Source organism: Emys orbicularis, chromosome 7, assembly GCF_028017835.1.
Source record: "Emys orbicularis isolate rEmyOrb1 chromosome 7, rEmyOrb1.hap1, whole genome shotgun sequence".
NCBI lineage: Eukaryota > Metazoa > Chordata > Testudines > Emydidae > Emys > Emys orbicularis.
In genome coordinates this window covers 17,808,209-17,952,387 of record NC_088689.1, presented here as the reverse complement: position 1 = coordinate 17,952,387, position 144,179 = coordinate 17,808,209, and the positions used below count along the sequence as shown (strand labels likewise).

Here is a 144,179-nt window from a genome sequence, read left to right as displayed (position 1 = left end):
GGATAGCTGAAGGAATTTTCATGATAAATACTGTACCCACTTGCTGGCAAAGAGAGATCTAAAAATAACACCAAAGCACCCTGTACCTGAGCCATTCTTGTGATGTTTTTGGTGTGAAGTAACATCTTTGTTTACTTGGCATAGGTATATTCTGGGGGCTACCGCTCTCCATCTTAGAAATGATTCTAGTCAGAGACTTAGGCAGTGAACAAGCTTTTATTGGGAATAGGCTTAGCTGCTAAAAAGAACTGCATTACAGCTAGCAACGTGCATTTCTCCCAAGACCTAATTGGTTTTACATTTGGTTAAACAGGGCTTGTCCGTCTATTATAATAGCACAACCTGTAACACTATTAGTCTAATGAATGTCCTGGCAGCATATTACAGTCACCTGAAAAGGTTTAAAAATGTGATTAATTTGCTTCTTTATCTTGGCAAAAATCCTACTGAAAATGAGAAGTTGAGCTCAGATATTACAATGATATGCAGTTATATAACTATCTAGATAGTAGATTATTGGTGTAGCACTTAGGATTCTCATCGTTCTCAATGCTGTAAAAACACACAGAGTAAGGGACAGACCCTACTTTGAAGGGTTTAAAATCTAGAGAAGACTAGGGTAAGATGAGAAAGGAAGCATTATTAGATATAGCCTTTTAATGTCTTTTATTCGAGATTTTAGAGAATAGCAAAACAACTACTTTGGGTCATTTTTTAACTTTTGTATGTGCACTAAAAAGAAATCCCACCAGGATCAATTGGTCTATTCCCAAAATGACTACATAGACTACATATTTTCCATGTAGAAAAGTGTATGAGATTGTACCAGAGCTGGATATTGATCTGAATAATAGATAATAATTTCTGTACAAATGGCACATCTTTTCTTGACTAAGCCACATTGCATCTTCAGGGAATCTTGTAATCTGTCATGCTTTATTTGGGCTGTGGACTATCACAGAAATTTGGTGGAATGAGGATAATCAATGGGACACAGTAATACCAGGCTACAAAACATATTGGAAGGACAGAATAGGTCGTGTTGGTGGGGGAGTGGCATTATATGTGAAAGAAAGTGTAGAATCAAATGAACCAAACTACCATAGAATCTCTATGGATAGTAATTCCATGCTCTCATAATAAGAATATAGCATAAGAACATAAGAATATAAGAATGGCCATACTGGGTCAGACCAAAGGTCCATCAAGCCCAGTATCCTGTCCTCTGACAGTGGCCAATGGCACGTGCCCCAAAGGGAATGAACAGACAGGTTATCATCAAGTGATCCAGGCCCTGTCACCCAATCCAAGCTTCTGGCAAACAGAGGCTAGGAACACCATTCTTGCCCATTCTGGCTAATAGCCATTCATGGACCTATCTTCCATGAATCTATCCAGCTCCCTTTTGAACCCCGTTATAGTATTGGCCTTCACAACACCCTCTGGCAAGGAGTTCCAGAGGTTGACAGTGCGTTGTGTGAAAAAAACTGTCTTGTGTTTGTTTTAAACCTGCTACCTATTAATTTAATTTGGTGGCCTCTTGTTCTTGTATTATGAGAAGGAGTAAATAACACTTCCTTATTTACTTTCTCTATATCACTCATGATTTTATAGACCTCTATCATATCCCCCCTTAGTTGCCTCTTTTCCAAGCTGAAAAGTCCCAGTCTTCTTAATCTGTCCTCATACGGAAGCCGTTCTATACCCCTAATAATTTTTGTTGCCCTTTTCTGAACCTTTTCCAATTCCAATATATCTTTTTTGAGATGAGGCGACCACATCTGCACGCAGTATTCAAGGTGTGGGCATACCATGGATTTATATAGAGGTAATATGATATTTTCTGTCTTATTATCTATCCTTTTCTTGAGGATTCCCAACATTCTGTTTGCTTTTTTGACTGCCGCTGCACATTGATTTCAGAGAACTATCCACAATGACTCCAAGATCTCTTTCTTGAGTGGTAACAGCTAATTTAGACCCCATCGTTGTATATGTATAGTTAGGATTATGTTTTCCAATGTGCATTACTTTGCATTTATCAACATTAAATTTCATCTGCATTTTTGTTGCCCAGTCACCCAGTTTTGTGAGATCCTTTTCACAGTCTGCCTGGGACTTAACTATCTTGAATAGTTTTGTATCATCTGCAAAATTTGCCACCTCACTGTTTACCCCTTTTTCCAGATTGTATATGAATATGTTAAATAGGTCCTGGCCTAGTACAGATCCCTGGGGGACACCAGTATTTACCTCTCTCCATTCTGAAAACTGACCATTTATTCCTACGCTTTGTTTCTTATCTTTTAACCAGTTACCGATCCATGAGAGAACCTTCCCTCTTATCCCATGACTGCTTATTTTGCTTAAGAGCCTTTGGTGAGGGACCTTGTCAAAGGCTTTCTGAAAATCTAAATACACTATATCCACTGGATCTCCTTTGTCTGCATGCTTGTTGACCCCCTCAAAAAATTCTAGTAGATTGGTGAGGCATGATTTTCCTTTACAAAAACCATGTTGACTATTTCCCAACAAATTATGTTCATCTATGTGTCTGATAATTTTGTTCTTTATCATAGTTTCAACCAATTTGCCTGGTACTGAAGTGAGGCTTACTAGCCTGTAGTTGCCAGGGTCACGTCTGGAGCCCTTTTTAAAAATTGGCATCGCATTAGCTATTCTCCAGTCATTTGGTACAGAAGCTGAGTTAAATGATAGGTTACAGATGACAGTTAGTAGTCCTGCAATTTCACATTTGAGTTCCTTCAGAACTCTTGGGCGAATACCATCAGATCCTGGAGACTTATTATTGTTTAGTTTATCATTTGTTCCAAAGCCGCCTCTAATGACATCTCAATCTGGGACAGTTCCTCAGATCTGTCACCCAAAAAGAATGGCTTAGGTTTGGGAATCTCCCTCACATCCTCAACAATGAAGACTGATGCAAATAATTCATTTAGTTTCTCTGCAATGGCCTTATTGTCTTTGAGTGCTCCTTTAGCATCTCGATCGTCCAGTGGCCCCACTGGTTGTTTAGCAGGCTTTCTGCTTCTGATGTATTTTTAAAAAAAATTTGCTATTACTTTTGGAGTCTTTGGCTAGCTGTTCTTCAAATTCTTTTTTGGTCTTTCTACTTATATTTTTATACTTCATTTGCCAGAATTTATGCTCTTTTCTATTTTCTTCATTAGGATTTATCTTCCACTTTTTAAAGGATTCCTTTTTGCCTCTCACTGCTTCTTTTACTTGTTGTTTAACCACGGTGGCTCTTTTTTGGTTCTCTTACTATGTTTTTTAAATTGGGGTATACATTTAAGTTGAGCCTCAATTATGGTGTCTTGAAAAAGTTTCCATGCAGCTTGCAGGGATTTTACTTTTGGCACTGTACCTTTTAATTTCTGTTTCACTAACTTCCTCATTTTTATGTAGTTCCCCTTTCTGAAATTAAATGGTACAGTGTTGGGCCACTGTGGAGTTTTCCCCACCACAGGGATGTTAAATTTAATTATATTATGGTCACTATTACCAAGCGGTCCAGCTATATTCACCTCTTGGACCTGATCCTGTGCTCCACTTAGGACTAAATTAAGAATTGCCTCTCCTCTTGTGGGTTCCAGGACCAGCTGCTCCAAGAAGCAGTCATTTAAGGTGTCAAGAAACTTTATCTCAGCATCCCTTCCGGAGGTGACATGTACCCAGTCAATATGGGGATAGTTGAAATCCCCCATTATTATTATTATTGAGTTTTTTATTAGCCTCTCTAATCTCCCTGAGCATTTCAGAATCACTAACACCATCCTGGTCAGGTGGTCTGTAATATAGCCCTACTGCTATATTCTTATTTTTCAAGCATGGAATTACTATCCATAGAGATTCTATAGTACAATTTTGTTCATTTAAGATTTTTACTTCATTTGATTCTATGCTTTCTTTCACATATAGTGCCACTCCCCCACCAGCACGACCTGTTCTGTCTTTCCGATATATTTTGTACCTTGGTGTTACTGTGTCCCATTGATTATCCTCATTCCACCAGGTTTCTGTTACGCCTATTATATCAATATCTCCATTTAATACTATGCACTCTAGTTCACCCATCTTATTATTTAGACTTCTAGCATTGGTATATAAGCATTTTAAAAATTTGTCATTTTTTGGCTGTCCCCTATTGCATGACGTAATTGAATGGGACTTGTTTTCATTTGGCTGTTTCTCATCAGATCTTCCCTGTATTTTATCATTTTCCATCCTCTCCTCCTTATTAGGACATAGGGAATCTCCATTTATAGATCCTCCCCTAAGGGATGTCCAAACCACATGGTCCTCCGCACCTGGCGGCTTTCCCCCAGCCGTCAGTTTAAAAACTGTTCTACGACCTTTTTAATTTTAAGCGCCAGCAATCTGGTTCCATTTTGGTTTAGGTGGAGCCCATCCTTCCTGTATAGGCTCCGCCTCTCCCCAAAGCTTCCCCAGTTCCTAATAAATCGAAACCCCTCCTCCCTACACCATCGTCTTATCCACGCATTGAGACCCTGCAGTTCTGCCTGTCTAACTGGCCCTGCGCGTGGAACTGGAAGCATTTCAGAGAATGCTACCATGGAGGTCCTGGACTTCAATCTCTTACCTAGCAGCCTAAATTTGGCCTCCAGGACCTCTCTCCTATCCTTTCCCATGTCATTGGTACCTACCTGTACCATGACCACCGGCTCCTCCCCAGCACTACACATAAGCCTATCTAGATGTCTCAAGAGATCCACAACCTTCGCACCAGGCACGCAAGTCACCATGAGGTTCTCCTGATCATCGCAAACCCAGCTATCTGTGTTTCTAATGATCAAATCACCCATTACTAATACCTGTATCTTTCTAATAACTGGAGTTCCCTCCCCTGGAGAAGTATTCTCAGTGCGAGAGGATACCACAACATCATCTGGGAGAAGGGTCCCAACTATGGGATCATTTCCCTCTGCTCCAGTTGGATGTTCTCCTTCCCTGAGGCTTTCATCCTCCTCAACAGCACAGAGACTGTCAGACTGGGGGTGGGACCGTTCTACTGTGTCCCAGAAAGTCTCATCTATGTACCTGTCTGTCTCCCTTAGCTCCTCCAGCTCAGCCACTCTGGTCTCCAAAGTCCGTACACGGTCTCTGAGGGCCAGGAGCTACTGGCACCGAATGCATACATATGCCACCAGCCCATAGGGCAGGTAATCATACATGCTGCATTGGGTGCAATAAACTGGGTAGCTCCCACTCTGTTGCTGGACTTCTGCCTGCATTCCCTTTTTACTCCTGAAGCTTGTTCCCTTGTTGGTGCTTTGTTTTTAATCAAGCGGTGGTTTGATCTTTAAGTGCAAAGACCTTTAAGTGGTCTGACCCAGTATGACCGTTCTTATGTTATGTTCTTATGTTTCACCTCTCATTACCAGGGGACATAGTTTAAGAGAAAAATGACTTCCTTTTCTGTATATAATTCTATTACTATTTAAATATGTTGTATATAACCACATTCTCAGTCAATGGGATTTCCACAGTGGGTCAAAGGCAGTTCTGCATATGGCCCATAGTTTGTTTTATATCTGTATTTTTCATTTATTAATAATGAACTCATTTAGTGAAGAACAATGAAACTGTTAACCCTATAAGACATATAATGACTAATGACTTTTAAAATTTATTTGTGTTCTCATAATGCTTACAAAACCCCATTGTGCTAGGTGCTGTACAAAGAACACAGAACAAAAAGATGGTCCCTGCCCCAAAGAGCTTACAATCTAAGTATAAGAAAAGAGACAACAGATGGACACAGATATATCAATAGTGGAATACAAGGAAATAATGAGACAATACTGGTCTGCATGATAGGCTAGGGTCTCAGCACAACAACAGCCTAGCTGTTGTCCAGTTATTTGTAAGCCACGCAACAAAGGATAGTTTTAAGAAGGACAATGAGTTAGTTTTGCAGATATTTACATAGAGCTTCTCCCAGGCATGAGGGGCAGCATGCAAGAAATCACAAAGTAGATGAATAGAGGTTGACATTGTTGGCTGATCATTAGTAGAAGTCATATGCCCTGTACAGCTGAACTTAAGTGGTAAAGCCTGTGCTATGCAGAAGAAGGATGAGTTGGGCCTTTGGGGATGTGTGTTTAATAATGGTGAACAATCATTGCACAAAAATATAAACATTGTAGCAATGAAAACAAACCTTAATCTAAGTCAGGGGTTCATAAAATGGGGATTGGGACCCCCTCAAGGGGTCATGAGGTTATTACATGGGGGGTCGCGAGCTGTCAGCCTCCACCCCAAACCCCACTTTGCCTCCAGCATTTATAATGGTGTTAAATATATAAATATATAAAAAGGTGTTTTTAATGTATAAGGGGGGTCGCACTCAGAGGCTTGCTGTGTGAAAGGGGTCACCAGTACATAAGTCTGAGAACCCCTGATCTAAGTGAAATCCCCTTTTCAGCTCTTTTTTGCTGAATACGAATTTTAGCAACTGGTGGAAGTTGCTGAGATTTTTAGTATCCGCATTTTGAAATGACCCCAAGATATAAAAATACAATTTTGTCTGGAAAAGGTATATGCACACTTAAACTGCTAAATAAAAGAGCCTCACTGGACAGCATTGCAGGTAAAATTTGGTGTTTTCTGGGTGGTGGGGTGTATCTTTATTCCTCACTGTTAATAATTTTTCTCTGCTCCTCTAAACAGTTTGTGAGCCCCGCCTCCCTCCATCTCAACAAACTCCCTCAACAAACTTTGGAAGAGTACATTATAGTTGCCACCATCTCTTGGAGCAAAATGAAAATTCCACCCAATAAGGACATGATATAAAAGCTTTTATCTGAGTCCAACTGACAGCAAGATGCATTTTTGCCCTGGTGTCTTCTGGCAAAGCCCATTGAAATTCAACTCACAGGATTTTTTCAGATTGTGTTATGCCTGTTAATTCTGATATTTAAACAAGTTCCTCTGTGGATGGCAGAACTTTTGCCAGCAAAGATTTAGCACAATGAAAATCAGGATTATAGTGCTTAATGTTTGATACACCTCACAAGGTTCTGGGACTACTGCATGTAAGTTATGCACATGGCTGAACATTAATACTAATTACAGCAGTGACTCCAGTTATTTACTGCATTATCACAAAATAACGAGGCAGTGTTTCCATGATTTTCTTTGCATAAAAGAGTTTACTGGGTAATAAATATTTCAGCCCCCAACTGCAAAATGCCGCACAGGATTTTGCTGTAACTTAGTGAACAGCCATGACATGATTATAATTTTTCAGGAGGGGCATGGTTTGCACACACTTTCCTCTGTATTTTTAGTGAATTGCTAAGAAATGTTCATGGTTTACAGAAACCTGTATTCACATCCCTAATAGTTTTGCATAATTTCTTACTGCAATGTTATATATTTTGGTAAGCTCCCAATAACAGTAATTGGAGTTCTATAAACATGCATTCAAGGGACTCTAATATTTAATTGCCCCTTAAGTGAACACATTTTAGCTCTTTGCTTTATGAAACTATTACACACACACACACACACACACACACACACACACACACACAGAGTGTTTAGCCTCTTTTATATTCACTGTGGCACTGAGAATGTATTAAAATGCTTTATCCTTGCTTGTTTGGAGAATGCTACAGATATGAATTCCAGCATGTTTGCTCCATAGATTGATTCATACCAAGAGTGTTCGTTTAACGAATTATATTGCCATATTATTCTTTTTCCCCTTCTCTTTTGCAGCTTTGCAAAGGACTTCATTAAGGGATTACAATCTTAATCTGCTGTTGTGGCTTTGAAACATGATCCTGAAATTGAAGATGCAGTTCAACAGTATGGTGCCATAATGCTGATAAAAAAAATAGATACTGTAACACTCCCTCACTCACCCCAGAGGAGGGAGGTCACTGAAGGGTTGGTGGTAGCCCGTCGCCAAGCTCATCTCAGTTTAACTGGGGCCAGGGCTTGCCTGGGCTCAGGCAGCCGGCGAACAATACTCTTAAGGGGCTGGCTATAGCCTGGGCGGGGCTCAGGCCGCCAGCAAACACTACAGTCTCAAAGGAAGGCTGGGGCCTGAGCTTGCAGGGCTCAGGCAGCCTGCAAACACTACAATCTCAAAGGTAGGCTGGGGCCTGGGCTTGCAGGGCTCAGGCAGCCTGCAAACACTACAATCTCAAAGGTAGGCTGGGGCCTGGGCTTGCAGGGCTCAGGCAGCCAGCAAACAACAGTCTTACAGGGCTGAGGCCACTCTTCTTCAGAGCAAGAGCCCCTTGCAGAGGAACGAGGGTCAGCCACCTGGGGGGGGAGGGTCAGGGGGACGCGGACCCTCCCTACTCCACCGTGTCCCAGCCCAGGGCCCTGGCAGGGGCAGAATCAGCTGCCCCAAGGTCGGCGGGGATCCAGCCGCAACACGCCGACGCTGGGGCTCTGGGGTTTGCAGCCAGCCCTACGGCGGCTGCCCCTGGGCCACTTCCTGCCTCCCCTGGGGTGGGTACCTCTGACATCCAATTGGCGTCCGGCTCCTCCGGGTAAGCGGCTGCGGGCACTCCGGGCCAGTTGTCGTCCGTGTCCGGGGCGTGGGTTGAGCCAGGCCGGGGATCCGCTCCATGCTGCTCTGGAACAGGCGGGATGTCCTTCCCCTCTGCAGGCTTCCCCCTGAATGGGCTGTAGGTCTGGTCTTTTATACTGCTGGCCACTCCCCTGTCCTTCCGGCGAGGGGGGCAGGGCGGCCTAGGCTCCGCCCTCCAAGGGGTGTGTAACACTCTCTCACTCACCCCGGAGGAGAGAGGCCTGTCCGCCTCACTATACACACACACACACCCTTAAGTCTGTCTCCGGGAAACCGGAGATGGCCCCTTCCTCATCCCCTAACAGGGAGAAAAAGTCTGCGTTAGGGTGGTGCCTACTGGCCCGATGCCGAATAGTAAAGGCATAAGGCTGCAGTGTTAGATACCAACGCATAATCCGTTGGTTTGTTTCCTTGGCCGTGTGTAGCCACCGAAGAGGTGCGTGGTCCGTGATCAGCACGAAGGGGCCGTCTAGGAGATAGTAACGTAGGGCATCCACTGCCCGTTTTACAGCCAGAGCTTCCTTCTCGATCATGGTGTAGTGTCGCTCTCGGGGAAACAGCTTCCGACTGATATACAATATGGGGTGTTCCTCCCCATTTACCTCCTGCGAAAGGACCTCCCCCAGGCCCATTTCTGAGGTGTCGGTTTGTAGGAGGAACTCCCAGTCAAAATAGGGAATGAAGAGCACCGTGGCTTGGCACAACCGGTCTTTAAGGGTTTGGAAGGCCTGTTGACATTCGTTGGTCCACTGTACATGCCGGGGGCTGATCTCCCTCCAGCCAATCTTACATTTCTTAGGATTGGCCGTCAGCCCAACATCCCGCAAGGCTCGTAAGACGGCGGGAACTTGGTTAAGGTGACCCCCTCCAGTTGCGGCTGTAAATCATCACGTCATCGAGATAGGCAGCCGCATAGGCTTGGTGCGGCCGGAGGATCCGGTCCATCAGCCTCTGGAAGGTGGCTGGGGCGCCGTGAAGGCCGAAGGCATTCGGGTAAATTGATACAGTCCGGTTGAGGTTGCGAAGGTCGTTTTCTCTTGGGCACTCGAACTCAGAGGGATTTGCTAATACCCCTTTGTGAGGTCCAGCGTGCTGATGTACTGGGCATCTCCAAGACGATCTAGGAGCTCATCGACCCGCGGCATTGGGTAGGCGTCTAACTTTGAAATGTTGTTGACCCTTCTAAAATCGATACAGGACCGGACTGTCCCATCCGGTTTTGGGACCAGGATGATGGGACTGCACCAGTCACTTTGTGATTTTTCCCACTACCCCTCAGCTCGAGCATGGTTTGTACCTCCTGTTCGACTAGGTCCCGCATTCGGCATAGCAACGGCCTAGTGGTCTCGCGTATAACTTCCCCTGGAGTAGTCTGTATCTCATGTTGCACCAAGGTGGTTTGACCCGGCTTTGCGGTGAAAGTTTTCGGGAAGGACTTTAATAGGGCCCTGGCCTGTTTCAGTTGTTCCTCGGTCAGGGTATCCCCCAACTGTGGCTCTTCTGAGTCGGTGGGACCTGGCATTTCCGGTCCCAACTCGAGGTCTGGGGGGTACGAGGTGATCAAGAGCCCTTTGCGCTCCCGCCAGGCCTTTAACAGATTGACGTGGTATATCTGTTTTTTCTTTTTCCGTTCGGGTTGGGATACTTCATACGTAACGGTCCCGACCTGGCGAAGGATTTCATATGGTCCCTGCCAACGTGCTAGCAGCTTCGATTCCGACGGGAGGAGGAGCAAGACACTGTCGCCTGGCGCAAAGGTCCTCCCCTGGGACTCCTTATTGTAGGTCCGCTCCTGAGCTTCTTGTGCCTTCTGTAAGTTTCCCCTTGCCAGGTTCCCCACCCAGGTCAGTCATCCCTGGAGTTGAAGGACATACTGGAGGAGGTTGTGCGTGGGAGACGTCGTTTGCTCCCAGTTCTCCCACATGAAGTCCAGTAGCCCTTTGGACTGCCAACCATACAGCAGTTCAAAGGGGGAGAACTTGGTGGAGGACTATGGTACTTCCCGGAGGGCTAGTAACGGGGGGGGGGGGGGGGAGGGGAAATCAGCTGGTCCCACTGGCGCATCTCTTTCGGGGGGAACTTCCGCAGCATGTCTTTCAATGTCTGATTAAAGTGCTCCACCAGCCCGTCGGTCTGGGGGTGGTAGATGGAGGGCTATAACTTTTTATCCCCAGGAGGTCACAGACCTGATGGAGGAGCTTGGATGTAAAGTTCGTGCCTTGGTCCGTCAGGATTTCTCGTGGGAGGCCGACCGGAGCGAAGATTTTCAGGAGTTTGGCGGCAATTGTCCGGGCGGTGATACTCTGAAGTGGAATGGCCTCCGGGAACCAGGTGGCATAGTCCAGGACCACCATGATGTACTGGAACCCTGCAACTCTCTTAGGCAAGGGCCCCACGATGTCCATGGCGATCCTCTCAAACGGAGTGCCCAGGACGGGCAGCGGGACGAGAGGTGCCTTTGATATTCCCTTCGGGGCTGCTCGTTGGCAGTCGGGGCACGAGTCACAGAAGTCTCGGACTTCCCTATGTACCCCAGGCCAGTAGAATCAGCCCCAGATCCGGGCCAAGGTTTTCTCATGGCCCACTGCGGGGACATCGTGAGCCAGCTGTAGAATCGCTTGGCGATGGCAGCGGAGGACCACAAGCTGCGCTCGAGTCTCATTCATCTGGCATTCTCGGGTGATCCGATATAGGCAGTCCCCCATCAACTCAAAATGGGGGTAGGTGGTGGCCTGATGGGGCACCGTCAGGGTCCCATTAACCCTTACTAACTGTTCGAAGGCCCGACTAAGGGTTGGATCCTCCCGTTGGTCGCGACTGAAGTCCATCCCCACCAGGGGTGGCCCCTAGTGGTTGGGCTGTCCGGGTTCCCCCTCTTCTTCCAGGGCGTCAGGGTTCAGGCCGCCAGCCCCAGGGTCCTCCCGGTTGGGGTCTGCCGGGGCCATGTCGGCTCCTGCTATGGCTTCCCCCTCGAGGGCCCTCCTTCCCGGTTGGGCCCCGCCTTGCGAGGCCCACAGGATCTCCGCAAAGCACCTCCAGTCTCGTCCCAGGATGACCAGATACGCCAACCTCGGGGCCAGCCCAACTGTCAGGGTCCGGGTCTTTCCCTTCAAGGTCAGGGTCACAGTGGCCTTGGGGTAAGGCCGCACATCCCCATGTATGCACCGGAGCTGAACGACCCCCATTGGTGGGGCGGGGAGTGGGACCAGGCCCTGGCGGACAAGCATTTGACCACATCCCGAATCCACAAGTGCCGATACGGGGGCTCCATTCAGCATAATGGGGATAGTCAGTTTTCCCGCGGCCTGCTTACTGGTGCAGGTCCCTCCCGAGCAGACCTCCCTGAAACTGCAGTCCATCATGGGGCACTCCCGGCGGAGGTGTCTGAAGTGGCCGCAGGTGAAACACGGGCCCAGCTCCGGGTGTCGGAGCTGGTCCGATGCTGTAGGTGTCACAGTGGATGTCTCCCCCCGGTGGCCCCCGTTCCCTCCAGACTACCCACCGGACTTTGCCGACGTCCCATCCGTCGGAGGGTCGTAGCTCCAGTCGGGGCTCACTCCTCTGGCCTTGAGCCTTCTCCCCCGGGGGCCGGGTGGGTATGGTTGTTGGAGGCCGGGGCCCCGGTCCGATGGGGGTCTCTGCCACTAGGAAGTCTTCCATCAGGGCTATGGCCCGGGTCAGCGTCGCCGGCAGATGGCGCATGACCCAAGTCCTTCCATGAGCTGGCAGGATGTGCAAAAAATGCTCCAGCGCCACTTGTTCCGCTACCTCGACCCCCGTATGCTGTTCTGGTCGTAGCCATCGCTAGCAGGCCTCTTTCACCTGCTGGGCTATCACTCAGGGATGAGCTCCGGGAGGGTAGGTCTTCTCGCGGAGTCGTCGCTGGAAGGTCTCAGGGGTGATTTCCAGGGCATCGAGTATTGCGGCCTTCAGCTGCTCGTAGTCATGAGCCTCGGCCACAGGAAGCGCCCTATAGGTGGCCTGGGCCGGGCCGGTTAGGTACGGTGCTAGTAACATAGCCCATTGGGCCGTCGGCCATTAAGCGGCGGAGGCAACCCTCTCAAAGGTGACTAGGAAGGTCTCGGGGTCATCTTCAGGCCCCATCTTGGTCAGGCACACGGGTACGACGGGGTCTGGGGATCCAGGAGCCGCACTGGGATTGGGAGGCCCTGGGGTCGACCTCAGGGCCGCAAGTTGTTGCAGACATTGCTGCTGCTGCTTGTGGTTCTGGGCCCCCAGCTCCCAAACCAGCTGCTGCTGTTGGCTGCCGAGTTATTGCAGCAGCTGTTGTTGCTGCTGCTATTGGCTTTCGGTGAGCCATTTAATCAGTCTTTCAACCTCCATCTTCTGCGTATCTTGGAAGGGGGGAGGCTTCTAAACCACTTGGCTGTCGGGGCATCCCCTTATCTCAGGGGAGGGGATGGAATCCCCACTTCTGGTACCACATGTAACACTTCGTCACTCACCCCAGAGGAGGGAGGTCACTGAATGGTTGGTGGTAGCCCATTTTAAGCTCATCTCAGTTTAACTGGGGCCGGGGCTTGCCTGGGCTCAGGCAGCCGGCGAACAATAGTCTTAAGGGGCTGGCTATAGCCTGGGCGGGGCTCAGGCAGCTAGCAAACACTACAGTCTCAAAGGTAGGCTGGGGCCTGGGCTTGCAGGGCTCAGGCAGCCAGCAAACAACAGTCTTACGGGGCTGGGGCCACTCCTCTTCAGAGTGAGGGCCCCTTGCAGAGGAACGAGGGTCAGCCACCCCGGGGGGCAGCGGGGGTCAAGGGGACGCGGGCCTTCCCTACTTCACCACGTCCCAGCCCAGGGCCCTGGCAGGGGCAGAATCAGCTGCCCCAGGGTCGGCGGGGATCCAGCCGCAGCACGCTGATGCTGGGGCTCTGGGGTTTGCAGTCAGCCCTATGGCGGCTGCCACTGGGCCACTTCCTGCCTCCCCTGGGGTGGGTACCTCTGACGTCCAGTCGTCGTCCGGTTCCTCTGGGTAAGCAGTGGCAGGCACTCCGGGCCAGTTGTCGTCCGCATCCGGGGCGTGAGTCGAGCTAGCCGTGCTGCTCCAGAACAGGTGGGACATCCTTCCCCTATGCAGGCTTCCCCCTGAATGGGCTGCGGGTCTGGTCTTTTATACTGCCGGCCATGCCCCTGTCCTTCCGGCGAGGGGGGCGGGGTGGCCTAGGCTCCGCCTTCCAAGGGGCGTGTAACTCTCCCTCACTCACCCCGGAGGAGGGAGGCCTGTCCGCCTCATTACAATACCAAATTCAGATTAATATTATCACATCTTCCATTTAATCTGTTCCATGTAACATTTAAATAGCTATTTAAAAAACATCAAATGCAGAATAATATATGTTACTTGATTTACAAATGAGAATGGTGCCAGGAATAAAGCGGGGTTTGCTTTGACCTAATGTCCCTGGTACATGTTACTGAGTACAAGAACTGAGGAGAGTTGAGACAGCAGGAAGACTGCAGAGCTCCTCTGTGTGAGTAAACATCACTGCTAGTCACCAGTGCATTGTGTGTGCATGGCAAGAAACATGGACTGATTCGTTGACTGAGGTACCAAACACACATTTTTGGATGTACACAGGGGTCATGCACTGTGTTTCTCAACATTGGGACCTCTTGTCCCCTCCCTTCTGACCATAGGTGCTGGAACCAGTGGTGCTGGGGATTCTGCCAGACCCCGTGTCCTGAAGTAGTAATAGCAACCTAAATACATGATTTCCATCTTCAGCACCCCCCACTATAAAAATTATTCCAGTACCATTGCTTCTGACTAGTTTTTGTGGGGCTACTTGCAGAGTAAGGTACTACTCAACATAAGGGTGGCAGATTTCATACCATAGTGCACAGAATGGTTCTTATGCAAAAGGGTTCCAATGAGGAAAGGTCACAGAATCCTCCTTTTCCCCCCACAGAATTGGTTCCATCCTCCACAGGCATCACAAAGTGAGAAGCTAGAGCCAGGTAAAATTTAATTGCAGTAACTCCAAGCGGTGGAAATTTAGAGCTGGCAGCAGCCATTGGAATCGCACACTAATTATTTGACTAAACTTCTGTATTTCAAGCAATAATGCTAAAAATATAATTGTAGTATGGCAAGCAATGTGCCAAGAGAGATCAGCGTTATTGGACATTTTCTATCCCTTCTACAGTTAGGTACCTTAAGAGATGAGAATCTGCCAGGTTGGTTAAGAGTGAGGAAATGTAACGAGAATATATATATCTGTGTCAGGGAGGGATTGGTATTAATGTCTTAGTGTCTTAGTCCATTATGGGCTTGAGGTGATCCTGATATGTAAAATGATTTTACATAATCAGCAGGCTGGATTTTGTAGGCATCGTGGCAGAAGTGAGTCTTAAGGAAGGATTTGGAGAATTGTCTCCAAACTGAGATACTCCTATCCATAAAGGCCCTGAAATACATGTTATAGATCGTCCAATATGTCTGGTAGATCAGAGGTGTTCTGCTCTGCCTGGTGGCAGAATATGGATCATAAATGTGAAGAACAAGAACCTGTTCCTGCTCCTGTTGAAGTCAGTGGTAAAACTCCCTTGGACTTTGAGAGCAAAACAGGGCCACATTTAGGCACCTGTCCTTGCTCATGAGCAGTTCTCATTGAGGTTTTAAGAAGTATACAAGTGAACCTGCCTCTTTCCAATACATTGCTGAAGAATCAGATGCAGACTATTTCAGGGACTTAGGAGTAAGATGAGTTGTCTTCTGGGGTGTGTAAAGACTTTCTTTTTATAAGCAGTTGGGTTTTTAATGGTTTTTAGAGGGATACCTGGTCTTTCATGAGCTACAATTATATCTGGAGGCAAATTGTAGTTTAGAATGTATAATAATTGCATTAATTGTAGTTTATCCCTTGTAAACACTAAAGTTGTCTGTACTGAATGTTGAAAATGAAAACCACACACACACATGGCATCACTGTCTCCGGGATCAGCGACACAGCCAGGGAAATGGTTTATAAATATATTTATGTATTTAAACCAGAATGTTCCTGACGTTTTTCTCATTATGACTTCCCATTATTTATTCATTATTATTTCCTGTACAGCCAACATCACCCAAATGTCATGATTTCGAAGTATATTATTTTTACTGTCTGCATTTGTTCCAGATTTTCCAATTCTTGAGCTGCAAACCCTGGTCCCTGTGCATAGCTTTGGTACATGGGCTGTGCATAGGGGAATGCTTGGGAACTAGGAGGGAATGGAAAACCTGCTTTCCCCAGCTGTAAAGTAGCCAGAAAGTGGCTCTGTGGCCACAACTGCAACCTCACTGGCGACTCCATTCAAAGGGTTTGGCTCGTGAACACTGGTAATCTCAGATATACCAGCCATACTCCCTGTAGCAGCGCCTGTTCCCGGCCCCTCCACAAATGCAGTCAGAGACCAACTGAAGTGCAGCACCCATGTCCTTTTATTGTTTGTGTCCGTTCCCACCACCTATTATTTACAAGTATTTACAGAGACCAACACTCTTGGAGACTACTAACTAGAGCCCACACTCCTCCCTTTCCTGTCTCCCCCTGCTTCCTGTTTCTTAGCCAGCTTTACAGCCTGCAAGTGGATCCACTCTGGTAGGGCATGGCCCCTCAGCCAGCCCAACTAATACCCTTCTTCCTCTGGAACAGAGCTAACAGGGGCCTGGCTTGTTTCTCCTAGCCAGCACCCTGTTACACTCCCCCACTGCTAATGTGGAGCGAACCCCCACAGAACAGTGCTCTATGATGCTTAAGGGGCAAGGACTCCCTGTGCAGATTTGCTGCACAGCAGACCTGCACCAGTTCCGCTGCCTATTGGGTCAGAAGCATCAATGAAGAGCATGGCAGGATTTGCCTATGAGTTATATTTGCACTGCTGTAAGCTTATTCACCAGTCAAACATGAGCAGACAGGTTCAGTGGTGATTATCTGAGAAAAAGAAAGTGACTTTTTGGGTTGTTGTTTTTTTTTAAATCCTACTTTAAATTCAGTACCGATGGACTTCACCAAGTGTGGAAGCTAATGGAGCTGCTGAAGCTAGGCCATAACATTCAAGTAGTCACTACATGGGGTTTTCCTTCTAAAAGAGAGGTGTTTTTGAATGTGGATCAGGCCAGCCAAAGCACCGGTACCAGCAGGGCCGGCTCCAGCATTTCTGCCGCCCCAAGCAAAAAGAAAAAAGCCGCGATTGGCGGCGGAAGTTCGGCGGCAGGTCCTTTGCTCCTAGAGGGAGTGAGGGACCTGCCACCCCCGAATTGCCGTACATGCCGCCCCTCTCCCTTGGTCGCCCCAAGCACCTGCTTGTTAAGCTGGTGCCTGGAGCCGGCCCTGGGTACCAGCAAAACAGAGATGAAAAGGGAATGAGAGCATGGATTGAACTGCAGCAAAAAAGAGCTCTTTGAAATCCTTTGAGCAACACCAAAAAAGGAAAGAGTTTATTCTCAGGCTTCAAAGAACTTTTCTCTTCCTTCAGCGTCAGAAAGAAGGATCTGGAGACTGAGTGCAGAGGGACCCAAAGGAGCGGTGAGAGGTTAAAGTTGGCTTTTATATCTGTGACTGCTAGATCAAAAATATTTAAAGTGGGTTTTAAAAAAAGCTTTGACAATAAACTTTGTTTCATTCCAATCAGGATGAGTATAATAAATTTGTAGTGAGCCTAACACATAATGGATGAGATTTTCAAAGGTGCCATAGTGTTTTAGACCTACTGTTCTCATTGAAATGAATAGGAGTTGTGCTTCTAAATTCCATTGAGGCTTTGAAAATCGCAGCTAATAGGAAAACAGCATCCTCAGTGCTTTGAGGTTAGGAGGTTGGTTGTTTTTTTTTATTGTAATTTGTGCTTGACACCCAGTAATACACACAAACCAGTTCAGTTCAGCACATAATTGTTTGTATCCATTCACTGCATCAGACAGGGATTTTCCATTTCATGCCTCATTCAAAATTTGGATTTCAGAAACTGACGTTACCATATATTACCTGGCTATACTTTTTTGTTCTTTTTGGAAGGTTTTCTCAGCAGCTGGCTGCATAAAGCAAGGGCCAAATTCTGACTTCAGTTGGTCTTGTGTAAATCCAGAATAACTCAAGTGACTTCAATACCATTATACTGAATTTACACCCGATGACAATCTGGCCCCTGGTGTGCATTGGTGGTTTGAGGACTTTCTTGTTGTCTCTGAGGCTAGGTCTACACTACCCGCCTGAATCAGCGGGTAGAAATCGATCTCTCGGGGATCGAATTATCGCGTCTCGTTGGGACGCGACAATCGATCCCCGAATCGACGCGCTTACTCCACCAGCGGAGGTAGGAGTAAGCGCCGTTGACGGGGAGCCATGGAGGTCGATTTTGCCGCCGTCCTCACAGCGGGGTAAGTCGGCTCCGATACGTTGAATTCAGCTACGCTATTCGCGTAGCTGAATTTGCGTATCTTAAATCGACCCCCCCTGTAGTGAAGACCTGCCCTTAGATTTAATCCAAAATCCCATAGCACTGAGGCAGCTGTTGGGAAATCTAGGCACAAGGGGAAGGATTCTCATTTCATTTTAGTATATCACAGAGTCTCCACACAGCCTTGTCATGGCAATTTTATACATTTAATATTTGTAGTCTGCTGACATTTGGTGAAATCCCAGTCTGTTGCTTCAGAAATGATCAGAACTATAGACAGCACAATCTAGTGCTCTGCTTTCTGTTCCTGCTCTCTCCCATTTCTAACTTGGCCTTTTGGGACAATGGCCCCTGTCCGTTCAATGGGATGGAGCAAACTTCTACCTCTTGATGGAAAGATCAGTTAGGATGGAACTCATGGGGTTTCTACTCCTCTGGGTATTTTCCTGTGGTGGAACGGAAAATGATTTACTTTCCATGGAGAAGAAAATGTATGACAGCATTTTTTTGTAAAGGGCTCTCACATATTGGATATATCTAATTTAGTTCTAACCTTTTGGAAGAAGGATGTAGGAGTCATTCCGATCACCTCACGCAGAATGTACATGAAGGCAGACAAGAAGGCAGATCATGAAAAGGTGGAATAATGAGGATAATACATCAGCATGTTAATACTGATAATATTCTTGATTATTCAAAAATATAGTGATGCTTAGTAACTGTTAGATAACTGCGAAAAATCTCTCTGTTTTCATTGTGTATTTAAATAACATGCAGTAATTAGCAAATTAAATCTAAACCAACTGATTCAGAACTGATTAGCACATAGGATGAGTATTTCAAATTGGTCTTTCCATTTTGTCTATTTCATCTGAGATCCTATCACCCATTTAACTAGTTTTGTTTGGGCCTTCTGGAGTTATGGTATATTAGCACTGTTTTAAATTATTCTTAAAATATTTGCTAAGGATTACCAAATGTAGCAACTACATTATTATGCATAACAGATGGTTTTAATGAACATTTTTATTAACATGAAATTGTGTTATGTCTGTCTAAAACCATTTTTAGCAACTTTGATTTAAATGGTTATTTTAAATTTTTGTGTATCATATATTTATATAATCTGCATGTACTAAATAAATGGAGATCCCTGAACATATGGATAACTTTCTGAGAAGACCTTAAAAGAATTTAAAAAGAAATCACTGAAACATCTGGAGGGGAAAATATTTGTTTGGATTCCAGGACTGGTGGCAATTTTTGGAAAAAAAATTATCCGAACTTCAGTGCTACTTTCTCTTGCAAGCTAATTTTTTTTCCATTAGAAAAAGGTACAGGAGTAGGAACAGATGTTCATGGAGGTTTTACCTCTCTGAAGTAGTTGTTCGCTGTTGTACAGATGGACCCTGAATGTGAAGTTACAGACTTTTTGTATGTTAGTTTGAAGCTCATGAAATGTATTCGGTGTAATAGCTATGGGCTGGATTGTCTTTTCCCGCTTCTGAGAGCAGAAGGGACCTGGAGCTAGAGAACGAGGATGTCACATCTTTCTGGCATTGATCCCTGTCTTGGGATCCTGCAAAAGTTCCACTCCTGGTTTCCTGTGCATAAATTTGGGGGCAATGCTGGGGGTAGAGAAATAAAGCTCATTGCTGGCCGAGTCTACAGATATCAAAGTGAATATGCTTTTAGGAACTGATGTTACTCGTAGCTGCATTAACTCTTATTGGGGTCCTGTTTGTAGTTGCTACCACAGGAGCCTTGCTGATAGGAAGCCTAGCTATCAGTGAGGAAATGGGCTAAGCAACCCTCCACACAGATGTTTCTGTATCTAGCCAACTGTATCTGAAGAGCTACAGGCGAAATTTGGGGCCCTGGTACATTATGTTCACTGCCCCCTCCCCATTTCACTTTATTAATACAGACATTGCAGACCTATGGGAGAGGCGGCCCTGAGCTTGAGGCCCTGGTACAATTGTCCTCACTTTCCTCCTCTCTCATCAGCACTGACAGGGCCTGCAGGCTGCACCTACTGCACACTGTGCTCTCCACAAAGCCTCTCCCCTACTGAGAAACTCTGAGAGCACAATCAGAAGCTGCTTTCTGGCCCCTTTATTCCCCATTCTCTAGTAGTCCTCCAGTGGGATTCTCTGAGAGAGAATGAGCCAGCCCTTAATTTTCTAGTTTCTATGGGCTTAGTTCAATCTAGTGTAAGTCCTTGGCATTAGGCCCAGGATGAATTTGGCCCTATGGCTTTGATCAGACAGAGGTGATGCTGTACATTGAACAGCGAGAAAGGAACTGAACTTGCAGTACTTAAGGCTTTCTTCCTTCCTAGGGGGTCTATGATCATGGTCCCCAGTTCAGAGGGGGGAAAATCACCTTCCCTTCCTCTCACTTTTATTCATAGCTATTTGTGTGCATGTATTCTTCAGGCCTAATTCCATGCTGACATCTTACAAGTGAGCACTAACTGGGTCACAGACCTCTTCTTTATTTCCTCTTCCGTCTATTAGTTCTTTTCTTACATTTCTTCTGGCAGTTCCTCCTCTCCCTCCCCACTTAGGCAATGGCTTCTATTGAAATTGAAGATGTTCTTGCATCTGCTGCCAATATTCACATTGCCTCTGAGTCTCTTCCTCTTTATTCTCTGGCTTACAGGGAGCTTCTTTCTTTTGCTGCCCTCTCAAATTCCATTTGATCTACTTTTCCTCCTTGAGTTTTCCTTTCTACCATCCCCCTCCACATGGCTGTCGTTGGCAGCTATCTGATTATATTAAAACCCTGTTAAAGGCACCCATTCCCTGATGAAAGATGATATATTGAGTTATATTGTAACATCCATTGTTTAATTTTACGATTAGGTCTTAAGCGATATAAGAAGAAATTGTCTTTTTAAAAATGAACAGGCCAAATTCTGCACTGATGTAAACCCCCTTCAACTCACTGAATTTAATGGAGTTGTACCAGGGTTAAATTAGTTCAGGATTTGACTGTGTGTGAAACCAAATGCCAGGGCTCAGTAATAAAGACTTCCAATTTTTATTACAGTCTTGTTTGCACTGCAACAAACAAACACACGCACCATGGGACAGGACCGTGGGCCTGCTCCTGCTCCCATAGAAGTCAATGGAAGTTTTGCCACTGATTTCCCTGGAAGCAGTATTGGGCCCATTTTTTAAAGAGCCATGCACACCTATGGCGCTGGGGCCATGCACACCTATGGCGCTGGGGCCATGCACACCTATGGCGCATTAATAAAACAGAACACCTGCACTGTATACTGTACACTCATAGCACTGTATTTACCGTACAGTTACATTAGACCAAGAGGTTCCACAGCCAAAGCCTAATGCCCATTTGATAGCAAGGCACTTCTCCCCCTCCCAGGTCTATGGAACACTCTCAGTCAATTATTGACAGCTAGATGGTACCCAGTTACAGTGCAAGTGTGCAAAGGACGCGTGAAGCCCTTGCATCACTTGCATCTCCTCTACAGTGATAAGACACAATGGCTACTTCTCCAAGTTCCCCTGTAGACTCTAGCCACCCCAAAAGGGGTTGGCTGGATGCATCCACCCTCTCAGGGAGGTAGCAATAGGCATAATCCCCATGCATGTTGTTAACACTGGAAGATGTGCCTTTCCTGAGTTCCTACTCTCTCTCTCTCTCTCAGGTCTTCTCATACATTGCTCTGTATGTATGCTATAACTTTGCTTCACAAAATGACTGTGTCAGCACTTCCATGGTGCCTGAAGCCTTAGGGCTGTATTAGCATGGTGTAATTCTGGAGTATTTACACTGATTTAATTAAGAGCAGAATTTGGCTCTTTCTCTGTGAATTAGTATGAGCACAGGAGAGTAAATTCTTCAGTGCAGGGATCATGCCATATTTGTTCTGAACAGCAGACTTTCTGGGTTGATCTGTGCAGAGCATAGTTGATCTTACCACTCCCCTGTTCCTGTTTCTGCTCTGTTCAAGGCTATTCCCCTTTCACCAGGTCAGAGCAGGGCTGCTCTTAGACCAGCTCTAAGTAGTCCCAAGAATCCAAAACTGCAGCCAAATCTAATTAGATTCACCCTTACCCACAAAACCATCTGTAAAATATGTGGTCAAAAGTTGGATTAGGAACTTGACTCTGGACTTGTTGGTATCAGTATAAATCTGAGTCAGTGGAATTATACCAGTCAAACCAGAACCAGGCACCTAATTTCTATCTTGTATCTTTGACACAGTATTTTCTACCTCCTAACAAATTACAAACATTCTCACCATGTTAGAAACCAAGGGCTTATTGTACTGCTTTAGAAAAAGCAGAGATCCTGAACCTACCTGAATCTGCAGTCAAGGAAATGTGAAAAAAATGACTTAAACATCCTTATCTTGGTTTCTAGTCTGAGACATGCATCCACCCCAGCAGACATTTTCCAAGTGCATCTGACTCTCAACTGGACTCTTAGCTGCTCTTGGTTTCAGTATTGCTCCATAGTTTTCCATAGCAGCTTATTATTCCTCTTATGCTAATCAGATGTTTTATGAAGTATGTAATTCTCTAAACTTCACAGAGAGGCATGTCGTAGTTCAGCTGGTTGGATGTTCCGAGATGAACTTCGGATTCTAAGATCTAAACGGTGTTTTTTTTTCCTGCATAGAAATTGGATAATGTGTACTAGCTGAATGCTGGGACAGATCCTTTCTTGTAGCAACAGTAACTAACTCTTGGAACTGTTCCTTGCTCCTAAGTGACTGCAGTTATTTTAGGGCTGGTGGTTTGCAACACTCGTTATGGTTTACTAATGAAACCAAATTGGTGACCTTTCTCCTTACCAAAAAAATGATAACACGCAGATGTACAAAAACCCACATTCATGTGCAGTTTTATTGGTGCATTACAACATTACATTTCCTTCACATTAAGAGAGCATGAAATTAAAATACACCGATCCACAAAAATGCTTTCCTTACGCTGACATGTACTGGTAATTATAGCTCCTATGGACCTTTCTGTAAGTTTCATTTTATTACATTTTTCATAATTTTAATTACACCTTAATCAAAGCTTTTACATGGGCTGTTTTATTACTTTCAATTTAATTACATCCATTAAAAATACTTTCTTTGCTGCATTGCAAAGTCCTTTTTACCCATTTATCTTTCAATATAAGTATTTATGGTGCACAACATTTCATATTCCAGCATTTTCACAGTTGCGTTTCTTCTAAGTGCTGTGTCAGCCTTTCCTATCCCAACTAACAAGGGGAATATAGCTAACTTGTATCAAAGTCCATTAAAATAGTGGGAATTTTTACAGCACAGTTAGGAGGCCCTACTCATTTTTTAAGAATACACCAAATTTATATAAAAATGTGTAAAATGCACTATACCTCAATAATAAACTTTCAATTTGAGTTTAAGAATTTTTTAAAGATTTGCATACATGCCAGAAGCCAAGTTTTTCCACTAAAAGACAAAGCTAATGGAAAAATCCTACAGAATTTATAGAAACGATAACTTTGCTAGTTTTTTTAATCATCCTATATAAAATTATATCCTTGATATAGAATTCTATAGAACGGTGTAAAAACTCTCTAGCAAGGAGATAATTCTTTATTACATTTGCCTAGGTTTCTAGAGTAATGACTGGTCTACTATAGCTGGGTTTGTTGGTAAAGCTATACTGGGAAAACCCGCCTAGTGAGGATGCAGTTAAACCGGCACAACTATGCTTATATTGGTATAATTTATGTAAGTTTGAGGAACTGGCATAAGCTATAGTGGCATATAAAAACAGTCATGCTGGTATAATTGTATCTACACTAGGGCCTATAGCACCAGTATAGACCAGGCCTAATTTCTATAGAACTCCTATTGGTCTCATCCCTATTACATTTTCTATGACTTTTCCATAAGGTCATTTCCTATTAATGTATATTTCACAATTTTGTATATATTTTCATTAAATGAGTTTGGCAGCATTCTTTTGCATGCATTTTTTTTATTTAGAAAAAGGGTTCATAACTTGTTTTTCTTCTATAAAAATTCAAGTGTTGCCAATCAGGGAATAGCTCTTCTCAAAAAATCTACAAAGTGTACCTTTGACAAAAATAAATGACAAGCCTTTACACTGAGACACACAGCTTTTTTGAATCACAAAACGCCTACAAGGCCAATACATATTCCAACAGGAACACATTAGTTATAAGGTAGCTATGGCACCGGTCTCCTCCAGTCTAAAGCACCATAATGGATATTGTTGATCAAAGCGGTTATGATCACCTTAACGAGCTAATCTAGCCAAGGAATGTTCAACTGTCAGGATGTGATTTTTAGAACATTTTACCTGCTCTTTTATAATCCATCTATTAAAGGAAATGCTGGAAGCTGACACTTTGCCATTCAAAGGTACATCATTTCACTGGAGGGTGATATGTTTTTAATATGGCATAGTGCATGAATAATGAATGGAAACCTAAAAAAAATAAACTAACATAGGTTGGTCATACACATGGTTACCTCCTCTGCACCTCATCGAAAGCCTACTGGAATACTATGAAATGATTCCCATTGACTTAATGGGCTTTGGATCAGGCGGCAAGATGACCCTTACAAATGCTAGGCTTAGGAATATGATGAATTGAAAATGGGGAAATGAGCAAATAGAATATTTTTCTCAGAATTCAGCCAGGCATATTACAGTGCTGGAAACTGACGGAAGCATTCATACATGTGAAACCAATGCTCATGAACCAAAGTCCTTACATTCCTTAAGATCACAACCAATGCTGGAGTGTCTCATTAGAGACAGTTCTACCAGGACAGCTGTGGCACATTGAGATTCACAGAAAACATGGTGTTTCTTCAACTGCGCAGTTTTAGGATTTTTGCTTGTTTGTTTGTTTTTAAGATTGCAGCTTGTTGTATGTCGTGGGAGTTGCTGCAGTTTCATTCAATTTTGAAAATAATTACTGTCCAAGCTCTCAGAAAAAAATGCTAATATTTTAATACCCAGTTTCTAATCCAGCCTATGAACATATGATATGGCAAGCTGACAATTTCCACAGATTTGGCTCACTCTGCTGTCAGCTTCATCCTCCAAAACCCTTGATGTGAGTAGACTTGGCTCTTTTCAGACTCTTGCTCTTCATACATTTCAGCAACTGTTTAATTACCAGCTCAGAATAACCCTGCCAAAACTTGACAACTAGCACAAAGCATTCACATCATGTGGAAGATTTATTATGTTAGAAGACCACAACATAAACATAAGGAGGTTGCCCCTTACACATCAAATTATATAAAGAAACAGACCAAGGGCTGATTATGGCAGTTGCTGAAAACCTCCTGAAAGTGATGACCGCACTCAACACCTACTGAAGTCACCGATGGTTAAGGACAATCTATTTCCTAGGAGGCGCTCAGCATCACACAACATCCACTGTTTTCAGATTTCAGAGTAGCAGCCGTGTTAGTCTGTATCCGCAAAAATAACAGGAGTACTTGTGGCACCTTAGAGACTAACAAATTTATTAGAGCATAAGAAGAAGTGGGTTGTAGCCCACGAAAGCTTATGCTCTAATAAATTTGTTAGTCTCTAAGGTGCCACAAGTACTCCTGTTATGTTTTCAGATTGACTGTATATTCAAATACCTCTCTTTCAAAACTATTCAGTTAACTAGCTTGGATTTGGCATGTTCTCTCTATTGACACTTTTTTCCTCTCTGGATTTTTTTTTTGCTCTGGTAACGGACTGAAAACAGACAGCTGGACAAAACAGTATGTATTGAAAACTGACCCTTAAAAGTAAGAGGATGTTACTGTATGAAAACGAATATCTTTAAAAAAAAAATCACTGCCCAAATGTACTGTAGGAAACATCATGTTAAGAGACCAGTTGGGAGGAATGTGAGAAGGGCTAAAAGTTCATTGTGCACATTTATTAGTCATACTGGTCCTTCAGTTATTCCCTCTAGAGGCAGGCCGGTAGCATTATCTGCTGTAGGTCTCTCTTCTTTCTTCGTTGAGGTCTGAACTAGGAGGCTGACGTAAGGTTTATGGCAAGCCGTGTTACCCAAAGGTGGGTAGTGCTGTCTGTAGCAAATATAAGCGAAAATTAGGCCAATGATTCCTCCGACAAAAGCATCTAGGTAGGAAAAGCAACAAAAAAATCAAGCATGTTAGTGTTGAAATAGCAGCCAATATTGATGGGGGCGGATGGGGGGGAATTAAAGTCTGCATCCAAGAGGTGCAGAATGTTTCCCTGGGTGGAAGCACCCTGCATCCTTTAATCTGCTCCTGGATTTATCCTCATGCAGTGCACTCACAAGGGAGACCCAAAATAAACCCGATGGGTTGCTGCCCAGGAGATGGCACCCTTGTCCAGGGGCAGGTGGGTGGAGTCCCTGTGAGGAAGTCTTTACAAAACATTCCCTTTGTGCAGGGAACATCATGAAGGCCGTGGGTGGTGTGAGATGGATGGAATTCTGCATTGCCCCTTTGCATTCCCTACAAGAGTTTTGAGCTGCCAAATCCATCTGGCTTTAAGAGTCCCTCTTTGACCCCCAGCCTGCTATCTATAACTACGTACTAACCAATGTATTTGGGGCTTGCACAGAGCCCCTGCATCCAAGAGCCACTCAGCACCTTGCACTATTGGGCCCTAACAATATTTTGCACCTTTAATATCTTTTAACCATTGTCTTCTAAATCCAGGGTAGATATTCTCAAAGCTGCTAAGCTACATGGATACTCTATCCACAAAATAGGTTTTTTTATAGTGACTACAGTTGCATTTTTATATTTTTAAAAAAAATCAGTTAATCTGAAAACTAACACAAGTCTCTGAAAAGACAAACCCTAATTAAACAGTTTGGCTTTTTGGTCTTGTCTTCCTGCTTCTTTCTGACATCACCTCCCGCTCCAAGCCTGCAGTGATGCTTGGGGACAAAAACACTCTGAAGTCCTGCAGACACCTGCAGACAGGAGCGGCGCCAGGGTTTTTGGCGCCCTAGGTGGGGGTCCTTCCGCACTCCCGGTCGTCGTCGGCAATTCTGCGGCGGGTCCCGGAGCGAGCGAAGGACCCGCCGCAGAATTGCCGCCGAAGACCCGGAGCGCGGAAGGACCCCCCGCCGCCGAATTGCCGCTGAGAGCGGCAAAATGCCACCCCCCCAAATCCTGGCGCCCTACGCGACCGCCTAGGACGTCTAAATGGAAGCGCCGGCCCTGCCTGCAGATACTGGGATATGACTCACTCACAGCATGCATTGGTTTAAAGGGAGCATGGTCATTACATTTCTGCCTGTAGTTCTCCTCTCCCTAGGTGCCATCACTACAACAAACAAGATAACAAACTTATTTGCAACACAAAGGGATTTGCTTCCTAAGGTTTTTTTGTAGGACTGTTATTCTCTGTCTGAGAGAACAACAGTCTGTCAAGTGCAAGAGATTTGCGCTGTTTGTCAAGTCACCACTTGTCTCTTAATATTCAATTTTCTTGATCTTCTTTGGGAAATTCTTTATTTTCAAGTGAGGAAAAAAAAATCCCTGAAAATATGCATTGGCTCGGAAAGGCCCTGTAGATTCAAATGTAAACAATAGTGAAAGACACTAACTAAGGCTTGGTCTACACTAACCCCCCAAATCGAACTAAGGTACGCAACTTCAGCTACGTGAATAACGTAGCTGAAGTTCGAAGTACCTTAGTTCGATCTTACCTTGGTCCACACGCGGCAGGCAGGCTCCCCCGTCGACTCCGCGGTACTCCTCTCGCCAAGCAGGAGTACCGCAGTCGACGGCGAGCACTTCCGGGTTCGACTTATCGCGTCCAGACAAGACGCGATAAGTCGAACCCAGAAGTTCGATTGCCAGCCGCCGAACTAGCGGCTGGGTATAGACGTACCCTATTAAACGGCATGAGGAGTTTAATTTTGTTCAGGAGCTTTAGCACTGATCAAAAAAGGGTCAAAAGTATCCAATTACCTTTCTGATTTCTTTTTCACTTTCTTAACGGAAATGACAGTGTAATAAAAAATAGTGAAATTATCGTATCTAATTACAAAGAAGAGTAAATCGCTTAAATAAATTTAATTAAAGAGAAATTTAGAATTCAAGCTCTAGTTCTGTCAGTCTGGTGTAGATTAGAGCTACGGCTAAAGTTGACATAAGTTATGTCACTCAACTTAAACACCGGTGTAGACAGCGCTATGTTGGTGGGAGAGTTTCTCCTGTCAGCTTAGAACAGCTATACTAGAAAGCTGACAGTGGCGCAGTGACTTAGTAGCGTATATCCCATTGAAAGTCACCTGAAAATCCCACCTTTGAGCTTTATTTCCTGGCTTCAGTCCCATACCAGGGGTCATGGTTACAAAAAAATTAACAATACCCTGTCACATGGCAGAAGTCACTATCCACTGACTCCAATATGTGCTATTACACAGGCTTTCAAAGTTGGTTAAATTTAACAAATATTGTTTAGAATAAAATAATTTACTCTGCAGCTACATGAAGGGCTACTTTTGTCAGCTGGTGCCTCATATAAATCACATTAAAGTCAAAGAATGATTGAGTTTGGATAGTGTTCTTAGGCCTCAATGGAAAGACTCCCAGTGAATGTAAATGACATTGGATTGGGGCCTTGGTAAGAATATCAGACTGGCCATCCTGGGTCAGACCAATGGTCGATCTAGCGCCAGAGGCTTCAGAGGGAATGAACAGAACAGGGCAATTTCAAGTGATCCATCCCAGTCACCCAGTCCCAGCTTCTGGCAGTTGGAGATTTAGGGAAACCCAGAGCATGGGTTTGCGACCCTGACCATTGATGGGTCTACCCTCCAGGAACTTATCCAATTCTTTTTGGAACCCAGTTATACTTTTAGCCTTCACAACATCCCCTGGCAAACAGTTCCAAATGTTGACTGTTCACTGTGTGAAGTACTTCCTTATGTTTGTGTTAAGCCTTCTGCCAATTAATTTCATTGGGTGACCCTGGGTTTTTCTGTTATGTGAAGTGGTAAACAACAGTTCCATATTCACTTTCTCCATTCCATTCATGATTTTATAAACCTCTATCACAGTGATCTCCATTCCCTCTGTCCTAATCGACAGCATCACCTTGGAACTCCTGCTGGAAAGTGTCAATATAATGGCAACTCTCATTATATTGATGAAGATGAGAGAACAGCACCCTTTTCATTTAGAGAGGATACTAGGACTCCCAGAGTATCCAGAGCTGCAAGCACACTGTTAACTATGCTATGTCCTCTCCACTGTGATCAATACAGTTAGCTTCAGCATAATGAACTCCTTTTGACTCAAACTTCTCCTGACAGCATTAGACTTTACAGATCAGGCATGATTAATTTTACTTTCTCTCAGGTTCTTCAAACAAGAGCACCTGGGAAACCTTGTGTGTTGGTCCTTTCTGTGTCCTTTAAAAAAGAGCTCACCCTTCCTGGAGGCTTTTGAATTATGAAGATTAGTAACTTTTCTTTAGGTTATTGATCTGGCATGATGGATAACTCAGGCCTCAGTTCTGCCAGTCTTACATGTAGTAAGTAGCACCTTACTCATGAGTATTCTGATGGACTTCACTGTTACTACTCACATGAGCAAGTTGCTATACGTACTGAGTACACACAATCATGTGTTCCTACTACTCTATACAGTACACTACTCCCACCTGTTACATCTCCTTAATTAGAGCTAGATTGTATAAACCATTACATTGGTGAGCACAAGTTGACATGTAGAGCCCCACTGAAGTCAAAAAGATTGCTTGTGTGAGTAAATTCTTGTGTGAGCAAATGCTCACCAGTATGAGCAAGTGTTTCACAATCTAGCCGTTCATACACAAGTTGGGGTAGGGACTGCTTTTATTGTATGTCTGTACAGCATCCACCACAGTGGGACCCTGATCCTAACCGAGGCCTGTGGAAACTACCATAATACAAAGTAACCACATGACTGCAGTGCTTTAGATCTGTGGGTTGCTGATCTTGCCCTATGTAGTCCGCAAAATTAGAATAAGCATTTTCACTCTGGTTTTCTCCAAGAAGATGCCTGTGTTTAGTTTGAGATCCTAGGAGAGACAGCCTTGCAAAATGCTATTTTTAATTTATTTACCAACACTAGAAAGGGAACATTGTTCCAGATTCCTTGTTTACTCCTGGTTCTATTTATTTCCATTTATCTAGTTAATAAATTCATTGGAATCTTTTCAGATTAGAGAAAGCCATGTGTTGAGTTAGGGTCTTAAAATAGTCAATGTATTTAGGATTCAATATGGAATATGCTAATCTGTTATAGTTCACTAATGCCAACACAAAGATTATGAACTCTATATTTTATATCAGAACTGAAGGAGGCTCAGAGAATGCTCATAATATTAATGCTGAGATCCGATTCTATGGCTTTTTAATGTAAGGTTATGCTATTTCCTCTTTCACCTACAGTTCACTGAGTCCTGCACAGTATATTGATAGTCCTTGCTCATTCCCCACTGGGCAGTTAAGGCTGTATCACAAAGCCACCATAAGTAATTTAACACAATTGGCTGCCTCCGCTGAGCACAAAAGACAGGGGCTGAGCTACAATGCTAAATTTTACAGAGTGACTTAGTCCCTCCCTAGAGAGTGCGGTTTTCTCAGGTAAGCGCTAAGGTCACTTGCAGGATAACATGGCTGCCTGAATAATCCCTGGTTTGTTAGCAGCCAGCAGAGTTTTCAGCATCATCTACTTAAGCTTCAAAGACAAACATATGCAGCTGTAATGGACATGGTGGTAACCCCTTGGGTGTAATCTATTTCCACAACATATAAAACACACCGTAATTATCTGCTTCACAGCACACATTTTAGTCCATAAATAATTCTTGCTCTTGGCAGGATAAAACACACTGCAAACATGCATAGACCAAGCTAGAGAATAACTACTGAATCTTTTCTCACAGACAGACCCACACAGTTTTAATACTACATTCCACAGCATATCTATCTCTATGCACATGAATCAAATAATTAGTCTGCACTTTCAAGTGGTTATCTGATTTTTTTTAAATTTAATTTCTATATTTTTTCATTGATTTGGAATGTTCCACCATCCTTATTATGTCTTATAAATTGCAATAAAATGACTGTCTACACTTGAAATTGTTGTTGTTTTACTGTACTTTCTTGCTTATTGTACAGCTGGTCAACGTTGTTTGACCAAATTTTTTTTCTGTCAGAAATGTAGTTTCATCTAAATCAAAATTTTCTGTAGGAAAATGTTGATTTTGACTAGATATTTAAAATTTTCTAATCAGAAAAAGTACAATGAAAAATTTTGTTTTGAATAGGAAAAACCCACTTTTCCACATTTTGTTTTAAGATTCTTAAATGTGTTGAGGTTGTTTGAGATAAGCATGCAAAGCAAACCATTAATGTTTTTGTTTAAAAAGAGGTAAACAATTGTTTTTAAAGTTTTCAATTTTTAAAATTTCTTTAACAAACACTTTGTTTCATTTTTTTTTAAATTATTATTTTGAGGTCTGTAGTATCAATGATTGGTAATAATTTTGCAAGTTTAACAAAAAGGTAATTTTAAGAAAAAGCAAAAATGGCAAAATTGAAGTATTTTAAATTGTTGACAGTTAAGTTGCTAAAGCGCAGATTTTTTTTTTTTTTTTTTTTCTGAAATAACTTCTTGGGTAATCCCTCTTTGTTAACAAAATACCAGCTTAATTCAGGGCTGCTACTGCACTGACTATGAATTGAATATCAAGCCACCAGAATGAAGGGCTCTTGCAACACCAAACTTTTTGGTGATTTCTCTGATTGTTTTGTTTTCAAAATGTTTTGTTGTTTTGTTTTTGCCCTCTTTGGGGGTTGCAAAGGGCTTAGAAATGCAAATGTAGTTCCAAAAGAACATCAATTTGTTGCTTCTTTTAAAAGGAGACAACAAACTTGGGTAAGAACACCATCAGGGCTAAAGATTTTTTTTCTAAGTGTCCAAGCTTAACCACTAGTGCATAAAATGTTCATGGTTTGTGTAAATGTACAGCTTTAACTGTGTAAGTGGCAAACGAGAGGATTTCACATACACACCCATCTTTACCATCCTGGGCATACAGACAAAGAAGTGATAAGAACTGGTTTGTTCTTCAGCATCTTACAAACGTATAACAGAACTCACTTAATTTGTAGCTAAAACTGCTGCTAAGTTCTTAGTGTAGTTAACATCTGGAAAATTTAACTGCAATTTTGGTAACATTTCATCAAGTAACATTTGTAAATCCCAGTTTTGGAATAAGAAATTTCCAAACCCTACACTATAATCAAGTACCTTTTTCTTTCCCTTTTTCCTCCCTATATGCTTGAGATAAAATAAGGTTTTTCTTAGTAACTGTGATTTTATGAACAAATGTCTGATCCTAGGCGGAATTCGTTCATAAAAAAGAGGGATTACATTATGATAATTGGTCTTACAAATTTATTCTAATTGTGAGCTCAACTGTAAAGGATGTGAAAGTTCATAAAATGTCACTATAACCTATAATACCAAATGTTAATGGGAACAGGTGCAAAAAAAACCTGATAAAAATAACCCCAGAATTAGTCAAAACAGAAAAGTCTACTGATGTAATTCAAGGACTATGACAAAATCATGCTTGGTAAAGACAAAAGATATGTAACTGGATTATAATGAACTGCAATTGGTTTGCTGGACATTAGGTCTAATTGGTGAACAAAATAATGAGGGGATGGGCTATTCCACCCATCATTCCCTTGTTGGGGGGGGAGGGAACCTTAAAGAAAGACTTTTTGGGGAAAAATTAGAAAGCACAGACAAAGCTACTGGAGCGAGCTGCACCATCATGGCTGCCATCCCCATTGTTTCCTGGGACCCCAAGCCTTCTCTGTCCTTATCCCGAGGGATGTGCTGACCAGATTGGGCCAGAGAGAGGGATTCAGATGACATCTGCTTGAACTAAATCCTAAACACCTCTAAGATTAAGCTAAATAGGACTTTAGCAACACCAGCTCCAGCTCATCTCAGCTAACTTCTTCTCTTTTACCCCAAAGGACAGTTATTACTATCTCTAATACTAGGGTGACCAGATGTCCCATTTTTAAAGGGACAGTCCTGTTTGTGGGGACTTTTTCTTATATAGGTGACTATCACCCCCCACCCCCTGTCCCGTTTTTTCACAGCTGCTATCTGGTCACCCTATTTAATACCATCTAAAAGATTGTCAAACAAGGGTTCCCCCCCTTTCTAATAACTCTCTTTAGCTAAAGGGAAAGTGAAGGGGTGTTGTTAAAATGAAAGCCTTACTTAATACTCTACATTTCAAATGCTTTAACTGTTTTTCCTACTTTTCTTTATCTTTAATAAAAGGTTAAAAGGATTTTGAATGGTGTGTTTGCCATGGTACTAAGCAGGCTCAGGTTTCTGTATAGCAAAATCTGTTTAAGACTGTTTAATATTGGACAGTGACTGGCTTATGTTAAGACCTTTGACCCATTTATTCCATGTAAATTAATATGACAGTGGTAAGATCTTCTGACTCTGAGATCTGATTGCAGAATCAGGAAAGCATTGCATGTTCCTGCAATAAAGAACATGTCATGATACAATAAATTATGAATATTTTAATTAGCAGTTGTAACTTAGTGAACATACACTGGTACAACGTACATTGTACATATTAAATCTACCCAGCTAACATCTGAGAATTAGTCCATTCTGAAGTAAAATACTGGAATCAAAAATATCTGCCAGAATCTATGGAAAATCAATTTTATTTTTATTGGACATGATGTGAATATGATATAGTTTCCTTACTAAATTAGGTGATTAATTTGGAAAGAGAGGTTCTCACTCCTCTAAAGCCATTATGACCATAGCCGTTTACCCAAACATCTGTTTTACTAAAAAAATTTTAATGGGCTAGAAGACATGAAGCTTTGTAGCAAAGCTTTGAGCTCGGGCAAAAGTTGTCACCATCTGTATTCTATACTATATATCTTAAGAGACCACAATCCACCTAGTAACATTTACAAAAAAGTTCTATAGTTTTCTGTTCTACAGCAATGGGCCAAAACATGTTTATATGCATTCAATCATATATAAAAACACACAGATATACTGAGCCCCTGTCATATTCACACACGCTGTCGGAACTAAAATGACGCTTAGAACTAGCTGCCAGTCAAACAAGTTATAATCACTCCATCCCTGGAGCTCTCACTGCAGAAATAGAAGGACAATAAAAAGGAAAGGCATCACCATGACTCACCTTGCCAATGATGCTTGTAATCACACATGCGTGACAGGGCAATCATCATGGCACAATACAGAGGCAGAATTGCTGCACAAAGCCGCCAGCTTTTCCCTCGGCCATTTTCAGTGAAGCAGTGCAACTTTCCAGCTAAGTAGAAGGTCGTAAAGCCAAGGCCTGAAAATGCAACTGCCGAAGAAAAACACAAAATTACAGAATCATGTCATTAGCAACTAGAGTAAGAGTGTGATCCTGGGAGGTTTAACAGAGAAGTGAGAGGCCTGTGATATACAGGAGTCAGACTAGATGAGCGGGTGGTGCCTTCTGGCCTTAAACTCTATGACTTTATAACAGGTATCTTTCTACTGCAAGAAGGTCTTGGTCCTAGTAGGTGCTCAGCAGTACCTTTTAGGTTAGAGGCCACTAGAACCAGAAGGATACAAAAAGCACAGACCATGCATCCTGAACCCAGATAAACTCTAATGACCATATGGAGGAGCCACAGGTGCACAGTACCTGATGGGAGGCACCCAGCGCTCTTTAGGCTCAGGCCCATATCCACTGTGTAAACCAGGAGCAATCAATTATTTTCTGTCAAGGTCCAAATTTCTCGGTCAAGAAATAGTCAAAGTCCAGACTCCAGAGAAAATAATACAAAAATAATAACAATAATGATGATAATAATAAGTAAATAAAAAGATTTTGCGGTCTGTTCAAAAGCATCTGGCAGTCCGGACAGAGGCAAAGTGTGTGTGTGTGTGTGTGTGTGTGTGTGTGTGTGTGTGTGTGTGTGTGTTTGTGCGCGTGTGTGCGAGGGGTATGTGGGGTCATGTGCCCCCCCCCAGATTTTCTGCTTGGGCTGTACTGAGCATGCTCAGTAACACCACTGAAGCTGACTGTCCTCACTCTGCCCTCCCACTATTGGTAGGCACAGGTCATCTCTAGGTCCGGATTTAGCCCGCGGTTTGCCTATTGACTACCCCTGTAAACCCTACACACACAATCATTGAGAAGCTTGCATGGTAATAACCCCAGCCTTCATCTTAACAGTATTGATATATCTTGGCTATTTTAGTTATAAAAAATTAACCTTCCTAAACAGCTGATTTTTAAATGTTTTTTTGTTAAAAGGCAATAGTGACATTACAAATCTTAAGCTCAAGCCTACAAGTGCTAAACTGTGGGTACTCAGTCCCATGCAAGATTGGGCCTATTATTAATACAGGCTTTCCATATATGTGATATACATTTATACAGGAATACAAGGTAATGAGGTTGAGTAAATATTTCAGAATAAATCCACCTGCCTTTCAAAGATGTGCAGCTCGCACATAACCCACCAAATCCCAGAATACTGTGATATCTCATTTTTAAAAAAATTTTCAGTAAAGCTTTCTTTAACAGTGAACTCTTTTCCTCTGGAAAAAACAGATCTCCTATCCAGTATTACATATTTATCTTTTGCTTTATGGCATCCATTCCAATAAGCACTTAAGCATATGCTTAACTTTAGGCACAAGGTTAAGAGTTCTGAAGGACTTTCCAGCATAGATCCCAGTTCATGATTGATGGTGTAAAAGGATTCACTCATATAAAAATCTTTTGATATATTTGAAAGATATTATTGGGTTCCATTTACTTGCTTCTGTGTCACATTCTTAGCTAGCAGTTATGACAGAATCCAAATGCCAAGTTTCTATATACTGAATGTTTTTATACGGATTGCTGTTCACATTCCAGATAGTTGGTGATGGATCTGGGGCAGCGATTTAACACACACAGACACACAAAAAATTACTTTTTAATTAAAAACATGTATCTTATACATTTTAAATGTTTGTTGTTGTAGTAAATGTACTGCTGATGAAAGGTGCGGAACAGACAGCACTGGAAAACAGAGTATTTTGTTGATCCAGAAAAAGGGTACAGAGAGGCTCACCTATAAGCCTTAACCATGGTCTGGAAGGACCAACTGCAGGAATGAGAGCAGAGTTCACTCTCTAGACATCTGATCCAAAGCCCATTGACATGAATGAGAGTCTTTCCATTGACTCCAGTGAGTGTCGGATCAGATCCTTATATTCATTTCCCAATCCTGTAAATTGCTGAGTACCTTCTATAAGGGCATGTCTACACTTACCTCCGGAGTGATAAATTGACCGCCGAGCGTTCTCCCGTCGATGCCGGTACTCCACTGTAGCGAGAGGCACAGGCGGAGTCGACGGGGGAGTGTCAGCAGTCGACTTACCGCAGTGAAGACACCGTGGTAAGTAGATCTAAGTACGTTGACTTCAGCTATGTTATTCACATAGCTGAAGTTGCATAACTTAGATTGATCCCGCCTCTCCGCCCCCCGAGTGTAGACCAGGCCTAAGATGATGAAGGAAGTTGCAACTAATTCATTGATAATTCCACATAACTTTAATATATTGGTTTCACTCTGATTTGAGGTTATGATTCTAATTCTATTTATGCATGTGTCTAGTGAAAAGCAGTCTAACACACTGCCATTATGTAAGTAAATGGAGTCCTGAATATTCATGGCATATCTAATAAAAATAATTGTAAAGAACTACCTGTGTACCTCCCCGTGACATCTGTTATGCGTTTGTCACTGTAAGAACTAGACATTACTCATTTATTGACACATGAACATAAGGTAATAAGTCATGTTCATATGATAAAAGCCACTGATCCTGCTCTTGTTGAAATCAGAGGCAAAACTCCCATTGATCTCGGATCAAACCCAGATTTGTTTTCTAAACTTATGCTTAGGCCTTTCAAAATGTCCTTCTGCACATACTTTCCATCGCTAAATGAAACAAAGTAATGACCTTTGCATTCTGCAGATGAATCTATGGAATAGTCAGTTTTAGTTGATACCACAGTGGAGCATTTTCATAAATTTCAACCATGCAGACAATTGAATGTAATTACTGAAGACTTGTTTTTCACCTTTAAACCCACAAATGAATTGTCTCTTTTGAACAGAAGTAGCAGATAGAAATGGGATGCATACTAAGCATCAAACTGGGGCACCAAACACTTAGTTTTCGGATATCCCCGTTCAGCCTATGGTGATTTCACTACATTCTTCCTGGCTGAAGAAGGTGGGAAGTGGACTCTGAAATGCACTTCAGCACAATGAAAGGTCTCCTGCAGATAGTAAACCTACTTTTTTTTATTATTATTATTTTAAAAAAGCTATAAGGATGTGGGTATAGCCTGAAAGTGCCCAAACCAATGGATAGTAAAACATTCTTTCTATCTCTGAAACTGTGGGTTGGGACCCCCTTTGAATGGGGTCTCCAGGGATGGCTTACACTTGCTGGAGCCCGGGGCTGAAGCCCGAGCCTCACTACCCAGGGCCGAAGCCAAAGCCCAAGGGCTTCAGCCCTGGGGGGCAGGACTCAGGTTGCAGACCCCCTACCTGGGGCCGAAGCCCTTGAGCTTCAGCTTTGGCCTCCCTGCCTGGAGCAGTGGGGCTTGGGCTTTGGCCCCCCCCACCCAGGACAGTGGGGCTTGGGCGGGCTCAGGTTTCAGTTCCCTCCTCCTGGGGTCGTGAGTAATTTTTGTTGTCAGAAGGGGGTCGCGGTGCAATGAAGTTTGAGAACTCCTGCTCTAGAGGAGGTGTTGTGGTGGTTTCCTCCCATGCTCAAAGCAAATCTTAAGTTGGTGCATGCTTTTTATCTTCTTTACTTGATGAGCTAAGTGAGATGTGTAATAATAGGTATGGACTAGCAGGGTATGAAACAGATTCTGACCCAGATGTTCAACACCACTCAAATGTAATCAGGTTCCTTTTTTGAAATAATAATAAAAAAGTAGGTTTACTTTTTTTCATGTCTCTCCTTCTCCCCCTCACCCTCCAATTTCTGCGTGCCTTTGCACCTCCTGGTTCTTTCCATGACTGCAAAAGGGAAAGCTGAAATATGTTGACAATGATATTTCCTTCAATCCATCTGGAAGCACAAAATGTAATACATTTCACCAGCGAGCCTCCACTTGTGAGATTTGCAGCCCCTAGCAGTTCAGAGAGTTTGGATAAACATCTGAATTTTGTACTGATTTTCTAAACCTAGCCTCTGAACAGTGGAGAAGTACCCTTGTGCAGCAGCAATCGCTCTTTGCAATGTAGGTCTTCAGGTCACCCCTCCTCATATTCAGAACTGCTGTGGTTTGAAAGACAATTCCAATGCAGAAAAAAGCAGCAAACACAATTAACATTTTATTCTGGGGAGCAACGTATTTTCCCACAGTAAAAACTCCAGCGAGGTGTTGTTTAGCATCTCTTATGATCACGACCAACATTGAAGTGAAAAAAAAAAATTTAAATATGTTCATATGTTAATGTCAACCCCTATATTTTATTAATGCAATGAGAATATAAAATTCACCTGGTATTCAGAAAAACAGATTTCTGGGTGCCTGTCTCAATATCTGCACATTATAAGGGGATGCAGGAACAGTCTTACTTTCCATACATCATGCAATTAAAAAAATGGGAGTTTCTTCCTTAATTTCTTTAATCTAAACCTTTTTATTTTCAGGCATGTAATTTTCACATTCATAGTGCAAGAAACATTGGGTTCCATTAAGATGCTCCAGGGCCATAGATTTTTGCAAAGTCAGTGAGACAAATATTAATCATAGCACAGCAGTACCCACCAAAAAAAAAAAAAAAAATGCACCGCATTGCATTTCAATTAACTTAATTAGCCCCTAAAGACAAAGGATCTAACCAAAGGTTTTTTTAGATAAGATCATTATTAGTTTCAAAAAGGGAATGGTAAGTACAGAACTGCCTTGATATTTAGCATTTGCATAGGCTGTATCATCTCAGAGGGATTCTCAGAGAACTTAGTGACAGAGGGGTATCAAAATTTGGAGAGTCTTTGGGCAGATCTACACTACAGCCTAAGTCAAATTATTTATGTCTCTCAGGGGAGTGAAAAAACTCCTCCCCACCACCTGAGCGTTGCAAGTTCTGCACTTTCCACACTAGCGTTACGTCAGCGGGAGATGCTCTCTAGCTGACATAGCTTCCACCTCTGGAGTAATTATGCCAACAGGAGAGCACTCTCCCCTTGGCATAGTGTGTCTGGACCAGATGTGCTGCAGCTGCGCCGATGTAACTAACGCTGTAGTGTAGACTTGCCCCTAGCTTAAAATACATTACAAAGTAAAACAAAGGGAAACAACTCATCAACTGGGGTTCAAAACCTTCTTAATATGGAATTCCTTCAAAGTTTCTCTTTTGTGAAGAGAAAATGTAATTCTGAAACACTGACAGTGATTCACACTGGACTGAAATGACGTATTGCTGGATTAAATGGGCAATGTGACGCACTTCGCATCAGACAGATTTGATGCTGATTTGCACAGCTCAGTCATGGCAGGCCATGCATATTATCAACATTCAGGCTGTTGCAATGCATATTACAGCTATGTCAAGAACTGATTTTTAAGTTTGCTGGCAGTTCCAATTTTTTTTGAAAATTTATAAAAAACAACAACATTTTTCTGAATTTTCAGCGAGTCAAAAAGTTAGAAAAAAATCATTTGGGGTTGAATGAAATGCTTCCTTGAAAATGAAAGACTGTTTCAATTTTGGGCATTTTTGTTGTTAAAAGCAAAGGAAACTTGCTTTTATTAGGGCTAGATTCACAAGGGGACTTAGGCACCATTCCCAAAACCATGATGGTAGCGCACCCCCCTGCCCCCCATTTCCTCACTCACCTGGGATGTAGAAAACCCAGATTCAAATCTCCACACTTTATATGAAAGTGGGCCAGAGAGAGAGAATGATTCTGTAGCTTGGTGGTCCACACACTCACCTGGGTTTCAGTCCCTGCTCCAGTGAATATTTAATTATTTATACAAAGTGGAACAGCTTCAATAGGAGAGATTAAGACCCATCCTAGAATAGCCACTACCCTAGAGGAGAGATCTGAACCCACTTCTCCTATATCCCAGGTGAGTGCACTAGTCTATTTGATATAAACAGAGGGGGACCCTCCTTTTCCTCAATGCTGTGAACAGCACCCCTTCTGAATCTAGGCTGGAAAATCTAAATGTTTCACTTTGAAAATGTTGAAATGAACAATAGAAGTGGTAGATGTGGTATATCTTGACTTTAGTAAGGCTTTTGATACTGTCTCACATGACCTTCTCATAAACAAGCTAGGAAAATACAACCTAGATGGAACTACTATAAGGTGGGTGCATAACTCATTGGAAAACCATTCCCAGAGAGTAGTCATCAGTGATTCATAGTCAAGCTGGAAGGGCATATCAAGTGTGTCCCACAGGCACCAGTTCTGGGTCTGGTTCTGTTCAATATCTTCATCAATGATTTAGATAATGGCATAGAGAGTACACTTATAACATCTGTGGATGATACCAACCTGGGAGGGGTTACTAGGGCTGTGAAGGATAGGATTAAAATTGCAGAAATGGTCTGAAGTAAATAGCATGAAATTCAATAAGGACAAATGCAAAGTACAGTACAGACCCATTTACACGCGAATCCGCTTAAAGCGCGGTAGTGCCATGCCTCCCAGTGCTACCTATTTAACACGCGAGACTCATTAACACACGGTACAGGAACTTGCTATGTAGTGCTAAAGATTTGCTCACTAACTCACTGACATAGAAATCGACAGGAAGTGTAGAGTGGAAATGTGTTGTACATCTTTACCGATATTGTATCATGCACGCGTAGTCATTGTCACGCTAGAGAGATATATAATATATAGTAGTTATATAGCAATATATATACTACATTAGAAAATTTTAACCGTTGGCCTAATATAATGGCAGAGGGCAAGCGTCAGTGTTCCTACACTGTAGAAGAAAAGCTAGCTGCAATAGATCGAGTAAATAGATCGAGAAACCCAGGCCAAAGTTTCAAAAGATATTAGGATTGCCGAATCTACTCTCCGAGGATGGCTAAAAAACTAATCTAAACGGAATGACTTTGTACAAAATATCGATTCTGCCATGGGGCCTAAGCGAAAACGTATGCGCTATTCAGCAAAACCCACAATAGACAAAGCCATGCACACGTAGTTTGCTCAGGAAAGGCTGAAGGAATGCCGCTAAGTGGGCCAATTCTTCAAGCCCAAGCGACAAAATTTGGAAATGTAACGGGGGATGAATCATTCCAAGCCAGCAAGGGGTTTATAAGTCATTTTAAAAAGTGTCATGGCATAGCTCAGGTATCGATTTCTGGAGAAAGCCGATCAGCCGATGAATCGGCCACGAACGCGTTTCCCACCGAGTTAAAATCTATTTTACAAAATGAAGAACAACTTTATAATTCTGATGAAACAGCTTTATTTGCAAAACTGCTACCTGTTAAGACTTTAGCCTTTAATTACGAGACACAGAAAACAGCTGGATTTAAAAAGATAAAAGATCGTGTGACTCTTCTTTTTTGTAGTAATAAAATGGGCAGCCATAAGCTTGCCCCTCTTCTTGTTGGCCACTTTCATAACCCTCACTGCTTTAATCACCTCAATAGAGCCAAACTGCCAGTAATATACGCTAACAGCAAAAATGCTTGGATGACAAGACACATTTTCGACGACTGGTTCCACAACAGCTTTGTTCCAGCTGTTCGTAAGCATCTGTGGTTGAAGAAACTCTAAGCCAAAGCACTTTTGCTACTTGACAATTGTCCAGCCCATCCTCCAGCCGAATCACTGGTATCAAGCGATGGAAAAATTTGAGTGCTATACCTACCATTCAACACAACATCAAAAATTCAACCTTTAGACCAGGGCATTATTCAGAATTTTAAAAACATTTATCGTCGGGAGCTGATTTCGGCGATTGTGTCATGCACGTCTTCAGGCATTTCCGAATTTCTGAAACAGTTAAACATGAAGGAAATTATTTATTTAGTTAGAAAAGTCCATTGAAAACTGCTGGATGAAGGCTCTCGGTGATGCCTTTTCTGTCAAAGACGGCTCAGACTCAGAAAACTCCAGCAGTGGCACTGATACAGAGCCAGACTTTGAATGATTTTCAGAAGAAGACGTCCTACAAACGCGCACGCAGACAAAAGAGGATAAAGGTAAACTTCTCTTTCAAATGATAAAAGATTTTAGTTTGGATACGTCGCCGGAAATCATTACCGAGTGGCTGGAGATGGATGAAGATTGCCCGACTTCAGAATTTCTGTCCGAGGAAAAAATATTAATGGGCTGCGAGGCTACGTTGGACCGCGAAAGTGATGGCGAGAATTCTAATAACGCAGGTCTAAATGACAATGATGACGACAACGAGGATGTCGTTGAAAAGGTCAAAATTTTGCCCACAGAAGCCATTAGTGCTGTAGAAACTGTGGTAAGATTTATGGAGGAGAAAAATGCGGAAAATATCGAAATGATTCATCTGCGGCGAATGACAGACTTCATAAGAAAGAAAAAAAATGCGAGCCAGAAAGAGCAGAAAATAACGGCGTTTTTTTCTAAGTGAATCATAGCCACTTTTTTCAGCATGGCCCTCTTAACCCGCAGTCCGTTAACACGTGGTTGTGACTGCTTGACTCCTGACATCCGTGCGTAAATAGGTCTGTACTGTATTCCGCTTAGGAAGGAGCAATCATTTGCACACATACAAAATAGGAAATGACTGTCTAGGAAGCAGTACTGTGGAAAGGGATCTGGGGGTCATAGTGGATCACAAGCTAAATATGAGTCAACAGTGTAACGCTGTTGCAAAAAAGAAGACATCATTCTGGGATGTATTAGCAGGAGTTTGTAAGCAAGACATGAGAAGTAATTTTTCCTCTCTACTCTGTGCTAATTAGGCATCAGCTAGAGTATTGTGTCCAGTTTTGGGTGCCACATTTCAGGAAAGATATGGACAAATGGGAGAAAGTGCAGACAAAGCAACAAAAATGATTAAAGGTCTAGAAAACATGACCTACGAGGGAAGACTGAAAAATTGGGTTTGTTTAGTCTGGAGAAGAGAAGACTGAGTGGGGATGTGATAACAGTTTTCAAGTACATAAAAGGAGGGAGAAAACAGTGATAACAGTTTTTAAGTACAAGGAGGAGGGAGAAAATTTGTTCTCCTTAACCTCTGAGGATAGGACAAGAAGCAATGGGCTTAAATTGCAGCAAGGGCTATTCCGGTTGGGCATTAGGAAAAACTTCCTAACTGTCAGGGTAGTTAAGCACTGAAATAAATTACCTAGGGAGGTTGTGGAATCTCCATCATTGGGGATTTTTAAGAGCAGGTTGGACAAACACCTGTCAGGGATGGTCTAGATCAGTGGTTTCCAACCTTTTTAAGCCCAAGATCACTTTTTGAATCTAAGGGCAACCCAGGATCTTCCCTTCCCCAAGGCCCCACCTCGCTCACTCCATCCCCCCTTCTCCATCACTCGCTCCCCGCACCCTCACTCACTTTCACTGGGCTGGGGTAGGGGGTTGCGGTTCGGGAGGGGATGCTGGCTCTGGGCTGGGGCCCAAAGGGTTTGCAGTGTGCGAGGGGGCTCTGGGCTGAGCCTGGGGCAGAGGGTTGGGGTGCAGGAGGAGGTACAGAGTGCTGGTTCTGGGAGGGGGCTCCGGGGCATGGGGCAGTGTTCGGGTGCAGGAGGGGGTACAGGGTGCTGGCTCTGAGAGAGGGGTCAGGGCTGGAGGTTGCAGTGCAGGAGGGGGTTTGGGGTGCTGGCTCCGGGAGGGGGCTCAGGGCTGGAGTTGGGGTGCGGCCTCTCACCGGGCAGCACTTACCTCCGGCAGCTCCCGGTCAGCGGCGGGCGCAGCAAGGCTAAGGCAGGCTCCTTGCCTACCCTGGCCCCACACCGCTCCTGGAAGTGGCCAACACACCTCTGCGGCCCCTGGGGAGGGCGGGGGGCATATGGCTCCGTGCGCTGCTCCTGCCTGCAAGCACCACCCCCGCAGCTCTCCCAGCCAATGAGAGCTGCGAGGGTGGTGCTTGTAGGTAGGAGCAGCGTGCGGAGGGAGACCCCTGCCCCCCCCCCTGTCCCTGGGGCCGCGCTGGCCGCTTCTGGGAGCGGCATGGGGCCAGGGTAGGCAGAGAGTCTGCCTTACCAGCAGCCACACTGTGCCACCAGAGATTGCAATCGACTGGAGATCCTCTAGGATCGACCAGTCAATCATGATCGACTGGTTGGTGACCACTGGTCTAGATAATACTTAGTCCTGCCATGAGTGCAGGGAACTGGACTAGATGACCTCTCGAGGTCCCTTCCAGTCATGATTCTATGATTCTGACATTTCTGAAATCCCCCCCTTTTTTCCCAATAAAAAAATATCACTGACATGAATTTGTGAAATGTTTCAATTGTCTCAAATCTACATTTTTCAGCCCCACCCCACCCCCAAAAGGTCTGGATGAAAAATTCTGCCCAGCTCTAACTTGAAGAAACACAGTATCATCATTCAGGTGCCCCTTAGTCAAAGGATCCAGGTACATTTTTATACTTTACACAATCTCTGGCCGCATTGTGAAGTCCTTAGGGAGATCATTAAAAACCTTCCTACATGTAAAATCTTTTCCGTTTTGAATTTCCACTTTGTGGGCTTGGATTCTTCTGTGGAATTCCCTTCATGGTCATACATAAATAAATGAAAAGAAGATAGAGCTGTAGCTAAATGTACTCCATATAACAAAGATATGGGTGTCTGACGGTGTTATAAATTACATGCCTTTAATTCTGAAAGCAAGAAGGCAATTAAAAGCGTAGGCCAAGAGGCCAAGTCACAGCAAACTGTATCTGACTCCAAGGAATGTAGGCAAAGCCAACCCTACTTTTATTAAGGAGCTTCCACATCTGCCTTGTATTCTGTTCTATTCAATCTAATCCACAGTGCAATGTCCAGAACTGTATTGACGTGCTATATTTTTCTGAAGATTGGTGGCAGCATATAACAACATAAAAGATCATCCCTTTAAAAGTGTGGTGGAATCCAGTGGTAGATTTATTTTGATGAGGCCTGGATCAAATCCAATCAAAGAGCCTGGTACAAAAAAAAAATAATAATCAAAATGCTCATGGCATGACTGGTTCCTTTCCCATGCTCTGTATTTGTTCAGAGCATGTAACATTTCTATTGAGGTCACTGGAAGTTACTATCATAAAAGAATGCTCAGTACACAGTTGAATCTGTTTGCAGTATAGGTGGAGAGACAAATTTTGTTTTAGGCTGTTAGCTTGTAACTCTGAACTCAAGGCAGAAATAAAGATTGACTCACAAACTCTCCTGGGGGGCCTTATGCCCCACTTAAGATGAAAAAGTGAAGTAATGATGCTTTAGCTTGTGGCCATGAAACCAATATTCTCCAGCCAAGCTTTACATTACAGTGTTGTGAGACTGACTTTCTGAAACCTGGAATGTGTTCATCCAGAACCCAGCTTCTTTCCCCATGGCCTCAGTGTGAACTGTCAGCAGCAGAGGAGAACATGGACTCAGCAGCTAACAGCTCTCAGATGGAGGAGCATCAAATAGAGAAGTAAGAGTAGACTCTGACATCATTGGATTGATGTGCACTCTGTGTAGGCTGCTACTTTGCTTGCTAACTATATTTTGAAGACGTGGTCAGTCAACAACATTAATATGGGCAATTCACTCTGTAAAAAGGGAAATCAGTGTGGGAATACGTGTGATTCACATTCAAGAACTAGTCAACCGATTGCATATATTTCAGTGCGTATTTTTTTTCGGCTCCAGGAAAAGTCAACAGCTTATTTGTACCATACAGAATAGGCAGACACACACACAAAGACATGTCATGCACACTTTAGTACTAAATACGGAAATAAAACCGTCCAGTATCACATTAAATAGTTCTTATGATTCTGCATCAGAAGATAGATTTCAAACAATCAATAGAACCATTGCCACTGACCTATATTTATATTTTTGCTTCATTATGAGCTGCTTTGATCCCTTGCACCTGAGTAATTCATATCCTGGACCACTTGTATAATGAAGACAAGGAGTGACATAAAATCCCAGCAAGCCCTTCTGGGAAACAGACAGCACCAACAAAAATGAAGAAGTCAGTTTGATTCAGCTTAAAACAGTGTAACTAAAACTAAGGTTGATGTTGTTGTAAAGTCTCAATATAAATATTTAACTGGCTTTAAAATTATGGAAGGAATGAGAGGGAGAAAAGGAATGATCCAAATGCACATCACAGGAACATGTGACAATTCTCTGCCCTTTGTTCATTCTGGTATTCCTGATACTACTCAAGCACCTTATCCTGCACGGTGCTGCACTCTCAACCCCCACTCAACACCTCAAAGGGGGCAAACAGCACCTTACTGGGTTGGTCCCCAAGTTGCAAAACAGTGTGGAACTTGGCACGTGTTGGATGAAGAAAACAGACTGTTTAAAATGTGTAGTGTGCCATTATTACTTGTAATGCAGCATTAGGTCCCTATTTGTGCTAGACTTTGTACAAACACACACTAAGGTACTGTCCCACAGAGTTTACAGTCTAAACAGACAAAGGGTGGGAGAACCAGAGCTGCACAGAGAAGAGAAGTGACTTGTCCAAGGTCACACACACCGCCAAAACCAGAAATAGCAGCAGAGCCAGAACTAAAGTCTCCTGAGACCCAGGCCAGTGCTTTGACCACTGAATCATGCTGCCTCACAACATTCAAACAGCTTCACTTTGCATTTGAATAGTATTCATAAAAGAGCTCTCTCTAAACGGGTGGGATTAGTCATAAAATATTCCAGGGGTGAAGGGAGTATTGGAATTAGGAAGGAGGATTTAGTTCTTACTGTTAATGGTTGCTATATGCTGACATCCAGAGAACAATAGACCCAAAAGTGATGAGGAAAATAGATTTAGCAAGACTCTATTCCTCCAGTTTTGGTAAGCTTACATTTTCTAGCTCTGCTGATAGCATTAGAGAAATGCATTGGGGACTGCATTAGCTCCAATAAAGATTCTGTATTTGCAAACTTTTGTACCATTCGGAATAGAAGCTGAAGCAATCCTGGGATGTGTGGTGCCTGCCAAACATTTTTTTTAAAAAGTAAACCCTGATAGTTCATGTAGAAGGGCTCGGCCGAGGCTTGTCCCTCCGCGGGGCTGTGGGGTATCCCACCACCTCGCAATAGTTTGCTATGGGCCCAGGTCCTGGGTCAGGGCGGGCCAGTAAACAAACTGTCAGGAGCTCAGACCCTTGGGCGGGGACTGAGCAAATAGTTCAATAGGAGCCCAGGCCCTGGGTCAGGGCGGGCCGGTAAACACACAGTCAGGAGCTCAGGCCCTTAGGCAAGGGCTGAGCAAATAGTTCAATGGAAGCCCAGGCGCTGGGTCAGGGCGGGACAGCAAACAAACAGTCAGGAGCTCAGGCCCTTAGGCAGGGGCTGAGCAAATAGTTCAATGGAAGCCCAGGCCCTGGGTCAGGGCGGGACAGCAAACAAACAGTCAGGAGCTCAGACCCTTGGGCGGGGGCTGAGCAAATAGTTCAATAGGAGCCCAGGCCCTGGGTCAGGGCGGGACAGCAAACACACAGTCAGGAGCTCAGGTTCTGAGCGTCTGGAGCGAGGGGGAGACTGCCATCTGTGAGTGGGGTGGCAGGGGGGACGCAGGACCACCCACTCCACTGTGTCCCAGCCCGGGGCCCTAGCAGCGGCAGAAGACCCGCTGCTGTGTCTCATAGACTTCAAGGTCAGAAGGGACCATTATGATCATCTAGTCTGACCTCCTGCACAACGAAGGCCCCAGAATCTCACCCACCCACTCCTGTAACAAATCCCTAACCTATGCCTGAGTTATTGAAGTCCTCAAATACTGGTTTAAAGACCTCAAGGTGCAGAGAATCCTCCAGCAAGTGACCCGTGCCCCACGCTGCAGAGGAAGGCGAAAAACCTCCAGGGCCTCTGCCAATCTGCCCTGGAGGAAAATTCCTTCCTGACCCCAAATATGGCGATCAGTTAAACCCTGAGCATGTGGGCAAGACTCACAAGCCAGCACCCAGGAAAGAATTCTCTGTAGTAACTCAGATCCCACCCCATCTAACATCCCATCACAGACCATTGGGCATATTTACCTGCTAATAATCAAAAATCAATTAATTGCCAAAAATTGGGCTATTCCATCATACCATCCCCTCCATAAACTTATCAAGCTTAGTCTTGAGGCCAGATATGTCTTTTGCCCCCACTACTCCCCTTGGAAGGCTGTTCCAAAACTTCACTCCTCTAATGGTTAGAAACCTTCATCTAATTTCAAGTCTAAACTTCCTAATGTCCAGTTTATATCCATTTGTTCTTGTGTCCACATTGGTACTAAGCTTGAATAATTCCTCTCCCTCCCTGATATTTATTCCTCTGATATATTTATAAAGAGCAATCATATCTCCCCTCAGCCTTATTTTGGTTAGGCTAAACAAGCCAAGCTCTTTGAGTCTCCTTTCATAAGACAGGTTTTCCATTCCTCAGATTATCCTAGTAGCCCTTCTCTGTACCTGTTCCAGTTTGAATTCATCCTTCTTAAACATGGGAGACCAGAACTGCACACAATATTCCAGATGAGGTCTCACCAGTGCCTTGTATAACGGTACTAACACCTCCTTATCTTTACTGGAAATACCTCGCCTGATGCATCCCAAGACCGCATTAGCTTTTTTAACGGCCATATCACATTGGCGGCTCATAGTCATCCTGTGATCAATCAATACTCCAAGGTCCTTCTCCTCCTCTGTTACTTCCAACTGATGTGTCCCCAATTTATAACCAAAATTCTTGTTATTAATCCCTAAATGCATGACCTTGCACTTTTCACTATTAAATTTCATCCTATTACTCTTACTCCAGTTTACAAGGTCATCCAGATCTTCCTGTATGATATCCCGGTCCTTCTCTGTATTAGCAATACCTCCCAGCTTTGTGAAATCCGCAAACTTTATTAGCACATTCCCACTTTTTGTGCCAAGGTCAGTAATAAAAAGATTAAATAAGATTGGTCCCAAAACCGATCCCTGAGGAACTCCACTAGTAACCTCCTTCCAGCCTGTCAGTGGGAATCCTGACCACAACACATTGACATTGGTTCTGGCAGTGCTGCGGCCAGAACAGGGTCGGCTGCCCCCGGGCTACTTCCGGACTCCCCCTCGTAAGGTACCTGGGTTAGGACGGTGTCCTCGGAGGTCTCCAGCACCATCGGTTCCTCCGGGTAACTGGCAAGGGGTAGGCCCGGCTGCTCCTCGAGGTAGCTGGCGAGGGGTAGGCTTGGCTGCTCTTCGGGGTAGCTGGCCAGGGGTAGGCTTGGCTGGCCCGGCCAGTCCTTGGGTCGGCCACAGCCTGCTGGCGTTTCCCAACCCGGAGCTAGGCCACAGGCATCTGGCCTCTCCGGTGGCTGGCTTTCAAGTGAGCTCTGCAGTTGGGCTTTTCTACTTCCTGTCCTGCACCGTGACATCTGGGGGGCGGGCGCAGGATCCACTGGCTCTGCCCACGTTGGTGCTAGGGGAGACTCGTCCTTCCGCGGGGCTGTGGGGTATCCCACCGCCTTGCTACAGTTCCCATTTCTAAATTTGTTTTCCATATTTAAAATGATTTTCTTCTATCAATGAAAGTTCATTATCAAATATTGCTCTTAAGATAATATTCTCAGTGCCCATTTAGGCTTCTCCGGATGATGAATTAAATCCCTTAGCATTCTTTTCTATACATACTTTGCTTGTTTTATTTTTGCTACTATAACCTTATGGGTTATGCAGTCAGAAGTGTTGTAGAGATACGTTTGTAGAAGATTATAATTTAGAGACACGCCCTCATAAGGGTCAGTATTATGAATATAGGAATTTGGAGATGTGCCCTGGAGGCAGGGGTTGGGACCACCGCCTGGCTGTGTGCAGCAGCTCACTACAGCTCTCCAGTTTGTTTTATTAAGTTTTATTCCTTTCTCATTCATTTGTTTGTTATTTAATGAACCCCAAGATCGTTACAGGTGTCTAACTGATTTTGCTTTGAGTATGGTTGCAAACCTATTCATTTACACACTGTACAATGTATTCCATCAAACAATCCACACCTAAGTGATGTTACAAAGGAATCTTGACCACTCATCTCTCTGCTCATCATAGGAATTCCCTATTCTTATGCACAGAACAAGTCTCTTTTGAGTACCAGTACACACTGGACCAACCAGTCACTGGCTTAGATTGGACCAGTGCACACTGAGCTTACACAGCCCCCTGTGACTTACGTTGCTCAGAACACTGCCTATCTCATTAGCTGAACAGGGCCCTTTATAAAATTCCCAGTAAAGCTTCCTCTTTGTCTTTTGTTTTTACTTTACTATGTTTCTGTCTGATTGGGTATGTCAGTACAGTTGCTGTGTGAAATGATCCGCAAATTATATGATGCTTTATGTACATTTTATCACTCCTTTTCTCACAATCACAGCCCCATCCTGCTCTCAAAACACTGATGCTGAGATGAACACTTTGATTCTGTGCTCCTTATCAGCAAATGAGCAAGTCCTAGGAATATCAATTTGAGGGAACAGGTATTTACTCAGAACTAACACATCCACAAACGTCCTGAATCTGTAAAAGAGTCTCCTTTGATCAAAACACAACCTCTTATATTCATAGACTTTATGAGTCAGCTAGCTCAATGAAGCTGGCTCATTTTTTGCTTGCATTCCTGATTTGCTACCAACTTGCTGTTCTGATGCTAATAATATTAAATATTATAGTAATGTGATTAGTACTAGAGATGGGATGAAAGAGAAACTTTTTATCTAACTCCTTCCTCCTGAACATCTAAGGTGAAGATGCAGCAGGACTCAGTCAGAAGCAAACCACACATGACTTGGTCTTGGTTTGACCAAAAAGAAGACTAAATCAGGGCCACTCTGGGACCTTTCTGCTTATTATCTAAGACCCCGATTCAGCAAAATACTTAGTATAGGACCAAAGAAAGAACAGACACACTCCAGGTGCTTCAGCAATGAACTAGAGAATGATCCCTTAAATCCTTCGTACAACATATCAATACATGTTGTCTTACTTCACAGTAATGAAGTATATGCACAACCTCAACAGGACTACTCAAATGCGTCCTTACATGTATGCTTAAGTGCCTTGCTAATTAGGGCCTAATTCTGCAACAAGGGCCCAGCTGGTACCCTCTGAGTGCCCTCTTAGGTACCTCTTAAAAAGGAAAAACCTCTCCTTTTATTTTAAGTGCAAGCTGAATGTATTACCGGTGTAAAGTGAACATCCTGCTCCCTTCAGAAACATATCCTCTGACATGATACTGAGACACTGGAAGAATATCTAAAACCAAATCTCCAGCCTTTTGGCCATCTAAGAAATTTCAGAATGTTCACCTTGACCCTCTTTACCTAGCAAATTACAGTGTGTATTTTACTTTCCATTTAAATGATCAGATATGCAATTCATACCTTACATCATTATGTTTTACAGACCTGATGTATTTCTGTACTTTTAACTTGTGACTCAGTAAAGGAGCATAATAGATGTGAACGAGTACCAGGCTGTTATTCACATGGGGGCTTTGCTGAGGTCATAAACCACTAAAATGCAGCTAAGGTGGCTGCTACACAGCAGCACAACCCAGGGAGCGAGTTTCAGCTTGATGATGTTGACATTCTGGAGCTCACATATTTCCTTCCCATGAGTGTACATGGGAGTATTTGCGAATCGCTGCAATCGGCTCTTTGGGTAGCAAGGTGAAAACAAGAGACAAGGCGGGAATAAGAGTGCCAAAATCTTTATGGTGATTTGACTGATCCCACTCATGCAATGACGTGTCAATCCAGATTGAGACATTTGGACCTGCAGAACATATTGTTATTTAAGATAGAGTGCTTAAACAATCAATAATTTATTTAGGAATATCTTATTTTAATAGCGTGGAGGAACATGAAGAAAACTAGGACTGGCATTTTGTCTGTTTGAGATGTCACCAGATGCCTTCGCTGGAGGTTGTAGATTGTTAATATTTATGTGTTGATCTGGCTGTGAAACAGAGAGGTGTTTCCAATGAGGCTTGAAAAGCCTTTTTAACTTTGAGAATTTTTAGATCATTGATGACAGCGGGGGGGGGGGGGAGGGGGATAATTGGTGACAGTGATCTGAGAGTGACAGGGTATCACTCTTTTCCATTGCCATCAGTGAGCCACTGTACCCATGTATAGATAGAACTGAAATGATTAAATATGCTTATTTCTTATTTATAGCTATAAAGGTATGTTAAGCGCTTTAGAGACAAGGGGAAAAGACAAGGTCCCTGCCCAAGGAATTTACAGTGTAAACCCTGATCCTACAGTTGGATCAGAACAGGCAGATCCCTGCCTCCATGCAGTGCTCCACTGAAGCTAATGAGTTTCTGAACAGGTGCAGGTTCACCCCTACAGATCTGATTGCGGGATCAGGGTCTAAATCAGGTGGAGGTGCGGCCAGGCAGCTCTGCACGCTGCCCCATCCGCAGGCGCTGCCCCTGCAGCTGCCATTGGCCGTGGTTCCCGGCCAATGGGAGCTGTGGGGCCGGCACTTGGGGCAGGGGCAGCATGTGGAGCCCCTTGGCTGCCCTTACCTGTAGGAGCCAGAGTGGGGACATGTCGCTGCTTTCAGGAGCCGTGTGGAGTCATGGTACTCATGGAGTGGGGCAAGCCCCCGACCCCGCTCCCCGACTGGAACGCTGGAGTGGGGCAAGCCCTCGACCCTGCTCCCCAGAGGGTGCTCAAGAGCCAGATTAAGATGCCTGAAGGGCCAGATGCGGCCCCCGGGCCGTAGTTTGCCCACCCCTGGTCTAAATGATAAACATATAATGGGAGACGCAGTTTAAGTAGAACCAAGTAACTGAATGATGATTTCACATCTCCATGAGCTACACTGGCTGCCAGAGGATTTCTGAGTGAGGTTAAAAGTCCTGATTTGGCCTTTGAAGCCCTAAACAGCTCTCTCCCTCTGTTGTTTAAAGAGGAGTGAGATTTGTGGTGGGCTATCTAACATTGCTGAATGGAGGATGTATTTTTAAGCTATCCCATGGGTGCCTATCAGAACTGGGAAAATACCAGTTCAATTAAATTGATACATTCCACAGGAACAAGTCAACTTCATCAAATCTTCCAACAGAAACCAGGAAAGTTTCTCATGGAAACCTCACCTGCCTCTTCAGCAGCCAGCCTGACAGGCCACTATGGCACCAGGAGCCTGGAAGCCCTGGCTGGAGCTGGGTTCTCAGGGATTCTAAGCTCCCTGCTGCATAGAAGGGAGCATGGAAGCAGGATGTAGAAAGGTCTCTGGGCAGCTCTGAAAGCCTCATCAATTTTGTTTCAAAAAGTCTAAATGAAATGTTTCGGTTTGTTGAAAATAAAATTTCAAAATTCAATGGGAAACTGCAACATTTCACAGGGGTTTCTAATGCCGAATGAAATTGTGTTTTAAAATTTTGGAATATCCCATGCAATGGGAATTCCAGATCCCGAGCAGCCTTGGAATGTATGGAGAGGAGCTCTTTTTTGACATTTGAATCACATAAATAAAATCTTTCTAGTCAGCCTTTTGTGTGTGTTGTGTTCACGGATATATGCAAAGAAGTTAGATTTAAAAAAAAAATCAAAATGATCTTGTTGGAAAGTTGCAATGTAACACTAATTCTTTTCTTAGAATTCAGAACCCTAACAAACAAGAACCTAAAACCAGTGAAACACAAAGCAGGCTGCTCCAAGACATGCACACTCACCACCCCCTTACTATAGGCTGGCTTTCTGCAGACTGACTCTGATGGCATGCTCCCTTACAGAACCCCCAAGGATCAGGAAACCCCTTACATTTAAAATGACAGCTTGTAATTTTAACACAGTAAACAATACACCACAGTGTTGTTTGTTCTTGTTTTGTTTTGTTTCCAGTAATTTCCTCCCTCCACCGTCCCCAAATGGTCATTAGAGAGGAAAAGTAGGATCTAGAGGCAGTTTGCTCTAGAGGAGAGACCATGTGCCCTATCTTGTAATTGGATCCATGAAGCCAGTGTGGCTCTGCATGAGTGCACAGATCCTAATGCAGGATTAAGACCCATGAAACTAGATCTAAAGCCCATTAAAATAAATGGGATGTTTTCCATTTACTTCCGTTGGTATTGGATTAGGTCCCAGCTCGGTTCTAACCCTCCTTCTACCATTAATGTGCTGTATTGCCTTGAGGAAGTCACTTAACTTCAAATCTCAGTTATCCCTGCTTGGGGATAATAACCTATCACCCATGAGTTTGGTAGATTTAGTTCATTGGTATGTATCTATATAATCATAAAGGAAAGCACTGTACAAGTATTAAGTTAATATTATATGGAAGTTTACTGAGAAAAAAATTATTTTGTTGGCGTTTGCTGAGACGTAAACTACCCCATCCAGAATCCTAATCTTATGAAGTTTCAATGCCCGCTTTACTAAATGTGGCATTATATATGTCTCCTTTCTCAAAGCTGCTTTTGTACTGAAGAAAAACTCTCAACATACCTAAATAGCAACAAATTATGAAATTGCAAAACAACAATTTACAAAATTGCCTATATAACAATCAGAGAAAATGATCCATCTCTTTGTTTGTAACACTTTATACTTGCAATGATTACTGTATATTTTCCAAATACAAACACATACCATTCATCACAGCAGCCTGCTGCAATTTTAGCTGGGGCAACTGGTGTATGTTTTCAGTTTCACACTGTTCAGAGAATGGTTATTTATCTTTCCTGAAGTAAAATGTATGGTACCAGATGGTAGTGTAAATTTTAATGCTGAAACTCAGTGCAAAGACAATTTGACAGAAGTAAATTTTCATGAGAACATTTTGAGCTCTGTGTCACAGGCATTAACGCTTTTTTTAATAAGCAGGATAGTCAACCATCTTTCTTTTTTGTTTAATTGTATTTGTTTTCAGAAGTAATAAAGAAAGACAATATAGCAGAGACAACATGGCAGAGATGTTAGAGTAAGCATACCAATATAACAAATGTATGTGTAACCCATGCCTGCTTGTTGTGGTGCTCTGTCCCTCTCTAGTGGCACCTAGACCGCCTAGAGATTGATGAGTCTGCCACAGATTTAGCTAAAAGCAATGTGGCTTTTAGCTCATGCAGTAGAGGCTCATGCATTTAGCTCCAGAGATCCCAGGTTCGATCCTGCCTGCCGATGACTGGGGTTTGTTGGTATTACATATGCAAATATATAAAAAACTAAAGGGGGGAAAATATCTGAGACAGAGATATATTGGGAAAATGATGTATCTATATAATCATAAAGGATAGATGTTAGAGTTGTCTAGTCCCTGGTTTGTTTCTTTGGGGTTGTTTTGTTCAACTGCTAACAAAATAGAACCAAGTTATACTGAGATCACTAAGATCATTTTCACTGTTTTTTGTTTTTTAAATCTGTAACTTTTTATTTCAGAAACATGTTCCAGTCCTTTTAAGACAAGTCATCATGTCTGAAGGATTTTTTCCCCCAGTATATGACTAAGGAACACCTCACTGCTACCAACATTGAGAAACAAACTTAAAATTTTTCACTTGATAGTCCCCTTTCACAAAAAGCCCCAGAGGTTAAGGATGCAAGCCTGGATCCACTATGCCCTAGTCATTCCCAGATGCTGAAGTCATGGTTGGGGGAGGGGAGAAAGGTGAGAAAGCCAGGCATAAGAAAGAGACAGTCCAAGCCCCCAACTAGCCCAAGATAAATGTATCTTAAAATCATGTTTACCCCCAACCCCAGTCTTGCACTGAGCATAACTTGGCTAGACCAGAGAAACTGGACCAGTGATTTCAAAAAAGAAATATGAGATGCCAATACAAAATTTGAGCAGAGTTTTGAACAACTGATTTATCTTTACCTCCAATGAAACCACCCTAAAACTCCCTGTGAATAGCTCCACTCAACACTATCAAAAGACTTGTATACATCTACTTTAGGAATGAATTATGACTGAGCCAAATGGGTCACTCCAAACTGTCTGATGCCTTTGGACATGCCAATCTGGTTCCTCTTTTCCATCTCATAATAGTAGCAAAAATCTTAAGCTGAAACTTAAGGGAAACATTCTACACCATATCCTTGGTCCAGAATGACAAAATATTTGCTTCCCTCATAGCACAAGGGAGTCACTCACTGTCGCAAAAGATTTTGAGAAGCCGGTCCATTTGTTTGAAGGGCACTAAAACAGGATGAGCCACCTCTTCATTTTCAATGGCACTTTCCAGTTTAGTCCTCAGACCTTTTGAGTGACTAGGTAGATTTGTTCAGTTAATGTGTTATTTTATGTTCTTTTCAGAAATTGACTTTCACTAGAATAGTGGGGAGAGCCAAACTGGAAAATGCTAACAAATCTCTTTGAATTTATATTTTATCAAGCCTGCCTTGTAGCTGACAACTGATATTGATCTTTTGTCCTTTTTCCTGTCTGAGTTTATAAGCAAAGGAAATGTGGGTTCTATTACCACATTATAACATTCCTTTAGCTAGCAATGGAATATCTCTATCTTGTCTTATAGAAAGATATTGAATTTGGTTTCTGGAGATCACAAGCATCCTAAGATTCTTTTGGATCATGGGGATTTGGGGTTTTTTCCATGTATTATTTCTAATGGTTCAATTTCATTGTAAAAATCTCTCTTCTTTCAATTTCCCTCGCTTTTTCCCTAGAAGCAATATTCATGAATTTTCCTTTTATGACAGCTTCATAGGCTTCCCAGACAATGATATTTGGAGTTTCTGCATTTTTAATTAATTTCAAATTATCTTCTTAAATTGCTTAATAGAATTACTGGGTCTTCAGACAGCATCTTTTTCACCCTCCTAGATATTGGTGCTTCACCATTACACCAGTCATAAAGGGTGGCTGAAATTAGGCCAGAATCCCTCCAACTGGGATTCTGGCCTATATCAGATTCTAATAGGAACAACCTAAGAGAGGATGAGATGGGAATACAATCAGTCCTTCATTATACCTGGTAAGGCTGAGAAGAATCAGGTGCAATGCCTCAATAATGAATCATGTTCTCTGCAGGCATCTAAGATACCAAGCACTGGCAGCATATTTTTATTGTACAGATCTGTATATCTATCTATCTCCAGTTATAATGTATAGCCCGGAGATCTGTCTCCAGTTTCTTATCAGACTTGCCGAAGTTGAAATCAAGTTTTACAATGCTAACTAAGATAGGGAGAAAATGGCAGACATCTTATTGTCAAATGAGACGATAACCAGAGATTTAATTTTTCCTTTCTGATCCCAGTTCCAAGATCAATGCATAGAAAAGTTTGTTGGTCATGACTGTATTTTATTTGCTTAACATAATGTTTCTAGCCCTGATTTGTCTATTGATTCTCAAAATGCTGATTGCCATGTAAATGCTGGAACTGAATTAAAGAGGAAAGAAAACTTGTAATCAGAATGTCTTTAAAGTGCTGCTGGCCTTTGACACAAACGTTGTATATCAGTGAAAAGCTTAGGTTACCAGATTTCCAACTGAATATAGCATTAGTTACTAGCATTAGGATAATGTGAGGTATTGGACTTCAAACAACCATTGTCAAGCAGCATTTTTCTGCTCCAGAACTGAATATGCCAAATTTCAAACCTTGGAACAGCCTGGAACTTTTGCTGCCTGGTAAGACAATAAATGTTCCATATTAGCAACCAGCAATGATGGATCGCGTTCTTCTTTCAGTTACTTGCACCGTATTCTTCATGCTAGTTCATTGCTGTGTGCGCTTTAATGTTGTTGGGTTTTTTTATTTAAAATTTATTTATGTTAAATTGGGGCAGAAACATGGATTAGTATTGGAAAGATAGTCAAAAGTGCATTCTGAAGAGTGATGCAGAAGATGGGAATTTTGCATGGGATGGGGCCAGGGTGATCATACCAGACATAGAATGGGAGAAAGCATAGAAGTGCTTTTGGGATATCAGTGCTGATGCAGTTTGTACATGATCCCAGAAGCTAGGGGAACTCCACAGGGCTCTTAGCTATTGCAGTAAGGATTATGTGGAAGACTGTAGTGGAGCGGCTGCCCCACTCCTGGAGAATTTAGGCTGCAGCCGGCCAGTAGGCCTGCGCAGATGGGCAGCCAATCAGAGAAGGGCTTAGTGGGAGCCAATCGGGGCCCAGATTGGAGACAGCCAATCAGGGCCCGGCTCAGCCCTATAAAAAGGCTGCTCAGGAAGGGCATGGGCAGTCTGTCCCAGGCCTTCGAAGAGAGGGGAAGGTCTGTCTCCAGAGCTGGGAGACTAGCACCTGGGACAGCGCAGTGCTGGGCAGGCCCGGGGGAGCAGAAGGGAACTCCAGCCCGGTGTCTGCCAGGCTGCAGGCCCTGAGGGGAAGGGCCTAGCCGGTGATTTCTTTCTGCATATCTGAGAAATCCTTTCCTTATTTTCCTGGACTCTTCTTTAAGAGGATGACATATTTCAGACAGACATTGCTTTATAGTTGTTAATTAACAGATTTATCTTGAAAATATGGAAGTTGCAGTAATTACAGCGAAGAACCTGGAGCTTGTAACTAAACTATTATTTAAAGTGAACTTTCATTGCAGAAGGTAATATGCTTATCCTCCATGAAATTACTAAGGAAAGATAATTAACAGCTCAAATTCAGATATCCAACTATAATTACATGAGCTGGAGTAATAGTTGATACCAATTCTCAGAGTACAGCAAACAATCCTATTAAAATTAAATATTTTTTCCACTCTACACCATGCCACTTTTTTTAAATTTTAAAACTAATCAATTTGTTTTAAAATTTAAATATATTGTCTTGTCTACAATTCAGTACCGTTCCAATTACTTTACAAAAAGGAACAAGGATCTTGTAGTCCTTTTACCTCTGCTGTGCTATATTTTTCAGTCATCCATTTTCCTTTCTTTTCAGTGGCACAGCAAGACATGCAACAAACTCTATGATTAATGGTTCACAAGACAAACATGGTGCTAGCATAATTGGCTTTGATATCATAATAGGGGTAGACTACTCCAGGGGTAATACGATGATAATGAACTATACAGTGGAAAATGTCACCATTTTGAGGAGAATAGTTAACGGTAAACCAAACAGGAAAATGAAATATTACCTCACCTACCTCGTCTCTCTAATATCCTGGGACCGACATGGCTACAACTACACTGCACACATTATTTACCACTGTAATACATATTATGTCCACTTAATAAGCTGTTGGTTGGCACTGGTCCAGTGCACTCAAGAACTTAACAGCCCATGGAAATTAACTGTCATTTGTTTGCAGGCGGGTGCTGAATAGTAACATGGAGCAGTGTAAGTGTATTTTTTTGTGACCAGTCACCAGGGGATCATACCCACAGGATCCCCACAAACAGGGGACCTTCTCTGTGAAGTCTACCCCCTTCTGCAGAGCAGAGCTACACTTTCCACAGTGCACCTGTGTCAGCATCCTTCCATTCCTGGACCCAATGGGCAGTCCTCTGTAGAAAGGGGGAAAGGGAAGGGTTGAGGTGGGGTCAGTGCTGAATGCACATGGTCCCCACCACCACCACCACCACCATCATTCTATGCAGAAATACACCAAAAAGTAAAAGGAGAATAAAGATGCATTAGTTGTTCATCATAGCCCCCCTACATGCTGGGGAGCATCCCTCTAAAGGGAGGCTCCAGAGGCAGTCACTGGTGAGGGAATAGAGCTGTGCTGTCTAGAAGTCAGAGGCCCTTGGTGTTTATGTGGATGCAATGTGTATTCCCCTAAGATCTGCGGGTCTTGGTGGTGAACCCCTGTATTTTCTGCAGGGAGGTACCTTACAAGGAGGACCTGAGGAAAATCCTGAGAGAGGAGCCTGGTGGAGTTTTCTTCTCCCACGTTCCCCTTCTATGGAGTTTCCAATGGAGGGGAGGGGGGATCTCCAAAGAAGAATTTTACTTAAATATATTTCAGGTTGTTACAATAGCTGAAGTAAGCAACTGTAGTTGCACAGAATCTGGATATGTTAAGTAGGGAATTACTATTCAAAACTGTGATCTTGAGATGTTATCTCATTTTAATTTTCCAACAGTAAAAGTAACATGGATTCTTTTCAATTACTGTCTTCATCCCTCTTCTTGGATATTCTATTATTTCTCCCAAGTCTGAGCAAAGATGTTTTAATGCCCAGTAGCATCCACTGTGCAGCTCAGACACATAATGCAAAAGTAATCTATAACATGCAAGGGCCCAATTCAGTAACTGCACAGAACTTTCATGGAATCCAGTGGTTCTTTGAAGTGCTTTAAGCATGTTTTAAAGGGTCTGATTCTTCTGTTATTACTTGCCACTGACTTCAATTACTGATTCCTTTTTGAACCATTAGCAGTAGTTAATAATTGTTATTTTCATATTAAACTCAGCAATTCAGTTTTGCCATTGACTTCAGTTGGAGCAAGATCACCCTCCAAGAGGGAACTGGACTCAGACCCCAGTTGGGTTTAAATTTAATTTTGCAAAATGTAATCATGAATGATGAGGTGATGCAAAACCCAAATCACCCCAATATTATCCCATCCAAATTTTGAAGTCTCAGCAGAAATGATCAAAAACAAATTAAAAACATCCTGGGGGATGTGTTATCAGGTAGAATTTTTTGCATGAAAAAATGCCGCTTCAGGTTATTAAAAGTAGTCCCTGAATGGGACTGTTTAACTTTCATTCGTACAATTCTAAGACTTACTTTTAAAAGCATTGATTTCCTACAGAAGAAAGGGTCAAGCTAGGATTATATATATATCAATGAACTTTTTTCCAGTTGTTTGCTGTTGTGATGATGAGGTGAATGTATGCCTTACTTTGGAAAAGAGAGAAGATCATTTCTTTTCCACTTCCAGAGGGTCATAATTCTTTCAGACATATCACGAGCCCTCCATTCATTAGGGAGTAACTAATTCAAAAAACATATGACACAAAAGCCACTGTTGTTGCACTTACAGCCAAAAGCACGCTGATTACATGCTTCATCTCAGATTTCTAATTAAATTCTCTGAATCCTTCAGCTGTATTCAACAGTAATTGCTACAACTATTTTTCAGCCAGTATAATACAATCCAGGGATAGAAGAAAATAAACAGAAAGAAAAAAGATGGTTTCATGTACAGCGGGAGTTTAAGATTCATGCTGGAAGCAGATCAAGTTGAACTGAGACGCTACTAAAACCTACTCTGGAAACAAGGAGCCTTTGAAATAAGTGAGGATTCCATGGGCTATATGGCCTAAGGTCAACATCTCAAATTCATTTAGGTTACTGAATTCAAGCTAAAATAATAGAATCACAGAAGTGGCATATGCAAAAGACCCATTAGGACATTTTCATTCATGTTCCTGCCAATGTGGGACTGTTTCATACAAAACAATATGTTTTCTATTAAATTTAGTATCACTATAAATAAACTAAACATCACCTGCCTGTAACTTTGTTTCTCTCTAACAACTTTTATTTGTATCAGTTCTGTTTTTCATTTAAGGCCTGATTCAAAGCCCACAGAAGTCAACTGACGTCTTTCCATTAGGATCGATCGCTTTTGGATCAGGCCCAGTCAGTAAAACTCAGACTGGTGAGAGCCAGACTCACAAACATAGTCCCTTTCATGATTGAATGTTACTGGTAAAAATGAATGAAGTTAGCAAATTTCAAAGTTAAACATATGAGTATTCATGAAAATCCAGGGCCTGATTCTCCACTTGTTACACCAGAATTGCACCCACAAAACATGATTTCAATGGAGTTACAGAATAAAACCAGTAGAGAACAGATGTAACAGAATGAAGAGGCAGACCCCAAGTCTTTTAAATGTGCATGTTTATGTATTCACACAAAAAGTACTTCTGTGCTCATCAAACAGGGAGCAGAAACAATATCACATACTGTATGAGAAAGCAACAAGGAGTCTGGTGGCACCTTAAAGACTAACAGATTTATTTGGGCATAAGCTTTCGTGGGTAAAAACCTCACCTCTTACATAAGAAACACAGCTCAAAGGTTGAATCTTGTTGATCAATCCATAAGTGAAACATTTAAAAACATTCAGTAAATGAATTAGAATAATTAATAAATTCTGAAACAACCGCAATCTACTCACAGCTATTTCTGAGCAGGAAAAAGAGGCTAAAAAGAGAAATAAATTATTCATCACAAATTAGTCAATCATTTCTACTGAGTAAGCAAATAGGGCTAGAATTTGACATGTTATCTGCAAAGCATTTTTGGTGCCTTTGGAATAAAAGGTTCTGTATCAGTGCGATTATGTACTCCTATGAAGATTTTAAGGATCTGATCCAGCAGCTTCCAACAAAGTCTATTGTCTTCAGTGGGCTCCGGATCTGGACCATCACCTACAAATTCCTTCTTCAAGATTTTAGAAAAAGGAAACCACTGGAGAAGACAGACTTGCCAGCAGGCCTGCTGACAGGGGCGGGGCCAAAGGGGGCAACTGCCATGGGGCCCGAGCGATTTAAAAGGGCCTGGTAGCGGCGGCACCAGCCGGGAGCCCTAAATCACCTGGGTGGGCCGCAGGGCTCCTAGGCACGCGCAACCGCTCCAGGCCCAGCGCTTTGGGGGGCCCCATGGGCCAGCACAATTGGCCAGTGCAGTCGGTCCTGGAAGTAACGGATTCGTCACTTCCGCCCTGGGCCCAGCTTCCCCTAGGGACAGCCCTGGCCCTCGGGCCTGAGAATTGCTGTTGGCGGGCCTGCTTGCCAGAGACTGATATCTAATTGTCTAACCAGCTCTAATAGTTGACTCCATAGTAAAACAGCAGTTGCAGTAATTTTGCATTAGTATTTATTTGCACCGCCCTAAAAGGCTTTTATTAGCTACTGTTCCTTAACAGTACTCCATGTGTTAAGTATGTCAACATGCAAGGAAAGAACTGATATATGTTTATGAAGATGTTTCTTGCTGATACTACAAAGCTAGAGCTAACTCAAAATGTCCTTTTGGTTATTAAGCTGAGAGGGCCAGGCCCTTGTAGATTAGTCTATAGACCTGCATACACTCTTTGTATAGCATTTGTCTGGGTAAATTATCTTAGTTTGAAAAGCTAGTCTGAAAAATCTTTTCTTCGGCTTTTATAACTACCCAGTGAACACTTAAACCATGTGAAGAAGGCAGCAGTCCCACAGTCTGAGAAACAGAATCGCATGCTTCCCTTAGCTTTCCCTGTAGCTATAATTCATGAAGTTCAGAGCCAGAACCAAGACATCAAAGCTACTCAGTGGGAAGATTAGAGACACAATGGTGCTGGCAGCCTGCTTAAGTGTTCCTGATTTTTTTTTATCTTGATTGGTCTATATGAATCTGAGCACTTGTTTGTTAAGGCTATATCTAGACTGCAAGTGCATCCAACTTTGGGGAACACATCATGCTGCTCTTATCTGATGTGGTTAAAACAAACACAGCACACACTTTTTTCAAAACACAACTATGTTTGTGTCCACACCTACCATACTGCCCAACCATGTTTGTATCAGTGCATTCTGAGAAAATCTAGGCAGCTATCCCATAGTGCTTCAGTGGGGGATAGAGTGCCCTTATGACACATACACAGAGCAGGACCAGCTTTGCATGGGGCAAAGCCCTCAGGGATGTTGTACCACCCAGAGAGCTGGGAGGAAAGAAAAGAGCTTGAACTGGCTATACAGGCACTGCTGAGAAATCCTGTCTACACAGCAAGGTAACAGTGTTACAGAAAGACTTTCATGAGCTAGCCTAAGCTTCTAGCCAGGGTAACATGCTGTTAGCTGTTATGGTTACTAATTGTGTATTGCCCATGTTGTGTGTGGGGACATAAACCATGACACTAACTGGGTACAGACTCAATTAAAAGTTAACATGGAAATGTTTTACAAGAGATTAGCCTAAATCAAAACGGTGAATCTGCATTTTTGGGAAAGTGCACACACAGAGCTTGGTCTAAACTTCAGAGGTCAGGCCTTTCATCATTTGGCTGAGACTTCAAGTCCCAAAACTGAACATCACAAACTTGGGAAAACACTGGATCAGGATAGAGGCTTCAGACATCGGCCCCTCTCTAGCTAAGTTCACAGAAATGAATATTAAAAATATCCTTTGTAATTCTAGCTGGCAGGTTTCAGGGAAAAAATTCTTCTTCAAACATCTTACTCTGTTGTTCAAGAGATTCAAGTATCAGTTATTTGCAAAACTTTACCTAGCCTTATAAAATATGTTTTCAATTATGTTGCATAAAATAGCTCCACAACAGTTTCAATTGCAATTTTTCTGGGGTGACATTTTGCTCTTCCTGAAAGAAGCTACAAGAATAAAATCACAATAGGGTGTTTCCATTGGCCAGATTTTTAAAGATATTTAGGTTCTTAAAGATGCAGATACATTCCTAATGGGATTTTCACTTAGGCCTAGCCTGAATTGAAATCAGTGGGAGTTAGGCATTTAAATACTTTTGAGGATCTGGGCCCAAGGAAATTTCAAAATTCCCACTAGATGCCTATCTTCATTTTTAAGTCCTAAATACTTTTGAAAATCTATCCCTAAATCCTTTCTTGTGCTGCCCTGGTGGGAGATGATTAGAGGAAGAATTATTTTCTATGTAAGCAACAAGACAGGTCTCCATAATAGTCTAAAGGGGTCTAGGAAGTATATTTGGAGTTATAAACGGCTTCTGGCTATATATTTCAGTGCCCCTCTCTGAGCCATTCTGCCCAGAAGCTGCAGGATGGTTCTTGCACTGGTTGGTAGCCAGCTCTACTCCCTGCACCAATCCCCATCTGGCTCTCTTGGGTCAGGGCAGGATTTTTCCCATTGAGCTTGATACCTGAATAGATCAGTCGAGCAGTGTTTGTAACTTTTAGTTTTTGAACTACTATTTGTTCAGGCGACAAGAACATGTGACATGCTACAAAGGAAATCTGTGGTAACTGCATATGCTGTACTTCCACAAGAGCAAAAAGCAGACTTTGTAACAAATAATTGGAGCATTTAGTAAACTGGCATATAACACAGCATAGCTTAATAGAGGAGAACATACTGAAATGAATTCAGAGCATTCTGAAATGACGCATCAAGTCCAAAAGAGAAATATCCAATTATATGGCTCAAGACTAGATCAGAGAGAAATATATGCCCTATATTGAACTCGTAAACTGTGTAATAATATTCCTAGGGAATTGCTGGAAACCCTATCAGTTAAAATACATAAAATTAGGCTGGGAAAAGCTCAAAAAATATATATTTTTGGGGGAACAATCCTCCACTAGCAAGGGGCTAATCTACTGTAAATAATTTGATAAGGCTTTTCCATCTCCAGCTTCAATATATCTAGATTCGGGATTAACCAGAGCTGGAAAGTTTTGTTCTGGATCCAAAATTTCTGGAAGTTTTCAGGGAAGAGGGTTATTTGGATATAGCATCCTACCTGGAAAAGGGTCAACAGTAAAGTTCAGATTAAAACTCTAAATCCAAATTCCTCAAAGTTCTGGAGTGTTAAATACCCATTGATTTGCTAGGCCCATTACTAGTAATGCTGATCAATTATATTAGAACTAGTTTGTACCTGAGATACGTTGGTGGGATTGTTAAATCAAGACAGAATTTCCCCTTCCATTTTCTCCCTGCCCTCACTGAATTATGGCCTGCTGACTGTGGCATTATGACATCAGAACTAGATTAGCTCTCCTACTCTTTTTTTCCCCTTTATTCTCTCTCACATACTGTCATGATCTTCAATTCACTTGCATACTGCAATCCTGTCGGTTGAAATAAGCTCTTCCTCCAATTTAATTGCAGTAAAGCTATGTTGCAAACTGAAGTTGCTGGTTTGAGGATGGAAGTTTTAGACAAATACAAATGCAGATGATATGTCCTGCTCTATAATACAGAAATGGTTGAAGTGGCCTATGTTTTGAGCATAGCTTTCTGGCCTGTGACCAAGGTAGTCCACTCCACCTTTTCCTTTGGAATACCACTGAAGGTCAAGCAGACACCAAGACACAACATTACAGCCACTACTAATGCCTGACTGACTTGGAGGTAGAGTCCAGAGGAGAAATAATAGTTAGGCTTTCTGATGTCTCCTCTTCTTGAGAAGTGAGGTACACTGTCACCAGAGGTTCAGCCCCCAGTATAAAGGAGGAGCAGCCCCCATGGATGACTGCACCCATTTTTAAAGATTTACCAAGCCCAGGGAAGGAAGTGAATTAGAATTTGGATGCAATCTAAAACAAAGCTTGTAAGTATGTCTTACAATACTTTATGTTAATTTAGCAGGAATAGTTACCTTCGGTGTTTGCAACTCTCCAGTTCTCTTTGAGAGTCTCTGTCCCTAAGAACCCCCTGAAGCTTTCTATCATGAAGTCAGGTTAATCTTCTCTTTTGCCTTCTGTATGAAAGGTGAGCTGCAGTTTCACTTGTGACCTGCATCTCCTTTACAGAAACATGAGGCCTCATGGTGGAGAACCTGTTCTGGATTCTTGTCACATTGGTTCACCAGGCGCTTGAGATGTGGCCACTCACCTTTCCATCAGGCAGAAAGTCAGACACTTTGTCATACTACTGAAGCTCACTAATACGGGGAGGAAAGACAAAGAGCCCAATCCTGCATGCCTTGCAGATCCAACATTCTCACTGAATTCAACAGGTTTTTTTTAGTGTACAAGGACTTCAGAAATATTCCCTAAATGAGGGAATTCACTTCCAGAGTAGAGCAATGGCAGACATGGAGAGTTATTTTTTTGCAAGCTATTCAGTTTATTTGCATTGAAGAGGAAACAGGGAGCTGGACAATTGACTTCATTCTTCATAGTCCCATGGTGATCATAAGCGATAAAATAATGCAATAAAGATATTTTAGGATGTCCTCCTACTAAAGCATACTTATTTTAGTTAGTCATAAATATCTGTTATAAAACTGGAAATTGGGGTCACTGAAATTATTGAAAAACTGTATTCTGCTCTTCTCTTCCAAATTTTGTAACCCAAGCAAACTCAGATTCCCCTTCTTCCCCCCAAGTACTAGCTGAAGCCTAATATCCAATATTCACTGCAAGCATAGTACACAAAACTGATGCTCTGAGAAATCTCTCTTGAATTGGTAGACACACAAAGCTACTTACAGTAACAAAGGGTTGACAGATATTGAAAAGAACCTTTCTGATTACATTTCCAGTCTTTATGACTGGCCATCTGGTCTGCTTAGAATTGCTTTACTGCATGTAAAACTGGCATTAGAAGGGTTTATTTCCTGTGCACTCCATTGTCTAAGGCAATCATGAAACTTAACAAGGAGCTTTTGTGAGATGGTAACTTTTTAACAACAGAGATTCAAAGAGTCAGACATTACTGATTGTTCAATAAATTACATGACAGAACTCCAGGCTCACACTTTGCTTATGGAAGGATCTTGTGGACCTGACACAGACATCAAAATGACATCAGCCACATGATAAAGGGCAAGAAATCAATTATAGGAGGCTTTCTGTCCACCCCATCAGTATGCTGTATGCTTGCAAGTTCAGTGTGCTTTTCAATCATCAACTACTATGTGCATGGCTTAATCAATTGAGCACACTTTATTTATACATTGTATTTTCCCCCATTCAATATGCTGGATAATCATTCTGCTATAGGTATCATTAAATCCAATTTATTCTGACTATAAGAGCTTTTACTGATTTCTGCCCAATTCATGCTGTTTGTTGTGCTAAACGTACCAGAGCATCAAGTCTGCATGTCTGTGCATTTTGTCCTTTAATCTGTTCGGCTTTCATTTTGCTACATTACAGAGCTGAATCGTGCCTCATACTAGGAGAGAGAGAAAATAGCAAAAGGAGCATTTTTGCCTTCTTAGTTCACCTGTTCACAAGGAGGAATAATCTGCCTCCTAGCACTGGGAGGAGTGACCCCAGAAGGGACACAGATTCTCCTCCCCCTGTTACACTGGGGTGGCTGCACTGGGGATGAGGGGGAATGTTAGCTAGATCTGTTACACAGGTGTGATAAAGGGTATTTCCCAGCACTCTCCACTCATCACTCAGCAGGAATTATGCCTTTGAAAGGCACATTACTGACAGCCATCTCTAGTGGCATGGCTGATTTCCTCCAACTCAGCTACCTCCAAGTTACTATAACATATTGTGTTCCCGTGTGCTTTGACATATCTTTTAGGGATAGTAATTTGGAAGAGTGTGTGGAAGTAGAGCAAGGCCTGACAGGTTTGCTGCACCCAACAAAAGAGTGAGAACTGTGTTTTTCTCCGACAGAGTAAATAAACTAGCCAATAAAATATAGCAGCATTGGAATGTTAAATTCAAAGAGTAGCCTTGCATTTCAGAAGGATTCTGCTCAAATTCAGTGCAGGGTTGATGCTGGTGGTAAACTCCAGAGCAGGAACCCCAGATGAAAAGTTCTCCAGGGTAAGAGGTCGCATTGGTATAAAGAATCCACAACCTCAGTTGTCCTACACAAGGCATAGCATGGGAGAGGGGTGGGGATTAGGGCTTCTTGGGGTTGTGCTGATTCCAAGCATCGTCTCAGCATCTTTCACAGGTGAGGCTCTAACCATAAATCAAAGCTTCCCCATTCAGAGGAGAAGGTAGCAGTATCATTGTCTACTTTTGGGTCAACCCACTCCTCCCACTCTGGGCACAAATAGCCTTATTGGTTCAAGCAGCCATAATTTACACCTCCCTGTTCCACTACTAGTGAATCTGACCAGCTGTTTGCAAAGGATTGTGTTGCTGGAACTTTCCCCCAGACCTTTTGTGAGTTATAGGTTGTATTTTGATCTGCAACCAGCCAACTCACCTAAAATACCATAAAATTGGTGTTTAAATGCACCATAGGAACCATCCTCTTTCATCATTCATGATATGGTTGTATTAGCTTTTGTTCATCATTTTAGCCATGGGGTTAGTCTAAAGGAGCTAATCCAGCAGTTTCCATTGAAGTCCATTGTCTGCAGTGAGCTCTGGATCTGGCCCATCACTTACAAAAGCCTCAATCAAGAGTTTAGAAAAAGGAAACCACTGGAGAACACAGACTGTTCATACAACAGATGCACTTCCCAGTACCTATTCCTCTATCAGAGAGGGAAGGACAGCAGTTTTCAGCAGTAGCCAGCGCTACTTCTCAGCCAGCTGTTAACAGGTATGTGCTACTTCAAAGCTGTAAATATTCTAACATTGGCATATAACTAGTCTGCAGTATAGCTGCCCTGAGTCAATGCCAGTGTGATGATTTATTGTAGAATTTACTAGTTTAAGAAATGTAATATTTGTTTGTGAAGAAATTCATCCAATTTTACCTTACTTGGTGTCAGAGAGGTTGTGTTTGCTCTTGAATAAAAGAGAATAACCACCTATGGTTTCCCAAATGTTGGCAGGCACCAAGATTTCCAAATACATAAAGGGTCATTCTCAGGACTGGTACATGTTGCTTTGTGCCCACCATACTTCCATCCTTGTGAGAACTCCAGGGTGTTAACTGTACAAGATTCCTGCCACCTGTATATTTCAGTGCCTTGCCTGCTTACCGGAATGGATGGGCAGAATATTGCCCACACACCCATTGGCAAACCACCTCAGCACTTGGGGTTAGTCCTAATCCAGTCTCTGGAGCTTTAACAATATTGCAGCTTTTTTTTCTCCCCTGGCAATGAATCAGGAGAATTTTATTATGTTTATGGGTAAATTCAATTTAGTGTCTTTCCCCTATGACAGTCACAGTGTCTTTTGCCTCTGCTGGTGACTATTCATAGATTATAAGGACAGAAGAATCATTGTGATCAGTTCGTCTGACTTCCTGTAAAACACAGGCCCTAGGACTTCACTGAATTAATTCCTAGAACTAGAACATACCTTTGAGAATCCAGTCTTGATTTAAAAATAGGTTGTGATAGAAAACTCCACCACAACAATTCCGCCTTTGGTAAGGCGTTCCCATGGTTTATTACGCTCACTGTTAAAAAATTTGCACCTGATTTTCATTCTGAATTTGCCTGACTTCAGCTTTCAGCCATTGGATCATATTCTACCTTTCTCTGCTAGATTGAAGAGCTAACTATCAAATTTCTGTTCTCTATGTAGATATTAGTAAAGATCAAATCACCCCTTAACCTTTTATTTGTAATGATAAACAGATTGAGCTCGGAGTCTTTCACTGTAGGACGTGTTTTCCAATTCTTTAATCATTCTTGTGGCTTTTATGACCCCTCTCCAATTTACCAACATCCTTCTTGAACTGTGGACACCAGGACTGGATACAGTACTCCTGTAGTGATCTCTACAGTTCCAAATACAGAGATCAAATATAATCTCTCCACTCTTACTCAAGATTGTGCCTACCAAACAACTGCAGCACAAAAACAGCTTGTGATGCTTTTGTATATTATTCCATTTCTTCATAAATTAATACACTAACCACAGAGTGGTGATATTAAATTCTGAAATTGTAAACAACCCTACTACTGGCCTCCAAAATCGTTACCACAAAGATGCTTAGCTTCTTGGCATTCCCATTAAGCACCACCAAGCTGCTCAAAAGAAGGTGACTATTATTATCATTTTAGACTATTTCCTGTACCCAAGAAGAAAGAGCCACTGAACCTGGAAAGTTAAATTGAGGGAGATTAAAAAAAAAAAAAAAAGTATCCAAGCTGCATAAACCTTCCCGATTCATTTAAAAATAATTCTGCACTGCTTGCAAGAAGCAGTGAAACATATTTTACAATGAAAAAAGACTCTACGTGCTTCTAGTTCTTGCTGTCACCTGCTTTTGAGTTCAACTGCTAAATATAGTAGTCAAATCCTTTACCCTGTTTAAACACCCTCCTGTATGATAAGGGTACCTCCAAAGTAGGGCATCAGTCTGACACCCTTACACACTTGGAGAAGTAACTTACTCCATGTACCATCTCACTGGAATCACAGATGACCAACATAATTCATGTGACTGCATGAATTCTCTGGTGCACATTTCCTTCCTAATCTTAATCAGCAAGAAAGACCAAACCAGCAGCAGAATCCTACACAATGCTCTTCCCCCAACCGTCTCACTCTACCCTACGTACAATTTTTATTGCTCATCTTCTAAACCCCCTGAGCAGGGTTATCACCATATGTGACTTATCTACCCCTTATAACAAAGAAACATGAGCCCAGTTTTTATCCTGGGTATTCTTAATCACGTTATTCCAGGAAATATCAGACCTGAAAACAGTGCTTCCTCTAGTGAAGTCATATGATTGTCTCTCGTCAGTTGTACTCTGCAGTGATATGACTCTGGAAAGGGCTTTCTGTAAGTGGCACCATTTTCTGACTTGACATAAGCAAATTACAGCTTCCTAGCAGTTTGCACCCCTGCCAGGGAGAATCAGGTTTTTATGGGATTCACACTTATAGCCAGGCAGCTTAAGCATCATAAAACTTGTTCAACTCTCCAAGTGCAGGAGCAAGCCACGCAAGAGCCACCAGTTAACCTCAGAGTGCAAGTAGGGTGGCATTCAACATGATGTTACTGCACATGTAGTGTCAGGTTCCTCCATTGATGATCTGTCAGTGAGACCGATCTTGCTATGCATCTATGTAGCACCACAGCCACAACAAACAAATCTTCCTGTCAAAAGTCTTGTCTGCATAGATTCGGTATCAGATTCTTGTACAACAAGGCTTTTGATTGACAGCCTGGCCAAGGAATACTGGAAAGAATGCTGGTTTGAAGATGAAAATAGCTTTTGACTGAGGCTTTTAATCTCTCTTTACCAGCTTCTGGGCAGCATGTTACTTTCACTTGTGATTTATTTCCTTCATATGTCCAAATGAAAGAGGAAATGCCAAACTGCAGTGGGCTACTTTTAACTATGATTCCAAGAGAGATGCTATGGTTTATTATGTCAACTCTCATTCCTCCCAGGGTGAGTTATTTATTTTTACTACCAGAACAACATGAAACCATAGGAAAAACTATAAGCTTCTTTGATGCAGCCTAAATGGAAAGGGACATGGGGTAAAAATCACCTCCAGTATTGCTCCATCCACTCTACAGCACAGAAGCTGCAAGGGAACATAACATTGAAGGGGCTAATGCAACATTAAATCTTATTTCCACTTATCCCTTTGTAAATATGGTGCAATTCCACTAATGTCAGAGGAGTTTCTCTGGATTTACACTGGTGTAAGTGAGACTAGAATTTGGCCATAAGAGCTAGATTTACACGTCTGAAACAGGTTGGCTGGATTCTCCTGTTGTCCTATCCTGCTGGAAGGTCTTGGGTCCAGGCAGGGAGCTGCTGGTTAATTACTAGTAACTCATTGGGTTGGTGTGGCTGATTAGATTCCACCCTCTATAGAAAGGGAAGTGGGAGTAGTCCTCTGACCAAGAGAGATCCCAAGGGAAGAAACACAGCCAAGCCTAGGGAGAAGTCTTAGGCTTGGCTCTTGTTTGGTAATTTTGGAAATAACTTTATATTAATAACACCAGCACACAGGAGGGTTAGCTAAGATGAGCATGTGGTTTTTTTTAGGAGTTGTGTGGGGAGTTCACTGTGTTATACTGAAGAAAGCCAGGAAATGTATAGCTGTAGTAACAGCTCTAAAGAGAACAACTCATAGAATCATAGAAATGTAGAGCTGGTTGGGACGTAAAGAGTTAATCTAATCCTTCCTCCTGCACTGAGGCAGTCTTAAATATACATGACCATCCCTAACAGATGTTTGTCTAACCTGTTCTTAAAACCCTCCAATGATGGAGATTCCACAATCTTCCTAAGTAACCTGTCCCAGTGCTTAAATCACACCAAGAACATGGTGTGATGCTGCATTTTACATGATGTTTGCTGCTTGCCACACTTAGGGTACGTCCAGACTACCCGCTGGATCGGCGGGTAGCGATCTATCTATCGGGGATCGATATATCGCGTCTTGTCTAGACCCGATATATCGATCCCCAAACGCGCTCCCGTCGACTCCGGAACTCCACCAGGGCGAGCGGCGCTAGCGGAGTCGACGGGGGAGCCGCGGCCGTCGATCCCACGCCGTGAGGACCCGAGGTAAGTCGAAATAAGATATGTCGACTTCAGCTACACTATTCCCATAGCTGAAGTTGCGTATCTTACATCGACACCCCCCCCCCCCAACCCCAGTATAGACCAGGCCCCTTAAACCCAGTGGAGTAAGTTAAGGATGAAGTGGCAGCAAGGAAATTAATTTACAATTATGATGATTTTTTAAATTTAATTTTATAAACTCTTGTTAATCCTATAATCTGGATACCCTTTTGCTATGTAGAAAGTTTGGTAGGTACCACTGCAAAAATGTAATCTTAGAATAGTTTCTTTTTCCTGTATGGAAATAAAATATTTATTATAAACTGCTTTCTGAGTCTTCAGAGCATACAACACGGACATAATGGCATCAAATTGGAAACAACTAAGGATTTGTAGCAGTTTCTGAACTGCTGCATTTTAGCATAGGATTATCAACAGATAAAAATTGCTGTGTATATAACATCCCCTCAGTCGTATCACTTGCTAATAAAAGTCTTTGTGGTTGGAAATATAATAATTTAAACTGTATAATAAAGTTATGTTAACGAGTGAAGGGAAAAGGTTCTCTCATAATTTTGGTCTATGTGTTGCATAAAGTCAATTTACAACTCAGTAAATCCAATCTAGTTTAAAAAAAAAAAAAAATCGATCCCAAACATACTCCGGTCCAGGGGCACAATAATGTACAGGGAATCTCGGTATGGGAACAGCGGTCGGCTCCTGGGCTGTGCGACAATACAGACTGGAGCACATTACAGCCATGATGTTCTTAGCATCTGGGGAAAAGTACACTGAATGTCCTCTCGTACCTAAGCTTTGCAGCCCCCAATTTATAACATAATATGTTCCAGCATGGGGAAGTCACACTGTAATTCACATAACATTAGTGTTGAACATTATGCTGTAGACGTGGTACTATATTTTTAATATGCTCTCAGCACGGGTCCCTTATTAGTACATCTCTGTATATTTACAGTACTTGAAGTAAGCATGCAGTTATCTAAATCTGTATAGGTGTAATTTTTCACTATGCTGAACCAAGCTGATTGCAACCAGATGTAAGGAGCCAGCATCTGGGGATATATTGCAAACACTACAAGTTACTTGACTGTGACATATCATGTATTATATGCCTGCACTGCTCACGATATATGAGCTAGATTGTGGGCCTGCCACAAGCCCTATTTATGGGGTGGTGAGAAGCTACACTGTTCTAGGAGCAGCCAATGGAAAGAACTGTGCCTCAATTCCCACTATACTCCAGCAGATAGTAATTTGCTACTGAGCTACTGCCTCCCATTATGTGATGAATCATCTGTGCTAGCACATGAAGGGTGGAGTCAAAGCTCCCCCATCTACCTCCTTGGAATGAGCACACAGCTCTCATTTATCCCTGTGTGTGCTCAGAGCCATTGACACTAGACCGGAATGTAAGGGTGGGGAGCAGTCTTATTCCCTTTTACAGCCCTCTGTCCCCTCACAGTCCAGCCCATAACACTGAAACAAAAGTAAAAACTCCAGGATATGGAATATACTGTAAGGAAACATCACTGTGAAACTGTAAAGATATGGATAAATGTCAACCTGTACAGATGACTCAACTTTGTGTTCATGAAGTAGTGCTACAAAAGTACTAACTATGCATTATTTGCAATTTTTTCAAAACTCAATAAATAAATTAATCAACTCTTGCTCAATTCAAGCATATTTCATTTGACTATAACTAATGAAATAAAACATGATTTAATATTTGCAGACACCTTCCCCCGCCCCAGACAGAGGCTGGGGTCCCATAGTGCTGGAAACCTGTGACACAAATTTTACATACAGTTCTCAATTCTGTCATCCTCTCTCACCTTGAGCAGTCCCTTAATTCATCCGGACTATCTGTAGAGTGAGTGGGACTGCCTGTGGAGTGAGGTAGTGCTCAAGGTAAGAAAGGGTCACAGAATCAGAGCCTTAGTGTTTAAAAGAGATGACATCAAAAAGTTCAAGCCAGGTGTTTTCTACAAAAGTGCTGTTCCCTCCAGCTAAAACCAGGTGCATGATCCATCAGAAATAGCAATGCTAACACATAGATGAGGATAACATTGCCAAAGATGAGTGGTATTTGAACGAACTTACAGGAAGAGTGGATACTGGGAAAACTCTTTCTGCCTTCGGACACCAGATCTGGATCACCTGTGCAGTGCATTTCAGAGTTCATTACTCCATCTGGAAAGCAGCGGTAAAAGAAATCGGGACGAGGTCTACAAAAAACACCATGGACATTTGAAATATAAGAGCTGTAGTTATAAATGAACCTCAAAGTGATTATTAAATTTACTATCACATAGAGAGAGTTCACTTCCTTCTTTTTATTCTGCATGTGGTAGCAATAGATATGTTCTTTATTCCTTCCTTCCTGCCAAACTTTTGCACACATGCTGTCTGTAGGAAAACTTCCAGCAGAGTGTGCTAGCAGCAGTTGGATGGTGGCATCTCTGCATTTGGACAGGCTCATTCCTGATGGACATATATAGGCTCGATCCTGAAAGGGAATATGCAGGGCTACTCATTGCATATCCCATAACTCAACCAACCTGCACAGCATGCTCAGTGACCAAGCAGGCTATCCAATAGAGCAATAACTACCACACATGTTCCACAGGGTTGCACAGGGCTTGTTGACTCTACTCAGTAGCACCCCTACCTGTTACTATAAGAGGGAGGAATGGCCTGCTGGTTAGACTAAAGAACTGGGATCAAAGAACTACAGAGTTCTAATCCCAACCCCAATGCTGAGGTCCACATCCTCAATGGCATTTAGGCACCTAACTCCCAGTGACTTCAATGGGAGTCAGGCACCTAAATACCTAGGAGGACCTGGGCTTGACTCCTGGGACAAGTCAATTAACTTCTCTGCTTCCATTTCCCTATGTGTAGAATGGAGCTAGTGATACTTACCCACCTCCCAGGGCTCTTGCGAGGATCAGTTAATTATGTTTGTAAAAACACTTTTAAAGTGAAAAGTGCTAAGTATTATGACTGCCAGGAGAGCAGTGTTGGGGTGGGAGCAGGATGTGTGCCAAAATATAAGCAGAGATATTCTGCATGCTGCACTCCTGAAACAATAAGAGACAGCCCTTTCAGGAGTCCATTGGTTACCGCACTCCTGGGGCTTGGTAATCCTGATGGATGTTGCTACTGATGGAAGATCTCATGGACAGTAGCATGCATTACATAAAATGCAGCACCATGAATTGATTTCAATTTAGTTCTACTAGTGGGAGCTGGCAGCTAAACCCCTGCACACTGTGACTGTTCCCCGTATGTATCACCAGTGAAATGTATAGATTACAATTTACACCTTGTCTTGCTTGTCTGGATCTTCAAACTAGCCCACCTGCCACACAAACTCCAAAAGTTGACAGCAAAGAATCCTGCAACAGTCAGATGTCACATAATGAAGATAGAACAGGAGTACTTGTGGCACCTTACAGACTAACAAATTTAGTTGAGCATAAGCTTTCGTGGGCTACAGCCCACCGAAGAAGTGGGCTGTAGCCCACGAAAGCTTATGCTTAAATAAATTTGTTAGTCTCTAAGGTGCCACAAGTACTCCTGTTCTTTTTGCGGATACAGACTAACACGGCTGCTACTCTGAAACCTGTCATAATGAAGATATGCACCATACTTTCCAGGGGTGAGGACAGGGTAACAGGAATCTCTGCTAATCCAATGTGTTCTGGAGCCTTGCTTAGTCTTTATATTAAAATGGATTATAGACAGACAATCTTAATTTGACAGTTTAAGCCATCACTTAGAACATGACAAGACTTACCTCCCCACTATTAATTTAATAGTATTTGTGCAGACTCCATTCAGAGCGAGAGCCAAGGAAACAGCTAAAAAACAAAATGAACAAAGAACAACAACAACCTAGGTAACAAGTTATAAATTCTAGCATTACAGCGTTTGATTTATTAACTGAAACTTTTCACAGATTGAAATTGGATTCTTCAGTATAGCTGAAAGATTTTAATAACCCCATTGTTTCTTTTCTTATTTTGGCTGAGAGTAAACTGCAGAACAGGGTAATAATCCTGGTCTGATTCTGTTGTGCCAAAGGAAAAAAAGGAACAATACGTTTTGCAAAAGAATAATGAAAAACATTCCTGTTTTCCAACCAGCTACAGTGCTGACATAAATAATAATAATTAATAATAAATGAGGAACTTTCTAATTAAATGTCATTCCATTATAGTATGAAAATATCCTACTTTTTATCTGTATTTAAGCAAAAGTTCACCAGTGTTCACAAAGGGCCTGATCTAACTCCCATGGAAGCCTTTTCATTGACTCCATCAGGCTCATCTATTCCTTTCTGTTTGGATTTAAACTGCTTTAATGCTGCAGTCTATGTTATAGTTACATGGTATAATGCAAGAACCATTGCATTGTATTTCTTCTTGGCAAGCCTATCAGGAAGATCTCTTATTTTTGGAGAACAGTCAAAGCAATGTTTCTTACGATTATGACACCTACATCAGGCTATTATGGAAAGAGTGGAATGGAGAGGAAGGACTCAAAGGCCAACCCCATATAGATGTGAGTAAAGCTAGAAGAAGAGGAGATCAGGCTATTATCTGGTTGTATCAATGTCTTAATTGTTGTACTCCAGTACTTCACTGGCACTTATCATTCTGTATCCACAAAATCCTTGCCTGATGGCTCTGTACATCATAAGATTTGTCTATTTTTTAAAATCAAATACTAGGTCTTTCATAGAGAAGGGGGGGAAAGGTGTTTTTCCAGCCATTTACAAAGCTGCTGGCAGAAATAAAGGAACAAATTGATTACAAGGACAGCAGTATTGTTCAACAAAGTCCCCTACCTTCTACTTTCTATATCTCTGGTCATTTGCTATCTCTTACTCTCTCCATTTTTTATGATGATTGCACATGCTCAATAGAAATTTTCTATAAGATCAAATACCTTTGACCAGTAGCATCACAGCACTGTATTTCCTTTTTAAGAGAATGGTGATAATATGTGAGAAAACATATATATGAGATTTCCTGACTTACACTGTAAAGTAATGCACATTGGAAAAAATAACCCCAACTATACATACAATATGATGGGGGCTAATTTAGCTACAACGAGTCAGGAAAAAGATCTTGGAGTCATCGTGGATAGTTCTCTGAAGATGTCCACGCAGTGTGCAGAGGCGGTCAAAAAAGCAAACAGGATGTTAGGAATCATTAAAAAAGGGATAGAGAATAAGACTGAGAATATATTGCCCTTATATAAATCAATGGTACGCCCACATCTCGAATACTGCGTACAGATGTGGTCTCCTCATCTCAAAAAAGATATACTGGCACTAGAAAAGGCAATGGGCCAGATCCTCATCTGGTGTAAATCAGCATAGCATCATCAAAGTCAGTGGATCTACACCAGCTAAAGATCATGCCCATTTTGAGTCTGATTTATCTCTTTCAATATGACCAGTCCACAAAAGGTCCGAATTTATACAAATATTGAACATTGGGCTATTTTGTAAAACATTAAAATTGTGGTGTCTCGTGTGATTGGGTGCCTTTTATTGAGGATTTTTTTATTATTATTATTATCTGGGCATTGTAGGACTAATGGTAATGGCAGTCCAAAATGGGGGGGGGGGGGGGGGGAAGAATTAGAGAATACTAATCTAAAGTATCCCTGAGCCATGGAGGGAGAACAAACCATGGAGACAGAGACAGAGCTCCTTTAATTTTGAAATGAGAGAGACAGAATGAAAACCAGCACCATGACTATATGTTTTTATATGTATAAATGCATGTTCCCCCTGCCTACTAAATACATTTTCCATCAATAAAACATCGCTCATGATAAATTTAACAACAAACTGCCAAGTACTGGCAGCATCAAAAAACAATCTCTAAGATCTTTTCTCAAGCTGATATAACACCAGAATAGATGAATAAACTCAAAGAGAATTCCACTCTTCCAAAAATTGATTTTAGCATTAATACCCTCTATATCCAGTCTAGCACAGGCAAAAGTGTGGGCAAATATACGGGTCTTAGCCTATGATCTGAAAATCAACAAACTCAAGCTCTGCTTCATCAGCAAAAGGGGAAAGAACTCCAGTCATGGACTCTTCACTACAAATACCCTGCCACTAAGCTCCAAATGTTTGAAACCATAGTCTGTTGGCAAAAGTTCTTTGGCTGATCTCAGACTTTTGTAGGGGTGAAGCGTACAGAGACAATTTGAAGGTCCCTTATTGTAGTCAATAGGGGACCACAGAGAGCTTTAAAAATTAACACCACTGCCTTAAATTGCACTTGGAAATAAACAGGAATCCACTGTGGCATAGAGAGCAAGGAGTGACTGACACAGATTCTAGCCAATCAACATTAGAAAGATCTCAGCTGAGTTTCATTACCCAGCAAGGACCACAATCTGATTTGATCAGTAGAACGTAGAAACAAAGCATGGAACTGATAGGCTTAGGAATGTATGTAAAAGAGAGAGATTTTTTAAAGATTTCCTTTACTTCAGTGGAACCAGCATTTCATCCACAGATTTTTCAGGGCTTGGAATACTAATTAGAACAATCACCAGTAGGAACTCTTATGCACTTGTCATCTTAAAAATCAATCTACTTTACCTAGGAAGGCTTCTTTAATTTCAGTCTTGTCTGTCCGACGGATTATTTTCACCACAAAAATGACTGCCAGTGGCGTGAGGAATGAAATTGCCTAGGAGATATAACAAATAATCACGTATGAGAGCATCAACTCCCTGTCATCCCCACGGATTAATAATTAGTTCCAGTTAGTGCCATTTAGACTGGATGGCTGAATAATTTTTATCGAACTCCTGACCTTGAGTAAAGTGGGACGATTTATATCTGTAACTAGAAGGCAATGAATATACTTAAAAATTGTAACCTAATTGTGGGTTATAATTGATTTGTAATTACTTGGAGCTACATTTAAAGTGTCAGTTTTGTAAATGAAGAAGAACAGCGCATAAAGATCATGACTCAGTATTGCCAACAACTACATCTCTTTATGTTTGTTTTCTAGAAATGGATAAGCAAGTTTTTCACCTTTCTGATCTATTAAGAAACACATATATCATGCACAACAATGTAATGTTTAATAGAGTAAAGCATGTCAGGTTGTAGACCCTAAGCCTGCAAACAAAGAAGCAAGTAGGTAACTTTATTGAGTAAAGTTGCTCATGTGCTTAACTGCCCGTAGGGTCTGGACTAGAATTTGCAAATTAGACACTAGAAAATAGTATTGGAACTGATTCCGCCACCCTTGTATTAAGAAGAATCTCAGTACGTTGGTAATCCCATTGAACCCAATTTCATCAGTGGGGCTATTGACAAAGAAAGTGACAAAGCATGTCAGACAGATGCATTATTTGTGCTGTTTTTCATGCAGGCTGGTCACAGTTAAAATCCTTGGTAAACAACTCACCAGAAATATACTGTAGTTTGAAAAGAATGAACTATTTAGCATATGTAACTGGCGGTGCACAAAAGCAAATGGCCAAGTTACTATTTTGCTGATCCAATGTTTTCCTCTGTACAGATTCCTAACAGAAAAATACTTCTAACTGAACTCACTGTGCTAACCTGCTTCATATACCCAAAAATGTCCTTTTCCTGGCTTCCATAAACAGGACTATGGGTCACTTTACAGTCTAGGGATTAAATACTTGGAAATGCATGGGCTCACTGCTGTGAAACACATAGTCCGACACATATCCCATCATACTTATCACAAATCTCACAAAATCCATTCATGTTGGAATTTGGCTGCCATTCTTTACTACTACCTCAGGTTAAAAAAAACCTCATATTCAGTCCTCGATGTTCTTGTGTTCTTGTGTTTCTTTCTTCATAAGAAAACCCATTCACTTCAATAGGACCACTTGTGGAGTAAGATACTACTCAGCATGAATACGGGTAGGAGACTCCAGCACAAACTTTTTCAAAGCTTGGGGGTGCTTAAATCTTTTCTTAATATTTTTCCAAAATCTGCAAAAGAGCGTTGAGCTGACTTTACTGGAGCATTAGGGGACCTGAGCCTTATGATTCTTTCATGTACAGAACAAGTGTACTGGAGTGGAGCCAATGGCAGGTTGCTTAATCTTGGGCAAAAATGGGGGGGGGGGGGAACAGCTCCCAAACATCCACAACTAAACTCTAGGGGAGCAAGGTACAGCAATAGCATATTTTGTGCCATTCTTGTCTGGCAAAGGAACTTCCAGTCAAAATCTACCTTGGATGCTTGTGCATGACTCCCATGGACCTTAATGACACTCCCATTAAAGAAATAATTTGGCCTTTGGCTGATGGATCACGTTGCAATAAATGCTTGATTGTAAAGCCGCAGTCGAGATTCTTGTGAGGAGTGTCCTTCAGCAGGGATGCTGCTCATCCAGCTCTGCTACTGCAGGGAGTTAATTATATTGTATAGCAGAGAAAAGTGAAAATAAGCTGCCTGGGATGTTTTAGAGAACCTGAAAATTAAACTGTACGTTATGATACTGATTTATCTGCCATGCTAGCTTGGGCAAGCCATTTAACCTGGGCCAGATTGTGCTACCTTTATTTACACTGAGTAGTAGCTTATTCCTCGAGTAGTCCCATTTAAATAAAAGATGGAGAAATTGATGGAGATTTGGGGAACTAGGACAAAGAGGATTCTGTATCCTAGTTCACCCTTCTGAAAAACAGAAATAATACCCAATGCTCAGAGTCAATATTAAGCTCTTTTAAATCATAAGAGGTAGTGAGCTATATAAAAGTGCAAAGGATTTACTGCTGTTATAATATATCCTGGTCCAGATTCCACTCTTTCTTGCATCCATGCAACCCCGTTGACTTTAGTGAATAATAAGGGTGAAATTGAGGGCAGGGGATGGCTCCCTATTTTTACATTTTATTAAGCTTGCCATCAATTTTTCTGCAGAACATTTTTCGTTCCAGTTCAATCTCCTGTGTGGATTGGTGGCGGAATACAGTGCTAAGAATGGACTTTATTTCTTGTACCCTAGGAATGCAAATATCTCCCTCTCTCTCTGAAAACGGAAATTAAACCCTGTTATCAGAGACAGTGAAAAAAATGGTTAGGGTAAAATCTAGAATTATTATTATTATTTTTAAAAGGAAGGATTTCCTCCCCCCCCCCAAAAAAAAAATATCTATCTTCCGTTATTGAAGAACATGTCAAACTATAGCCTCATTGACAGAGTTATAGCTTATACAGATGAAACAAGGGAGTTAGAAATCTTTTGAACAGGCAGGAGCAGCAGAAGATATCAACAAAGGATAGAAGTAAAACAGAAACTAAATCCAAAATGTTGCACAATCCATCTGGTAACACTGCAGATTTTCATATATTTTTAACAAACTGATGGATTTGTGATGGAGATTCAGAACTGTTCACATTTGCAACTCATTGTGTTGGCTGTTATTGCTCATTTGAAAACATCAGTTGATAACCCCATGCTCTGGCTGTCCCGAAATGTCTGACTGCCATAAACTGGGACTGGCATCAGGGGATGGATCATATGATCATTTCCCTGTTCTGTTCATTCCCTCTCAAGCATCTGGCACCAGCCACTGTTGGAAGAACGGATAATAGGCTAGATGAACAATTGGTCTGCCCCAGTATGGCCGTTCTTATGTTAGGAGGTCAATTTACTCATCAGTGTAATATATGTATAAGCTAAGCCTGACTTACAAGAGATTCCCTTTTTCTTCCACAATAGACCCATGCAGGGCTCACGTCTATAATATATCATATATGTTGCAAGGGTCTAGATAATAACATCCCCCTCATGATTCAGTATCATTTTCTTTTCCTACAGTGAAATCTTCTAATATTGCTTTGATGGGTGAGACCAGTAAAAGTCTAGCACATTCATTATTCATCTTGTCAGCCTAAAGATAAATGGTAGTTGCACAAATCCCCCAGAAAAGCACTTGTTGTCTCGGATTACTTCAATAAAATCCACTGGCACACAAGATTTAATTTGCATGCTGAAAAATACAGATTTTTCACTTGCGTGCTGTTTTATTGCTTGACAGCATTTTTTAATGATTTAGGGCTAGATTGTATGTTCACTCTCAGCCCTGTGTAAAGGGCAGGTAGCCGTGCAGTCCTGGAAACAGCGTGGAGAAGGAGTCATACTCTACCCTTATTCCAGGGGGGTAGTAATCTGCTTCTTACCCATACCAGAATACTACCCCTCCTGCCCCACACCAGCTTAGCCCCACTGGCTAGCATGTTTAGTGGCTGGGACCAAGGTTCAGGAGCTCAAGCAGGGAAGCATCCACATGTGTTGGTCAGGCTATGATCCAGTGGTTCTCAACCTATTTACCATTGTGGGCTGCATATGTGGCCCACAATGCGTTATGTGGGCCACATCCAATGCTACCTGTATGGCCCTGAGGATGTCACATGGGCTGCAGCTTTGTGCTGATTGGGCCACAAGTGACCCACGGGCTGCAGGTTGAGAACCACTGATTGAGGAAGGGGGAAGGTATATTTTTCTATAGCATAGAAACTAGAGTGAAATCCACCTAAGCAAACACCTGGTACTGAGTAAAGAACTCAATTGTCTTATTAAACTGTTAGCAGATGTGATGGACTGTAAATGCCTTAAGCCACACGATGCTGTGCTGAGCAGTTCCTGGGAGGGGCACTCCATCAACCTTCAGTGGGAGCTGAGGGTATTCAGCACTTTGCAGGGTCAGCCATGAATAGTACCAGGCACGCCTGTCCATGAAGAAACAGAACAGTGAAGAAGTCCTTTCCAGTTCTTCCCCTTTGCCAACATGAAGATTTAGCCTAATTTGAGTCTGGAGCTAGACTATTCATGACTTTCCTCTTGACTTTAAAATCTCCCGGTGTTCTAAACGTAGGACTTTGTAACAAATGCTAAACAATTCTTTGTTTGGAAATTCATTTAAAACTTGGTTTATGGTGCTGGTAACAGGAAGCACCTTAAATTATGAAAGCAAATAACAGATGTGTGTGTGCGTGGTTTTTGTTTTAATTAAAGAAATAAGACCAAACCAATTAGAAATTATCTATAGTTTCTTAATTCAAGGAGTCACTCACAGGGGAGCTACCTTTTACTGAGTGGAATAGTCTAAGCCAATCCGAGCACACGGTTACTGACTCATGGTCAGGTTACTGACTCACAGCTGCATTGGAGCTTTCAGCTGCCATACAGTATGCCAAAAACTGGCATTTGGGGTAGGTGAAAGATAAGGATCAAATATACCTCCCTTACATCCCTGCTATTTACCAACCTGTAGCGGGGCGATGACTCACCCTGCGGCGCCTCCTGCTGCTCATCCAGGGAATTAGCTCGCCAGCCTCCAGAGGGCCCTCTGCAGGCCGGTGTCTCGCCTAGCCGCTGGCCCCGGTGTCCCTCCCGGACCCCGGTGCCCCTTCTCTTGGGGTTCTGCCCCCTGCAGTACCCCACAGTCTCGCTGGGTCTCCCCTCCCCAGGGAACACCCAACCCCTGAGCCCCACCTCACCTCAGTCTTTGGTACTGCCAGTCACCATCTAGCCCCTGCTCACTGGGGCGGACTGCAGTATAATTGCCACTCATCATCGGCAAGGAGGGTTTGGACCTACTGCTTTTCCTATATCTGGGCTGCCCCTCTGCAGGGCCCTTAGCTTGGCCTGCAGCCTGGGGCTTTGCTAGGCTGGAGCTCCCCACCTCCCTCTGCCCTTCCCCAGCACTGCTCCAGCTCAGGTACCCTTCTCAACTCCCAGGCAGCCAGGTCCTTCTCTCTCAGATAGCTAGAGAGAGAGTGTTTCTTGGCTTCTGGCCCCAGCCCTCTTATAAGGGCCAGCTGGGCCCTCATTCCGCTAGCCACAGCTGTGGTCAGCTACCCACTCAGCTTCCCCAGCCGTTTTTAATCTTTCTTACTCCGCTGCAACCCTCTCCAGGGCTGCTTTCACCCTTCCAGGGCCGGAGCGGGGTGATCACCCCGCTACACAACCACTGGATGTCCCCTATGACATCTAATGTATTATCTTTCCTACTTCCCCCACGGCCATTTTATTTTTTTAATGTGATTTCCGCATTGCTGCAACCCCCTGCACATTCACTACTGCCCTAAGAACTCATCAACTATATGCCCAAAGCAAATTTTAGACAGGATTCTGTGACCCTCAAACACTTAGAATAGTATCTTACTCCACTGATTTCAGTGGGACTGCTCATGAAGCAAGATACCACTCTGTGTGAGTAAAGTTGGCATAATTAGGCTCCTGGCTATATCTGCCCCTATCTTTTTACACTGTTCAAAATGTCTGCTTTTCATTTAACTTTTTCACCCTACTGTGACTGGGAAATACTTAATCAGGCTTCCTCCTAACTCAGTAATAACTGTATCCTGGGTGCTTAAATATCTTGGACTTCAGCTTCTGACTTTGTTTGCTCAGAATAGGATTATTGTCTTGTAAAGAAGAAGCACACTCAACTTATCAGCTATATAACTAAATATATTGATTAACTTTGGATTTACTCTCTTGTCCAAAGACAAAAATCAAACTACATCTTTTGTTTTGCCTTCCTTCTGAATTAAAGCCACTGACCTTAAAGACAAAAGACTCACAGGGAAACCCTGACCCCACTGAAGTCAGTGGCAAACTCCTTTTGACTTCAAGGGAACCAGGATTTCACTCTAGGTGCCACACTCATCCCTGAGGTAATTCCACTCAAGCTGGTGGAGATATTACAGGAATGAATCCACTCATAGAATTATATCCACTAACTTCTAAAAATATATGTTCTGTATGTGGAGGTAACTGGTATGATGAGGGTACTCAGTGCCAGGGCCTTATTTAAATAAGTGCAGTATCTCTCCATAATAAGTGCTGAGAACTAGTATTGTAAAGGTACTTTGATATTAGTTGCTCCCACTAGCTTAAAACCATTCCTGCATGTGCATATGAACTCTGCTGGGCTTGACAGGGTGAACAATAGCACTGTCATGTCAGGTTAGTGCTAGGATGCTTTACAGCCTGATTCTGTGATTTACTGGGCACCCTCATCTCCCATTGACCCCTTGACTGTTCACGGAAAACCAACACAAAGGGGCTGTGAACATGAGCAAATCACAATGTAGAGATTTGGGGTAAAATTTTCAAAGGTGCCTACGGGCTCTAAGAAAGGTAGTTAGGTGCCTAAAGATGCAGATAGATGCCTAGTGGGATTTTCAAAAGTGCCCAGACACCTAATTTAGGAGCCTATCATTCCTCACATCCATTAGTGAACTCTTGCTTCAATCTGAAACTGCACCATCAATATAGAATTCCGAATACGGTGCTTCTGCTCCGCCTGCACTGCTCGTTTTGTTTTTTCTAAGCATGCTCTGTAACATTTCTCATATTATAAATAAGTTCAGGCTTACATAGTTTTGACTCTTATCATAATCAGAACCCAAAGAACAGGCTATAGTTACACAAGTTTTCCTGTTATCAAATGAAAGTGTGTTTAGTTTACAGTTCATAAAGCTGTCAAACGATCCATTAAATCTCTGGTACTTACAAACATGAGGCGTGTAGGTATGTTGTCTGATTGTACCAAAGGATTTTTATAAAGCCAGATTTCTTCTGGCTGGATAACTCTCTGGAATGGATCCAAAAACTCTGTAAAACTAAACATAACAATAAAAGATATTTTTTTCCAGTTCAAAAAGATTATGGATATTGAAATAATAGCCTTGCAGAACCCCCTCCCCCAAACTAATTAGGACACTTCAGCCATTAATCATCCACACATATTGCCACCCTACACCACTGTTATAGTTATATAACCTTCATACATATACACTCAGCAAAATGGTTCTGAAAATTGCATGAACTGCATCTTTTTAAAGAGTATCTTAAACTGCACTCAAGGGGATAAATGACCATTATTTTCTGCTCAAGGTACAACACTAGAACAGGATACCATGGGAAGAAGGTGCCATGTACAGAAAAAGAAAAACACTAATTGATAAAAGTCATAGCATCCAAATTTCAAGTCTCGGGATACAAAGTTTGGGGTTCAAAAACTAGTAGTCCTATAGTCATTAGGCAGATAGAAAGATACAATGAAGAGAATTTCTCCCATTGACAGAAAGAACAGGATAATCTTTACAAAACATCTTTTCCAAAAGACACTTGGTCCCCTAAAAAAGACCCAGCTGGCGAGCTCTTTAGATTTGGAATATGGACAAGTGACGGTGTCCAGCCTTTGAAAATGGAAAGAGCTATTACTGAAGTCAAGCTAGTAAGTCCCTTCTCTCTTGTTCAGATAACTTTGATTGGTTGTCTTTTAGAGTCTGAATACTTTAATTGGGTAGAAATGTCCTCTGGAACTTTGGGGACAACCTGGAGGTCTAGATTTATTTGTAGCTCTTGCAAAATGTCAGTCTAATATCATTCCTCCATGTCCTCTGACCTCTTCATCTTAAGGCAAAAGTGAGATGCTAGAAAGATGGAAAAATTCAAGAGGAAGAAAGGATGTTTATCTTACAATTGGGGAATGCAGGTGGAGGTGGGGATGTGAACCAACTAAGAAAAGCAGGATTTGAAAGGAAATGCGATAGTCTAAAATAATGTAGGGCCACATTTATAAAAGTATTTACGTGCCTAGTGGGATGTACAAAAGTGCTTAAGCTCCTAACTCCAATTGAAGTCAATGGAAGTTAGGCACCTACCTTGCTTAGTCACTTTTGTAAGTCCAATCGGGCATCTATCTGCATACCTTTGTAAATCTGGGCCATAGGAACACAAGTCTTCTGAAACAGAAAATCTCATCCAGGTCTCATAGCTCCTTCAGAAATCCACCTGAAACTTCTTGTCAATATCATGACTAAGGCTACAAGAAAGCCCGATACAATAAAGGCTGCCAAATAATATATGCAAAAAGAAAAAAAACCCACCTTAATTTGTTGGCTGAATCCTCTTTCCTCGTTTTCTTCCCCACTACCACACACATTCTTTTAAAAGCTTGAATAGAAATCTAGAATATTTACAAATTTGTGGCATACAATAGATTGAGCCCCATTTACGAGTCTGGGCCAAAAACTAAATGAAATAATGCTGATACTTTAGAAAACCAGAAACTCTCTCAAAGGGCTGTGAACACTAGGCCATTTAAATGAATCATAGCAATGATTTTAGGATTCCGCCAGTTCTATTATCAAGGTCAATAAACCCAAGAACATTAAAAAGGCTAGAAATACTAAAACTTCTCCCTTTAGGTTACTTCCTAAAAAAAGGAAATCTGCTGGGTCTAGAAAACACAACACACTTTCTCATGCGCCTGGTGATTTTTTTTTTTTTTTTCCCTGTAGGACAACTGGCAAATAAAGGACATTCTAAACAATGCTTTTTTGTTTTGTTTTGCTTTAAAGAAAGGGATTAAATAATTGTTTCCAGCAAATTTTATTTTCTTTTGAATTTATCAGCTGTACAAAAATTGCTTCAAGTCAGATTTTAAAAGTTCTCTGTTAAGACAAAGATTTTATATAGATTCAGTGGGAGATTTTCAAAGGGACAAATGACACCCAAAGGTTAAAATAAACACCACACACACTTTCCATACAATATTTTTCTTGTTGGTTAGGTAGGGCCTAATCAAGTCTGTTAAGATACCATTTCACTGTTTGAGCTAAACAGATTAAGAAGAAGATTTTTGTTGTAAAAATATTTTACAGATGATTTTTCTGTGCTCAGATAACTCAAGTCTGGCTATGTTTGAGAACTTCTGACTCCTCATGTGCTACACACGTGTGCAGTCCTCTTTGAGAAATACACGCTTTGCTACTGTTGAAAAAGATCAGTTAAGATGCTCTAATTGTAATACAACACTGCTGCTTAGTGGTTGTGAAAAAAATTCAGATAACTCGCCAGGACCCTGTCCTCCTGTCTGTTGAAAACATACGCGCGTGCGCACACACACACACAGACCATTCGCCAAAGCGGAACGAAGCTTTGGGGTCCAGTTTGACACATTGTTAAGCCAACTATCAGGTAGATTCAGGGTATGTCTACATTTGAGCTGGAAGGTGTGATTTCCAGCTCATGTAGACATACCCATGCTAGCTTTGCTCAATATAGTACCTAAAAATGGTAGTGTGATCACAGCAGCACAGCCAGCGACTTGGGCTAGCCGCCTGAGAATGTAGCCAGGGGTTTAGAACTGGATTGTTTTGGGGGCAGCTAGCCCAAGTGGCTGCACATGCCGCCATAGTTGCAGCTATTTTTAAGGGCTAGCTCAAGCAGAGCTATCATAGGTACATCTATGCAAAATAGGACTCGCACCTCTCAGCTCCAATGAAGACCTACTCTCAGTGGTGAAAAAAACCTTTCCACACCCACAGCTCTGTAGGAAATGCCACCCTCCCACTGGACTGCGGATCTGGTCACAGTGATGCATATGCTAGTCATGCCCACGCTGGATTACTGTAACTCACCGCATCTGAGGCTGAATGTTGAAAATATGCAAAGGTGCCAGCTTGTGCAGACTGTGGCTGCCTGCCTCCTCAGCAGGCTGCTATGAGTATATCAGGGATTATGTCTCCATCAGTGGCCAATCTGGAGAAGTAAACTTCTCTATACTAGGCAGAGTCAAAGACAAAATGCATGAGAGTTGGAGGTAAAGCATTCTCAGCTGAGGGTGTTCTATATGGTTTGGAAAGGATACCAGTATGGTCATGCGAGTCATTCTGGGAAAGTTGAAGGCCACCAAGAATCACAGTTCTACTATATCTAATGCACTTCACACTCCTAGTTGTAAAAGTGGAGTGGCATGGGGAGGGCAAGGATTGCTCCTGAGAGTGCTTATCCAGACATACATATATAGACAAGCACATGTGTCTGGATAGCCAAGCAATGAAACAAAAGCTACTGCTAGAATTTCAGCGAATGCAGTTATTGTAATGTCACATCTTAAATGACACCTTCCCCAGTGTATCTAGTGGTCTCACTGACTCAAGGATGTGTTTCAAGGCATTGAAAAGACAGACATGCCAAGGAACGCCTTGAAGCATAGACACACTCTTTGATATGTCTACTCTAGGCCTTGATGCATTTCCTCAAGCTATGAAGACCAATGGATACATGTGCATTGATGCTTCAAGGCAGTGCATCTAGTTGTATGAGCATTAGTGCACTCCTTGAAATGTGTCACATTAGACCACACATTTATATAAACACACATTTGGGTATATGAACAAACGACAGCACAATTAAAGGTTTGGGGGCTTTCTGCTTCTTTGCCTTCTGTCTCCTTTTTTTCCTCTTAAAACCAAAAAGTATTCATTAAACATTTGTTTGAGAAGTTAAACAAATGTAAAGAAAAACAAATGTATAGTTCTCATGGGAATCAACACCCAACCACACTGCAAATACATATTAAGGCATAAAAGTTAACCCCCTTAAAAGCAATGCAAAGTACTACATATGCAAAGGAGAACAAATTATAATAAAAAATGTTAGCATATTTTGGCTCTAGGCGGAATCATAACTGAATTTTCTGATTATTAAGCTTCCAAAATCTTTGTAATCTTCTAAGGACAGATTTAATTTTGTCTCAGCACTTAACCAACAATTATAATGATATATTTTGTAATAACAATGCTGTGTCCACACAGCTTATTAAATTTGTTTATGAATATCTTGCTTCCCTTTAATTGTTTCTATGAAATATGGTCAAGTACTGCATTGGAACATAATGAACAAAAAGTAAAGCAATTTGCTGAAATTGAACAAGAATCAATTAAAAAAATCATAACTGAACAAAAGGAAGCAGAAGTGGATGTTGTTGTGTGAGCAATAAAGAAAGAAACAATAGAATGAGAGGGAATGAAAAAAAAGAGACTGTACCAGAAAAAAAAAAATCACATTTTTGTATAGAAAGACCAATTATTTTTCATACCAGTTCACATCACCGGTGGGCAACAGGATCTAAGAATTCACTAGCTTTGAATGCATATGTCCTATTAAACAATCATGTGGATACACTGGTTTCCTAAGTTTCCTGATAATGAATGATTTACGTTCCTTGGTCCGGTTTGATAGTGCAGTCTATTACTATTCATAAGCTACCACAAGTTTGGATGAGTATGTATATTAGTAATAAATGGCTATAATCTTTTTTGCCAGGTCTTACGCAAAGAAAAATGGATACTTTGTATCATAAATCAAAACATAGCCACATCCATCCTTGAATAAAGAAAATCTCATGTTTCCTGGGTTGTAACTTAGAAAGTTTACACTTTATTCTTATGAGCAAATATAGGATTTACTTTGCTTTCCTCTTTCCCTCCCTTTCCGTACTTTTATAGGTTTGGGAAAATGTATAACATTTGTTAGTAATAGTCTAACAGACAAAAAGACAAAATGTTCAAACATAACAGCCTGAGTCAAAGCCTTAAGTGAATGGAAAGACTCCCACTGGCTTGGATCAAGCCCTTGGGATATTTGAAGAAGCCTAAAGGAGTTTGACACCCTAATCTCATTAAAATTCAACTGAAATTGGGTGCCAAGTTCACTTAGGCTTCTTTGAAAATCCCAGCTTTATGGTCTAACCAATCCGCTCCTAAATTGGCATTTAAGCACCTAAATAAAAGTGGTCTGATTTTCAAAGGCACTGAGCACCAACAGTCCCTATTGACTTCAATTTGATTTAAGGGTGCGCGGGACTTCTAAAACTGAAACCACTTGTATGTAGGTGCCTAATCATGGATTTAAGAGCCTAAAGCTAGATATTAGGGTTTTAAATGTTTGTCCTAAATAATGTTGTCAATAAAAACCATCCAGGGATACAGAATTAACCAAACTTCCTATGGGCATCACAAAAATATCCACAAGGAATCTGGGAATTGTGCCTCCACTGTAACCACTGCCACTGGCATTAAAAACCACAAATAAGGACTAGGGTTGCTCTTTGAATCATAACCTTTTATTGTTTCAAATTGACTGCATATGGTATCTGCAATCATAGAATCATAGAACTGGAAGGTACCTCGAGAGGTCATCTAGTCTAGTCCCCTGCACTCAAGGCAGGACTAAGTTTTATATGTGTTGGCATTCAGCAGTGTGAAGTCATAAGGAACCAGGGACATCAAAAAGTTTCTGGGATCAGAAAGAGTGGAGATAAAAGTAGAACAGCAAGCAGGAAAACATCTCAGGAGAGTGACAGTGAGTGCAAAGGCAGAGAGAGATCAAAAAGAGCCCAAAGTCTACTAAACTTGTAGATACCAAATATTAATTGTGTCACCTAGGGACAGAGACTGCATGTTTTAGGATGGCTAAATGTAAATGTATACATTGAAGAACAAAGAACGTAAGCCATATTTAGCGTATGGGGGACTCTATCCTGGGAAGTAGCGACCCTGAAAAAGATTTGAGGGTCGTGGTGGATAATCAGCTGAACATAAACACCCAGTATGACACGGCGGCCAAAAGAATTGATGCGATACCTTGGATACATCAACAGGGGAATCTCAAGTAGGAGTAGAAAGATTATTTTACTTCTGAATTTGGCACTGGTGTGACTGCTGCTGGAATACTGTGCCCAGTTCTGGTGTCCACAATTCAAAAAGGATGTTGATAAATTGGAAAGGGTTCAAAGAAGGGCCAGGAGAATGATTAGAGGATTAGAAAACATGCCTCATAGTGATTAAACTCCTTGAGTTTATCTATTTAACTTAACAGAGGGAAGGTTAAGGGGTGACTAGATTGGGGTGTAAGTATCTACATGCGGAACTTGGACTCTTCAGTTTATCAGAAAAAGGTATAATATGACCTAGTGCATGGAACTTGCAGCTACACATACTCAGACTGGAAATAAGGCATAATTTTTTAACAATTGGAACAATTTACCATGGGTCATCATGGATCACTGACAATTTTAAAATCAAGATTGGATGTTTTTCTAAAAGATATGATCTAAGAATGATTTTGGGGACGTTCTATGGCCTGTGTTATACAGGAGGTCAGACTAGATGGTCACAATGGTCCCTTCTTGTTTTGGAATCTATGACTAGAGCTCATCAGATTATTTCTTGCGAATAATTCTTCTGATGAATTTAGATCTTTATTTTTTCTGTTCACAAATAGTCCAAGAACTGGTTGCAATGTGCAGTTGTTCACCTAATAACTGGTGGAAATGTGTAGTGCAGGGAATCATTGACTTCAATAGGACACCACATGGTCTACTCACATGCACTATGGCTTATTCATAAATTAGTAACTGTACTTGATATTTGCATTTCCTGCCACATGATGAGTCACATGAGGTAAAATTTTTCAAAAGTTTCTAAATGGTTTAGCAGTCTAAGCCTCATTGAAAGTCAGGCTCCTAAGTCACTTAAGTGCTTTTTAAAAAGTTTCTCCATGTTATTTTTTCTATTCCTTGACTCAGTAACCTAAACTTTATAAACAAGAGGCGTCCATTGCCATTTGAAAATTACCTGCAAACTTGTCAGGAGTTTGAGGAATTTGTCCACTATTCATATTTATTTCTGTATTTATTTATTATAATCAATACATACATCCAATTTTTAAAATGCCCGTGCTCCAGAAAAATACACACTCTAGAAACATCAGCTGTGCTGCCTTACCCACAGAGCCAAAGCTAATGAACCACAAAATTAATAAATCAAAAGCACTTGTCCAAATCTTTGTGGGAATAAAAAGAACTATGCAAGCTGGCCAGAGGTAACTCTTCCAGTCTGAGAACATTTGCATATATTTCCTCCTGCTAGCATTTGCATGATTTAAACTTTTTTACAAACATTCTTGGAAATGAAACCTCCATCCCCTAAATGTTTGTGAATTTAGATCAGAACTCAAAAGATAATGAATTTCTATGGGAACTGAGGCGCTTGACTTTGTGAAGGATCAAGCCCTATCTGAGTCACCCAACAGCACACAGAAAGCCTGTGGCAAAGTCAGGAATTGAACCTAGCTCTCCAGACACTCACTCTAGTAGCTTAACATAGATGAACATAATTTGTTGGGAAATAGTCAACATGGTTTTTGTAAAGGGAAATCATGCCTCACCAATCTACTAGAATTCTTTGAGGAGGTCAACAAGCATGCGGACAAAGGAGATCCAGTGGATATAGTGTATTTAGATTTTCAGAAAGCCTTTGACCAGCTCCCTCACTAAAGGCTCTTAAGCAAAATAAGCAGTCATGGGATAAGAGGGAAGGTCCTCTCATGGATTGGTAACTGGTTAAAAGATAGGAAACAAAGCATAGGAATAAATAGTCAGTTTTCAGAATGGAGAGAGGTAAATAGTGGTGTCCCCCAGGGATCTGTACTGGGCCCAGTCCTATTTAACATATTCATAAACGATCTGGAAAAAGGGGTAAACAGTGAGTTGATACAGATGATACAAAACTACTCAAGATAGTTAAGTCCCAGGCAGACTGCGAAGAGCTACAAAAGGATCTCACAAAACTGGGTGACTGGGCAACAAAATGGCAGATGAAATTTAATGTTGATAAATGCAAAGTAATGCACACTGGAAAACATAATCCTAACTATACATATACAATGATGGGGTCTAAATTAGCTGTTACCACTCAAGAAAGATCTTGGAGTCACTGTGGATAGTTCTCTGAAATCATCCACTCAATGTACAGCGGCAGTCAAAAAAGCGAACAGAATGTTGGGAATCATCAAGAAAGGGATAGATAATAAGACAGAAAATATCATATTGCCTCTATATAAATCCATGGTATGCCCACACCTTGAATACTGCGTGCAGATGTGGTCGCCCCATCTCAAAAAAGATATATTAGAATTGGAAAAGGTTCAGAAAAGGGCAACAAAAATGATTAGGGGTATAGAACGGCTTCCGTATGAGTAGAGATTAAGAAGACTGGGACTTTTCAACTTGGAAAAGAGGCGACTAAGGGGGGATATGATAGAGGTCTATAAAACCATGAGTGGTATAGAGAAAGTAAATAAGGAAGTGTTATTTACTCCTTCCCATAATACAAGAAAAAGGGGCCACCAAATGAAAGTAATAGGTAGCAGGTTTAAAACAAACACAAGAAAGTATTTTTTCACGCAATGCACTGTCAACATCTGGAACTCCTTGCCAGAGGCTGTTGTGAAGGCCAATACTATAATGGGATTCAAAAGGAAGCTAGATAGATTCATGGAAGATAGGTCCATCAATGGCTATTAGCCGGGATGGGCAGGAATGGTGTCCCTAGCCTCTGTTTGCCAGAAGCTGGGATTGGGTGACAGGGCCTGGATCACTTGATGATAACCTGTCTGTTCATTCCCTTTGGGGCACCTGCCATTGGCTACTGTCAGAGGACAAGATACTGGGCTTGATGGACCTTTGGTCTGACCCAGTATAGCCGTTCTTATGTTCTTAACCACAAGACCAGGCTTCCACTCCAGCGTACTGTAAGGGATCCCACTCTGAATGGATAAGTGCACAAACTAACATGAGTTAAGACTCCAGAATAATTAAATATTCACAAAGGTGAATGAGTTTTATTTGCCAGCAAACAAGTTCATATCAAGAGAAAAATGGGTGAGGAAATAGGTCCCCCTCCAACTTCAATTTAAAAACATGTGTCCGATGCATACCTGGGACTCATCATCCACTTACTTATCCTACAGAACGAGCATGATGTTGAGCTTAACATGTTTCAGGTGAACACTGCCCATTGTCAATCAGGAAGACAAAGTGACATATTAGTTCCTCCTCTTCTGCCTATGGTGCTATGTCCAGCTGAGTGACTCCAATGTGAAGTCAGAAGGACAGCAGGCGAAAAGGAGAGAGAGATAGCAGGGATTGGAGGCAGGGAAATGACTAGCAATGGAGGTGGAAGAGAATATGGATAACAAGAAAAAGAGAAAGAAATTGGGGGAGGGAAAAAAAGCGGAAAGTAAGAACTGGGTGTGAAAAAGGAAAAGGACGAGAAAGAAGAGAGAAACAAAAAAGGAGTGGAACAGCATCTGCCATCACTGATAGTGAGACCAGGAGCCAGAAAAAAACTGCTCCAGAAAACATAGTTTAGGAATCTGAAGTGCAGAATGAAGAGATATAGACTAAGGCAGAGGATTTAAAACAAATAAACTGCGCAAGAAAAAATGCTGTATGCATGGGTGCAGTTTGGGGGAGAGTGGGGGACATTGCCCCTCCAAACTGCAAGCTTTGGGAATTCCCCCAGCTGGCCTGGCTGGAGCTGCCCCTCCCCCAAATATAGAAGTCAAACTACGCCTATACTTATATGCAGCATAGGTGTAACCGTGTCAGTCCCAGGATATTAGAGAGAGACAAGGTGGGTGAGGTAATATCTTTTACTGCACCTTGCAAGAAAAAAATGCTCAGGTGAAGGAGTGTTTGGTACAAAAGACTAAAAATGATATACCAAGCTGGCTCCTCTTTCTGCCCAGATTGGTAGGGAATGAAAGTGGTGATGTGCTGTTTGGTGAATTATGTGAGAGGAATCTGCTGGTCTCAGTCCAGTTCTTAATGGACAGCATAATGGTAGTCACTTGAGTCAATGGATACTGATCCCAATCATGTGAGGACACTGGCTACCAGGTTCTTGCTATCCAGGATGGTATTGGCAGTGCTCCTATACTGGAAGATGTAACGCCTGCCCACATAGTAACCAACAAAGCAAAACACAAAGAGAAGCAAACCCAAGTTCAATCTTAGCAGCTGAACAAGCCAAAGCAGAAGGAACTGTTTTGGGAATATCCCTGTCATATGACCTTTGTCACCCTGACCCCAGATAATGTGATTGGATGTCAGGAAATAAAGTCTAGTCTCTGAAAGGAATTACAGAGAGATGTCTACATCATAAAATAATGTCATCAAAATGGTATCCCTCTGGGTAGTATCATATATATCAGTATATATAAAACTAGTAATAGTAACTCAGAGAATGGATGGGCTCAACATGATGCCTGGTAAATTAGAGGTTAAGATTCTGGCCCAGGCAGCTCCCACAGCTCCCACCAATTAGGTTGCTAAGCTCCTGATGGAGTTATAAAGGTAATTGTCAATAGGTAGCTCTGTTCCCAGAGGATATAAACCCAGCAGGAAGGGGACTGAAGGGCTTGCTCCTGAGAATTTGAGGAGGCCAGATGGGTCTACTACTCATAGATGCCACTCATGTACTTCATGTACTTCAAGGCATGGGAAGCTTCCCCTTTACTGACTGTGAGCCACAGGCAGCACAAGCCTTTTTGTCTCTACTTTGAAGCCTTTATTTTGTGACTGAAATGGAGTGTTCATATTCCTGTTTTCCCTCCCCTGGTGCAATCTGGTGCCCACTCTTTCTCCCCTCCTCTCCCCACCTGTTACAATAGCTGAGAAACAAAAAGGAAGTCCAGACAGATACTAAATAAGTGAGAAAGGAAGAAAGAACATTAGAAATAGAGTAATGTAAAAATAAAATAGGAAAGAAATTCCCTTTTTTTTTTTTTTGGTGTGGTTGTGGCAGGTCTTTGTTGCTGATTAATCTTTTATCCTCAAATACCAAGAGACTAGATCTCCTTTCTTCTAAGCAATACCTGTAGGCAAGTGGATCTAAGCCTGCAACTGCTTTGAATATAGTTCCCTATATGCCCTACTAAATTCCAGAGAGGTAACAGCAAAATTACAAAGGTCAATGAATCTCTCACATAAAACATAAGAAGGCTGTTTAAAATAAAAGAATGGAAATTAGAGTAATGTCAGTTAAAATGAAGATAAATATTCACTCTTTGAAAATGAGTTGGCTATCTAATATTCTTCATAACTCTCAGGATGAGTTAACATATCAATATTTACCATACTGGCAAAGACTAGCAATGTATTGGACTCATTACCTTTTCAGTGAATTAGGGATTATATGGACACCTCTCTGCCTGAATATTTTCACGACCACTGTGCATTTCAGTAGTTGAATGTAATAATAAAAGCATCTAGAGCACATCTTTAACCTCAAACTGTTTTGCAAACTGTGACCCTTATCCTGCAATTGGATCCATGTGGGGGGAACCCCCTGAAGTCAAGGAGGTTTTGTATGGGTTTATTTGATTACAGGATGCATGTGTGTTTTTACACATGCACAATGGGCAACAGGTGGGGAGAGAGGAAAATGCTGGCCAAAGACCACTGGGCAAATGTTTACTCTTAGAAAAAATGCCTTGGGATCTTTAATGTCTGCAGAGCAGATGGAACATTATAGAATCATACAGTATCAAGGTTGGAAGGGACCTCAGGAGGTCATCTAGTCCAACCCCCTGCTCAAAGCAGGACCAATCCCCAGACAGATTTTTGCCCCAGATCCCTAAGTGGCCCCCTCAAGGATTGAACTCACAACCCTGGGTTTAGCAGGCCAATGCTGTTAAATTGTAATGAACTCTATTTTCCATTGTACGGAATGAGTTGCCAGGATTTGAATGTGAGGCTTGGATTACTAAATCATCCCCTCCAGCTGCAACATGTAGTCCCCTCCAAAATAATCATTTAAAAGGTACTGATACGACATTATTTGTCCACCTCCCTACTGAATAACTGTAGATTTTTTCATTCATAGTATCAAAATATCACCTCTTCTATGCATTTAATATTACTCAAGGAAACAGGGATTTGGGGATTTATTTGGAAGGAGGGTTGGTCACTTTGTGGACTTCTGCAAATAAAGGGCAAATATTAAATGCCTGAGATGGACCATGGCTGTGATGTAAAGGGGAGTTAACAGAGCAGAAGTAGATAGTTGGGGCAGTGGCAGGGCAAGATAAGAAGTGATGACTGTAGTTTATCACTGCTATTCTGCTTGCCACCTGGAAGCTGGAAGAATTCTATCAAAGCTACTAAAATGCTGCTGAACAGTTGTCATCGTTGGGGAGATAACCTGACTTTATATTAGCATAAAGGTTAGTCTCAGGAGGGAGCTCTGCCTCTAACTAGATTTTTATGCAGTCATTTGGGAGACTAAGAATTCCTTAGCTGGAAGCAAATGAAAAGAGAACTATATGTTAGAAGTACAATGAAAAGACTAAGGTCTTATTATTATTGATGATCTGTAATCTCATTAAAAGAAACCTGACACCATCAATAAAACTTAAATCAATTAAACTTTTATTTAGTTTGGAAAAGGGTGCTTGGCCTAGTGATTAAAGCACAGGACTAGGCATCAGGAGAGCCTTTCCCTTTGTGCCACTGACTTGCAATGAGACCTTGCTCAAGTCCCTTAGGCCAAAAGTTTGGTGCATAAAGCTAAGCACCTAAGTCTGTATTTGGGCACCTCAATGAAGGTATGTCTTCACTAGCATGAAGACTGGCTGTGTAGTCACGGCACCAGCGCTAGGAGAGAGCCTGGCTCCCAGCGCTGGTGCACTGTCTATACTGCCACTTTACAGCGCTGAAACTTGCAGCGCTCAGGGGTGTGTTTTTTCACACCCCTGAGCGAGAAAGTTGCAGCGCTGTAAAGTGGCAGTGTAGACAAGACCTTAGGGGTCTAATTTTCACAGCTGTGGAGTATCCACAACTGACTGGTATCACAGTATGAAAATGTTGGCCTTAACTTCTCAGTGTCTCCGTTCCCTCATCTATAAAATGGGGCATTATTATATCTATCCCTTAACAAGGATGTTGTGAGGATTCAGTTATTAATGTTTGTGAAGTATTGTTCGATTATTTGATAGAAGGTGGTTGTTATAACACATTATAGCTGCACTGAAACAAATAGGTTAAATAAATATCAAATTTCCACTTGCACTGAAAGGAGATAAAGAAACAGCTATATTGATTCAAAGGGAGTTTTGTCTCCTTCATTTTAATAGCTAAAATGCTGCATTATATACTTCCAAACACAGTGATATGCAATGTTTACTCTCACTTTTGATTATCAGTCTATAATCCTGATGTGAAACTTTACCGGCTTTGCTTGTCCTGAGGGACATGGCTATTTAATATTAATCAGAAACACTGTATGAAGATAATTCATAAATTGTTTTTATTGTTCCAGAAATGAAAAACCTGGTGCCTCACTTTATTCATGGTGACCCTGTGATTATGGGTTGGTATTTATTATGACTGATAGGGATAGCAACAGAAAATAAGAGACCGGAAATCACACTGCTGCAAAGTACAGGACTTCTTATAACCAATCTTGGATCAATGGCCAATAGGGCAGCATGAGACTGAAGAATCAGTGTGGGCGGATTGTATTTTTAAGGTCCTATATCTTGTGAGCAGACAGAGCTCAAAATGCTTGCTTTATGCCATTTCCTTTTATCTTTAACTTTAGCGGTTCTGATTCTCCCACAATTCCATGCTTCTACCCATACCTGCAGGGCAGTGTTTCCCAACCTGTTCAGGTTGGCAACCCCTTACTCCACTTATTTCTGTATGTGTTTCAAGAGGTTGACAGAGAATATTTGATCTTGAAGGGTAAGGTTGTGTGTAGAGTGGGGCAGTATGATTTTCTTTGCTTTAGATTATAACAACATGTGCAATGCCTTGTGGCCACCCTTATTGCCTTTTGTGACCTGCCAAGGGATTGTGACCCACCAGTTGAGAAACACTGATATAGGGCCTGATCCAACTTTCATTGAAGTCAATGGGAGTTGTATCAAAACCATAATGCCTTTCCTGAGCTGGTCCACAAAGTCCTTTTCCCTATTTAGGGCTTGACCCCTAAACATGTTGAGAATTCTGGCTCCAATTCAGCAAAGCACTTAAGCATGTGAGTAGTTTCATTGAGTCCAACAAAATGATGTGCAAGCTTAAAGTTAAGCACATGCTTAAGTGCTTTGATGTATCAGGGCCAGAATGTATCTTGCAGGATTGAGCCCTTTAAAGCATTCCCAAACATTCACTCCTTTTGTGATACCAACAAGGAATCACTTGGCTAGGTCATCTAGTCGTTTATCTCAATTGTCTACCACTGAATGGGTGGGTGAAGTAATATGTGGATAATCTAAGCACTATACCCAGATAGGCAGACACCCTTTTCTCAGCCTATGTATTATATAATTTTTTTAACATTAGCTTTAATAAAAATTTTAAATCTGTTATTGGACCAACTTCCATTGGCAAGAGAGACACGCTTTTGAGCTTACAGAGAGCTCTTCTTCAGGTCTGGGAAACTTACTCAGAGCGTCACAGCTAAACACAAGATGGAACAGATTGTTTAGCATAAGTAGTTAACACATATTTCAAGGGACCATTCAAGATAAAATGGTGAGTTAACAACCCTCCAGACACAAGTAGGAAAGTGGAGGTGGGGAGGAGCTAGGAGGGATTGTTAATGGGTTATAGATTGTTGTAATAAGCCATAAGTCCAGTGTCTCTATTCAGTCAATGAATTTTAGTGTCAAACGAAGTTATGACTTTAGGCTCCCAGGCTCATCTTCTGAAAGTGTTGTGCAGGTTTCCTGTGAGGATTGATCGGTCAGATGTAGAGTGATTGCTTTGTGAAAAGTGTTCACCCACAGGTGATATGATGTTTTTGTCTTTTATAATTTTCCTTTGGGAGTTCAGTTGAGAGCATAGTGATTGTCTGATTTCATACACATAGTTGTTATTGGGGCATTTAGTGAACTGGATGAGGTACACTACACATTGTGATGGACATGTGTAGGACCTATGGATCTTCAAAGATATGTTGTGAGGGGTATTGATCATTGTAGCAGTGGAGATGTGTCTGCAGGTTTTGCATCTGTTGTTCTGGCAGGGTCTGGTGCCACTTTAAGTTGGTGTGTCCTAGTCTGTGGGAAGCTTGCTTCTGATGATGAGCTTGGAGAGGTTGTTTGAAGGCCAGAAGAGGGGGTTCAGGAAAATTTATTTCAGGATGGGGTCCCCAATGAGTATAGGTTGTAATTGTTTGATGATACCCTGTATGGGTTCCAATGAGGGGCAGTAGGTGACAACTAGGGTTGTGCGGTCGGAGAGTCAGAGTTAGTTTCCAAGACCTGAAGAAGAGCTCTGTGTAAGCTCAAAAGCTTACAACCTCTATAATAAATAACAACAATTAGCTGCTAAAACCGCATGGGAAAGAAAGTTGCACAGGCACTTCACCACTGACGTTGCTGCAGCACAGAGAAGGATTTAGGCTTAATTGGAGAGACCACGACAACAGGCTAGGCCTCACTGGTGCCTTGTGACAGGAATATAGCTAACAGACTGGTACAGATGTTTTCAAGACCAGTAAACTTTTCTAAGATGTGGCCCTGGACTAGTGATCAGATGATCTTTTATTACTGAGAAATTGTGTTTACTCAGCCTCCCAATAATTTGCAATCCTCACACTCTCCTGGGTATCTTGAATAAATAAGCTGCAGTGACCTTACAGTGTTTATACAAAATTAACAATGTTTCCTCTGTAGCACCAAACTTTGCTCCATTTAAAACATCAAAAATTCAGCATGTTTTTGCCCAGGAGATGTTTGAAGGAAATCAATAGGGAAAGCATCAAATAATTATGAACAAAAAGAGAAGTGAATTGGGGACTGGGGGTGAAGGACTATAAAAGCAATTTGTTCCTATGCTAATCAAGGAATGGAAAGGTAAGAGAGTTGCTAGGAATATTTTTATTTAATGCCACTGAAAATCAGAATGCTGGTTTTCAAGGCGTGGATCTGGCTAGGATAAATAGGTTGCAGTTGATGCCAAAGACTTTTCAATGCTTTAAATCAGAGGCGGTCATGCTAAATTTAATCAGTGCATACACCAGTACCCCACTAGACCTTGACATTTATGGAACCTCATTTTGATTAAAATTCTATTTAAAATCAGTTGTAACATGAGTTTTAAACCACACAGCCATTAAAAAGGGAATGTAGATGTTACCTAGCAGCTATGTGTTCTTGGGGAAGCAGGGCCCAGTACCCAGCCTGTCTGACTCACGAAAGACACCCCCCCGCCCCCCCCCCCCACTCACAACCCAGCCTCTGCTTGAACCAAATCTGCATCAGAAGAAAGGCTTACAAAAAGCAATGAAAAGGCAGTGGGAGACACACCTAAACTCTTGGGATAAGGATGACAGAATTAAGGAAACTCCCCTAGCCTCATTTGCATCGAAGATGGAACAAGGAGGCATCGCCATTAGCATACAGAATGGAGAACAGAGATTCCAAGGCAAGAACTGCACGGAACTCTGGGACCAGAAAAGCAGGAAAGCACTGCATGATCTCTGCTCCAGATGTCAATGAACCCACTCCTGCACACACCCAGCTCAGTAGTTTTCAGACCAATTCTAGTAATAAATCCTTTATTGGTATCCAAAATAGTGAAGCTCCCTAATTGCATTGTGAGCTCCCTCCAAGGAACACCGCAGAAAGCCAGAAATAATCAGCTTCCATGGTCTAGCCTGAACAAAACAACTTTGGTATACTCCCTTGTTTACACATAAACAAATCTAGTGTTCTCCCTTGAACCATTGCTGTTTCTCTACAAAAACTCCTACCCATGCTCAAGTAAGTGTTCTGATGCCTGGATCTAAAATCTGCATCAGTTCCACTGGGACTTCATCTTCTCCTGACTGATCATGCTGGGGGCTCTGCCTGTCTCCAGTACTCCAGACCCTCAGCTACCACCACTACCTGGGACCCCCAATCGATTCAAGCTTCATGGAGTGGTGAGAACCCAGCTCCCTCCCTCTCTCTCTCTTCTGTCTTTCTCTCTAGGTATAGCCTTCTGACCCTAACTTGTGTGATCAGTTATAGTTTTCTAAACCTGACTTTTATAATCAAATTTAAGTTAGATTTAATACTATAACTGTTTTGTTTGTTTGGCTCCCCTATGGTTATTACCTGGCAATAAATAACTTTCATGTTTAAGCTGGTTGCTTCTCTCTCTCCCCCTTTCCCCAAGGGTGTTTTTTGGTTTCCTCATTCGCTCTGCAGCAACAGTCCTCGTACCTAAGCTACAAGATCCCTGCAGAGCCCAAAAATCCTGTGGGGTTTGCTCATCAAGTGCATTACTACCAAAACAATTGTAACATGAAAGTGGGGATAGAGACGTGCTGCACCAGGGACATATAAGGATGGCAGCTTGGAGGTGCTGTTCGATCCAGCCTGCTGAGTCCAAGAGCCTCTGAGGGTGACAGCTTGGAAGTGCTGCTCAACCCAGCCTGCTCAGGCGTGCTCTATTCCGGTGAGGTACCAATGGCATATGAGGGTGACAGCTTGGAGGTGCTGTTCGATCCAGCCTGCTGAGTCTAAGGGCCTATGAGGGTGACAGCTTGAAAGCGCTGCTCAATCCAGTTTACTGAGTCCAGGGACATATAAGGGGTCAGCTTGGGAGTGCTGATTAAATCAATCCTCCCAGACACACGTGTGTGTGTGTGTGCGCATGCGTGCGTGTTAGTCTGATTCTGGGGCTGGAAGAACCCAGCCCTGGGGAACCTAGGTCCTGCAGGATAGCTCCATTGGGCGGGAACTTGCAGCAGGGAGAAGTAGAGCTCCATATGAAAACACAAGTGACACAAGCAGTACATTGATAGAAGTACAGTACAGACCCCCCCCCCCCCACACACACACACACACAGAAGAGTAACCCTAATAAATGAGCATATCCCAAAGTAACTGGCAAAGCTGATAAAAAATGGAATAAAGTCATCTGTGTTATTTTGTGGCCAAGAGGAGAATGTTTGGTATATGGTTATAATGTACCCATTAAATAGGGGAACAGAAAATTAACTGGGTCAAATGTTTCCAGGGCAGGTGTCATGTTCACCACCAACTTGACTTGGGCCTGGGAATCATTGCAGGCAATCTGGATTGATTAGTCAACATTCTAGGACATCTCCACTGATTGGGAGTTTGTAAGGTCAGTGTTGGGACTCTTGAAACCGCTTGCAGCCACAGGACTTTTCTGTTGCAGTCAGTCATATCTGGTTTGGGCCTTATGCCATCATCATTCTAATCTCCTGCCCCTACGCTTTAGCTGACGTGAGCTATCTGTGAACACAGGCGATCTGTGAGGTTGATAGTGGCCAGCGCATCAATGGCTGTGGACAACAGCTGGTTGTATTGTCTTACGAGTCCATCAGTCCATTGATCCTACAGCTGGACACTGTTCTCAGCTATCAGAGACCTCTGAAGCTCACTCAACTCAATTGCTAGGTGTGGATCATCACAATTGTCCCATCTCCCAGATGGACAGAAAGGCATGCCCTGATAACTGTCTGAAGGAGGTGATGTTTGGACTAGGGCAGAGCTCAATTTGTAATGAAAGAGGTGCCGGAGCTGATCAAGCAAGTTTTTTATTTTCATAACTGATATGCCAAGCCTAGAGGTGCCGGGCCTCAGCCCTGGCAAGCCCTGACACAAATTAAGCACTGGACTAGGGTAGAAAGACAATGGGACTTTGAGAGAGTCTTATCAGCAGGTTTTCCAAATTGGCCTTGTCCCTCAGCTCACATACCGGGTGTATGTTTTGGAATGGGGCATCTTCTACATCTCAATGGCCATTCCTCCTCATTTTCACTGTCTTGTCTGTTTCACTGAGTAGCCTAATAGGAGTGAACTGTACTAGCACTGGGCCAGAAGGCTATTCCGGTGATGCAAGCCAGATGGAGTTCTTGATCAGACTGTGGATGATGGTGGTCCTTTTGATCCCCATTCTTGTATCTATCATCAGTATCTAGCTACTTGTCCCTGTCCTGATATGGTGTTTGGGCCTCCTGATGCTTAACAGATAATAGATACATAAGATAATACATACAGTACATAATAATAAGTATCTGCCTTTAGATCTGTGCCTGGAGATTGGATCTTTTGTCTCAGGACCTGCCACGCCTACACAAACCCAGAAGGAATGGGAGTTGGAAAGTTTCAAGGGGCATTCTATGTTGTTTTTTGACAAAGTTCAGTTCAAATAAGGTTCTAAAGGTGAATGGCTGAGTTTTATTTCTGTCCGAAATCTTTATGAAAGAATGTCAGCCGGAAGTTTAATAATTCAGTGTGAGGTTTCTCAACACCAAGTTAAAAGTCCACTGCTTTCTCAAGCCCTAGAATATGATTCCAATCTGACTACATGATTGCATTCATACAGTCCTATCAAGCCTAAGAGGAAATATTCTTATGTTAGGAAAAGGCAATGGTTAAATGAACATGCATTAACCACACAAGTACATTCGATAAACACAGCAGGATAATTTCACTGACATGGATCTAACATTTCTTAACATGTGCCAAAAGAATCTGAGTTCCTAATGCCTAGAAGCTCTTCCTATTAATTAGCTAATGTTTCGTAAGCATATGGAACATGAATAGCACTGTATCTTGCTAAGTATCATTATTCCCAGTGTGTACAAAGGGAAACAACTGGACCAAGAAAACCTCTATTCAATGAAAAGCAAAAGAGATTTCTTATGTGGGAGTTAGAGAACTTTTACTCGGACCTTTTCATAGCTGTTTCACCCTTATAGAGGATAATGATCAAAGTGACAAGGAAGAAGCAGGGGGAACTTGGATAATGCTACACTGAACAAGGTAGCAGATGACAGGGTGATTATGAAGAAACAGGAAAAAATACTGCAGAACTGGTCCAATTCTCATATTTTTGGTTCTCTTTGCTTCTTTTATTCTAATGTCATTTCTTTTAACCTATTTAATTCTGTCTTTGCATCATTTGCTTCCTGTTCATCTCAATATGTAAGAATCATTTTAAAATAAAAACATCCCCATGTTGGCATTCAGCTCCTCCAGGGATACATCAACTCATCTAGATATTTGCCTAGTTTTACAACAGGCTACATAAACAGTACTAGCGAAGTCAGTACAAACTAAAATTTCATACAGACAATGACTTGTTTATACTGCTCCATATACTATACACTGAAATGTAAGTACAATATTTGTATTCCAACTGATTTATAATTATATAGTAAAAATGAGAAAGTAAGCAATATTTCAGTAATAGTGCGCTGTGACACTTTTGTATTTTTATATCTGATTTTGTAAGCAAGTAGTTTTTCAGTGAGGTGAAACTTGGGGGTTCACGAGACTAATCAGACTCCTGAAAGGGGAACAGTAGTCTGGAAAGGTTGAGAGCCACTACAGACCTTAAATGTCTGCAAAAATTGTTAACTGAATTGTACTTGGGATGAGTTAATGTATTATGGACTCTGAACAGTCATTGCTCTCCTTTTATAATAATAATTATAATTACAATTAATTTTGATCAGGTGATACATAATATAATTTCATGTGCTTGTGGCTGCCTAATAATGGGCTTAATAGCACAGACATTATGGGGATGATATGAGGTAAATGCTTTAGTAAATTGAAATCATCGACTGTTGTGTTTTACAAACCAGAGTCCTAACATCAAAACACATGACAGGGGACAGTGTAGCTCTAAAGTCTGTCAAACATCTGATGTTTTCCAAGTGTCAGAATTATCTGAGATTAATCACGATAGACTGATCCACTGAGAAAAATCGACAGCAATAAATAAATAGCCCACAGCTATCTCATTTCCTTTCTGTAACAGGCGGTCTATGTTGGGCTATAGTCTAAAACTTGGAAGGAACAGGATAATGGGCTGAAATCTCATAAAGGGGTTTTAGCTCTTCCTCCAGCAAATATGTACTGCTCATTTGGCAAGTAACAAAATAACCCTCATCCTTCAAGTACATCTGAGTCTGGAACATTAAAGCTCACTACTGAATAGGGATATATATCTGTACCCACTGAATTGCCAATAAGCCATAAGCAGCATGCCCCTTGTGAGCAGGATGTATGCCTTGAGAGGGGCGTGAGCTCCGGATGAGGGAAGAGTTTAGAGGTTTGGTTTGGTATAGCATCTGGAAGTTCAGATGCATATCTCGATTCTCATCACATCTGAAGTCAACAAGATCAGGCTGGAAATCTTCTAAGACTAGACATTTCTGACATTTCTGCTTCCAGACCTGGTGAGAGCCTTGGAAAGCAGAGGTGCAAAAAAAATGAAAACAAATGGGGGTGGGGGCAAAGATTAAAACAAGCAAATGGTAAAATTTAGGGTAAAAGTTCTGGTTATTTCTTATTTTACCCAAACTAACTCATGTATCCCTAATTCTGGGCCTTCATCAAGATATAGGCCTTGGCTACACTGGCGCTGTACAGCGCTGCAACTTGCTGCGCTCAGGGGTGTGAAAACGCCCCTCCCCCCCCCCCGAGCGCAGCAAGTACAGCGCTGTAAAGCGCGAGTGTAATCAGAGCCTGCAGCGCTGCACGCTCGCTCGCAGCGCTGCAAGCTACTCCCCTTGGAGAGGTGGAGTACTTACAGCGCTGCGAGAGAGCTCAGCGCTGCGGCAGCGCTGGGAAGTCCTGAGTGTAGCCAAGGCCATAGTTGTGCACATGACCTGGAAAGTGGGTGAGGGAGAATGGGTTTGTGCCTTCTTGTTTATTTGTTTGCTTGTTTTTATGATATATAGAGAAGACCTCAAAGGCTTTTCTTTTTTTTTTTAATTTAGGTCTTGTTTACTGTTTTCTTCCTACAAGATTCTGTGCATGACTGACATGCTAATAGAGAGGAAGAATGGCCTTGTGGGTAAGGCACTGCCGTGGAACTCAGGGAGATATTGGGTCAATTCTTAGCTGTGCCATGGACTTCCTGACTGACTCTATGCAATAACTTAATCTCTCTGTGCTTTAGTTCAGCCAACATGAGGATCATACTTCCTCCTCTGACCCTTTGTCTTGTTTAATTGCAAGCCCTTTGAGGCAGGCACTCTCTCTCACACCATGTGTATGTACAGCACCTAGCCCAGTGTATGTACAGCACCCAGCCCAATGTATCATCTCTGCACTGGTGTAACAGAAATAACTAATAATAATGGTAGGCACAGATACCAAGAAAGTGAAACCTTATTCCTCATCCTACCAGCTAATATTTGTATTGAATTATTTTTCATTCTATGCATCAATTCTTGATTTATGTTAAGTACTGTTGCCCACGCACTCTTTTTATGGACAAAACTTAATTTGGGGCCTAAGCTACTTAACAGTGTCCCTTTAATCTCTGTGAAGAATAAACACAACCCTAAGCAGTTAAAATGCTGACATAGCAGTAGAAGATTTCATAAGACATTGTTCTGCCAGTGGATTAATTCAAAGCAGGCAGTTTTCAATTCTTCAGAACTATCTGAAAAACATAATTCATATTAAAGACTTAATCACACAAGTACACTAATAATTAATCAAAATATATTGCAAACAGCCAAAAAGTTTTATTGTTGAGACTTCTTAATGTTTGTTTTTTCTTATACCTCAAAGAGTCCTTGTTTTCAACCAAATTACTCTCAGAATTCCCTAGAACATTTGCTTAATGTTCACAGATCGTTTGGTAAAACAGCGCACACTCCAACTTTACTTGTATATTGTCATCTTGTTGGCTATAAAATGAGAAACTGAAACAATAGGGGGGAGATAAACAACGATATTTGGTTTCTGTTGGTGACCATAACTTTTCCTTCTCCCTTCCTCTCATTCTCTCAGTACCTCCCTGCTAAAGGTCCCTTTGTATTTCACTGTCATCTCCATGCTAATCTTTAAGCTGATATACACCACCCCCCTTCTTGTGTCAGTTCTTTAAAACCCAGTAGCTGGGCACTGATGCTGTGGCAACAAGTGTATTGGGTCCCATTGCTGATCTGTTTCTGTTGCATGCCACGTTTGAGCCATTGGTTGAGGATTAGGGCTTTTCAGTTTATGCCTTATGGTTTCCTTTTGTTTTGATGTGAAGTGAAAGGACAAAATGTTGAGTGAGTTTCAAAACTCAGGTAGGGTCAACATGCAGATATCAAAACTGAAGGAGGGATCTGCATTTTTACATAGGTTCCTGTGCAGGGAAACAGCTGAGCTTTGTACAGTTTGTTGATGCTGTGACGGGTTGGATCACAGAAACCCCCTTGGGAGCTGCCACCCAATGTACCAAGACTACCCCGTTCCGGTTTTCCCTGACAGCTCAGGACTCCAGCACCCTGTCTTGCCAGGCCAGACACTCCCGTCTGCTCCAACACAGACCCAGGGTCTGAATCACTTGTCCCAGAGCTGCAAGTTTACCTGAAAACAGCTCACAGAAGTGTGCTTGTCTCTAGTACTCAGATGCTCAACTCCCAATGGGGTCTAAACCCAAATAAATCCGTTTTACCCTGCATAAAGCTTATGCAGGGCAAACTCATAAATTGTTCGCCCTCTATAACACTGATAGAGAGATATGCACAGTTGTTTGCTCCCCCAGGTATTAATACATACTCTGAGTAAATTACTAAATAAAAAGTGATTTTATTAAATACAGAAAATAGGATTTAAGTGCTTCCAAGTAGTAACAGACAGAACAAAGTAAGTCACCAAGCAAAATAAAATAAAATGCGCAAATCTGTCTAATCAAACTAAATACAGATAATCTCACCCTCAGAGATGCTTCAGTAAGTTTTTTCTCAGACTGGACACCTTCCAGGCCTGGGCACAATTCTTTCCCCTGGTACAGCTCTTGTTCCAGCTCAGGTGATAGCTAGGGGATTCACCATAATGGCTCCTCTCTCCCTCTCTGTTCTCTTCCACCCCTTTATATATCTTTTGCATAAGGCGGGAACCCTTTGTCCCTCTGGGTTTCCACCCCCTTCCCCCCCACACTGGAAAAGCACCAGGTTAAAGATGGATTCCAGTTCAGGTGACATGATCACATGTCACTGCAAGACTTCATTGCCCACTTGCCAGCACACACATATACAGGAAGACTAACAGGTAAACACAGCCATCTGCAGACAATGGTCCTTGTTAATGGGAGTCATCAAGATTCCAAACCATCATTAATGGCCCACACTTTACATAATTACAATAGGCCCTCAGAGTTATATTTCATATTTCTAGTTTTAGATACAAGAGTGGTACATTTATACAAATGGGATGATCACACTCAGTAGATTATAAGCTTTGTAATGATACCTTACAAGAGACCTTTTGCATGAACCATATTCCAGTTACATTATATTCACTTATCATATTTTTATAAAACTATTCCAGTTACATTATATTCACTTCTTATTATGTTTTTATAAAACCATATAGACTGCACAATGTCACAGACGCACGTTAAGCCTTTTGAGTGTGTTATTTTATGTTTTTCTTTTTTTGGTCTATCAAAACATTTTCCTTTTGTAGCTTTCAATGAAACCCAGCCATAACTATGAGGGTGAATGAAAAGGCTTAGTTATGTCATTACATCTTCAGCTTCCACTTTTCTGCTACACAAAAGATGGAGATCAGAAGTGTGCTTTTCTATTTAATAGGAAGACGCAGGTAGACTCCATGCCATGTCAAGGAGCAGTGAACACTTGTGTCATACTAGGCCCAGCAGAACGAGCCTTGTAAGAAACATCATGTGAACTTTAACAAATAAGATACTGATACAGTTTAGGGAATCCTCTGAATGCATGTAAACAGATTGCAGGGTATGGATGGATAGACAGGTTAGACAGAATCAATTACAACCTTTCCGCAAAAAAGGGAACTCCTCAAGAGTCATTCCTGTGTTAACAGAACTCTGCCTACTCAAGCAATAGGCTTCCATTCACCCAATCCTAACAAGCTAGAAGGAGCTGTGTAGTTCTGACAGCTTGTCCTGGGGCATCATCTGCTTTAACAATTACATTTTCTACATACTGGGGACGACATTCCATCATTTGCCCCCTTTGCTTCCCCTCTTCAAAGTCCCACATGATAAGGACTTCAAGCTCAGCTAAGGAGAAATTAACATAAAAGTAGCTATGTCCATCTGTTTCCAACAATTTTCAACCTATGAGTCACTCATGACATTTTCATTTTCAGTGTTCATGCTTCATTATTCATGATGTGTAATCAGTCACCTTAATCACATGGTCTCATAGGACAATAGAAAGAGTAGACTAATGAAGAACAAATAGACTTGTTCACTAACAAAAGACTTGTTCACAAGCAAATCCAGGTATACCAAGACTAGCCATTTTGCAGACATCAGTGTGAACAAAGAGGCTCGTTAATAGTGAATGAAAAGGAGTCTGAACATGGGCAAGATGGCTATGTCTTTCAGAATTCAGTTTCTGCGCTATTCAACGATCTCTACTAGCAGTACTTACCCACCCTGACAAAGTGCTTTGGGTACTACAGGAATAAAATGTATTACACCTCTACCCCAATATAACGCGACCCGATATAACATGAATTTGGATATAACGCAGTAAAGCAGTGCTCCAGGGGGGCGGGGCTGCGCACTCAGGCGGATCAAAGCAAGTTCGATATAACGCGGTTTCACCTATAACGCGGTAAGATTTTTTGGCTCCCGAGGACAGCGTTATATCGGGGTAGAGGTGTATTAATAATAATTCCCAATATGGGCTATGAAGATATTAAGCCAGATAAACTGGAAGTCAATGGGGATATGCCAACTTACTCTGAGTGAGGATCTAGCCCATCGTTTCTAGAGAAAATGTCCAATCCCAAACACACCTAGCAGGATCCCATAAGCATTCTCAAATCCAAAGAAGAAATATTGTTTAGCTGACAGCTTTGCTGTAAATTTCAAGGACAACAGCAAAACTCTTGTTCATTCAAAATATTGTTAAAGTATTCGACTGCAAGGTTAAAGGATAAGACAGAGGTTTAGCCAAGTCTGGGATTTCTGTTTCTCACACTAACTTCCAGATACAGGATATTTAAATGATGATCTCTGACTGCAGTGATTTTCTCATATCTAATACAGGCTCGCTTGTGAGTTCATGCTCCATTCCTGAACCTACTCAGCATCCACCCAAGGAGGGTGTGTATTACTACTGCCCTTGCCTTCCACTACCCATCTATGTGAATAACCTTTCTTTTACAAGAAGTTGCTGTTAGTTAATTTTAGGTTTTTTGAAGGTTTATACATATTGTGTCAGTTCTCAGCTAGGGTAAATCCACTGAAGTTGATTTACACTAGCTGAGGATTTATTATTAGGGGTGCACTTCTGATTCATAGCTGTATTACCACTTGATTCATTTCACTGCATGAGCAATCTTAATGTAAGCAACAACACAGCTTGTAAATACTGTTACCCTAACCCAGGGGTCGGCAACCTTTCAGAAGTGGTGTGCCGAGTCTTCATTTATTCACTCTGATTTAAGATTTTGCGTGCCATTAATACATTTTAATGTTTTTAGAAGGTCTCTTTCTATAAGTCTATAATATATAACTAAACTATTGTTGTTTGTAAAGTAAATAAGGTTTTTAAAATGTTTAAGAAGCTTAATTTAAAATTTAAATTAAAATGCAGAGCCCCCCAGATCGGTGACCTGGACCCGGGCAGTGTGAGTGCCACTGAAAATCAGCTCGCATGCTGCCTTCGGCACGCGTGCCATAGGCTGCCTACCCCTGCCCTAACCCCTAGCATATGCAATTCAGTTACTCTGGTTTCTTTGTCTCCCGTTTCATTATAATCAAAAGTCAATGAACAAAAATATTTTAACAAATATGAATATTTAACCACCTGGGCAGTTGAAGCTTACAGTTATGCAATGAAAATGGACAGTGTGACCTTACACTCCATATTCCTTATAGAAATATTGTTAGGATATGAATATGGCATAGCTAAGATACGTTTTGGGCAAGCTGGATCATGCAAGATATCATTGGAAAGATTATTATTTACTGAATGTGATTATCCAATGTGTATGCATGTATCATTGCTGTATCTATAGTTAGGAATATTGACTATGTAATAATTACAACTGTGTGTGTACTTGGGAAACACCCACCTGACAGCTGGCCATCAGCCTTGATGGGCCATTAGGAAGAAACAATAAGACTTTGAAGATACTAATCTCTCTCCTTCCTGAGAAGCATCCTGGGATGTTGCTTTGACACTACAAGGTCAGGTGGTCATGTCATCTTGGATTTCTAGTGATTTTCCACTAAAAGGAGGGGGCGGTCAAGACTGGGAAACAAAAGGTTCCCGCCTTATGTAAATTATATTTAAGGCTAGGGAGTAAGTTGGTCTAGGTTCACTCTTCACTGAATCCCCACCCAGGATGATAGCTGGAAAGATCTGAGAAACAAAGACCCAGTTGGGGAAGAGTTGAGCCCAGTCTGGAAAGGGGATCTGGTCTGTGAATATGGTGTCTGAAGACTTAAGCTGCAAGCAGGGTACCTAACCTTCAAGAATTTCTGCAACACTTAGGGTGAGAAATTACTTCTTGTAACCAGTCTCTTTAAGATCTTAAGCTTAGTATGCAGGGGGAGGGATAGCTCAGTGGTTTGAGCATTGGCCTGCTAAACCCAGGGTTGTGAGTTCAATCCTTGAGGGGGCCACTTAGGGATGTGGGGCAAAATCAAAATTGGTCCTGCTAGTGAAGGCAGGGGGCTGGACTCAATGACCTTTCAAGGTCCCTTCCAGTTCTAGGAGATGGGATATCTCCATTAATTTTTTTTTGTTTGTTTTTTGTTTGTTTTATTTGCTTAGTAATCTGCTATGTTCTGTTTGCTATCCCTTATAATCACTTAAAATCTGCCTTTTGTAGTTAATAAACTTGTTTTTGTTTATTATAAAACCCAGTTTGTGCAATGTATAACTGGGGGGAGGAGGGGGAAGAAGTTATGCATATCTCTCTCCACACTGAGGGAGGGGGTGAATTTATGAGCTTACGTTGTATAGATTTCTCTACAATGCCAGGCAATATTATTTTGGATTTATACCACAAATGAGGTGTGCAAGTGTGTGCTGGGTGAATCACAGAGCTGATCCCTCTGTCCATTTGCAGCTGGGTGTGTCCCTATCTGTTTGTGTGCCGGAGAAGGCTCGAGGACCTGGCACAGCTAAGATAGGGTGAGGAAACCCAGGGTAGTAGAACGGGCGGAACCAGGGGGACCCCAGCACATCAGGTGGCATCCCAGACAGGGGGGTCCAACCCATCACAGACAGTAAAATACAATATACATAATAAATGTTACAGTCTGATTCACAACCAGAAAACATCCTATTTATTTAGAGACATTAGAAATATTGTCCAGATCATCTGTAAAATCTCCTGCACAGGAATGAGTCAAAAAAAGAAGGCTGCATACCTAGTGCTGTTGTTACTGATATGCTATTTAGAGTGCAAAAAACCCAAAACATGAATGTAAAAATCCTGAAAACCTATTGAAAATACATTACAAGTGCCACAAAAGACTCGGCCACTTTGTCTGCTCCAGTGAAGACAATGGCATTCAGATAATTTTTGAAGCAGTTGCTCTAACATTATGTAGAATACACTGACACTTTCCACTGTAAACCTTTATGACTCATAAGTGGATCACAACCAATAGTTTGGGAAGCATTTGTGTAAACATTTATCTTCAAGGGATGTTATGAACAAGACTGTGCTGTTGGAAAGATATCCAATTATCCTGAGCGGCATTTATACTGTAATTACATCACATTCATTGAAGGGCTCAAGGTTTGATGAAGCAGTCCTGAAAACTTTCTTTTTAACCAGTTAGAAGCAGCTCTAGAATCATTGGAGATATGTTGTTGATACTAAAAGTCACCATGCTAAACCTTCAACAATGGAGACCGATACTCATATCCTCACTCTAAGCCAATGTTGTGATGTTCTGATATGTCCACGAAATGGTTGAAAAGGACCCCCTTTCAAGATATAGCTTAGACTGAAGATTGATCTTGTCAACTAGCTTACTAGGCAACTCCTATCTGCAATCATCCTTAAAGTATAATAGCCACACTCCATGCATATTTCATTGCCAGTACCACTTCCTTTTTTATGTAAAAGACCAAATATGCCCTGAGATGTTTCTGTGGTTTCCTCTAATTGTCAAGTCAGTCAGGTCTGCCTGATCAAATCTCCAATGACTGGCAAAAGTCACAGTCACTGTGTAGTGGTTGAAAGGTTAAATTTAACATGCTTTAGCATCAATCAGGCACTATCAAAAATACTCTGAGTCATAGGAATAACTACAAAATGCAAGAGGCACAAAAATATGTTCAGATCATGGATCTGTCCAAACTATTTTTTTAATTCTTGAAAGAATAAGAGATTAAACTTTTACGGTTATTATCAAACAATGGTCCTACCACTCCCCTAAAAATCTTGCCTAGTAAACACACTATGGTATTTATTTTTAATGCAGAGTAACTTAAAAAAGCATCATGACGTTCAAATTAATTATTAAATGGATTGAATTGATTTTAAAAGGTATTTGATTTTGTAGAACCATATATAAAATTTGCCTACACTTAAGTTATAAAGCTGATGAACTCCTACAGTTAAAAGCATTTCTTTGCCTACAAGTCATCACGTCCATTCACAGAAGGATGGGTTCAGACAGCCCATTTTATGATGCTGAATATTTTTCTAAAAGGAAAGCGATTTAGTTAATCAGATGAGAACCAGGAAAAACTATATGGAATAACAAAACAACACTACACTTTCTTCTGTTTGCAGTTATGGCTCAAGGATTGTTTCACTGAACGCACTCAAAGAAAATCTCTCCTTGCTTCCAGGAAAGCGTGCATCATTCTACATTTTCCCTTTTAAACAATTTAGCAAGTTGTGGTTCAGAACTGTAGGCAGGCAGAGATCTTCAAATAAATATTATTGAACTCATCTCTCCTTCAGTAGCAATGAACCCTGAGGAGTAAAAGAACCTTCAGCGCATGGTCCTTATAAAGGCACAGGAGTTTGTTACTCGGATTTTTATAGCTAAGGTGTTCCTTAATTATTTATCAAGCATAGATAAAGATACCAACTTAAATGATTTCTTAGACTGCCTCATCATTATTATTTTTTTAGTCTGGACTTGAGACTTATTCCTATTCCATGCTAATACATAACTTTCAACAAGGTGCATAAATTATGGTAGTTTGTGGTATTCATTTGATCAAAAAGAACTTTCAAAACCTTCAAGAGTACAATTTTTTGCCATCATCAGAAGCGTCTAAGATGGTGATTACCACCACTGCAAAAAGAAAAAGTTGCCCAGAGTCTTTTAAGTAAAGGAGAGACAGTTGTTGCAGTGTATTTTCAAACTGGAAATATAGTGGATTTCAACAACTGTCAGCAAAGTTACCTGAACTGCATTAAATATTCCACTTATACATATTTCAGCACTTTATGAAATGTGACATTCATCACCAGCCAATGTTATGGTACAGAAAGTGCATCTTTCTCTTTTGTGTCTCATAGTGAAAAATGCTCCAGTATATTATTTTGAGTTAGTCAGAAGGTTGAAGCTAAAAAGCCACCTGGGGGGAACAAACAGCTCTCAGAAGATTGGTTCCATAGCTTAGTACCATTCTCCTAAAGTCAACATTCTAATTCTGTGAAACTTGGTAGTGACCCAAAATCAACAGCATCTTCGTAAACGGACTGCATATGGGAGTCTTTCCCTAATGAAGGATGGAGACCACACAGCCCTCTCAATCCTAGAGGTTCTCAATCCCAGATGGTTATTCCATGCCAGGATTGTGGTACAGCATAGGATCATTTGTATTGCTGCTGTCTGGATAGACAGAGGGCTTCAGATTCCAGGGACTGTCAATTTGCCAGTTTTCACTAACACTGATAGAATAATAATTATTGTTTAAAAAAAAAAAAAAATCTGAAAGGTCTCTCCTCCCCATAATAATGCCATTGATTGTGTTACAAAACAAGGTGTAACATAAAAAAAAATAAAGCTGTATGAACCAAAGAAGTTTCAAAAGCAGAATTCCCCCTTCTCCTCTCACTGCAAAAAAATAAAACTTAGAAAGGAAAAACAGAGATTGGAAAATACTGTATATCATCATAGCAGCAAAGAGCTGCTTGGGGCTACGATTACCAGAATACAAAGTCAGTATATTCTCATTCTACTCAGGGATTGTATCCTTATAACTATTACGATCTAAAGTATGAGCTTTCATAAAACAAAATATCTACCCAGATGTGAATTGCAAATAAATCTTCAGTACTTTTAGAAGTCATGATCTCTTCTTTGCCAAACAGATGCTGAAAATTACCTACTAAACTTTCATAATGTATATATCTCCAGAACTTCCAGAAGGCAAGAGTGGAAGACTAGCCGTATGAAAGGGCTAGACTTGTTTGATAAGTTATTATGCATTTGGAGTTTTGGTGACTTTACATAAAGCATTTCTTTCTTGAAAGCTGTGAGCTATTGAATCAAGAAGATCATGGGATGCTGTTGTGGGAAGGAGATCTGCTGGGAAGAGATGAGGTCCACCGAACCAAGAAGGGGAAGAACACCTTCGTGCAGTGACTCATCAAAGGGGGCAGGTGATGAAAGCCCACAGATAAGCATTAAAAAAGGGGACCTTGACAGAAAGCAAAATGTTGGGGGGCAGAGGAGGGACATGGAAAATTACAATAGAGTCATAGGAGCTGAAAGAATGAAATCAGAGGAAAATCTGCTCAACATCTTAGATGTCTATACACAAATGCAAGGACAATGGGGAATAAACAGGAAGAACTGTAAGTATTAACATTAACACATAAGCTAAATTGTTACTTAACTGACATTACAGAGACTTGGTTGGATAAATCTCATGACTGGAATAATGGTATAGAGGGGTACAGCTTGTTCAGAAAGGACAGGCAAGGAAAAAGGGAGGAGGTGTTGCATTATACATCAAGAATATATATACTTGTTCTGAGGTCCAGAAACAAGTGAGAGGCAGACTAGTTGAAAGTCACTGGGTAAAAGATAAAAGTGGGGGGAATGGGGTGACGTCATGGTAGGAGTCTATTATATACCTCCAAACCAGGAAGAGGAGAGTGGAAGAGGCATTTCTAGAACAAATAACAGAAATATCTAAACACAAGACCTGGTAGCAATGGGGGACTTTAACTACCCAGACATCAGCTGGAAAAGTAATATGGCAAAAAACAAAACAAAAAATGTCCAGCATGTTCTTGGAATGTACTGGGGACACCTTTTCATTTCAGAAAGTGGAGGAAGGAACCAGGGAACAGCCATTTTAGACGTGATTCTGACCAACAGGATAGCAAGTCTTAAGGTGATGGAAGGCAATTTGGCTGGTAGTGATCATGAAATGATAAATGTCATGATTCTAAAGAAAGGAAGAAGTGAGAGCGGCCAAGTAAGGAGAATGGGCTTTGAAAAAGCAGACTTTAACAAACTCAGAATAGGTAGGTAAGGTGCCGTGTTCTGTGGGAAGAAAATGTTAAGGGATGAGTTCAGGACCGCTGGCAGTTTTTCAAGCAGATAGTAAAAAATGTACAACTGCCAACTATTCAGTTGTGACAGAAAGATAGGAAGAATAATAAGAGGCCAATATGGCTCCATCAGGACTTCTTTAAAGATCTGAAAATCAAACAGAAATCCTCCAAAAAGTGGAAACATGGATGAATTGCTAAGGAGGAGTATAAAAGTGTAACATAAGCATGTAAAGATAAAATCTTAAAGGCTAAAGCACAAAATGCACAGAACATAAAAGGCTATAAGGCTTTAAATATATTAGGAGCAAGAGAAAGAGGAAGGAGAGTGTAGGTTGTCTATTTAGCAAGAAAGGAGAGCCAAGAACTGATGACATCAAGAAGACTGAGGTGTTTAACTCCAATTTTGCTTCAGTCTTCACTAGAAAAGTAAATGGTGACCAGACTCTCAACACAATTAATAACAAGAGAAAAGGAACGCAAGCCAAACTAGGGAAAGTACAGGTTAAAGACTATTTCACTAAATTAGATGTATCCAAGTTGGCAGAGCCAGATGAAATTCATAATAGGAACTAGCCGATGCAGTCTCGGAACCGTTTGCAATTATCTTTCAGAACTCACCGAGGATGGGTGAGGTCTCAGAGGACTGGAGAAGGGCAAACACAATGCCTATCTTTAAAAAGAGGACCTGGGGAATTATAGAACACTTAGCGTATCTTCAATAACCCAAAAGAGATAAATAAATTAATAAACAATAAATTTGTCAGCACCTAGAGGATAATAGCGGGTTTTAAGGAATAGCCAGCATGGATTTGTCAAAAACAAATCATTTATATCTTTAACAGGGTTACTGGCCTAGTGGATGGGGGGAAGCAGTATATGTGATATATCTTGATCTTAGTAAGGCTTTGACAGTCCCACATGATATTCTCATCAGCAAACTAGGGAAATGTGGTCTAGATAAAATTACAATAAGGTGGATATACAACTGATTGAAAGACTGTACTCACAGTAGTTATTAATGATTTGATGTTAAACTGAGAGGACGTATCCAATGGGTTCCACAGGAGTCAGTCCTGGGTCCAGTACTATTCAGTATTTTCATTAATGTCATGGATAATGGAGTGGAAAGTATGCTTATAACATTTGCAAATGATACCAAGCTGGGAGGTGTTACAAGCATGTTAGAGGACAAGATTAGAATTCAAAATGACCTTGATCAATTAGAGAATTGGTCTGAAGTCAACAAGATGAAATTCAGTAAAGACAAGTGAAAAGTACTTCACTTAGGAAGGAAAAATCAAATTCACAGCTATGAAGGGGGAGTAACTGGCTAGGTGATAGTACTGCTGAAAAGGATCTCAGGATTATAATGGATCACAAATGAAATATGGGTCAACAATGTAATGCAGTTATGAAAAAAGCTAATATTCTGGGGTGTATTAACAGGTCTGTCATATATAAGACACAGGAGGTAATTGTCACACCATATTCAGCATGGGGAGGCCTTATCTGGGGTACTCTGTCCAATTCTGGGCACCACACTTTAGAAAAGATATGAAAAAATTAGAGAAAGTCCAGAGGAGAACAAACAAAAATGATAAAAGGTTTAGACAACTTGACCTATGGGGAAAGATTAAAAAAAAAAAACCAGGCAATTTTTAGTCTTGAGAAAAGAAGACTCAAGGGGAGGGTGGCTGATAGTCTTCAAATATGTTAAGGACTGTTATAAAGAGGACAGTGATCAATTGCTCTCCATGTCAGCTGAAAGTAGGACAAGAAGTAATGGTCTTAATCTGCAACAAGGGAGATATAGGTTACATAGCAGGAAAAACTTTCTAACTATAAAGGTAGTTTAAGCTCTGCACTAAGGAGGTTGTGGAGTCTCCATCACTGGAGGTTGGTAATAATAGGTTGGACAAACATTTGCCCTGGGATGGTCTAGGTCTACTTGGCCCTGCCTCAGTGCAGGGGTCTGGACTTGATGACCTTTCAAGGTGCCTTCCAGCCCTATACTTCTATGAGTCTATGAAAAGTATCAGAATTTAGATCAAAATGAAGATGTCACATTTATCAAACACGCTGCATTTCTAATAAAAGATCTGCCGCAATATTTAAAAAATAAAAAAGAAGAGCTTTGAAGAATATGTCAGCGAGAAGTATATTAGGCAAATGACTCATTAGCAATGACAGGCCCAGATAGAAATAAAATCAAAGGATTCAAATATTACTAGCTGTAAGGCAGTGTCATGGCTTAATGGATACCCTGTACTATTTCTGTATGTGTTTGTGTCAAGCTAGATCCATAGTTAAGGAGGTAAGAAGTAAACAGGACTTTTAAAAATTCCATCCCTTGGCTGTAACCTTTATTTGATCAAAGAAACTCCTGCAGTTTCTAATGCAACGTAGAGAGATTACAAAGTTTGAGAATACAAATCTGTAAACATTTAGCAGCTAAAACGAACTCATTTAAAATACTGAAGTTTTTCATTGTTCAAATGTCTAAAGATTGAAGGATTCTACCATAAAGGAAAAAAAGGATTAAATTTTATTGGGTTGATATTTGATGCATAACGTAAACAAAGAAAATTACTGTATGACTGTTTCTACTAGAGTAGCACTATTTGACAAGGAGTAAGAATTAAAGAAATAGTGTAGGTATAGAAGTACTTGTACTTCTTTCAGAATCTTTAAAAGTCAGTTTTCCAACTCCTTAGCTTTCTTTATACAAATATATATACACATGATTCACAATCTAAACTACAGTATTTTTATATTCATGTCTTTCTTAGGAATCATGACATTATATTGCTCTTTACTCATGAATGCCTCTCCTTGGAATGTTGAGCACACACTGAAGATTCTGAAAGAAACATGACATTCTAACACCCAGCTAGTTGTTTCAAGGCTGTGATACATTAGTTATGCAATTAAAAATAACACTGCTCTAAAAGAAGATTATACCTGCTGGAATTACACACACACACACACACGGAATTTTTTTACAGCAATCGTCTTAAGGTCCTTGACACATCATTGTTGTCCCAGCATAGATTGGGCATTATTCATGTTCTTTATAAAAGATTATCCTCGGGACAAAATGAAATTCACTGCAGCAGCTTTGGTGCCTTCAAAAACGTCTGTGACAAGAAAGGGGTACGAACCATCGGTCCCTACTATCCTGCGTTCCTATTTTCTTAGCTCGGCGAATAGCAACAGTTATCAATTTGCTTAAAGCTACGATGTGTGCCACTGAAACAGAAAACATTGCTGGAAACGATTGTGCACAGATAGACGGAATGCTTCCCCATTACAAGCACAAAACTACAGATCTCAGTCACAGGCTAGTAAGGCTGTGAGGAAACAGTTGTTAGGAGCATGCATCAATTTTGCATTGGGGTGATTAACTCTTCTATTTGCAGTTCTCCCTCTCCCTCGCTCCCACCTTCGACATTCAGCTAAAGCCAGAAGCTTATTAAGAAAGAAGGTGGACAAAGATAGGAGGAAGGACAGACGGACGGGGGAACTGACAGACGCTTGGCATGCATGTACAAGCCCAGTCCAACTCCTGCAGTCCCCGCTCCTCAAGTCCTAGTTTCCTTAGTGCCATTCCAATCCCAGCTGCCGCAGTTGATCAAAACAGTCTGAGCTTTAAAAATCAAATCGGGCGAGGGGGCAGAGAGGGAATTTAGCAGGAAACACGCCAGCCCAGACATGTTAAGCCATTAACCTGCCATCGGCACTGAGCGTGATTTGGTTTCATATCTAGAAATGATGTGTGTGTGTGTGTGTGAGAGAGTGAGAAAAGGATGGAGAGTGTGTGTGTGTGGGGGGGGGGTATGTATCAAAGCAATGGAGGCCATACCAAAGAAAGTCAAGAGCCAGGTAACTCAAAGGGGAAGCAGAGAAAAGTTCGGGCGGTCGGAAGCACCAGCTGGGAGGGCCAGGAGCGAGTTCTCCCTCGGCCGGGTACTTACACGAAGACACCGAAGAGCAGAACTCGTATCCCGATCTCGATCGCTAGATCCCGCATGGTTTGTCAGAGGGGCGGAGGGGAGGATCCAGGCAGGCTTCGGCAACTTCAGCACCCCGCCTTCAATTCCATCCGCAAAACCAGGAGGCGCGGGGTGGGGGAATCAGCTGCTTCCGATCGGCCAGGAGCCCGCTCCTTCCCCACCCCCGCCGGGAACAACGTGCTGGGGAAATCTGCAGCCCCGAGCAAGCCCCAGACCCTCCCTGTCCATTCCCTCCCCGCCCGGGCTGAGGGTCAGCAGCGGGGCTCGGCCGGGCAGGACCGGCACGCTTCTTGCAGCTGTTGGACGCAGACAATGTTCTTCCCGCGGAGCGATGGGGCCGGGCTGCAGGCACCTGGCGCTGGGCTGTGCTGACTGCCAGCCCCCGCCGCCAGACTGACACATCCACCCGGGCGGCTGCTGCTGCTGCTATTGATCCGCCGGTGCCCAAGCGCAGAGAGGGGGAGGGTCCCCGGGACTAACTTCCAGGCTGGGGCGGGGGAGAATCCTGGGGAATTCCACTCCCCTTCCCTGCCCTCCTACTCGGTAACTATCTGTTGCCTGCCTCTGGCTGTCCAAGCTCCGCCCCGCAGCCCCAGGGAACTCCCGCCGCCTCCAGCTAGCGGAGTGCTTCGCAGCTCATTTGCTCAGTGTCCACTGCAGCCTGCAGCTCCCAGGCTTGCCGGTGGTTTCCCCTGGTCTCCGATGTGCAGGAATTTCACAGCCCACGCCCCGCTGCCTCTCCAGACAGCCGCCCTCCCCCAAGGGGGGTTTTACCGTTCCCGACAGACTAGATTCGCTCGCTCAGACGCTCCCGCTGGTTCTGTGAAGTTGGAAATTCCCACGCTTCTTGGAAAAGGGGGATCCCAGCTCCCAGACAGTCACCTGCAAAGCTTCCTTCATTTGGACCCACCTGGGTGCATGCACCAGGCGCTGTGCTTAGGACTCTCCGCTGCGATCAGGAAAGATTTTCGGAGCAGCGGCTCATTTCGGTTGATTGGGACAGTTCTGCAAAGGGAGGGCCTAGGGACTTTCCCGTTCGCACGGGATTCCACACTGGGCTGTTAGGGCTAAATCAAAATGAATATTCGGTGAGGCCGCTAGCACAAATCCCCCGCCCCTGCTAGGAGTGTGACTGGATTAGTGAAGGTTGCTCAAAATCATGGAACGACCCCCCTAGTTGTATTGAGTATTTGGGTAACGCTTGGAAAAATGTTCCTGCATAGTCGTGCTGCACTGAAGTAAATGAATGAAGGTACAATACTTCCGACATCTCCATTTAAATATGCATCCTCAGTGAGAAAGAAATTAACAATTGTCCATTTAATCCTTGGGGAATCTACTCATGGAACAGGCTGCAGGAGGATGACTCACATGACATATCCCTCTGATACTGTGTAATTTAAACAAATAGTATTTAAGATCAGGATTCAGCAGGTTGAATTTCATTTTTTTGTAATTGGCTCATAAAGAAGGAGTTTGCAGTATGAAATGGAGCACCCCCCAAAAAAGAGGACAGGGGAGAGAGCAAAGGATACTGTTGCTGGCAACTTGTGGCAGTTACAGGCCAAACAACTCATGTTGATACTGTGCTTGGCAGCATTATGGGATAATATTTGCCTAATGGATTAACAGTGTCTGGATACTTTCTTCACCATATTCTGCATGTATAGTAGGTTTTCTACCAAGCTTAGGCACTGATCTCTTTTCTAAACCGCATTTATTGCTGTCAGTGCAAGTAACATCTTAATCTCTGATCATATGTATATTATTATTATTATTTATATAGCACTGGAAATTGTGTTAGATGCTTTACAGACATGTAAAAAGACAATTTCAGTATTTATAATTTAAGTGCTAAATGGTGTCACCTTTGCTCAGTGAGTAGCCCCATTGACTTCAGTGGATTTGTAGAGTAAGCATGGCAGAATCTGGCCCCATATAGGCAATGAACAGACAAAGAGATGCAACATGAGACTGTTTCCACTATGTATTCCATTATGTCCATTGTAACATCAGTGATATTAATAGAGTATTATGTGTATTTCAGTTCCATAAAGCAGCTGGTAATGTGTGGTCATTTTTCAAACCAGTAGTTCTGCGTTTTGAGCGATGAAATTAATGTTCCACATCTCAGTTTGTGATAATCTAGACCCAGCAGTTTTCCTTTGACCCCTAATCACTGAGGAAATCCTCCTTGTAAACTGATCCAAGGGAAACTTCCCTATTACCTATGGATCTCTGTGTACACCCAAGGCAGAGAGTTTGTCTGAATTCTTCTCTTGTAGCTTTGGGGATGGGGTGTGTTCCCAGAATTGCATTTCTTCATGTGGACAGTGTCCAACTAATATCTGAGATTAGATTTATGCATGCGTATTTGGCTCAAAGTCTCTGTGCAGACTGGCAAACACAAACCTCACTTAGGTTCCCCTCTCCTGAATGCACTTGGGACTTGAATTATTTTTAGCATATTTATTGTGCTGAAAGTTCGGGATCACCACAGTTAATGCAAAAGAGTAATTCGCATTTAGTTACATAAACTCCCAACCTACTTTCATGTGGCCTTTGAAAAATGTGTTCTTTGGAAAGTGTACGTGGTTATGATTATTTCACACAGTTACAAAGCAAACATCATTGCAATATGCGGGCACCAGCTCACTTCAGTATATTCATATTTAGATAACTAACTGTATGCTCTGGATTATTCATATCTGTGTTGTGATCTTTACCCGAGCAAGTCCATGTATAATACATATGTCCCTCTTCCTAGTGCCTCCACATTTCGGGTGACTGCTCTATGTATGAGCTACTATATAGTCAAACTCCCATTGATCTATAGTTGTGGAGAGTCAGGCCTAAGAGAGACATAAATTGCCACATGAGCATATTCTAGGTAGTAATTTGATATGTACTTGATTAAATGCACAACAGCTATACTTCTTCTAAGAAGAGTGGTTGAAGCACAGTGCATGTGGCAGTCCTGATTTGGAACATGGACACATTTGGAGAAATCACTTTTGAGCATAGCCACTGAAAAGAGATTTATATTACTTAGCTAAGATCCACCTCATGTTTTATTATTGTCTATTTGTGGCTTGCACTGATTTTCAATAACAATCAGAGTTGCTTTGGGTGGAGATATGTTGTTAGACTTCCACTATGCTCACATTTCTATCTTTGGTCCTTGCACAAACTAATAATATGCTCACCTGTGCCTAAACAAGTGAGCTGTGCAGATCTTTGAGAGAGGCTGCAACTAGGGCCATAAAATAAGTTTCAGAAGCATGTGGTCTACCTTAAGGATAGAACGTGTCCCCTGCATGGCCACAGATGGGAAATCGGGTCTAGTGGCCTGCATTCCACATTCCCTGTATTTTTGAGTAATTATGACCTTAGTTCAGGAAGATATTTAAACGTGCTTAATTATAAGTATATGAGTAGCCCCAATGAGGCCTCTTTACCTGATTGTCCTTTTAAATAAAGCTCATCTCCCTCTCGATTGAAAAGTCTCAACTGATATGTCTTCCATTGTCAAACATTTGTGCCTTTTCTAACCTCACCCCTAGATGACTGGTGTAGATAACATATCACCTGTTGTGTATGTGCATCACTGCTGGTGGAACATATGAATAATCCTTATTCATGTGAGTAATCCTTACTCATATCTGGTCAGATATCTCTGGAACTCCTAAAGGCAGGGGGGAAGAAAGCTTGTGAGTGACATCCTTGCACTTCTCTGCACCTTCTGGCAGGGCCGGCTCCAGGGTTTTTGCCGCCCCAAGCGGCGGGGGAAAAAAAAAGCCGCGATCGTGATCGGCAGCAATTCGGCGGTAGCTCCACTGCGCGCTTTCTTCTTTGGCGGCACTTCGGCGGCAGGTCCTTCCCTGCGAGAGGGACCGAGGGACCCACCGCCGAATTGCCGTTGAAGAGCCCAACGTGCTGCCCCTTCCCCTTGGCCGCCCCAAGCACCTGCTTACTGAGCTGGTGCCTGGACCCAGCCTTGCCTTCTGGGAAGAAAGCCACATGCAAACACAATTACTTTATACAAAAATAAAGGGGAAACAACTACCGAGGGATATCTTTGCTTAACGTGATCAGCAAGGTGCTTGCAAGGGTTCTGCTGAAAATACTTCAAGTCCTTGCTGAGAGAGTTTATCCTGAGAGCTAGTGCGGGTTCCGAGCTGGACACTCCATGACTGACATGTCCTTCACAATGCAGTTGTTGCAAGAAAAAAGCCGTGAACAACAGGCACTTTTCTATGTAGCATTTGTCGACCTTCAAAAGGCCTTCAACATGGTTAGCATTGTTTGCAATGCGTTTAGTATTGATACTGGCATAAAGCAAGACTGTGACTTCATGCCTAATGGCTTTGGCATTCTTTTCTCTGTTCTTCTTAAGTATGCTTTTGGAAACATTCAATCTGGAGCATTAATTGAATCGAGGACGAACGTCAGCTTGTTCAACACCAGACAATTTCAGATCAAAAGGTTTGTCACCAAAACAGTTTGTCACTGTTCGGGATCTGCTCTTCACAGATGCTGCTGCATTTGCCTCTTAACTCATCCGATGAATTACAGATCATGATGAATAAGTTCTCTGATGCATGTATCAAATTTGGCATGGTAATCTGTATCAAGAAAACAGAAGTCATGTCACAGGGCACCAACATCCCACCTCAAATCTATGTCAATAATGAAGTGCTAGACAACGTGGATCACTTCTGCTATCTTGGCTCAACTTTAACCAGCTCTCTTAGCCTTGATAGAGAACTTGATGTGAGAATCGGCAAAGCTGTCACCTTTGGCAAACTTACCTCATGTATTTGGAGCAACAAGCTGCTAACCCTGAACGTAATGGTGTCTATTTATCAGATTTGTGTCCTCAGTATCCTCCTTTATGGCTGTGAAAGCTGGGTCATTACTCCAAGTAGGAGCAGAGATTGAACAGCTTCCACCTTTGCTGTCTCAGAAAAATCCTTGGAATCACTTGGAATCAATGGATCACTAACAATGAGATCCTTGAGAGAACCGACCTACAGTCTATGTAGACTATGCTGAATGCTCACAAGCTTCGCTGACGGGGACATGTGGAGCATATGTCTCAAGATCATCTGCTGGAGGCTGTTCTCTATGGCCAACTCAAGGATTGCCTATGACGCAGAGGAAGGCTAAAGCTTCGATACAGTGACAAAGTCAAGCAAGGTCTCAAGAAAGAGAAGCTGGGTTAAGACTGGTGCAGTCACCATGGAGAGCCATCAGAGAGCCCAGACTGAGGCCCACATGCAAGCCAGGAAGCAGAGTGTGCTCCAACCTCCATCTGGCAAGTGGACCTGTAGCCACTGTGGGAAGGTCTGCCACTCGGGCATTGGGCTCTTCTCCCACACTACTGTCAAGCACCACTGACTGACTGGTTTCATCGTGTTTCCTTTCATCTGTCAAGATGTTGGATGTCCATACTATACTAATCCTTACTTATGTGAATAGTTTCATCAACTCCAATGAGACTATTCAGATAAGCAAGAGATTGCAGGATTGTAATGTAATACTTCCTGGCTATGCTACAATTCCACACAAACTGTGGTGATGGGAATTGGACAGCTCCATTGACTTCAACAAAGCTAAGCTAATTGTGATGAAAGAACCTCTTAATGCCAACTGACCAGGGGGTGCAGAGGAGTTACAGGGATCTCTTAGTCTGTCATGTACATTCTAGTTCACCAAAGAGTGTCATGTGAGGTCTCAACTAAAAACTGGTGTTGCTCTGGTCATCAATATCATTGCGAAACTCGTGTGTATGTTGGTTAAGGATGTGACGGGTTGGATCACAGAAACCCCCTTGGGAGCTGCCACCCAATGTACCAAGACTACCCCTGTTCCTGTTTTCCCTGCCAGCTCAGGACTCCAGCACCCTGTCTTGCTGAGCCAGACACTCCAGTCCGCTCCAACACAGACCCAGGGTCTGAATCACTTGTCCCAAAGCTGCAAGTTTACCTGAAAACAGCTCACAGAAGTGTGCTTGTCTTTAGCACTCAGATGCCCAACTCCCAATGGGGTCTAAACCCAAATAAATCCATTTTACCCTGCATAAAGCTTATGCAGGGCAAACTCATAAATTGTTCGCCCTCTATAACACTGATAGAGAGATATGCACAGTTGTTTGCTCCCCCAGGTATTAATACATACTCTGAGTAAATTACTAAATAAAAAGTGATTTTATTAAATACAGACAGTAGGATTTAAGTGGTTCCAAGTAGTAACAGACAGAACAAAGTAAGTCACCAAGCAAAATAAAATAAAATGTGCAAATCTATGTCTAATCAAACTGAACACAGATAATCTCACCCTCAGAGATGCTTCAGTAAGTTTTTTCTCAGACTGGACACCTTCCAGGCCTGGGCACAATTCTTTTCCCTGGTACAGCTCTTGTTCCAGCTCAGGTGATAGCTAGGGGATTCTTCATGATGGCTCCTCTCTCCCCTTTGTTCTGTTCCACCCCTTTATATATCTTTTGCATAAGGCGGGAACCCTTTGTCCCTCTGGGTTTCCACCCCCCCTCACTGGAAAAGCACCAGGTTAAAGATGGATTCCAGTTGAGGTGACATGATCACATGTCACTGCAAGACTTCATTGCCCACTTGCCAGCACACACATATACAGGAAGACTCACAGGTAAACACAGCCATCTGCTGATAATGGTCCTTGTTAATGGGAGTCATCAAGATTCCAAACCATCATTAATGGCCCACACTTTACATAATTACAATAGGCCCTCAGAGTTATATTTTATATTTCTAGTTTTAGATACAAGAGTGGTACATTTATACAAATCGGATGATCATACTCAGTAGATTATAAGCTTTGTAATGATATCTTACAAGAGACCTTTTGCATGAAGCATATCCCAGTTACGTTATATTCACTTATTACCATATTTTTCTAAAACTATCCCAGTTACATTATATTCACTTATTATCATGTTTTTATAAAACCATATAGACTGCACAACGTCACAAAGGAGTCATGTGTATATACATTGAACATTATCTTTGTTAAAGTCTCTGTTAGGGACTGGTCACCAGCAGAAGTGGAAAAAAAGGTCTTCTGTCAGACAAGACATGTTTATCTATCTGGTTGTTTACGTGTCAGTTAAGTATTGTATTATTTCACAATGAGTCTCTCTCTTCCAACCCATATGAACTGAACTGAACGCTGATGAAGGATTGTGAAAAACTTCAAAGAGAGAAAAGTAAGGAAGAAGCAAACAGTGGGTGGGGTGGGGGGTGGGGTAAGAGAATCCTATCTTGAGATTCATATCAAAGGTTTGCTCTAGTATATCTGGGGCACAAAGAAGATACCCTGTCATCCTTCACCTAGGAATGAACAGATATTACGTTTTCTTTATGAAAGAGGGCACTCAACGAGGATTGGTTGAAAATGCTGGAGAGAACGTTGGTGAGATAAGCTTCTTTAGATACAAAGGTAACTCCTGTTAGTTTAGCATCTAAAAAAGCATGTTATGATTTTGTTTTATGTGCAACCAGTTGTTTCCACTATTCTTATTCACTATCCCTTGAATCTCTGTTTTTGATAATACACTTGGTCTTGTTTTCACTGTAAATATGTCAAAGTGCTTTAGTGCTAATGGTGAGTTGAATCTTACAAACTACTTTTCCTTTAGTAACAGCAGGCTTGTAATTCTGTGACTGTTCAGTCGAAAAGGGGCTGGACACTGCATGGAATGCTCTGAGGATTCAAGGGTTGGTGTGTGCTTATCACGGCTTGTACAGAGAGAACCATGCCTGGAAGGCAGTGTGTATGCTGCCAGAGGCTAGTAGTTTCAGGAAACTTATCCACAGCAAGCACAGACATGACTTCCTCACCCTAAGGACTGGTGGGGGTGAGGTGTCTCACAACCCTGGGTACTTCTGGGGAGCGTCACACCAATTTAAACCAGCTGAGGATCTGGCCCGAAGTATATAGGCTTTGTGGGCAGAAGAAAAGTTTATTTTTCCTCTTCTTTCCTTTCTTCTTTTTTTCCCCCCTTTGTAATATTTGGAACTGAACATATTTATCTCATTCACCTGCAGCTACTTCCTGTCCTTACCTTCGTTGCTGCCTGGGGGAGTTCTGTGTATAGCACAGGACTTTTTACTCACCAGCATATTATCTATATGTCTTCATTTGGGGTTAGTCAACCTTTATTTGAACATAAAATAACAATTTTAAAATGAAATAAAAGTTGTCCTGCTGCAGTTATCTGTTCATTAAGGTCTGATTCCAAAATCTTTGTGGCTAAATATCTCAGATTGGTTTTCTGATACTAAGTTGAACTTGCAGTGCTAGAATTTGGATATAACTTGTTCTGACTTTTCAACTTGTCAATCACGCAAATTAGATATACGGACAATTGGTGGGGAATATAATAAAGTCAACATTGAGTCATTAAGCCACAGCCTGGAATTAGGAGTGGTGCAAAGCCCCCCTGCACCAGCAGGATTTTCCTACAGCCATGATGCCTCTGAAAGACACCATGCCTGTTGGAGCTCCTCAGATTGCTGTGAGAGCTTGGCCATTGCCCTACCCCTAAAAAGGAGTGCAGCATGTGCTTTTCTCAATGGCTGCCCTGTTCAGCTAGCTAGTGTGGTGGAGGAATGAGGTCAAGATCCCAACTTCTCTCTTCTTTTAGAGTGGCTATCAGGTTACCTGTGCTCTTTAACGGGGCTCACCCCACTTGGTCCCTTTGCTCAGGAATGGCCACAGTCTCTAATTGTACGTGGCTCCTGCTTGGGGGCACAAAGGTGAAGGATCCCTGGTGCTTTTCTCGCAACTATGCACCTGCACCAAGGCCCAGCACAGTTCAGCCCTTAACATGGCCCATCTAGATCCTAATTTTACAGAGTCATTTTGCTGACCATGACAAGTGGGTGCAACATGCCTGGGCTTCTAAAGAAGTAAATGTTTCTCAGTAATACAATGTAGTCTGGCTCATTCCTAGGCCCTGCAGTAGCTCTGCATCCCTTAGCGCTTTCATGGACGGATGGCTGGAAGGCTCATCTCTTTTATAATGGAGCCCAGAGAAATTCGAGATCCTTTGAAAAGGTTGTAGAAAATCTAACTTTTTTGCTCTTATATAGTTAGATAATTATACATTGGTAGTTCTGTAGGTCAAGAAGCAAACCATAGACCTACCATGCCTGGATTATTTAATGACCACACCATCACCATCCTACATATTTTGAAACTTTCTGTGCCAGAGGAGAATTAGACCACTGCCATGTACAATAACTAACGAGAAGCAAGAAGAAGTATCCAGTCTGCAGGATAATCAATATAAACGTTTTTATATTTCTTTGAAAGATGAAAATCAGAGTTTGTCTTCCATGAAGAATTGGAAGCTACATTCTCACAGTTGGGCAATTCCCAACTCCCAAAGGAATTTATGAGACAGAGCCCCATTGGTGCCAGCTGGTAAAGGGTTCACTACTCTGTGTCAGCAACTCCTAACAGGCCTGACAAACTCACTGCACCTAGCACACCACTTTCCGAGTATTTATCTGTAAATAATATCATGTGAGGTACCAATTCAATTGCTGAGATGTATGTACGGATGATATTTAAGGAGTTGTGTAAATGTACCGAAAAGATTTTTTTAAATCTGTGTCCTAGGCAGGGAGGACAAGCAGTTTTGCCCGACAAAGGAATGTAGAATCGCCTGTCTGCCTTGGTTCATAGTAAGCCAACACAATCAAAGCCCTGTTTTGCATATGGACTGAACATGAAAATGTGAAAGGCAACTTGGAGCCAGCACATCAGGAAGGGAACCATGGAGTAGGGAGGGAGGGAGGGCCATGCTGATTCTGTGGACAAAAAGGAGAAGCAAAAAAACATTTTGTTATCCATTCACTGATATTCACGAATCCTGGCTAACTGAAAACCAGCTAGCTCCATGAAAGACTGAATCCTTGGGGGAAAATCTACTTTATAATATAGGAAAGATAACTAATAATAAATGTAGACTCAGGTTTGCATTTTATGTTTTTGTTTTATATGTAACAATTTCTGATTCTATTCTTATTTACTATCTCTTAAATCTTAGCCTTTGATAATAAACTTATGATTGTTTTCACTATAACTATATCTCAGTGCTATGATGTTTTAAAGGACCTGATCCTGAGTTGTACCACCCAAGTTATGTATATACTGTTCTCTTGGGGACAGCAAACCTGGTAATTTCTGTGAATGTCTGTTGACAGGGGCTGGATACTACAAGGGGCTGCTTTCAGAAGGACTCGGGGGCTAAAGTTCATCTACTGTTAACCTGCAAGGCAAAGTAAAAGCTGGCAGAGCCCTGAGGAGATTGTTGGGATGGCTAACAGACTGGTGATGTCAGGGAGCTGACATCCAGTCAAGCACAAGCGAATCTTTCTGTCTATGGAGGCAAGAAGGGTAACAAGGTGAATCATAGATAAGAGCACCCAGAATTCTGAATTAAGTTTATTATTTCAAAACTACTCTCATCTCCACATCATTGCAAAAGAGTAAAAGCCCGAGAGCCTGAATTAAAGCCCATTGAAGTCAATGGGAGTCTTTCCACTGACTGGGCTTTGGATCAGGACCTTACACATTGCTGTAGAATGAACAGGCATCCAAGTTATCAGTGGTATCTTGAGTAATGTATTTTCCTTGTCATTGTGCCTGCCCAAAGGTTTCTGCTTAAAAACTTATGCCATGGTGTGACTCATTATTATGATTATTGTACTGAAAACAAAGGATGGCTAATAAAATGCATGGGAATTACACATTTTGTAGTTTCAGAATGGGGTTGGAAAAGGAAGGGGTGGTAACTAAGTGAAAATATCTTATGCTGTGAAATGTGACTAGGGGGACCAGATGTCCTGATTTTATAGGGACAGTCCCAATTTTTGGGTCTTTTTCTTATATAGGCTCCTATTACCCCCCACCCCCGACCCGATTTTTAACATTTGCTCTCTGGTCACTTGTTTCTTCATGCTTGAATAATTTAAAGCAGTTCTGTGGATTTTGATTATATTTAGATTCGAAGCTCTTTGGGGCAGGAACCATTTTTTTTATTCTGTGTGCACCTAGCTTAGTGCAGTCTTAGAATAGAATAATAAATATAGAATATATGGAGATATACCTATCTCATAGAACTGGAAGGGACCTTGAAAGGTCACTGAGTCCAGTCCCCTGCCTTCACTAGCAGGACCAAGTACTGTCCCTGACAGCTTGGTTTTTTGTTTTTTTTTTCCTGGTCCATGACTGCAATGTAAATAGTAAATAATAATGATGTTAAAAAAAGCAGAAAGCAAGAATAAAGTAATTCAACCCCAATGGAACACTAACTGCTGTAAGTGACACAGGGAATCAGAATCAAACAGCTCTTTCAGTCTTCGCTTTAGTATTGTTGCCTCAGTGCTGTGATCCCAGCAGTTCTTTGTGGTTTCACCAAATCTATTTACAGGAGAGGGAGATTTGAGGTATCAGTATTTGGGTTCATTCAGGGAGGATTTGTCTTATCTTCCCGAGTCTTAGAGCAGAATCAATAACTGTCAAATCAATCACAATAACAATAAACAGATAAATAAAATAAAATGAAAAGAATACTCTTGTTTACAATTGAGGGCTATGCAAATATTCTGATTTCCATTTTCTCTCTCTCTCTTCACGTCTCTGCAACTGACAAGGTGTTGTTTCTCAGTAAATTGACTTCTTCTAAATTGAAGCACCTTGCACAGAAGTTCTTTAACAGTATCGCGGTTATATGTGATGAGGATTTAAACACACTTGATATTGTTCATTATAATGCCAAAAGTTTTGTTAAGTCAGATTCCACTAGCATTGATTTTTGGGTAACAATGCAAGGTTGTCATTAAAGTTCATATACCAAATTCAGCCCTGCTGTAAGGAGATTTCATTGATTTCAGTTGCATTGTTCCTGTATTTGACCCTGTGGTTTCTGCTAATATCCCACCACTAAACAGTAATTTCTATCTCCTTGTCCACACTGCGTGGTTATAAACGTGGGAGGTCATAACTGTGAAAGCTTTTTCATCTGAGGAACTGAGTCCTAAGTAGATCTAGATGGGAAACTATTTTCCTGTTCTGGGGAAATGTTCAAGATTTTGAAAAAAAAAAAAAATCCTATCCCAAACTGGAACAAAAATATAAAATCTCAAAAATTTTCTGAAACTAAAAATATCCAAAAAACGCAAATAGGTTTGGGTCAATTAAAGTATTTCATTTTTATGTTGACCTTTTTTTATTTTGAAACACAATTTTTTTAAACTGTAAATTAACTTAGATTTTTTAAACAAAAAGTCATTTTGAACCAAGAAAATTGAACTTTTCACTTTTGCAAACATTAAAACATCACATTTTAACAACTTCAAAATTTTCCAACAACATTTTTAGAAAAAAAATCATCAAAAACTGTCCGTTTACCACCAAGTTTTGCTTTCATTGAACCAGCATTTTTTTAACAAAAGCTTTTTGTTGAAAAATTCTGTAGTCTGAAGGTTGAGAATTTTCCAGTCTACTTTCAGTCCTTTCCTTTCCCATTATACAGCTAGTGATTTTAATGATAGTGAAAGGGATTGATAGCACTAGAAATTCAAGGCCTGTTTATACACAGAACAGGTACCGCTTGGGCAGGAGCAGTGTAAATTTCCTTACACTGCCCTGCTAATGTGATTGAACCTTGAGTTAAGGGACCATCTTGAAGGGTAAGAGGGATTTCATAACCCTGCCCTAGGCCTCTAATGTGCGCTTGCCAACAAGGGTACCAATACATGCAAATTGAGACCCTGACCCTGCAGTGAGAACTATGCAGGCAGACCCCTGTGTCCACCCAGAGCCTTGAAGTCAAGGTATGGCCACAGGAATCCACCCACACCTTCTCAGTGCAAGATCAGGATCTGAGATGGTGACGTTAAGTGATGTGAATACCCAGGCATTAGGAACTGGAATGCCGCCACCAACTCATTTCGCATGCATCCTAGAACAATTTTGTCACCGTAGCCTGGGAATGAACTTTGTGCGTAGCCTTGTAGATGAAAAGTCTCACAGCCTAACACAATGCACCATCTGTTATTTCGAGTTATTTATCAAAACCAGAACTATTAAGCAGTGAAAATTATGGAAAATGTGGAATACGTTTCTTCACGTGATTTATTTCTGGCTAAATTCTTATGTTTATGGACGAATATCTCATGGAGAACTTTCAGACCTATATAAGTCATTCCTTAGTTACTAAAATTCACTCCAGAATGAACTAACCTGTATTTTTGCTTATATAAGGTCATAGAGAGAAAGCATACTTACTGAGGTATGGTTTCAGATGGTTGTGAAGAGAAAAAGTATATGGTTACACATTATATCATAGGAAGTGGGCCAGAGCCAGCACCACCTGTTAATTAATAGAAAAAAATGACCAATACAATATTTGCAAGTATAATTTAGTTGTGAGCATATGGGATATCAAAGAGGTCCTCCAGAGTGGAAAGCCAAGCCTAGATATTGAGAGACTTGGCAAATACAACTAGAATACCTGAGACAATCTTGCTCCCTATGGGACATACTCTGCTGTATCTTGCACTTATGTAAATGTGGCATAATTTCACTAAGCCTTTCCATTGAATTACTTCACTCGACTGAAGCCACCAAATGAAAGTCACTTTATTTAAATTGCTCTTGTTATATATAGGTATAACAGAGCTGAATTTATTCTACATTTGTTTACACTGGTGCAACTGTTATTAAAGGCAATGGAAACTGTACTTTCACAAAGGGAAAATTGGGCCCATTGTTGAGAAGGCCTGCCATACAGCCCTATTTGCTGCTACCCAGGCCCGGCTCCAGGCACCAGCCGACCAAGCACGTGCTTGGGGCGGGGCAGCGCTCAGGTTTTTATTTATTTATTGGTTCATCGGGGCAGTGCTGGACGGGCTTTTTTTTGTTTCTGCGGCGCGGTGCTCAGTGGGGTGGGGCTTCGGGCAGCACGGCGCTTGGAGGGGGGCGGGGCTTCGGGCAGCACGGCGCTTGGAGGGGGGCGGGGCTTCGGGCATGGCGCTCGGGGGGGCGGGGGGCTTGGTGTGGCGCTTGGAGGGGGACGGGGGCTGGCGCGGCACGGCGCTCGGAGGCTTGGCGCTCGGGGGGGCGGGGGCTGGTGCGGCGCTCGGAGGGGGCGGGGGCTTGGCGCGGCGCTGGGGGGGGCGGGGGCTGGCACGGCATGGCGCTCGGAGAGGAGCGGGTGCTTGGCGCTCGGAGGGGGGCAGGGGCTGGCGCGGCGCTCGGAGAGGGGGCGGGGGCTGGCGCGGCACGGCGCTCGGAGGGGGGCGGGGGCTGGCATGGCACGGCGCTCGGAGGGGGCAGGGGTTGGCACGGCGCTGGGGGGGCGGGGGCTTGGCACAGCACTTTGAGGGGGCGGGGCTTTGGGTGGCGTGGCGCTCTGGGGGGCGGGGCTTCGGGCAGCGTGGTGCTCGGGGGGGCGGGGATTTCGGCGGCGCTGGGGGGGGTTCGGCTGCGCGGTGCTTGCGGGGTGGGGGTACGGCGGCGCGGCACTCACGGGGGTTGGGGCGGCGCTTTTCTTTTTTGCCTGGGGTGGCAAAAAGTTAGAGCCGGCCCTGCTGCTACCTATAAGTGACCTCTATACTTCTGAGCAAAAAATATCTCAGAAGACAAGAATATCAATTCGCCATCAAAACCATGTAAGATGTTTGGAATGAAATCTGAAACCAAAGTCTCACCTGGTTTGATTTTTCATTCAGCCCAAGTTTGTCAAATAATTTGTTAAGATTTGAGAATATTTTCAGTGAATTTGGGCCAAGCTTTTCATTTGAATCAAACAAATCTTAACAGTTTTGATGCAAAATGAGTTTTAATTTGGGCATTAGGTCTGTTTGAATCTGACACTCAAAGCAAAAAATTGCTGGGGTGAGCCCTGACAGATTAGAAACAAAGAAAATGTCCAGATGAACCAAACTCACATCTTTCAACTGCATTATTTTGCAGCCCTTCTCTCCCTGGGCTTCTTGCCTTCAATGATACTGGAGCTATTCATTCTTTAACTTTGGTCAGGCAGCCATACAGAAGAGAGTGAGGGACAGTAGTCCCAATGGACTCTGAGCAGCCACTGGGGGAAACCTCACTCTCTTTCTCACACACACGCCCCTCATATTTAGGATTCCCCGTACATACTCAAGAAGTCATCCTGACATCACTCCCTCCAGTGCTGATTGACATATGTGGCAATTAGGACAGAAGGATCCCTAGGGATCTATTCTAGGAGAAGTGGCAGCAAGCAAGTTGTACCTCAGACTTTCACAGTTTACATTACTGAGGGATTTATCCTACTGAATTAGCTAAAGACTTCTACGTAGTTACAGAATTCTCACAGGACAGAATTTTTTAAGACACCAGGTGATTTTGTCTGTGCATACAAGTTTATTTATGTTTCTATCAAATTAATTTTCCATAAAATATGCAAATTTTTGCCAACAAAACCTGTTTCTTGGGCTGCATGTTCTTGCTCTATATACATTTTTGCATAGTTCAGGATAGCTGTCTCCTTATGGAAATGGTTTCGAAATGGGCACATCACTGAAAAAACACCTCTATTCTGGCTGTAAATCTACCACTACCACACACACAGAGTTTTTTCCTGCTAGGAATAGGAATATCCTGTGCAGGTAGAGACACTTAATTGCCGCTACTGGATCATAGAGTGTATACATTGCATTGCACAGGCACAGGTATATATACTACATAACCCTTAACCTTAGACATAACCTTCAAACATCTCCTCTATTACTCTGGTCATGAAGGACTTTTGTACAGGGAACCAGAATCAAGGTAGAAAATGTTTTGATGCACATGGCAGCTGGAATTTAGCTTTTGGTCTGGATATGCTGAGTGCAACTATTGAGGGTTTGGTGCCTAAATAACTACTATTCTGTCATTTGGTGATGGTTTCTTACCTTAAAGAGGGCTCTAATGGGCAAAAGAAACTTTGAAGAATACAGCTCAAAAGAATTACAAACAGTCTTTTGATGTAATCATGTAATTATTGTGTATGAATATCATATTTAAACCTCTATACAAGAAAATTGTTAACATTTCTCTTTAGTTACTGCCTATAGTTGTCTCATGATTATGCCTAATTAGATACTTTAATGTTCAGAATAACTATCAGTGTATTTCACTACTCCTCATTTAATGAAATTATGTCAATGCACATGCTGAAAATTTATTAGGCCCTGAATGCATGTGCCTGGAGCCATCTTGTGGCCTAGAACTACACCGCAGTAAGTATAGTTACTGCATCTACCTACACAAACAGAATTTGCTAATACATACAACAGTGCTACATTCCACTATATCAACAAAGTAAGCTCTATAAGTTCCCTTAATTACAGAGCCCAGCAGAGTGTAACATTGTCCTCAGTGGACTTCATCATTTCTCACCTGTCTTTGGAATAAAAGCTTTGAAATAGGTCAACTGTATTTCCACATTTGCCCCGATGGACATGGACATATTTTCAGGCTACAAGAGTTGCATTTAAGTTACGCTCCAGTAAAAACTGCTAGAGCTAAATAGTGCAATGCATATATCATGTTAAGAGCCAGTTGGTTATTTATAGATGATCCTTTAGTCTCACAGATCTTGGGAGACAGACCTGTCCTCGCTTACAGACAACCCCCCAACCTAAAGCAAATACTCACCAGCAACCACACATCACTGAACAAAAACACTGACCCAGGAACCTATCCTTGTAACAAAGCCCGATGCCAACTCTGTCCACATATCTATTCAAGTGACATCATCATAGGGCCTAATCACATCAGCCATACCATCAGGGGCTCGTTCACCTGCACATCTACCAATGTGATATATGCCATCATGTGCCAGCAATGCCCCTCTGCCATGTACATTGGCCAAACCGGACAGTCTCTACGCAAAAGAATTAATGGACACAAATCTGACATCAGGAATCATAATACTCAAAAACCAGTGGGAGAACACTTTAACCTGTCTGGCCATTCTATGACAGACCTGCGGGTGGCTATCTTAAAACAGAAAAACTTCAAAAACAGACTCCAACGAGAGACTGCTGAGCTGGAATTGATATGCAAACTAGACACAATCAACACAGGATTAAATAAAGACTGGGAATGGCTGAGCCATTACAAACATTGAATCTATCTCCCCTTGTAAGTATTTTCACACTTGCTTCTTATCAAACTGTCTGTACTGAGCCATCTTGATTATCACTTCAAAAGTTTTTTTTCTCTTACTTAATTGGCCTCTCAGAGTTGGTAAGACAACTCCCACCTGTTCATGCTCTCTGTATGTGTGTGTATATATATTTCCTCAATATATGTTTCACTCTATATGCATCCGAAGAAGTGGGTTGTAGCCCACGAAAGCTTATGCTCTAATAAATTTGTTAGTCTCTAAGGTGCCACAAGTACTCCTGTTCTTTTTTTGGTTATTTGTGGGTCAGCAGGTTTTCCAGTACAGTATGTACTGCATACTTTGTTGTGATCTTACAGCTCATAAAACCAGTTAAGATCTCAAATACCTGTGTTAAATCTACTTTTGTAACAATAATATACAGTGAACTGTATTAAAGTATTCATAGGGTTGTATGTAATAGGGGAATCATTTCTCATCACAAAGCATCTTTACAGATATGGAATACAGTAGGTGGTCACCATTCATTTATGTCCATGGCTTGTTCTTCCATTAAATCCAGCTCGGTCATGTCCCTGCATACGACATCCTGACATTTAATCAGTGGCTGGCCTCTAAGTCTGATTGACCTTGGTTGTGTTCACATTATTTTCTTTGCCATACTATCATCTGTCTTCTGTTGTGTCTACATTCTCACAATCTTTTCAGTTGAAGCCAATCCTGTACCCACATCCTACTCATCTTCTAGCTTTTTCATTTGCTTTAATATTATTCCACTTTACACCTGCCATCTTCCAAAGAACTCTCATCTCTACTGCCTCCAGCCTTCTGATGTCTGTTTCATTTAATGCAGCTGTTTCCAGACCATAGAGTAATAGTGTTAGTAGGAGGTTTCATAAATTTTCATTTTGCTGCCAAATGTAATGTTTTTATCAATCCATAATTTCATCAACTTCTCTGCAGCCTTTGTAGCTAACGCACATCTTTTTTATACCTCATCCTTGATGGAGCCATTGGCACTGATCAAGCTTCCTAGGTACACAAAAGATTTTACTTTGTTCTACGACTTCACCATTGTTGCATTTCTGTACTTTATCTATTGTCCCTCAAGATGCAACCATTTTGTCTTCTTGGTACTTATTGTAATTCCAAGTTAAACTATACCAATTTTCCAAGGTAGTGAAGGGAAATCTCACTTGAGGCCAAATTCTGATACCCTTATTCTTGGTTGAACCTTACACCATAACCTCAATGGAGCTATTAGTGTATTAAGATGCTGTTAAGCATGTGAAGGTATCAGAATCTGGCCCTCGATTAGCAAACTCACTTTGTTGAAAATGAGAGACAAGGCAGGTGAGGTAATATCTTTTATTGGACCAACTTCTGTTGGTGAAAGAGGCAAACTCTTGAGCTCACAGAGCTCTTTTTCGGGTCATTTGTTGAAAAATGACAGTTGGCCTCCAGGGAACAAAGTTACACTAAATACGAAATGTAAAAGTAGGTGGAATTAAAGGAGGATGAATGAATAATGCTACTACCATGAGATAACAATAAAATGGAATGGCTACCTCTTGGAATACACACAAGTTGCAAAATTTGAACCCCCAAGAGTTTGGATCTGGGATATTGTTTTGGCATATTGTAAAAGCAAGTGGCTATTCATAAAAGTTATCTGGGTCTTGGATTCTGAGTAGCCTAGAACTTTGGTTGCTCAGATCTTTAACCACACTTGCCCAGTGTGGTTAAAGACCCACACATCTTAATTTATACAACTTCTTCCTTCCCCTGACTAGACCTTCACACCCCCAATACTTGGGGAAATGCAAATGCTAGTGAACATCTTCATAACATGGTACATCCTCTCCTTTCTAAACCGTTTTGATGAGCAACAGGAATGGGACAGTGAGTGCACATATTAGAAGTATTGTTGCAGGCTCTGTGCGGACATTGCTGCATCTTGGGCCACTTGGGTCACATTTCTAAGGTTTTCTTTGCAATCAGAATAGCAAGATACTGACTTTTTAAAATGAAAGATGAGATTGGAAAACAATTGAGAGGTCTGTCTATGCTCCCACTGTTACTCCTTCACATCCCCTATGGGGTCACACCCCATGCTTTGGGAAATTCTACTTTTTAAATCTTCATGATTGTTTTGTAGTATTACAACAGGGTCAGATGTAGCATAGTGCCGGTTACAAGATAACTCAGTGATGATATCAAGGAAGACATGAGTTATATGAAACTCCTTCGTGTAACCAAAAAGCACAGTAAGTAATGGCAAGCCATGGGTTTGGCCATTGCAATAATGAAACATTTGTGAGACTGGCTATTGTGTTTTTATGCAGGACTTACGTGGCTTGCTTTCGCTGTGATGTCCTAAAAAATAATCCATTACCCACTTGCATATAGATCTAGTGTTTCAGTTCAGGCCCATCTCTAGTGAAGTGGCTTGCCCAAGATCACACAATACAGGAGCACAGGATTTGACACACCAGAGCTTCCGATGGATTTTAGTAGAGCTAGGAGCAGTCTCCAGTTGCAAGGTTTTCTTTCCAAAGGACCAGCTTGGCATCACAACCTTTCTCATTCTTATTCTATGAGGCTTTTGTGTGATACCTTTCAGCTAGTGCTGCAAGCTAGCTATGAATAGGCAGGCATCTCACTAGTAATATTTCACCCAAAACAAATGATGAGTGCAAAATTTGTGCTAAGGCCCAGATTCTCCACTGTCCTGTTCTGCTGAAACAAATTGCTCCTAGCGCTGGCAAAGTCAGCAACGGAAGAACCACTCCAGTTTAATGTGATTCCCTGATGGTAGAAGGCCAGCATTATGGTTTCTATGCCATCCCTTCCTTGCAAAAGGCATATGGGGTGTGGTTTGGAAAAAGGGGGTGTGACCAGATCCTCTTTACACCCTGGCAACCTCCAGCTGCTCTATGAACCTTTGGGGCCATTAGCAACCAGTGTAACCCTGATGCTGCAACCCTTAGGCTGTTTTGACTTGAGTTACAGGACATGACTGGCACACAGCTGGCCAGGATCAGGCAGAGCACAAAACTGCTGAAGATTAGGACTGAATTAATAACAAGGATTTCCAGTATTTACTGTTTTGTTTTACCCATAAGCTTTGCCTTCTCTGAACAGACACAGACTACATAGTACATAAAGATGGTGTTCAGACATATATTTGATAGATGCCCAGAAAATTTTAATAATTTAGTTATTCCCTGTAATGTAGCCTAGAAATCCTTGTAAGATTGTGGTGCTTATTTTTGCTTTAGCATTAGTGTGCCAACCTCAGTGTTTTCTTTCTTTTGCTTTGCCTTTTGTCTTGCCTGCATTAAAGGATGCAACAACACAGCAGACGAAGGAACAGACTACACAACTGATTTTATGTGTGTGTTCCTGGTAATTTCATACGATCTGTGGCATTTCGTCAAAGTGAAGGCTGCTTATTAAGTAAAT

At 41.9% G+C, this 144,179-nt stretch overlaps 1 protein-coding gene across 1 annotated transcript; it reads right to left on the bottom strand.

The window, feature by feature from the left end:
• Positions 1-25,936: 25,936 nt before the first annotated feature.
• Positions 25,937-88,326, bottom strand: PLPP4 (phospholipid phosphatase 4). The gene is made up of 7 exons (XM_065407581.1): positions 88,271-88,326; positions 86,890-86,998; positions 79,960-80,050; positions 77,122-77,185; positions 75,423-75,547; positions 34,270-34,440; positions 25,937-26,136 (listed from the first exon to the last, which is right to left on the bottom strand). The coding sequence occupies exons 1-7, from the start codon at positions 88,324-88,326 to the stop codon at positions 25,937-25,939; spliced, it is 816 nt and encodes a 271-aa protein (XP_065263653.1).
• Positions 88,327-144,179: the final 55,853 nt, after the last annotated feature.

Excerpts from the sequence above, each read along its gene's own strand:
- PLPP4 (XM_065407581.1), bottom strand. The coding sequence starts at position 88,326 with ATGTGTGTGGTAGTGGGGAAGAAAACGAGGAAAGAGGATTCAGCCAAC. Across the intron at positions 75,548-77,121 it reads ATTAAATTAATAGTGGGGAG|ACCTCGTCCCGATTTCTTTT; the intron begins GTAAGTCTTGTC and ends TGTTTTTTGTAG. Across the intron at positions 34,441-75,422 it reads TCCCAGTATCCACTCTTCCT|TTGCATTTTCAGGCCTTGGC; the intron begins GTAAGTTCGTTC and ends TTTCTTCGGCAG.